The sequence below is a fragment of the Mesoplodon densirostris genome, chromosome 2 (genome assembly GCF_025265405.1).
Source record: "Mesoplodon densirostris isolate mMesDen1 chromosome 2, mMesDen1 primary haplotype, whole genome shotgun sequence".
NCBI classification, from domain to species: Eukaryota; Metazoa; Chordata; class Mammalia; order Artiodactyla; family Ziphiidae; genus Mesoplodon; species Mesoplodon densirostris.
Genome location: NC_082662.1, coordinates 97,572,358 through 97,700,837, shown reverse-complemented (window position 1 = coordinate 97,700,837; position 128,480 = coordinate 97,572,358). Strand labels below are relative to the sequence as shown.

Genomic DNA, 128,480 nt, shown 5'->3' with positions numbered 1-128,480 from the left:
TTCTGTGCTCCAAAATGTATTGCTCTGATTTGATTTTTATCTCATTATCTCAATCCTATATCCTCCCACTCTGCTTAGTACCTTCAGATTGATGACTTAATGAAACCATCTGCATGGCTTTATTTTTCTTTTGTCCCTGTCCTGTCTCTTAGGACAGTCTCTGGTTATACATCCTTCTTTTAAGTCAGAATTCCAGGACACTACACCTCAGTGTGTATCTTAGGCTTCTGCTTACGTGAGAAGGAATATCAGAGAATAAACCTGACAGAGAGGTAGGAATCAGAGAGGAATGGTAGGGATATAGGAACATTAGCATGAATACTGATTTAGCGTGTATACTGTGTCTTCGAGAATGGTATTCCATTCATTAAGGGTATTATCTTTAAGCTGTCACTTGGAAGAAAACCACTTGTTTATTCTGTCACTATGGCAAACCAGCAGCTTCTGGGTAGTGCTTTATGTGATAGGACTGGTGGGTCCTGTCGTCATTATATGGCCCATTTGCAGTATAATAGGACTTTTGGTCCAATACAATGTACTGTATATACACATGTTGTAAGATTAAACACTCTTTAACTGTTGGATTGTTCTGCTAGCTGAGGCTCTGCAGGCAAATAAGGCAAACACATGCTTAGAATATGTGTCAATTCCAGTCAAGATGAAACACTGTATCTTTCAGGGTAGAACAGCTTCAGAGTAATCAACTTGCTGCTCAGTGGCTGGTAAATTCCCTGAAAGGATGGTGTTGTGTCAGTGGCTCAGTATTAGTCTCTGATGGTAGTAGGTTGGGCATTTGGTAGCAGCAGTAGCTATATTAGGCTTGGTAAGTGGGACCCATACTGGTTGGTCCATGGATAGCATCTATCTCCACTACCATGGCTGCTCCATTCCAGAGCCCGTTGTGTCAGCACTGCTATTCATTATGTCAGCTGAGACAGTCTGGCTGACTTCAGCTGGCTGGGTCACTCTGTCTACTTGGTTGTTTTGTACCTCTTCCATGGTACCAGCTATACAATATGAAAATATTTTTACTTTGTGTTCACTCCCATATATCCATCCTCATGCATATTCCCCAGACCTCTGTGTCTCTGATCTTCTAATCTTTTTCTTTCCAGGCTACTGGTCATCCAACCAAACTACTCACCACTGCCCATGAGTCTCTGTATATTGTTATTTCTGGTCACTTCTCTTCCTACATAAAGTGAATGATCAGGTACACCACTTGACATTCTTCTCTCCCCTTATTGCTGTCTTTCTGGACTATTCCTGAGTGGTGTTGTGGTGCATATCAGGCTGTTTTCAGTTTGCATTCACATACTCAGAAACCCATCCATGGACCAAGCTTATCCTTCTTCCTTTTTCCTCCTGTGTTGGCTGGTCATAATGAACTTCCAAATCGTTGTAGGAGTGAGTTTAAGGAGAGGTGATGGTATAACAGTGGTGGGGCCTGGAGATCTGAGCCATTCTTTGTTTTGTTTGTTTGTGCTCTGATTCTGCTTGTGCTTGATCTCAGATGTACTGTTCCATCATATGGATTGCTGCTTGGCTCACCAAAACTTATGACTTGGTGGGTCTGACAGAACCCAATTCATGATAGTCAACCCTGGCTGTAAGGTCATTTGATGTCCCATACTTAAGCAATCTGTTTCTACCAGGGCCCCATAGCATGTCAGGAACTGTTACAGTTTTCTGCTGCAGACTCTCCTTTTGGGGCTTGTTATAAACTCCACACAATATCTTTTCATACCTCTGATACTTCCAGTACCATAGAGTTTGCTGAGTTAGGTGGCCCAAGAGGCAGGGCTGCTTGCTCTATGACTAGGACATGTCGAAGAGCACTTTCCCACTGTGGTCCCCATTGAAAGCTATCAGCCTTGCCTGTTTCTCAGAAATGGGTCAGAGCAGTGTACATATAAAGTGCTTAGAAGTAAGTGATCAATAAATATTAGCTGTTATTATTATCATTATTATTGTTTTTTCTAACTAACATATGTTCTGCCTGCTTACAGATACTGTCACATATTCTTGGAATGCCCTGCCCCATTTGTCTGCCCAGCTAACGCCAGTTTTTCTCTGCAATTCTCAATTCAAGTCCTCTCCCTCTGTGAAGACTTTCCTGAATCCCCCCAAACTCCACTGTACCTTGAATACATTCCCATCACATCACCTAACAAATTCTCTTTGGTTATGTGAATGGTCTCTACTAGTCTGTAACTTCCTTCAGGGCAGGGACTGCATCTGCTTTTCTTTTAATCCCTACCACCTAGTCCATTGCCCAGTTCACAGTATTTATTAATTCAACAAATACAGATTAAGGACCTTTGAATGTCATACTTTATGCTAGCCATTGATGGTACAAGGATGAACAAGACATGGTCTCTGCCTTTGAGGTAGGAGTCTGCTAGAAATATATATGATGTGCATCTAAAAGTTATGATTTTTAATTTTTTATTTAAAAAAGCAGACTACCCCAGTGAGTTACTTCATAAGGCTAGGTCTCAAATCATTAATTGTGGGTCATACTAGAATTTCACATATTTTCTATCATTTAGTTAATAGAGTGTGAGGTCTCTGATGGCAAAGACTATGTACCTTCATATCTTTATTCCCTCAAGCTACTTGGCATTCATTGTTTACCTCAGGTAAATACTTACTTACATATAAGACTCATAATTATTTGGAATGACATGATGCCTTTTGACTCCAGTATTCCACAAATTAAAAATCACCTAATGTGCTTAGCTTTGTAGCTGTGATTGAAAAACTAGGACAATGGATGCTGGTAGAAATCATAATCAGCATGAGTGAAATGTGCCAATGTTAGCATGGTATAGTAGCTTTACTTGCAATACATCTCTGTAATGAGTTTCTTCTTTCTTGTAGGATATTTTTAAAGCTGTAGATGCCAATGCTGATTCTGGATTGGACTTTGAAGAATTTATGCCTTAAAGGCCATGAGAGAAAAATGAGGCTGGCATTTAATAGTCTGCACAAAAATAATGGTGGTGTGTGTGTGTGTTTTAGTTTCTAATTTATCCACAATTAGATTAATATGAATAATAACTATGAGTACTAAAGGATATTTTTACTGGCTTTTAACTTACTCCTACTATCAAAGATTCAATTATGTCTATTGTCTAGCAGTAATTTTTTAATTTCTAAGAATAATATATAAACTATACTTATTAGTATTAAAATTTCTGTGTGTTTAACCACATTTTTTAACATCTTTATTGGAGTATAATTGCTTTACAATGGTGTGTTAGTTTCTGCTTTATAGCAAAGTGAATCAGTTATACATATACATATATCCCCATATCTCTCCCCTCTTGCGTCTTCCTCCCTCCCACCCTCCCAATCCCACCCCTCTAGGTGGTCACAAAGAACCAAGCTGATCTCCCCGTGCTACGTGGCTGCTTCCCACTAGCTATCTATTTTACATTTGGTAGTGTATATATGTCCATGCCACTTTCTCACTTTGTCCCAGCTTACCCTTCCCCCTCCCCATATCCTCAAACCCATTCTCTAGTAGGTCTGCATCTTTATTCCTATCTTGCCCCTACATTCTTCATAACCATTTTTGTTTTGTTTTTTAGATTCCATATATATGTGTTAGCATACGGTATTTGTTTTTCTCTTTCTCACTTACTTCACTCTGTATGACAGACTCTAGGTCCATCCACCTCACTACAAATAACTCAATTTTGTTTCTTTTTATGGCTGAGTAATATTCCATTGTATATATGTGCCACATCTTTATCCATTCATTGGATGATGGACACTTAGGTTGCTTCCATGTCCTGGCTATTGTAAATAGAGCTGCAATGAACATTGTGGTACATGACTCTTTTTGAATTATGGTTTTCTCAGGGTATATGCCCAGTAGTGGGATTGCTGGGTCATGTGGTAGTTCTATTTTTAGTTTTTTAAGGAATCTCCATACTGTTCTCCATAGTGACTGTATCAATTTACATTCCCACCAACAATGCATGATGGTTTCCTTTTCTCCACACTCTCCAGCATTTATTGTTTGTAGACTTTTTGATGATGGCCATTCTGACTGGTGTGAGGTGATACCTCATTGTGGTTTTGATTTGCATTTCTCTAATAATTAGTGATGTTGAGCATCTTTTCATGTGAGTTTTGGCCATCTGTTTGTCTACTTAGATCTTCTGCCCATTTTTTGATTAGGTTGTTTGTTTTTTTTGACATTGAGCTGCCTGAGCTGTTTGTATATTTTGGAGATTAATCCCTTGTCGGTTGCTTTGTTTTTAAATATTATCTCCCATTCTGTGGGTTGTCTTTTTGTTTTGTTTATGGTTTCCTTTGTTGTGCAAAAGCTTTTAAGTTTAATTAGGTCCCATTTGTTTATTTTTGTTCTTATTTTCATTACTCTAGTAGGTGGATCAAGAAAGATATCGCTGCAGTTTATGTCAGAGAATGTTCTGCCTGTGTTTTCCTCTAAGAGTTTTATAATATCCAGTCTTATATTTAGGTCTTTAATCCATTTTGAGTATATTTTTGTGTATGGTGTCAGAAAATGTTCTAATTTCATTCTTTTTCCAGGTAGCTGTCCAGTTTTCCCAGCACCACTTATTGAAGGGAATATCTTTGGTTCCTTGTATATTCTTGCCTCCTTTGTCATAGATAAATGGACCATAGGTGCATGGGTTTATATCTGGGTTTCTATCCTGTTCCATTGAACTATATTTTTGTTTTTGTTCCACTACCATACTGTTTTGATGCCGGTAGCTTTGTAGTATAGTTTGAAGTCAGGGAGCCTAATCCTCCAGCTCCATTTTTCTTTCTCAGAATTGCTTTGGCTATTCGCGGTCTTTTTTGTTTCCATAAAAATTAAATTTTTGTTTTACTCTACTTTTGTGAAAAATGTCATTGGTAATTTGATAGGGATTGCATTGAATCTGTAGATTGCCTTGGATAGTACAGTCATTTTGACAATATGGATTCTTCCAACCCAAGAACATGGTATATCTTTCCAACTGTTTCTGTCATCTTCAGTTTCTTTCATCAGTGTCTTGTAGTTTTCAGAGTACGGGTCTTTTGTCTCCTTAGGTAGGTTTATTCCTAGGTATTTTATTTTTTTTGTTGAGATGGTAAATGGGATTGTTTCTTTAATTGCTCTTTCTGATCTTTTGTCGTTAGTGTAGAGAAATGCAAGGGATTTCTGGATATTAATTTTGTATCCTACAACCTTACTGAATTCATTGATGAGCTCTAGTAGTTTTCTGGTGGCATCTTTAGGATTTTCTATGTATAGTATCATGTCATCACAAACAGTGACAGTTTTGCTTCTTCTTTTCCAATTTGGATTCCTTTTATTTCTTGTTCTTCTCTGATTACCATGACTAGGACTTCCAAAACTATGTTGAATAAAAGTGGCAAGAGTGGACATCGTTGTCTTATAGCTGATCTTTCAGCTTTTCACTGTTGAGTATGATGTTAGATGTGGGTTTGTCATATATGGCCTTTATTATGTTGAGGTAGGTTCCCGCTATAAACTTCCTGGAGAGTTTTTATCATAAATCATTGTTGAATTTTGTCAAAAGCTTTTTCTACATCTATTGACATGATTATATGGTTTTTATTCTTCAGTTTGTTAACGTGGTGTATCACATGATTGGTTTGTGGATATTGAAAAGTCCTTGCATCCCTGGGATAAATCCCACTTGATCATGGTGTATGATCCTTTTGGATTCAGTTTGCTAGTATTTTATTGAGTATTTTTACGTCTAAGTTCATCAGTGCTATTGGCCTGTAATTTTCCTTTTTTGTGGTATCTTCTTCTGGTTTTGGTATCAGGGTGATGGTGGCCTCATAGCATGAGCTTGGGGGTATTCCTTCTTCTGCAATTTTGTGGAAAAGTTTCAGGAGGATAGGTGTTAACTCTTCTCTAAATGTTTGCTAGAATTCACCTGTGAAGCCATCTAGTCCTGAACTTCTGTTTGTTGGGAGGTTTTTAATCACAGTTTCAATTTTAATACTTGTGATTGGTCTGTTCATATTTTCTATTTCTTCCTGGTTCAGTCTTGGAAGATTGCACCTTTCTAAGAATTTGTCCATTTCTTCTAGGTGGTCCATTTTATTGGCCTATAGTTGTTTGTAGTACTCTCTTATGACCCTTTGTGTTTCTCTGGTGTCAGTTGTAATTTCTCCTTTTTCATTTCTAATTTTATTGATTTGAGTCCTCTCCCTTTTTTTCTTGATGAGTCTGGCTAAAGGTTTATCAATTTTGTTTATCTTTTCAAAGAACCAGCTTTTAGTTTCACTGATCTTTTCCATTGTTTTCTTTGTCTCTATTCCACTTATTTCTGCTCTGATCTTTATGATTTCTTTCCTTCTACTTACTTTGCGTTTTGTTCATTCTTCTTCCTCTAGTTGCTTCAGGTGTAAGGTTAGATTGTTTAATTGTGATGTTTGTTGTTTCTTGAGGTAGGATTGTATTCCTATAAAATTCCCTCTTAGAACTGCTTTTGATGCATCCCAAAGGTTTTGGATCATTGTGTTTTTGTTTTCCTTTGTCTCTAGGTAGTTTTGATTTCCTCTGTGATTTCTTTGGTGATCCATTGGTTATTTAGTAGCATATTGTTTAGCCTCCACATATTTGTGTTTTTTACACTTTTTTTCTTGTAGTTGATTTATAATCTCATAGTGTTGTGGTAGGAAAAGATGCTTGATATGATTTCAGTTTTATTAAATTTACCAAGGTTTGCTGTGTGGCCCAACATGTGATCTATTCTGGAGAATGTTCCATGTGCACTTGAGAAGAATGTATATTTTATTGCTTTTGGATGGAATTTTCTATAAATATCAATTAAGCCCATCTGTATAATGTATCATTTAAGGCCTGTGTTTTCTTATTGATTTTGTCTGGATATCTGTCCATTGATGTAAGTGGGGTGTTAAAGTCCCCCACTATTATTGTGCTACTGTCAATTTATCCTTTTATTTAGCATTTGCCTTATATATTGAGGTACTCCTATGTTGGATGCATGTATATTTATGATTGTTATATCTTCTTCTTGGATTGATTCCTTGATCAATGTGTAGTGTTCTTCTTTGTCTCTTGTAACAAAGAGACAAAAATAAATAGACTTTATTTTAAAGTCTATTTTGTCTGACAGGAGTATTGCTACTCCAGCTTTCTTTTGATTTCCATTTTCATGGAATACCCTTTTCCATCTTCTCACTTTCGGTCTGTATGTGTCCCTAGGTCTGAACTGGGTCTCTTGTAGACAGCATATAAACACATTTTGTTTTTGTTTCCATTCAGCCAGTCTATGTCTTTTGGTTGGAGCCTTTAATCCATTTACATTTAAAGTAATTATTGATATGTATGTTCTTATTGCCATTTTGTTAATTGTTTTGGACTTGTTTTTGTAAGTCTTTTTTCCTCCCTTCCTCTTTTTTTCTTTTCTCGTGATTTGATGATTAGCTTTAGTGTTGTGTTTGGATTGCTTTTTCTCTTTTGTGTGTGTGTCTATTGTAGATTTTCAGTTTGAAGTTACCATGAGATTTTGATATGGCAGTCTATATATGTACAAGATGGTTTTAAGTTGCTGGTTTTTAAATTTCAAATGCATTTCCAATATCTTGCATTTGTACTCTCCTCTTCTCATGATTGCTGGTTTTGAGATCATATTTGTGTGTGGATGATTTCCTACCTTTACTGTATGTTTGCCTTTACCAGTGAGCTTCCCCATTCATAATTTTCTTGTTTCTAGTTTTGGCCTTTTCTTTTCCTCCTAGAGAAGTTCCCATAGCATTTGTTGTAAAGTGGGTTGGTGGCACTGAATTCTCTTAGCTTTTGTTTATCTGTAAAGCTTTTGATTTCTCCATCAACTCTGAATGAGAGCCTTGCTGGGTAGAGTTGTAGGTTTTTCCATTTCATTACTTTAAATATATCATGCCCCTCTCTTCTGGCCTGCAGAGTTTCTGCTGAGAAATCAGCTGATAACCTTATGGAGATTCCCTTGTATGTTATTTTTTGCTCTTCCCTTGTTGCTTTTCATTTTTTCTCTTTGTCTTTAATTTTTGTTAATTTGATTAATATGTGTCTCAGTGTTTTCCTCCTTGCATTTATCCAGTTTGGGACTCTCTGTGCTTCCTGGACGTGAGTGTTTCCTTTCCTGTGTTAGGGAAGTTTTTGGCTATTATCTCTTCAAATATTTTCTCAGGCCCTTTCTCTCTCTCTTCTCCTTCTGGGACCCCTATAATGTGAATTGTTCCATTTAGTGTTGTCCAAGAGGTTTCTGAGGCTGTCCTCATTTCTTTTCATTCTTTTTTTCTTTATTCTGTACCACAGCAGTGATTTCCACCATTCTGTCTTCCAGCTCAGTTATTCGTTCTTCTGCCTCATTTATTCCGCTATTGATTTCTTTTAGTGTATTTTTCATTTCAGTTATTGTATTGTCCATCTCTGTTTGTTCTTTATATCTTCTAGCTCTTTGTTGACCATTTCTTTATCTTCTTGGTCTGTGCCTCCATTCTTTTTCTGAGATCTTGTGTCATTGTTACTATCATTACTATGAATTCTTTTTCAGGCAAATTTCCTATCTCCACTTCACCTAGTTGTTCTTCTGGGGTTTTATCTCGTTTCTTTGTCTGAAACATATTTCTCTGTCAACTCATTTTGTCTAACTTTCTGTGTTTGTGATTTCCTTTCCACAGGCTGCAGGATCATTGTTCCTCTCGCTTCTGGTGTCTGCTCCCGGGTGGGTGAGATTCGTCCAGGGGTTTGTGCAGGCTTCTTGCTTGGAGGGACTTGTGCTTGCCCACTGGTGGGTGGAGCTGGTCTTGTCCCTCTGGTGCTCAGAGATGTGTCAAAGTGTGTGTTTAGAGGCAGCTGTACATTCAGGACTTTAGGCAGCCTGTCTGCTGATGGGTGGGCCTGTGTTCCCACCCTGTTGGTTGTTTGGCCTGAGGTGTCCCAGCACTGGAGCTCACAGGCTGTTGGGTGGGGCCAGGTCTCAGTGCCAAAATGGTGACCTCTAGGAGAGCTCACGCCAATGAATATTCCCAGGGGACTCCACCACCAGGGTGTTTGCCCCCACAGTGAGCCACAGCTAACACATGCCTCCCCAGGAGACCCTCCAAGGCCCATGGGTAGGTCTGGCCCAGGTTCCTATAGAGTCACTTCTTTTCCCTGAGTTCCAGTGCACGTGAAACCTTGTGTGCACCCTCCGAGAGTGGAGTCTCTGTTTCCCTGAGTCCTCTGGCGGAGCTCATGCACTCAAGCCCCACTGGCCTTCAAAGCCAGATGCTCTGCAAGCTCCTCCTCCTGATGCCAGACTCCCAGGCTGGGGAGCCTGACATGGGGCTCAGAACTCTCATTCCTGTGGGAGAACCTCTGTGATATAATTATTTTCTAGTTTGTGGCTTGCCCAACTGGTGGGTATGGTATCTGATTATATTGTGAAGGCTTCTTGTTTGTCTTTAGATGTAGAATATCTTTTTTGGTAGGTCCACTCTTTTCCGTCAATGGTTTTTCAGCAGTCGGCTGAGATTTTGATGTTTTTATGAGAGGAGGTGAGCTCAAGCCCTTCTACTCTGCCATCTTGTCTCCTCCGGCCCTCAAGTTTTATTCTTTAAGAGGTACATTTCATAAAGTTATAGCTGCCATAGATGGTGATTCCTCTGATGGATCTGAGAAAAGTAAATTGAAAACCTTCTGGAAAGTATTCACCATTCTAGATGCCATTAAGAACATTTGTGATTCATGGAAAGAGGGCAAAATATCAATATTAAGGAGAATTTGGAAGAAGTTCATTCCAATACTCATGGATAACTTTGAGAGGTCCAAAACTTCAGTGGAGGAAATGACTGCAGATGTGGTGGAAATAGCAAGAGAACTAGAATTAGAAATGGACCCTGAAGATGTGACTGAACTGCTGCAATCTCATGATAAAACTTGAACAGATGAGGAGTTGCTTCCTATGGATGAGCAAAGAAAGTGGTTTCTTGAGAAGGAATCTACTCCTGGTGAAGATGCTGTGAAGATTGTTGAAGTGACAACAAAGGATTTAGAATATTATATAAATTTAGTTGTTAAAACAGCAACAGGTATGAGAGGATTGACTCCAATTTTGAAAAAAGTCCTATTGTGGGTAAGATGGTATCAAACAGGCTTGCATGCTACAGAGTAATTGTTCATGAAAGGTGGAGTCAATCTATGTGGCAAACTTCTTTGTTGTCTTATTTTAAGAAATTATGACAGCCACCTCAGCCTTCAACAAACACCACCCTGATAAGTCAGAAGCCATTAAGATAGAGGCAAGACCATCCACCAGCAAAAATATTATGACTTGCTGAAGGCACAGATGATGGTTAACATTTTTTTAAGCAGTAAAGTATTTTTAATTAAGATCTGTACATTTTTAAAGAAATAATGCTACTGCATACTTAATAGACTACAGTATAGTGTAAACATAACTTTTATATGCACTGGAAAACCAAAAGACTTCTGTGACTTGCTTTATTTCAATACTTGTTTTAACATGGTTGTCTGGAACTGAACCCACAATATCTCCAAGGTATGCCTGTAATACCTTAGTCTAAATGCTGAGCATATTCATCTTTGTTAACCATAGTTGAAGGAGATGGAAATTTCTGGATTAAAAGTCCCAGTGGGGTTGGTAGGGGCGGCCAAGGTAACTTTCCAAGCTTCATAGCTCAGGGGAACAACTTAAAATACCTGCCTTTGTATAGGCATATCTCCTCTTGCTCTCAGAAACCAGCTTAGTTTAGGACCCCTGGGCTTCCACACATTCTTTATAGGTCTCCATCACCAGGAAACAAAGTAATCACCTTCCAAGATGCTGCACTCACTTTTAGAAATTTTGGTGTGTGGGAACTTTGTGAGATCTGCCCCTTCAGAGCCTCAGTCCACCAGCATTTTCTGAGCATTCTCTCTTCGCCTCTCCCCCTGGTGTCCTATCTAGTTTCAGTCTTGCTCACAATAGTTTATTCTACACATAGGGCCCTCTCTTAGAATACAACATTTTGTGGAGATTTCTGATATCTCCTACTGCTGAGTCCTCTCTTCTTCCCTAGGACATGTGTTACAAACACCTACGCCAACTTCTTAGGGAGCTTAAGGCAGCACTCATGCCCGTTTTTGAGTTTTCAGATTTTTGCTGTCTCCTATTTCACTGAAATGTATTTAAGGGATTTTATTTCCTCTTCCTTCTCCTCGGGTTTCTAGGAGAAGTAGGACAACTAAAAACTTAGTATCTACCTCATTCCAATGGAACCCAGAACTCCAAGTAAGACAAAATATATTCAGTTGAACATTTAGACAAATTTTCCTTGTATTTGGCATTTGAAATAAAGGAAAAATAAGCATATTTGTATACATACATAGAATCCCTCTCCCTCCTGTGCAAATGTGATAACAACAGATGCACAGTAACACAGAGATGTTGCTTTGGCAGCTCAAATACCACAAGCAGTGCTAGCATCAGTGACATTATTTTCCAAAATGGTAAACATTGCTTGGTAACATTCTGAACAAAAGAAGTATAATTTTTCCTTAATTTACATGATAGTTACATTCTTGAAATGTTTAATAAAAATTATAACTGTAAAAATAGATAATAAACAGGTTTTACTTGAATAGATGGTCAGTGGGACATTTAAAAGTCATATATGCAATATTTTGTGAGAATTGTGCATTGCATTTCAGGACATTTAGCATTCCTGAGTCCTTCCTTGTAAATGTCAGAGCCACCCTTACAAACATTATGACAATCAAAAGTGCCACCACAAGTCTGTTAAGACTAAAGGAAAAAGGAACTGCACATGAGCACAATATTATAGTTGATGACAGTTGCTTCCCACAGGGGTACAGTTTAACAATTCTGAAACCACTATACCTGTATACTGAAATTTAACAGTTAAGTAAATGATGGCAGATGGTGGGAGCCATCTTTGTCACTGTTGGAGTGAGAGGTTACAGATAAACAAGGGCAGAAGGCCTTGTACTGTGCAGTAAGGACTACTGCTGGAGACATCAGTAAGAACTCATGTTTATCTTAATATAGATAGAGATAGTTACATATAGGAAACATTTGTAGTTAGGTGTATTTACACAGGTCAGCATACACATGTATATTTCTTTGCATTGTCAGCTGAAATGGCCTCAAAGAAACAACACCCCAGTAGCAATCAGCACACCTTATGCCCAAATCTTGGTTTCTAATACCATTCTCCAATAAAGGAAGCAGGACTCCTTGTGGAATTAACTGATACTAGGACTGGAGAAGTAAATACCTATGATGAGCCTGAAGTGTCTTGTAGTGCCAGAAAGTAAAGTGCCCACAAATCCAAATAAAACAAACCCCCCCACACACACACATTGAACGAGATACGTCAAAGGGGCACAAGAGCCCATAGAAAGTGTTCCAAATCACCAAAGCTGGAAAAATTTGAGCAACAAAATGAAGTAGTATTGGATTCTAACCCAATATAAGATATTCATGAGTCCATACTAATGTAAATTAATGATTGAATAAATCAATAAATGGAGGAGAATAGACAAATCTCCTTTGCAGAAGAATTCCACATAATTTATGTAGATACTTCTCCCTCAACTCCCCACTCATTAAGTGTGGGCTATGCATGGTGTGTTCCAAGGAGAGTAATATGGAAAGGGGGAAAAAGTTACTTAGCTTTATTGGAGAACTCTGACAAACATTGCCTCAGCCAGGTAATCAAAGTCAACATAGACTAAGTTATATTAATACGATGTACTACTGATACCATGTGATGAGAATGGCACTTTACCTCTGTGTCTTCCTTCCAAAAATCCCATAATTATGAGAAAAACATCAGAGAAATCCCAATTGAGAGGGAGTTTGCAAAATTCTTGTTTAGTACTCCACAAAACTGTCAAGGTCATCAAAAACATGGAAAGTCTGAGAACTCTCACAGCTAAGCCAAGAGAAAGTTAAGGAGACATGATGACTGAATAGAATGTGGTATCTTGGCTGGGATCCTGGAAACTAAAAAGGACAGCAGGTTAAAAACTAAAGAAATGTGAATAAAGTATGGGTTTTAGTTGATAGTAATTTATCAGTATTTCTTCTCTGTGACACATGTACCTTACTAATTGCAAATGCTAAAAATAGGGGGAAACTGGGCATGGGGTACCTGGGTATTCTCTGTATTATCTTCACAACTTTCCTGTAAATGAAATACTATTCTAAAGTTAATATTTTATTAAAAAATAATTTAAAAATTCTCTCACAAATTTCCAAGTTGCTTCCTAGGAGCTGGTATTACTCTTATTGAACACCTACTGAGTTAGTCCCATACTTTAAGCTCTGATGTCTTCCCTCTCTGTGCTCACTTAGAAAAATTGAAGGTAAGATGGAATGCATACACATTTTTTAAAGGAATATCTAAGGACACTGTTTCACTTGCCATGGGGTTTGTGTGAAATATTTTTACTAGATAATTTGATTTTCTGCCCAGTACATAATTGTAGTGATGATGATACTAATTATATTAATAATATTGATGATGGGATATTAATAACAAACTACAGAGTGAGGTAGGGAGCAACTCCTGAATAGTTGAGAGTAATACACTTGGGGTAGGATTCTCAGACCTATTACTGGAAAGACAAGGGAAAACTGTCATTGGTGTGATTTTCCTGTAAGCAATTAGTGTAGTTGACTTTCCTTGCTGTCTAGAGTAGAAACTGAGCTTTAAGAAAAGTAAAATTGTTCTGTTAGAGTACATACTGATGCCAGCCCCAGCAGAGTTTTTTTCTTAGCAAAGGTAGTTGATCTATAATCAGAGAGGAAAAGACTTAAGAGGAAGGAATGAATTTCTGACCTGACATCTGCTATATCTCCTTTAAAATAACTATAATCACTGAAAATATCAGGAAGGAAAGGATAGAAGAAAGTCCCTTCTATAAAAGCTATAGGTTCTGTGAATGACTAAAAAAAGTCTGATTAAGGAAGACACAGGGCTGTTTGAAAATGTCAAATTTCACCTTATCACTGGAAAAGTCAAACCAATAGAACACTGGCATAAGAAAGTAGAAGATTATGTCAAGGGAAGGACCATATGAGTGTAATAACCTCATAGTACAGTAGCCACACCAGGGAAGGATAGAATAAGCATACCAAGAAGTAGTGGTGCAGCAGGCTCATACAGGTGATCCTAGAAAGGAAAGCTTACTCTAAATTTTGTGGGTCTCTAAAGTTTTTTTTTTTTTTTTTTTTTTTTTTTTTTTTTTTGCTTTACGCGGGCCTCTCACTGTTGTGGCCTCTCCCGTTGCGGAGCACAGGCTCCGGACGCGCAGGCTCAGCGGCCTTGGCTCACGGGCCCAGCCGCTCCTCAGTATGTGGGATCTTCCCGGACCAGGGCCCCCTGCATCGGCAGGCAGACTCTCAACCACTGCGCCACCAGGGAAGCTCATTCTTGCCTTTTTGATAATAGCCATTCTAACAGGTGTGAGGTGATATTGTAGCTGAGTAGTTTATGTATGGAAACAAGCATAACTTGTGGGATGTAATTACTAGGGCTTTGTAACTGTTTCCCAGAGTCACTCTGAACTCATTTTGTGAGGCTGGTTCTTCCCTTGTTCTAGATGAAATTCAGGGCAGATTGCACAATTTACCACTTTCAGTTAATGAAAGGTTCTTCAAGGAAGTAATTAGTATGTTTGGCCCAGTGTAGTCATCAAAACTTCAATCTCTATTTAAAGCTAAAATTTCTTCCTCCACCTCTGCTCAGGCCTGTTGCAGACAAAAGGCCTGTGAGGAAAGAGATGGGCATTTTTGGCTTTTCTTTTTTTCCTTCTAGGATTCATTTTCTCTAGTTTGCTAATCCCATCAGAGTCACAATAGAATAGAAAGGAGAGGAAAGGGCCAGTGGGCCAGTTCTTACCTAATACCGTTGTTAGCAACACTGAGTTTTCTGCCTTGACATCTTGTGAAACTCTTTCTTTCTCTTATCAGGTCTTTTGCAGGTTCTTTGGAGACCCAGCCAGTTACTAGGAAACTCTTTTCTGTAGTTTCTTGGTGGGTATCATGTATTCTCCCTGGTTGGTCACTTATGTCTCCTTCTTCAATCTCTAGACATCTGTTGGTGCCTCCACCATTTTTTCTGCTGAAGTTCATTTATCTCTTCAGACAGCCCTTTAACCCTTTTAGACAGGATCTAAGACAACTCCACCTTGGCATTTTTTTCACAGCCCACATCTTTTCACAGGGGAAATATTCACATATTCTGTTTCAACAAACTCTGAGAGTGTAACTTGCCTAAGGCAGCAGCTTCTCTTTCACTTTACTGTGAGAATGGTTAGCACACATTTCCTAAGCATGAATCAGATACCAGTTCACTGTGTCTTCAAAACTGATGAGATTTATATCAAACTTTTCAGGTAGTCTCACTAAAGTTCCTTGCCCTAGGCTGCAGGTGAGGGACAGGTACCCTTTTCCCTGGGTGGGATGTGGGGCTGAGTCGAAGGGGCACTCAGTACAGCAGCAGCTGTCTCTAAAAATCCTCTTCTAATTGAACCCCTTTTACCCTCAATGTGCGTGAGAGGGGTTCAAGGGCCACAAAACTGACTTCTACTACTACTTCCTTTGAAAATTCTGCTTTATGGCCTTGCATTTCATTTTGTCTTAGGATATATGCTGTCTTGGTATCTTAGTTAAATTTCTATTTAACAGCCTGTTAATTCTGCATTACTTTATATAAAATGTATGTTCCTACAAAGTTGCTTATAAATTTGGTTTTTAATTGAATCCCATTTTGCCATTGACTTAAATAAGTCAGTTTCAGAGGTGCTTTATTTTTCTGATTTGTTTTCAAGTGGAACTGACTTTTTTTTTTTTTTTTTGCTGTACACGGGCGTCTCACTGTTGTGGCCTCTCCCGTTGCAGAGCACAGGCTCCGGACGTGCAGGCTCAGAGGCCATGGCTCACGGGCCCAGCCACTCTGCGGCATGTGGGATCTTCCCAGACCGGGGCACGAACCCGTATCCCCTGCATTGGCAGGCGGACTCTCAACCACTGCGCCACCAGGGAAGCCCTGGAACTGACTTTTGAACATTTGACAAATTATATATAATCTGATACACTGAAACCTAAGTCAATTAAATTTAATAAGACAAATCTATTTGTACATCTAGATCCTCTTCCAGAAAATGCACTACTCTACTTTCTTATTTGTATTCACTGGGAACTGCAATGCATTGACATAATCCTGGGCCCACGGACATTGTTAATTTCTCCAGTGGTGAGCACCTAACCTAACATAAGTCAAGGAGTCCCTCATGAGGATTTAGAGAACTTAGTACCAGAAAGAGCATTACAAAAAGCTGTCTCTGGTGCCTGAGGTAGTAAGATATAAAACTGGGAGCTGTTAGTTACAATCATGTTTCCTACTATGTGAGGAAAACTGATCTGCATTGTGGGAGAAGACAGAAGCAGGAGCACAGATGGGAGCAGAGACACAACATTCAGAATCTTGAGGCTGTTCCAGTTCATGCTTCTTGTTTTACCTGAGTTCTAGCTGTAGTCCTTCTCTTCTTGCATAAGTTAGCTCAGACTGGGCTTCTGGTAGTTGGAGTCTCCAAACACTTTCTCTTTAGAGCCTACTGAGTTTCCTCAAAAAAATTTTTTTGAAAATAGAAAATATGAAATTAGGGTATAATATGACTAAATTCATGTACACACACATAATATAATGACTTATACAGAGTCAACATCTAGAAGACATTTGAAGACATTAAAGGGGAAGGTTAATTAAAATGAACAACAATAACAAAGAAGAATCAACACTACAACAACTTTAAAAAGCAGTACATTTTGACAACAGAAGGTTTCAAGGTTTACAAAATGAACTTTAACCATCACTTGCCCTTTTTTTTTTGTAGTACCAAGTTACATTATATACTTCAGGGCTTAGATAGATGATTGAGTCACTGAGAAATCATTCACAGGGATTATAAAGTTCCTGACTCCATATGAAACTTTGATTTTGTTATTGATAGTAGGTTGCTGATGCAATAGATTGTGTGTGCAACATATAAAATAATTTTTAAGATAAATATATTACATTTTTTCTGTTGATTTACTTTAGTTTTATTGGAGAGCATAGTGAGTGAATATGGACAGAGAATATTTTTTAAAAAGGAAAAAATATGCTGCGTTATACCCAGGTTTTAAATAATACTTTAGTTCTGTATTTTTTTGTGAGTATATTTTAGGAATCCATAACTATTATATTGATTACTAAAAAAAAATAAAGACCCACTAATCTTCCTTCTTTCCTTTGATCTCCTCCTGCCTGCATTTCCCTCTCCGTTTTTACTAGTATTTATCCTAAAGCTATTCTTCATCTTTAAGTTGCAGCACCCTCTACTGAGTTGGTAGCAACATTACATTGTGGCTATTTTTCCAATAGTGGATCCTTTTCCTTCGAAAGGAAAAATAACACTTTGAAAATGTACTAAAAAGATGGACTTTCTGCAAATTGAATTTCTTGCAGACTATTTCAAACTTATTAAAAAGATACAAGTACAGTCACATTACTACAAAGAAACAAGTGATCATGAGTTTGAAGGTATTATGAAGACACAGGAAACAATGTAAAAGACATTTAATTTTTGAGTATATATAGCAATAAGGTATGAATGAAATAAAAAAAGCAAAAAGTCCCCCCCCATTTTAAATATGAGTTATGAACACTTTAAAATGAAAAATGTGCATTTGAAATTTCTCTCTGCACAGTAAAACTGTTAAAATGAATGTTAGAGGAGCAAATTTTTATTGTTCTGTAGATTCTTAGTTTTATTGTTATTTACATGGCCCAAATTTCTTCCAGTTACAGTATCCTGGAGGTATAGTTAAGTTATTTTGTCTCCTCTGACTAAATTGTACGCTCCATGAGTACAGACACCCCTCTATATTTCTGTATCTAAAAATATTTAAAACCATGAATTCACACCAATACCACTAATTCAAATCCAACACTATAGGGTTCATTCTAGCTTTCCTCTTGGCATATTTGTAACTCACTTCCCTGACAACAAGAAGCCTAGCTGTCATTATCCTCAGTATATTTATTTATTTGCTCTATCCTCTTGTATGTAACTAGTTTCCCAACCATTAGACTGCTGCCCTGCTCAGCTTCCTTTTTTCCTTAAGCTTTGATCCATGCTGGGCAGCTTTCCTCAAGCCTGCCTAATAGCTTTTAACTGGTGATTCCAGGAGGAAGAGAGGGAGGGAGGGAGGGAAGTAGGGAGGGAGATGGAGGTTTTACATACAAAAACATAAGTATAGAATATTGATACAATTTCCATGATTATTGATTCTTCAATAGATGTGCAATTTTTTTTCCCTGCACTTTCAATCTATTGGTCTTCAGGACAAAATTTACACAAATGTTCACAAACTGAAGATGGTCTGAACACAGTCTTTCACATAATTATTTTCAAAGTGATGAGGTATGTGGTTTTGAATCCAGTTTGAATTTGACACAACTGGTTTGAAATGGGAATTATTTACATGACTCAATAATAATGGCAGTTCTTCAGTAATTAAGTGCCATGTTTTGTGATTGAGAGTTGTCTGCATTTACCTTTTGGTGGATTGGAGATAGTGGATAGGCTGAGCAAGAGACAGAATTCACCTTCTTATCTGGATTTCTGTCTCCTAAATGCCTTGGAAAACCTGGGGAGAATATCCACTTATCTTAATGTTATAAATGAGTCAAAACTTAAAGTGATTATTGTTCCCCTAAAGACTACAAGAACATTCAAATTTAAAACTCATTGTATGATAAAATTGTCTTTCCAGTGATGGTTTTACAGTGAGCCAATCAAACTCTTAGCCCACTTTGTGATCACTTAAATTTGAGACAGCAATGACCAGGATTTTGAAATAGGATCAGGTCTTTGTGGACCAGCTGAGACTTTGGTCTTATTGGAACTAAGTGTTCCAGTAAATAAAAAGGGTAAACTTGTTTACCAGCTAAAACTCTGAAAATGTAGAACGATTATTCAAGCAGATCCCCCTAACTATATGGTATTCAAAGTAGGTGTTTGAAAGAGGTCTTTGAAGACCAAAGTAGATGAAATTAAGCTCAAAAGTTGTTCCAGTGGAAGACAGTAGTACTTGAGAAAGCTAGATGCTGGGGAAAATGGAAGCAAGCTGAACCCCAGACTTCTCTCCTGACCATGGAAATAAATTGGGCTAAGGAAGAGAATGAGTTCAGGGTTTCTGCCCTTGACCTCTGTAGGAACACTGGTCTTTGAGAATTACCAGCATACAAGTGGGTAGGGATGCCCTCTCTCATGCAGATGTTTAAATATCTATGTAACATTTTCTTTTCTCATGCTTGAAGTTGCTATTGTTAATTAGACCTTTATTAGGTGTGGTAACAGTGTTTTCTTAACTCATTGCAGACAGATACTTTTATTTGAAAAATTAAAACTGAATTATTCGAAAATTGGAATAAAAAGACAAGCCTTGAGGTTTTCTTTTTAGGTATTAGATTCAACAAATAGGAAATTACTCTATCACACTGCTGTAAAGTTTCTAAATGCTTCCTCTTAATCTCTGATTTACCTTGTTGTGAACAGGTAACAGCCTACAGTCTGGCACCAGTGTGCAAACTACACTTTGAGTGGTAGCAGAGCTTCTTAAACCTGAATGTGTGAAAGATCACCTGAGGCTCTTGTGTAAGTGCAACTCTTATTTAGTAGACCTGGGGTGGTGGTGCTGAGATTCTGTATTCCTAAGAAGCTCTCAAGTGATACTGATGCTGCTGGTCTGCAACCACGATTTTCTGTAGCTAGTCTTGAAGTTTAGGTACTTCATAAGCTACTTTGATTTTCACAGTGATCTATTCTTATTCCATTTTACTTATGTTTAAGTCAGATTTATTGAGGTATATTCCAGAGAGTGCACAGTGCTGTGCATTTTAACAAGCTCATACAGTTGCATAAACACCACCATAATCAAAACACAGAACAGCTCCAACACTCCCTCCCTGTCCCTCAGCACCTGACAACCACTGATCTGTTTTCTGTCTCTATAGTTTTGCCTTTTCTAGAATGTCATGTATTGTATGGTTGCATGCATCGGTTCATTCCTTTTTATTGCTGAGTAGTATTCCACTGTATGAATGTAACACAGGTTGCTTATCTGTTCACCCATTTAAGAAATTTTGCTTATTCCTGGATTTTGGCAATTATGAAGAAAACTGCTATAAACACTCTTGTACAAGTTTTTGTGTGAACGTAAGTTTTCTCAGTCAAAATTTTGATAGGTAATTCCTCTATTTACTCCAAAGAAAGAAAAGACAAAGAAGAAGAAAAACATTTAAGTCTGAGATGACCATTTCAAGCAGCTTCTCTTCAAGTACCGAGTGTTCATCGCAGGGATTGAAAGAGGTTTTTAAAGACGGATAGAAAATTTGATGACGTTTGAAAGCCTTTCCAAAGGAAGAGGATAATTCTTAACAAAACTGGAAATTGTAAGTAAAATAAGCAAACAAATTGGTTTCAAAATGATTTTACTAAACAAGCAGTCCTCAGTTTACAAACTGTAGATTTGCATATGTCTTAAATATATAAAATAGTATGAGGGGAAGTAAATTCAAGGTCTGAGTTCCTGGATTTTGTTGGAACTAGTTTTTGTTTAGTGTTTCAGAAAACGTGGGCAGATCCTTATTTATAGTACAAATACAGATCTGTATCTCCTGCAGGTAACAGGAACACTGTGATAGTTTCTATAAGCAGCTGTGGATGAACAGAGAATTATTACAATTAATATCTCATCTGATTGGCACTTGAGAGTGTTAAGATCTTTCACATACAATATACAACCTTGTTGTTATGAGGCAGATATTCATACTCTCATTTTACTGAGGAGAGAGGCTACCCAGGGAGGTTATGCCACATCTCCACGTTTACACAGCTGAAGGATTAGGACCCTGTCTGGTATTTTCTTTGGAGATCCACTGTTCCTTTGCTTACCCCATGTTATGCAGTAAGAAGTTCTGTCTTTCCTGGGCAGTAAACCCCAAGCCTTGTAACTGCATCCGTCTTGAGAGGGAGGGGCCTGAGGTTTTCCTAATAAGTGCTGATGGCAGATGCTCCCTTAGATTTATCGGGGCAGATCACACTAACTAAGCTGTAGAGCAAAGTAATCCCTCTTTTTACTGCTGCCCACCTGGATGGATGTTGATAGTTTCTGCAAAAGACCCTTGAGTGCCCCCCAACCCCGCGCCCAGTTTTGTGGAGCTATAATTATATGATACCGTATTAGTTTTAAGTGAACCTTTTTGTTTCTTAATTGCTTTCAGATTTAACTCCTCTGCTTCTTAAAGCTTAATTCCCATCCCAGGTGAGCAGCCACCCAACTCTCATTTTTTGTGAATAGAAAACAGTCCCACATATACACACTACCAAACGTAAAATAGATAGCTAGTGGGAAGCAGCCATATAGCACCGGGAGATCAGCTCGGTGCTTTGTGACCACCTAGAGGGGTGGGATAGGGAGGGTGGGAGGAAAGGAGACGCAAGAGGGAAGAGATATGGGAACATATGTATATGTAAAACTGATTCACTGTTATAAAGCAGAAAATAACACACCATTGTAAAGCAATTATACTCCAATAAAGCTGTTAAAAAAAAAAGAAAAGAAAAGAAAACAGTCCCAGAGATGTGTAGTGTCCGTGGAGTTGCACGAAAAAGTGCGAGATCTGTGCGAGACAAAGCCCGAGAAGGCCCAGTGTCCCTGCAGAGAGGACTGTTTCTGGGCAGTTCGCCAGGGTTCCAAGCCCGAAGGGAAGGGAGCTTGAAGTTAAGTAACCTGAGCTTCCAGCTGCTCTTTCAGTCCTCCAGTTCACAGGCCGCCCGTCCCCACCTCCGTCCCCCGCTCCACCTTTAATACACTGATGCAGAATCCCACAACCTCCCGGGACTGGCTCCTCGGGCCGCACCCCTGACAGCTCCACTAGGGACGCCGCAGAGATCACCCACCAGGTCCCACAGCCCCTCCCGGGCCGCACCCTGCAGCCCTTTCACTTCCTGCCCGCTCCAGGCAGCGCCTGGCCCGTCCCCCGCGCCTCTCGGGGAGGCCGGCGCCGGGCGAGCTCCTCCCCAGGCAGCAGCGGGAGCGGCCACTCCCCGTGCACCGAGCCGAGCTCGGGTGGAGACTTGGCTCTTTTCAGCTTGTGCGCCGCGGTCCCCTTACAGCCAGGCCTCGCGCCCGAGCAGCCCTCGGCCCCCGTGACCTCCCTCGGCTGGGCCGGCCCGCGCCTCCGGGACCATGCTGCGCTGGCTGCGGGGCGTCGTGCTGCCCGCGGCGGCCTGCCAGGACGCGGAGCCGCCGACGCGCTACGAGACCCTCTTCCGCAAGCTGGACCGCAACGAGGACGGCGTGGTGGACATCTGCGAGCTGCAGGAGGGGCTCAAGAGCCTGGGCATCCCCCTGGGCCAGGACGCCGAGGAGGTGGGTCGCTGAGGGGCCCGAGGGCCGGGAAGGCTGCGGGGACTCTGGGCGCTGCCAGGACGGAGGGCGGCTGCCCGCGGCTCTGCAGGAAGTAGCTGGAACTGTGGCTTCCAGCCCGCGAGTGGGTTCAGAAGCTCGGAAATGGGGCCAGGTAACCCGGAACGGATGCGCGTCAGGATCTGAAAGGCTACCGGTACTTTTTCAGAAAAATTAGTGCAGTGGACCCTCTGACTCACTCTAAGAATTTAAAATCCTGTCCCCAGTACTTTTGGTCTGAATACATCCAGGCCTTTTTAAGCCTATGCAAAAATTTAGCCACTTTTGGGTTTTTTTTTTTTTTTTTAGCTCTCACACTTCAGTGGGCCCCAAGTTCTGTAAAAAGCCTCACATTTTGTATCTCTTCGAAGCTGCTTTCTTACACCAGCTAGTTTGTCTACTGTTTCAAAACTGTTTGAAAACCAGTGGTATGTTTCCCCCATCCTCCCGTTGAGGAGGAGAGGCGACATTCCATTGTTTAAGGCATTCTTAATGCCCTAAGTACATAAGTTGACCTGAAGGGTTGGCCCATCGTATGAGCAATTTCAGCTTCTCTGAGTCATTTTAATTGTGTCCCTGAAGTTCAGCCCCTATCAGCAGAGATATTTGGAACCTCTCCAACCCTACTGAAACGTAGGAGGACACTTTGGCATTCCCTATCACAAGAGGGAAAGTGATTAATCTATAAGAGCCAAAAACTGTTTTATAGTAGTTATATTTTAAGCTACTCATTCAATGTCTTTAGTAGTTACAGGCCTCTTCAGGTTACTATTTCTTCTTGAGTCAGATTTAGTAAGTTACAACTTTTAGGAAACTGCCCTTTCTGTCCAAGGCTCATAATATTTATATTCATCTGTGATTTTTTAAAAGTTCTGACTGTATCTGTAGTTATGTTCTCTGTTTTATTCCTGATATCTCCCCACCACCCCTGCTTCCTCTTCAATCTTGCCAAATCTTTTTTTCTTGCCAATCTTTTTTTTTCCCCTTCAACCTTTGTCTTTTTTCTTCATACACTGAAAGAACCAACTTTTGGTACTTTTTGAAGATTGTCTCCGTTTTTAAAATTTTCTTCCATTAACTTTTGTTTATTTCCTTCTACTTCCTTTGGGTTTACTCATTTGTCCCTTTTCTAATTTCTTGAGTTATTAATAATTGCTTGATTTATTAATTTTGAGCTACAGTATCACTTTAATCACTTCTTTAGTTGCATCCCGTAAGTTTGTACTTTTGTTGTAACTTAGTTCTAAGTATTTTCTAATTTCCAATATGATTTCATCTTTGACCCATGAATTATTTAAATGTGTGCTTTAAATTTACAACTATATGCTTTTTTGGTTGGTTCTTTGAAAATATGAACAAAATAGACAAATCTCTGGCAAGACTGATTAATAAAAAGAGAGAGGAACTCAGCAATAAAAAATGTCTTTAATTTTCCAAAATTTATATAAGAACAAATTATAAAATAAGTTGTATAAAACTGTGTGTATGCAAACATATAGAAAAGGATGGCGTATATTTGTCACACACACAATATATGTATTCATACATATACATAAAATATATTTTATACCTACATACATATACATATACATAGTATCACTCTGTGCTCATGCCAGATATTATTAACTGTTCCCAGCACTCTTTTTTTATGGGTATATTCTTCAGTTAAAGGTTAATAATGATTACTTGTGGATGGTAGGAGTTAAATTACCTTGTTACTTTTTTCTTCACAATTTTTGTATTATTTCAATTTTTTAAATGATCATACATTATTATTTTTATGATTAGGAAAAAATAGAGTTTTTTTAAAAAAATAAATATCACCTCCTCTGTGATGAGCTTTTCTGGACCACCCTCTATAGAAGAGTTGGTCTCACCCTATTATTTGTAGATCTTTGTCTCCTATATCACTACTGCTATAATTTTCAAAAGGTACTATTTTTATTTATTGACTGTGCCCTCCACTAAGAACAAACATCTTGAAGATGAGGGTCATGTCTCAGTGATCTAAGCACAGTGGTACAAAAAGATTTAAGGCTGTGATTTTAAATACCCTAAACAAGACAGTGGCTCATTTGAAATAATTAAAAGAAAAAAAAATTAACTGTAAAGCAGTTGTTAGTGCTTTTATTTCCAGCATATGTAGGACAAGAAAACCAAAAATTCTCCTGTTGCTAGATACCTAGAAATGTTGAATAAAATAAGATAAATATATAAAAGACTATTTTTTAGAGCAGTTTTTTGTTTACAACAAAATTGAGGGGAAGGTACAGAGATTTCTCATACACCCTCTGCCTCTAAACATCACATACATAGCCTCCCACGTTGTCAACATCACTCATCAGAATGGTACATTTTTTTTTACCAAAGGTGAACCTACATTGACACCTCATTATCACTTTAAGTCCATAGTTTACCTTAGGGTTAACTCTTGGTGTTGTATGTTCTATGGGTTTGGATAAATGTATAATGACATGTATCCATTATTATAATATCATATAGAGTATTATTACTGCCCTAAAAGTCCTCTGTGCTCTGCCTATTCATTCCCACACCCCCGACCACTGATCTTTTTATTGATTCTATAGTTTTTCCAGATAAACATCTTTTTACATACATAGATGAGCTTGTAAGAAAATAAGAAATATCTAGTCAAACCACCTGGGTTTAGATCTTGGTTCTGCTACTTACTAGTTAACTTTGGTCCATTAAAAATATCTTTTTAGCTTCAGTTTCCTCATCTGTGACAGAGGTAACATGAGTACTTATCTCATAGGGTTATTGTGAAGAATAGATGAAGTAAATATGTAAAGTATGTAGAATAATTCATGGTACCTAATAAGCAATCAATTAGCCTTTAAATTATCTAAAACTGTTACTACCATCACTTTTGAAAAAGGGGTGTCAAAATTTCCTCTATGATTGTACATTTGCTAACTTTCCTTTATAATTCTCTTGATTTTCCCTTTTATTTTAAAAACAGACTATATAATGGACTATACTGCTGGTGTATTCAAATTTAGCATTGTTTTAGCTTCCTGGTGAATTGCTCCTTTCATCATTATGCTTTCTTGCCTACCCTTATAACATGGTTCCCCCCATATTTTACAAATGCCTGAGTCATTGCACTAGCCAGGGTGTTCCCCTCAAACAGGTTGTTTTTTTAAGTCACCGCTGGGAAATCTTCAGCTTTGGGCTCCCTCCTTGTACAAGGCATCATCCTTGCCCCATGTTCCACTCAAGGCTCTTTGCCTGCTGGGCAGTGAATGAGCCAGTTTCCAAATCCCACGTTCTCACCTCTTGTCTTGGGCTACTGCTGGTGCTAACTGCGTCATTTCTGGTTCTCCTAGGAGCAGAAACCAAGATGGGATTGGGTGTGCAAAAGAAGGGTAAGGGAGAGGAAACAGGAATGTTCGCCTGCAGAGCGATCTGACCTGGCCTCCACAGGCCACTCCATGGCACCCACAGATGTGCTTCTCAGCATAGGTTTGGGAAGTGCTCCCTTATTGTTCTCAGCCTCTCTTCCTCAGGGAGGACAGTGGGACAAACTACAGTCCCCATTGCTTCACTTGGTCACAACTGGTACTCATGATTTCCCTTCTTGACTGTCTATTTTAAATTCCACTCACATTCAGCTAGAATCTCTGCAGGTCTTTGTGACTTACCTGGTGGTGTGACCCAAACTTTCCTTTCTGCAGTGTCTGAGCTTCTCAGGCCAATGTTGCTGCATGTGCCCATTCACAGTTATAACTGGGCATCCCTGGAGTCCACATGGATCATCTGAGTTCCATAAGTATTCCTCTCTGTCTCGGTGGTGTAGAAGCAGCCTTGCTTCCTGCTGATCAGGGCCAATTTACACCTACTAAGAGGGTGACTTCTTTTCTTGCCTGTTGGTCCCTGGACACAAGGAGTTACAAATGTCCAGGTGGAAGCTATAGCTTGTAATTCAATGGGACCCTCATTGTGTTCCCTGACAAGTAAATCTATCCTGCTTGGGGACCAGAAGCGAACCCTGCAGAGCCCAGAGTTGTGGGGACGGGAAGCAAAAAGTCCCCACTGGGTCATTGGGAGTGATAGTAAGTGGTACCGCTCCTGCTTCCACCTCTTAGTTCCTGGACTCATGTATTCTTCCTTTTGGGGGCACAGAGCTACATGGTAGGTCTCTGATTTAGTGTATATAACGTCATCCTGAAGGGTGGCAACCCATTTTTGCCAAATACCGTCTCCTAGGTGGTGCTTCGGCTGTGCTTTCAGTAGGACATTCCAGCATTCTGCGAGGTTGGCTGCTTCCCGATGGTGTGGGGTGTGAAATGGCCAGTGGATCCAGTGGTCTCGGTCCCACGTCCACACCTCTTACACTATGAAGGGATTCCCTGGTCAGATGCTGTGTTCTGTAGGGATTTCATGCCTGTGGATCAGGCATTCCACAAGCCCCCAGATAGTGGTACTATCTGAACCTTTGTGGACAGGAAAGGGAAACCCCTACCTTCCTTTGAGGAAGACCCAGTGCCCCTTACACCACAGGAGGCACCCAATATAACTGACTTTCCACCGAGTGACCAGTTGGCCTTCTTGAAGAATAGTGTCATGTCAGGGCCAGGCAAGGGCCAGATCGTGAAAGGCATTGAGGACCTGCCAGGTGGTTTGGACTTTTATCATTTGAGTGATGGGAGCACTTGGGAGATTTTAAGCAAGAGGGGACACAGACAGACTTATGACTTAGGAAGATCACTCTGGTGGTTGTGCAAAAACAGGAGGAAGAGAGGGTGTGGAGGGGAGCCTGGGCGACAGTAGCCAATCACATACTTGGAATTAGGGTTACATGGTCAGTCTTTATGGCGGAGAATTTCAGAGGCATAGGTCAAGGGTTTGTATAATGTCAAGGATTGGGGAGATTACCCACTTGAGTATCTAGAAATGAGAACTATGGGGTGATTCTTCAAGGGAAGGTTTCAAGATAATTTGCATCTAAAACAAATACTCAACCTAAAGTGAAATCGCTATAAATTTCCATCTGACTTGATCTCATCTCCATGTTGCCAAGCTTTTGTAACAAATTTGGCATGTAGAAGAGAGCAGATTTCTGTTTAAGTTCCTTTAGGCCTTAAATGGAAAGAATGTGGAACATAATAAGGAATACAATAACTAATTGTTACTAAGTGTTCCAAAAGTATACAGGGAAGGGAAAAGACATCAAGGCAAGTCCTGAGACAAAATTAAGAACTAGCTAGAGGCAAACTCACTCTGGTTTCTTCTGATATGAGTGACCCTGCTTTTCCATGTGTTTCCAAATCTCCTCATTATGAAATTAGTGTTTTAGGAGAGATAAAATTCACATTAAGTTCTCCTATGACTCAGGAATTGAGAGTAGAAGGTAGTATGAGGAAAAAGGAGATACAGTAGTTATTACTAATTTTCCCATAAGAATCTAGTAATCCTGTCTGCTTTTTGGAGTATTTTCCATCGTTTCCTCCCTCCTCCCTCTTTGCCTCCCCCTCCTCCTCCTCATTGTTTTTCATCAAAGGCCACATTAGAACATTTTAAAAGGCAATCCCAATGTTTGGATGTCATTTGAGGTACTCTGAGGAAGAAAATTTCAGAACATCAAAAGAGCAGAAGAAATAATCTGAATTTTAATTTACTGAAATGGAAATCAGAAAAATAAACTGATGATGAAGAGTCAGCAGTTTTAGCTGGAAGTATGCTTGTTTTGGTTCAGTTTAGGCTTGGAAGACTTCAGAATAGTGTAGAACCACCCCCCCCCCCCCCCCGCAAATCTGGATTTAGAATTAAGGCAATAAAATGATGAGATGATCAAGTCTATGTTTTGCTCTCTTCTATCAGTTATATAAAATGCTGTTAGTCTGTTTTCTTTATTCAGAAGTCTGGCTGTGACTTCTGTCTTTTCTACTTGGTCTTTAGACTCTTGCGCCTGCCTGGATGTCTGTCTTCTATGACTCTTTGTGACTACTTGCATTCTCTGCAATGCCCAGGGAAGGATCATTCCCTGTGGACTGTACAATTCTCTTTTGTTGGAGAATTCCTTGATGATTGGGCCACAGCACATCTTGTGAAACAACATTAGATGTTTGTCACTGTTCAACAGCTCTGGGGAGAAACGTTTATTGCGAAGCTTGCAGTAGTACTTATGACTAACCATGGCATAATCTCTTCCTAGCAAACCCGTGGGTAGTTCAAGGACATGGGATGGTCCTCTTTGTGTTTTTGGTACTTGACATGATGAGTAAATAGAGCAAAAACTGACAGATAATGGCTTGATTAGATTATCTTTATGAATTAAAAAAAAATTATTTTGGGGGAGCAGTTTTATGTTCACAGCAAAATTAAGAGGAAGGTCTAGAGATTTCCCATATCTCACCTGCCCCCACGCATGCATAGCCTCCCCCATGATCAACATCTGATACCGAGTGGTAACATTTGTTACAGTTGATGAACCTACATTGACATATCACCCCAAGTCCATAGTTTACCTTAGGTGTTGTATATTCTGTTGGTTTGGACAAATGTATGATGATGTGTATCCATCTTTACAGAATCATACAGGGTATTTTTCACTGCACTAAAAATCCTCTCTGCTCTGCCTATTCATCCTTCCACCCATTTCTCCAACCGTCTGGCAGCCACTGATCTTTTTAATGTCTCTGTAGTTTTGCCTTTTCCAGAATATGATATTACTAGAATTATACAGTATGTAACCTTTTCAGATTGGCTTCTTTCACCTAGTAATATGCACTTAAGATTTCTCCATGTCTTTTCATGGCTTGATAGCTTTTTTCTTTCTAGCACCGAATAATGGTCCATTGTCTGGATGTACCACAGTTTACTTACCCATTCACCTACATCTTGGTTGCTTCCAATTTTGGCAATTATGAATAAAGCTGCTACAAACATTTGTGTTTAGATTTTCATGTGGACATACATTTTCAGCTCCTTTGGGTAGATACCAAGGAGCATGATTGCTGGATTATATGGTAAAAGTGTGTTTAGTTTTGTAAGAAATTGCCAAGCTGTCTTCTAAAGTGTACCATTTTGCATTCCCACCAGCATGAGAGTTCTTGTTACTCCATCTGAATTTTAACATTCAAGTTTTTAAAGAGTACTCCATATTTTTAAAAGTAACTTATGTAAAAAGTGGAATTTTGACTGTGAAGCTACACTTCCACACTTCCAGTGGTGCCAGATGAGGGACCACAGGTATGTCTATAGGGAAGCCAGAGCTCTCAGTGGTTACGGAAAGTGGCGATTAAGAAGATACCATAAACGTTGTTTATGAGTATCTCCTGGACCCCAGCTGACTTAACTTCTGCCCATTTTGAGATTATCCTCCCAAGTGTGCTGCCACAATCTGTATAGATGGAGATGGGACTCCCGTTCAGCAGCCTTGCTCTGGAGCCACTGCAGATACTGAGTGAAGATAAGGAACTGGGGGAGAGGATCACAGAAGGAAAGACCCACATAGTCAGATTTTCATTCTGGTCCCAAGCTTCATTACAATAATTCCCAAGTGCCTTAACCTTAGAAGAAGAAGCGTTAGGTGTGACCAGACAACTTAAAAAAAAAAAAATGCTGGACCAACACCACCAGTCATTATGGCCTCACAGTCCATGTCTCAAAACTCCTCTACCCACTTTTCTCTAAAAAGAAGTTCTACCTTTAGAGACAGACCTGTGTGGAGGTTTCTCAGGAAGCTTCTGGAGAAAAGGCTCTTCCTGGAGTGAGGTGGGAAAAAAGGGAGTCTGATTGGCTGATCTGGGAGTGAGGCCGGAACTCCATGGCCTCACACTCCAGGCCTGGCCTCCAGCACCAACCCCTCTGAGGCTCCCAGCGCATCTCGGGCTTCTGCTCTGGAGCCGTGGCGATGAACCGTCCCCTTTCTGTTCTGTACTTGGCCCAGGGGCTTTGGCTTTGGTAGCAGAGAGGCGGCTGCTACCTTAGGTCTTTTCCAACTCAGCCTGTGGTGGGCAGAGATCACCATCCTCTCTCTCACTTCCACCTCGGGGAGACTAACGGGGGTCACAGCGTGGACCACCCGAAGCACTTCTGCTGCCAGAGACATCCCAGATGGATGCCTTTTATGAAGAACTAGACCATAGTTTTCGTACCTAGACCATAATGAAGATGGGACCCTGGACATCCTTGAACTTCAGGAAGGCCTGCAGGACGTAGGGGTCATTCAGGATGAAGGGAAGGTGGGCTTCAGTGGGGCTGTGGTCGGAGAGATGTTGGGTCTGAGAATTCTGGAGGGGCCTTGGGCAGAGAAGGGTAAAGCCAAATGTACACATTCCCAAGCTTGATGCTGGGCCCCACTATAGTTTTCAGGTCTGTTACCAACGTTACTGTATGAAGAATAACAACGTTACTAATTCTCCTCTCAAGCATTTTTCTCAATTTTCTCCCTGGCTTTAATAACACTTCTAAATTCAAATTGCTGTCAAGATGTTGGCTGAAACCTTGTTTTTGGAGTCACCTTGTTCAGTGTACTCACCTGTTATTAGTAGCCTAGATGTGCATTTAGGCCAAAGATGCTCTCTTCCCACTTTGGGGAACTGGCATAATCACTGTGTGTTTTGGGAGTTGTGTGGTAGTTGGAAATTCTCTAATAGTGTATTTTGGTTTCTGTTCTTGGAAGGAGGGCAATCAGTCTGAGTGGCTTGTACTCTTGGGGTTTCTCCCATGCTAATGTTTCCTCATAAGGTGCCTTTATCATCAGACTTTTGAAGAATGAGCTTGGGCATTGTTTCCTTTGCAAATCTTTTCCCCAGCAACCTAGATGAGAGGATCCTTCTCAGTATGCAGTGCCTAATGCATATTTCTATCAGTGTATTTCCAAGTTATCTTCTGTTCAGAAGTTATTATTGAGTATAATTATTACTTTCCAATGATCTTTGCTCTTTGGATGTTTAACCCAATAGATGGAGATCCATGAGAGTTAAAGACTGGCAAATTCATTTAAGATAATTGGCACTTCATGCTCAGAAAACTGTCAAATGAGTTCTGTCATGTTAAGATTTGGTAAAACTCTTCCTATTAGCCATGTGAACTTTGGGAGTCTTTATTTTGATCATTCACTTAGTCATTGATCAGTTGTATTTTGAGCACATTCTATATGCCAAGCACTGTATCCTGGTTTCCTCATTTGTAACACCAGAGGCCTGGACTGGATGTTGTCCATGGACCAGACCAGTCCAAAATATTATCTCTGTAAAGTTTACTTGGATTTTTAAATTGTGTTTTTCCTTTTAAACCTAAATGTCCTTCATGCTTTTTTAAACCTACTCTTGTACTTAGATTTTCACATGTGACTTGTATTGATATTTGTTTATTTGATACAAACTAACCTTTCATAAGAAATTCAGGATTATGCCATAAACAAGTTTAACCCTTTAAAACATATTTCTTCTTTATCAAAACAAATTTTTTTGCATATTTGTCTTTTGTTTTTGGTAAGAGGTGGTGTGAGCCATATAAAGGCTTTTTATGACTGATGATGTCTCACATATCAAAACTCTGGGAGTCTCTGCACCAGCCACATAAAACCTTATATTTCAGGGAAACTGATGTGGCTTTTCCTCAGGTGATGGTGACATTTCTAGGAAGTTTTTTTTTTTTTTTTTTTTTTGTGGTACGCGGGCCTCTCACTGTTGTGGCCTCTCCCGTTGTGGAGCACAGGCTCTAGACGTACAGGCTCAGCGGCCATGGCTCACGGGCCTAGCCGCTCTGCGGCATGTGGGATCTTCCCAGACCGGGGCACGAACCCGTGTCCCTTGCATCGGCAGGCGGACTCTCAACCACTGAGCCACCAGGGAAGCCCTCTAGAAAGTTTTGATGTGAGTTTTCTTCCCCATGTCTCCAGCTTCTGTAGTAGAAGTTTATTTATATAGATTGAGAATTCAATTGATTTTTAAAATATAGAAATGGTACTTACATACTGCTAAGAAAGAAAAGATACAACTTTTTATTCTGATAACAGATTTTTTGAATGATGTTTGATTTGGTTTGGTTTTTTGCTGTGAAAGGTGAGAGACTGAATATGCAAATAGACAGTGGTTAGACCATATTTAAAATTGAACTTTGAATTTCATAATGTGTGCAAATGTCAAATCACTATGTAGTACACCTGAAACTAACTTAATACTGTATGTCAACTATATTTCAATTAAAAAAAAATTGAACTTTGACCTAAGACCTACCCAGAAAACTACCCCTTGTCTATAATAAACAATCCAGGAAGCCAACCCGCTGTAAGTCAGACTTACTGGAAGCCAGAATGCTATCTCTAGTGACAGTCCAGGAAGCTAAACAATAACTTGTGTAACCATCAGCCCCAAATGGCCAGAAATTAATTGATAACTGACATTTTCCCCAATTTTTGTCCCTGCTTCCAACTTAGGACCAACCAGAAAGAGCCAAATATGCCCCCCTAACCAATCACACAGGATGCCCCACTTTTGCTTTAGCCCGCCTACAGTTTTCCCAGGCCAACAGTCTCCAATCAGGGCGCACCCCAAAACTCCTTTTTTTCCTACTATAAAGCTTTCCCACTCTTCTTCCTGCCTTTGAGCCAAAATACAAGTGACAGTGGTTGACTTCCTTGCTATAGTAATCTCAGAATAAACAGCCTTTCCTTTTCTCCTTTGACTGGTCTTTATTTCCACAGAGGAATAGTCAAGAAAACTCAAAAGTCAGAGTCGTTAGGGCTTCCCTGGTGGCGCAGTGGTTGAGAGTCTGCCTGCCGATGCAGGGGACACGGGTTCGTGCCCCGGTCCGGGAAAATCCCACATGCCGCGGAGTGGCTGGGCCTGTGAGCCATGGCTGCTGGGCCTGCACGTCTGGAGCCTGTGCTCCACAACGGGAGAGGCCACAACAGTGAGAGGCCCGCGTACCGCAAAAAAAAAAAAAAAAAGTCAGAGTCATTAGACAGTTGTAACTCTGGGAATCTTTATTTACTGTAACAAAGGCTAATGAAATATGGGTAAAAAAATCAGGCTGTTCAAAGATAGCGTTAGAGATGTCCTTTAACTTGTAATTTCTAAAAGGATAGTTGTTCATTGTTACTTTCATTGACCAAAATATAAACTTCTTAAATGAAACTTCAGTACGTAAATGGGGCCCCAGAACGCTGTGACATTTTCTCTTGGATTATACAAATCTCAGTGTATGTGTTGAGTAATCAGAAAATAATTTCCAGATGAAAATCATCCTCAATCTAATTTGTAAAAGTAATTAAATAGCAATAATTATTTTTCAGTGACACTACAAATGTATTTGCTTTTAAAACTGTAAGTAATAATTGATGGCATTTAGGTTGCAGATAAGAGAATCCTAGTCATACTAGTTTAAACAAAAAAGGCTAGAATTCTTTGTAGATACCCTTTATTAGTTTGAGGAAGCACCATTCCTAGTTTGCTCAGAGTTTTTAGTCACAAATGATATTTAATCCATCAAATGTTTTTCCGCAATTATTAAGGTAACCGCATGACTTTTCTTTTTTATTCTGTTACTGTGGTAAATTACAAGATTAAAAAAAATATGTTAACCTAACCTGGGATTACTGTAATACATTTATCTTGTGTATGTATGTGTGTCCATATATAGTGTTATGTATATACGTATTATGTACATATGTATATATAATATATAGTATTATACATGTACATATGTGTATGTATAATACATATAGTATTATATGTGTATATATATATATATAGTATCCGTTTATATATTGTTGTATTCATATAATTATATATATAGTATTATCAATTTTATATATTGTATCCATATATATTATGTATATATATATTATGTGTGTGTATATATTAATACATATATTTGTGTGAAATAATATTATTTCTTTCTCAAAAGGAATGATTTTTCTTAATAGAGATAGTTTGATATGACAGCTTTTTATAAGAATCATCTTTAGGAAAAGATTATTTAATTTTGGAAATTAAAGGGAAAAATACTCTTTTAAACATTTAAATTTAGGTCAAGATTTTGTCTTATACCTTGGGATTTATAAAATACAAGTCTTAATAGGAAAACAGCCAATCTGCTTGACGTGTTTGTACAAAAAAATCTAGTATTTTTAACCCATATAAAAAATCTCTAATTTTTTTCTTTTTTGTAGAAAATTTTTACTACTGGTGATGTCAACAGAGATGGAAAGCTGGATTTTGAAGAATTTATGAAGTACCTTAAAGACCATGAGAAACAAATGAAATTGGCATTTAAGAGTTTGGACAAAAATAATGATGGTGTGTCTTTCTTTTCTATTTATCACCAGCTATGAAGAAGCACATTTCATGCTTCCAAAAGTCTAAAACAATGTATATTTAGTCAGTCTATTTTTAGATGATAATTATTACTTGTGTTAATACTTGTTTTTCTCAGTAATGTGATTTTTATATAGAATGTTTTTAGTGAAGAAAAGTTATATGTAGCTTTGCCCAATGAATCATAAATTGTGAGTAGGGCCTTTGTAAAATATTAATTATGGAACCTTATACTGATTTGACTTAAAGCTATGGGTTAAAAATAATAATTATGTTTTTTTGCTCTCTGGGCAAGAGAGTTATTTTTATTCATACTAAGCATGAGTATTATATATTCTAAAATTTAAACAACTTTCAGATTATCTTATATTTGATAGTTTTTTTGAAAGAATTACATGTGATCAAAGAAGATGCTCTGATTCTGAAAGTTAGAAAAGAAAATAGCAGATAGACGTTTAAATATATACCTTCTGATTGGGATTATAGTTTTTCTATTTAGATTAATAGCTTGGAGTTAGAGTCCCAGTCATGTGGAGCAAGAAGTAAGGGCCACCATAAGAGAAAGGGAAGAGCTATCAAACCCTTATCACCAGAGGCAACCTTTGATAGGAAGAGGGCATTTATTTAAAAAATGTATAATGCAGCCTCAGACCCCTCCCCACACATGAGTGGTCAAGGCCATTTCATTCAAGATTTGTTATTCAAGAAACAAGTTAAACAAATAAATTGAGAGAAAATATGGTTCATACCAAGGATAGGCAAACTTTTTTTTTTGGTAAAAGTCCAGATAGTATTTTAGCTTAGTGGGCCGTGTGATCTCAGTTGCAGGTACTCATTTCTGCTGTCACAGTGCAGAAACAGTCATAGATAATATGTAAATGAGTAGGCATGGCTGTGTTCCAATAAAACTTTATTTACAAAAGCAGGCAACTGGCCTTATTCGGCCAGAGGGTTATAGTTTGCTGATCCCTGATTTTTACTGAACATTAACTTCAGTTAGACTCAAGGCAAGTTCAAGAAACAACTAAACCCTTTGAAAGGTTTTGATGATCGTTCAAATCTGAGACTTGGCTAGGAAGAGCTGAGTTTGTGGTGGAAAGTAGTACTGTTAGAATATTTGTTACCACCCATAAACCTTACATTGTATGTTTCAAGTCTACCTTAGTCCAACCATGTAGCAAAATTCAATTCTTACAATCAAATTTATTTCTTCCCACAAACTTTCATCCCACCTGAACCCTCTAAAGTTCAGCTGCAGAGAAGGGACTGTCTATATAGTGTTAGGGCAGGCAGTAGCGGGAGATGAAGCTACCTCAGTACCATAAGTAGAGGCTAAGTAGATAAGTAGAGGCTGATCGTTCAGTACGTCCAGTATGCACGTATCAATGGTCCATTTCAGAAAATTCTAAATGAACCAGAAGAAATAATTAAAGGTGAAATATTTTTATTTTTTATTGAGGTATAATTGATTTATAATGTGTTAAAGATGAAATTTGTAGTAAATACAAACAGTTTCCCCTCAGTTTATCTTGTTTTTGTATTTAAAAACACTTTTTCATTATAGGTTCATACTTTTGTTTATTAGACTTTCTTAAAGCAAAGCATATACAGTCTATCCTCATTATTCATGAATTCTGTATTTGAGAATTTTTCTACTTGCTAAAATTTAACTCCATAAATAACCCCCAGATCAATACTCACAGTGCTTTTGCAGTCATTCATGGATTTGCACTGAGCAGCCACAAATTTCATTTTCTTGGTGAGCACATTTCTAAAGCTGACATAGAAAGAGGCGATGCGCTGCATTCTTGTTTTAGCTTTTTTATTGTAAACAAGTCCTTCTGCAGTCTACTTGGTGCTATGTTTTTTGCATTTTTGTGTTTTATTGGTGATTTCACTATTTGCAATGGCTCCCAAGAACAGTGCTGAAATGCTGTCGAGTGTTCTTAAATGTGGGAAGGCTGTGATGTGCCTTTGGAAGAAAATACGTGTGTCAGAAAAGCTTCACTCAGGCATGAGTTATAGTGCTGTTGACCATGAGTTCAATGTTTATGAGTCAATAATATATATTAAGCAAGGTGTCTTTAAACAGAAACACACAGAAAACAAGGTTTTGTATTGATTGGTTGATGAGAATATTGTGACCAGAGGCACAGGAGCCTAACCCTGTATTTCCCTTAGGAACAGTGGTTCGGTTCTTTAGTTCTGTGTTCATGGTGACCTTATAGAAAGTAACTACAGTGAATAATGAGAATCAACTGTACTTCTTTGAGAGTGCAATCATAAAGGAGATTATTCAGAGCGATATTTGAAAAATTTCATCGTTAACAGGGTGACACCTCTAACTGCTCTTACATTGTCCAGATTCTCATGCTGCTCCTTTCTTCTCCCTGGGAGAAGTCTCTCCAAATCCTGTCATTCCTTCAAAGTCCTTCCCTTAAAGGGAGTCTTTCCTTTCACCACTAACAGTAATTTTTGTCTTCCCCTTTTCCTGGAGAACTTTGCTGTTAATCCTGGTTTGGCATCAGACCCTTTGGTTTGTTTACCTGTTCCATGCATCTTAGTCTTAGAATCCTCATGGGTCTGTGGGATGCTTGAGGGAAATGCAATCTTACATTTATTGCTTATGTTTGCTCTTTCTTCTTCTCTTCTGATTCTTCTCCTTTCTACAACATGCTCTAATTGCTCTTATAATAATAATTTTCCTACTTCCATCATCCTACTATCCCGCTTTATTTTTATTGCCAGATTTCTCAAAAGAATATTCCAGACTCTTTGGGTTCATTTAGTCATTTTCTACTTTCTTTTAACTCAGTGCCTTACATCTTTATGTATAATAGATGCTTAATCATTTATTAAAATGTAGGAATGCATGCTTTAAAATTAATAGATCCTAGCTTAATTGAATTTACCTCAAAGTCAGAGTATCTTGATTTGAATCTCAGTTCTGCTGCTTCTTAATGTCATTTCTTGGTAAGGCCATGTAAGCTCTCAGTCTTTTCTTTAGATGGAATGTCATTATTTACCTACAAGGCTGTTATGATTTTTGAATGAAGTAATGTGTGTATATTTGTTTAATGTATTTGTTGAAATTTGAGTTGGTGTTGCAATATGTACTTAAGCAAATCTATAGCTCATCTAAATTCACAATTTTTTTTAGTTTTTATTTATTTTTTTACATCTTTATTAGAGTATAATTGCTTAACAATGGTGTGTTAGTTTCTGCTTTATAACAAAATGAATCAGTTATACATATGTTCCCATAGCCCCTCCCTCTTGCGTCTCCCTCCCACCCTCCCTATCCCACCCCTCCAGGCGGTCACAAAGCACGGAGCTGATCTCCCTGTGCTATGCGGCTGCTTGCCACTAGCTATCTACCTTACGTTTGGTAGTGTATATATGTCCATGCCTCTCTTTCGCTTTGTCACAGCTTACCCTTCCCCCTCCCCATATCCTCAAGTCCATTCTCTAGTAGGTCTGTGTCTTTATTCCTGTCTTACCCCTAGGTTCTTCATGACATTTTTTTTTCTTCTTAAGTTCCATATATATGTGTTAGCATACGGTATTTGTCTGTCTCTTTCTGACTTACTTCACTCTGTATGACAGACTCTAGGTCTATCCACCTCATTACAAATAGCTCAGTTTCGTTTCTTTTTATGGCTGAGTAATATTCCATTGTATATATGTGCCACATCTTCTTTATCTATTCATCTGATGATGGACACTTAGGTTGTTTCCATCTCCGGACTATTGTAAATAGGGCTGCTATGAACATTTTGGTACATGACTCTTTTTGAATTATGGTTTTGTCAGGGTATATGCCCAGTAGTGGGATTGCTGGGTCATATGGTAGTTCTATTTTTAGTTTTTTAAGGAACCTCCATACTGTTCTCCATAGTGGCTGTACCAATTCACATTCCCACCAGCAGTGTAAGAGTGTTCCCTTTTTTCCATACCCTCTCCAGCATTTATTGTTTCTAGATTTTTTGATGATGGCCATTCTGACTGGTGTGAGATGATATCTCATTGTAGTTTTGATTTGCATTTCTCTAATGATTAAAGATTAAATTCACAATTTTACCTTAATCAGTTCAAGGCTCTCCCTTATAAAGTGAGGGATTTGAAATTCATGATTTCTAAGGTCCTTATCAGTTCTGAGTTTATAATTTTTATTTTAATTATTTTTATTTTAATTTATTTTAATTTTTATTTTTTAAAGGAAAAATTGAGGCTTCTGAAATTGTCCAGTCTCTCCAGATACTAGGTCTAACTATTTCTAAACAACAAGCAGAGTTGATTCTTCAAAGGTAAGCTCTTCCTCTATTGACAGTTTTTTTTGTTTTTTTTTTTTTACTTTTAGTATCCTGTATTAGAGATCTGCCTTTGTAAGTGTGGCTTAAAACAAATCCTTGTACCTTACCATTCCTCACTATGTGCTTTCAATATCTTTCTCCCCTTTTTCTCGCTTTTCATTTTGTGTGTACACGTATACCTAAAGTGTAGGAACGGGAAAACTCTTTCAAGGCCTCCAGGGCTGGTGCAGTAGAAGAAGCTCTGTTTTCCCTTTTACATGACTCCTTTACCACTCACACAAAACACTTCACTTCTGAAACTTCTGGTCACTGAATATGTGGGGCTTTTTCCCCACAACAAGCAATTCTAGCTGACACTAGCTGGGTGTCCTACAATGTAACTCAGTTCTAACATTGTCTACCTGGAGGTAGTGTCAGATCCCAAAGATTAAGGACTCAGTTTCACAAGACTGCTCTCCACTTCAGATGCCAATCTCAAGTAGTAGGTACCCAGATTACCCACATCTGCCTGACTTGACTATACATCAGAGGTTCCCGTGACGTTCTCCCCCTTGGGTTCAGTTACTTGCTAGAGGAGCTCACAGAACTCAGGGAAACATTTACTTATGCTTACCAGTTTATTACAGGATATTATAAAGGATACAGATGAACAGGCAGACAAAAAGATACGTAAGGAGAGGCCTGGGAGGGTCCTGAGCACAGGTGTCTTTGTGGAGTTAGGTGTTTCACTCTGCCAGTGTATGGATGTGTTTGCTAACCAGAAGCTCCCTAAATCCCGTGCTATTGAGATTTTTATGGAGGCTTCTTCATGTAGGCATGCTCAATTATTAACTCCATTTTCAGTCCCTCTCCCCCTCTGGAGAATTGGGGTGGGATGGGGGTGGGAAGGGGGCTGAAAATTCCAAGCTTCTAATCATGGCTTGGTTTTTCTGGTGACCAGCCCTCATCCAGGAGCCATCCAGGAGCCCACCCAGAGTTGCCTCATTAGAACAAAAGATGCCCTAGTGCTCTTATCACTTAGGAAATTACAAGGGCTTTAGGGGCTCTTGCCAGGAATAGGGAACAGAGACCAAATTATATATTTTCTATTATCTCACAGTGTTTTAAAAGGCAGAATCTGATTGTGTTTTCAGTAGTGGAAATCACAGACCTTCCCTTGAGTACTCGGCCATCAGTGTGACTCATAATATCTCCAAATGTCAGCTTCATTTCTGCCATTTCACTGTCTCTTAGTATACTCAAAACTGAATTCATGGGAGCGAAGTCTGAAAGGTGCTGATTGAAACAGCTGAGGCTGAGTTCTCATTCCTATGAGAATAGGAATCAGTTGGTTGAAATAAAGCCTCCTAGTTCTACTTTTTCAGTAGAAGATATGGGTGGGGAGTAGCTGAAATAGGTAGGCAGTCGCTCCCAAACATGTGTGTTTCATGTATCTTTATCTTCCGCTCTCAAGTAAAATCCATTTTCCATTTAGGCTTTCATCTCCATCCCTCTTTCCTCTAATTTTCTTATCTCTAGTTCCCTCTCCACATTTATTGAGGACTTTGGCACTTGTCAAATAGTCATTTTCTCTTTAAGTCCTAGGAAACTTCAGTATTCGTGCTGGTGACTCCTCTTTATAGCGTCAGTGTTTCCTGCCTTCCTCAACACACCTGAGACTTTTATTCCATTTTGCTTCAGCAGCCCACTCCCTCTCAGGATTGTATCATAACTTGAAGCCACTCCTCATCTGAAGTCTTAAAAACCTGTATCCTACCTTTTGACCCTTCTTCCTCCAGATTCTACACTGTCTTGCTCCTATGGTACTTGCATTTTGACTTACAGATCTCTGGCCCCTTCATTTCCACCAGTCCGTCAATCTCCTCTTGATCGATTCCTTCCACCACTCCTACTTACTTTCCCCCAATCCTGAACCACCCTCTCAGTTGTTCTCTTTGCCCCAGCATTTGGGCTATGAAACATTTCTAGAGAAAAATGAAACCATACAGGCCCAAGAATAACCAAGACATTCTCGGAGGACCCTAAGGAGCTGGGGGCCTGCCCTATCAGATATCAAAGAGTTGTTATAAGCTATAATTAAGACTTAGTGGTATTGCCACACAGATAGACAAGTTGACAAGTGGAACATACCATCCCAGAAACAGACCCATCCATATTTGGGATTTGTCACATGAGAGAAGTAGCTTTGCAAATCCCTGGGAAAAGGAGAGACTATGCAATAAATGGTTCTGGTGCACCTGGTTATCCATGCAGACAGAAATACAGTTGGGTACCTGCCTCACGCCATGCACAGAAATCACAGACATAGAAAACAAACTTATGGTTACCAAAAGGGAAAGGGAGGGTAGGAAGGATAAATTAGGAGTATGGGATTAACAGATACAAACTACTATACATAAAATAGATAAGCAACAAGGATTTACTGTATAGCACAGGGAAGTATATTCAATATCTTGTAATAACCTATAATGGAAAATAATCTGAAAAAATTATACATATAACTGAGTCACTTTGCTGTACATCTGAAACTAACATAATATTGTAAGTCAACATTACTTCAATTTTAAAAAATCAAACTAAATGTGAAAGTTACACTGCAGTACCTTTAGAGGGAAAAGAAGCAAATGTCTATATCTCAGTATAGGGAAGAATTTATTTAAAAAAAATACAGAAGTCAGTAACCATATATGAAAAGATTGATAAATTCAGCTGTATTATAATTAAGAGCATCTATTCATGGACCCTATAAATAAAATGAAAAGACAAAGAGAAGGTACTTGCTAATTTATAACTTGAAGGATTAAATCAACTATATAAAGAACTATACATATTTAAGAAAAAGACACAACCCATTAGAAAAATGGGCAAAATATATGAACAAGCATTTCACAAGGGAAAAAACATGAATAGCAGATGAATATGATGAGATGCTCAACTTCGTTAGTAAGTTGAAGAGAAACGCAATTTAAACCCACAGTGAGACTATCTTATTTAAGAAGTTTGTCAGCACTAAGTGTTCTGTGGCTTTAAGCTGCCGAGTTTGTAATTCATTTATTCATTCAACAAATATTTGCTCTGTGCCAGGCACTGTTCTAGACACTTTGGTCTTATCAGTGAATAAAATAAAAAATCCTTGCCTTGTGGAGGATGCTTGCATGCGTGTGGGGGGGGGTTGAGGGGTAGGGTCAGACAATAAACAATTGCATTAAAATAGAAAATAGTGATTAAAAAATAGAGCTATAGGGCTTCCCTGGTGGCGCAGTGGTTGAGAGTCTGCCTGCCGATGCAGGGGACATGGGTTTGTGCCCTGGTCCGGGAAGATCCCACCGCGGCTGGGCCCGTGAGCCATGGCCGCTGAGCCTGCGCGTCCAGAGCCTGTGCTCCGCAACGGGAGAGGCCACAACAGTGAGAGGGCTGCGTACTGCAAAAAAAAAAAAAAAAAATAGAGCTCTAAATATTTTAATCCAGAAGAATAGTGTCATAAACATCAGTAGTAACTAGGACTCTTATGCAAATATGGAATGTTAACACCTGTGTGCTGGGACAGTTGAAAGTTTAAGTGTAATTTCATGTATGCAATCAAAGTTAAAAGTGGCACTGGAAAATATAATCATAAATATCTGAAAATAGCATTTTATCTGACTGCCATCTTTATGCATCACTTTCACACAAGTCATAGAATAAATATAAAATTCAGAGGAGAAACCAAAACTTTTTTTTCAGATATATTCATTAATTCAATAAATAAATGAGCACTTTCTTTGTACTGCCCACTTTAGATGCTGGGTCTACAGTAGTGAACAAAACTATCAAAATCCTGGGCAGTTTAAAGTTGCTTTTAGGAAAATAAACAGGTACAAATGACATTATTGCCAAGAACCTACTAAAATAAGCGAAAAGTTAATGAAAAATATCCAAGGCTACAATATGTTAATTTTAAATGTTGAAGATAAGGTACCAGGATTTCTTAAGACTCAGAAGGCCAATCACCAAGTTTGATTTTATTTTTTACAATCATTGGTAATTTTCTTAGCTTAGAGAAAATTGGAGAAGGAAATTGATAGTGTATTTTGAGTATATTCTGAAGTCACATCCAAATGTTACAATAGAACATTAAGAACTATCTTCTTGAGCCAGTGTAAGAAAAAATGGATCATAAATTCATTCATTGCTACCCCCCAATTTTATCTTCCAGCATTAGTGTTTGATAGCTCATTGACTTGGAGTTTGACAGAGCACCAAAAGTAGCCTTTAGTGAGACCTGTAATTTGGGGGTCTATTTTTTTTTTTTTTTTTTTTTTTTGCGGTATGTGGGCCTCTCACTGTTGTGGCCTCTCCCGTTGCGGAGCACAGGCTCCGGATGCGCAGGCCCAGCAGCCATGGCTCACGGGCCCAGCTGCTCCGCGGCATATGGGATCCTCCCAGACCGGGGCACGAACCCGTATCCCCTGCATCGGCAGGCGGACTCTTAACCACTGCGCCACCAGGGAGGCCCTGGGGGTCTATTTTTATCTAAATGATTAAAACAGATCATCAAATGCTTGTTGCCATTTCCAAAAACCTTTTAAGAATATTAAGTTGGAAGAGAAAGTTGTTGTTCTGCAACATGGCCAATAATGTTAGCTTTATTTACACATTTTATTTTGTTCTTTAATCAGCTTCTTTTTATTTTCAGCATCGATGCTGATGGGACGATGACAGTGGACTGGAATGAATGGAGAGACTACTTCTTATTTAACCCTGTTACAGACATTGAGGAAATTATCCGTTTCTGGAAACATTCTACTGTGAGTACGCTTTATGTATTAATTTATACTTATTTGGAGCTGTAAGCAATTGGTATGGTTATCATCCAAGAGCACTCTATAACACTTATGGGCCATGGTACCCATCTCAATAGCTCTTTAACTTGTAGAGTTCTATGTAGTCTGTTAGGTGTATACTCGGAGTATATTAAAGCTTTTTTTAAAAAATTAATTAATTTAATTTTATTTATTTTTGGCTGTGTTTGGGTCTTCGTTGCTGTGGGTGGGCTTTCTCTAGTTGCAGCGAGCGGGGGCTACTCTTTGTTGAGGTGCATGGGCTTCTCATTGCAGTGGCTTCTCTTGTTGTGGAGCATGGGCTCCAGGCACGTGGGCTTCAGTAGTTGTGGCACATGGGCTCAGTAGTTGTGGCTTGTGGGCTCTAGAGCACAGGCTCAGTAGTTGTGGTGCACGGGCTTAGTTGCTCCGCAGCATGTAGGATCTTCCCAGACCAGGGATTAAACCCATGTCCCCTGCATTGGCAGGCGGATTCTTAACCACTGTGCCACCAGAGAAGTCCCGGGGCTTTTACTTGTATAGATAATATATTGCCTAAATAATCTCAGTACCTCGTGGTTGATAATGACCAAAGATCCCTTCTGAAACTTGCTTGTTCAGTCAACCACCTACATTTATCTCTGGCTTAAGGCATCTATAATAATAGTCATGGAAGGTTAAAAAATCTTTGGCTCGGGCTTCCCTGGTGGCACAGTGGTTGAGAGTCCGCCTGTTGATGCAGGGGACACGGGTTCGTGCCCCGGTCCGGGAGGTCCCACATGCCGCGGAGTGGCTGGGCCTGTGGGCCATGGCCACTGAACCTGCGTGTCCAGAGCCTATGCTCTGCAATGGGAAAGGCCATGGCAGTGAGAGGCCCACATACCACAAAAAAAAAAAAAAAAAAAAATCTTTGGCTCATCTGCTTAGTATTGCACACCTATCCATCTGTATTCTTCTAAACTTTCAAATTTTAATTAAATTTCATTAATATCCTACTGAAATATCCTGGGGTAAATGAAATTCATTTCATTCTGCAATCTGTTCCTGAAAACAATGGGAACTCTTTGAGGGAATTTTTATTTTTCTAATGGGCTTGACTTCTATACGTATTCCTGGATTTCAGTACATTTTATATGCACTAAATGAAGCCTGGGGTTCACATTGATACTAGTAACAATGCCTAAACTTACCTAGAGCATTGTAGAATTATTGGTGACTAATGCCTTTTCAACTATGAGTATAAAATAATACTATATTTGTAGTTCAGTTGCCTTGATAAATTTTATACTTATGTAAAATCATATTTACATAATCAAATTCTTATTGTATCTTTGGAGATAGTAATAGTTGAGGCTACAATCATGTATCCATTTTATTGATAGTAAAATGAAGAAATAGAGGGTTACTACTATAGCAAAGCTCCTTACCCTGACACTCTTACCTATAAAATCTTTTACATTAGAATCATTTAGATAATAAAGTTGTAAAAATATTATTATAGAATTTTGTTTCTGTCAAGCTTTGTTTGTAACCTATAGTAATATTTAGAGAAGATTGGAAGGTAGGTCATTTTAAACAATACCTCTCTGTAAGCTAAATTTTATATAGAATCTGTTGCATGTTTTAAATGACAAGTCAGATTTATAAAAATATTTACAGACAGTCTATATAGGAAATGAGTTTAGGGGTACTCAAATTACAGTTTTAATTTAATTTTTATTTACATATTTAGAGCACATATCATGTTATAAAGTATAATGTGGATATAATTTTGAGATAAAGTGTGTATCTTTGAAGAACTGACAAATTATTTTCTTTCTGTAGCTAAGGATTCACTACCTCTGATCAAATGCTGCTCTTTCATTCTGACTTAGACCTAGAAGAGAAAAGTTATTCTGAATCTACTAAGAAAAATGTTGTAATTGTTGGTTTTGTAAATTTGTAATTTACTGTTAATTTTCAGTTCTTGCGGACTGATACTGTACTTCATTTAGCGTGAATAGGCTACGTATAATTGCCTATATGCTCAGATTGATTCAGTATAGTACTTTCTAAGGATTGAAGCTGATCTTAATTATAAAATAATATGTAATTCTTCTTTCAAAGAAGCAAACCTTTCTTCCATTTTAACAGGGTATTGACATAGGAGATAGTTTAACTATTCCAGATGAATTCACGGAAGATGAAAAGAAGTCGGGGCAGTGGTGGAGGCAGCTTTTGGCAGGAGGTGTTGCTGGTGCCATCTCTCGAACAAGCACTGCCCCTTTGGATCGTCTGAAAGTCATGATGCAGGTGAGCTTTGCGATCTTCTAAGTTTGTCCAAAATATTCTGAAACAATAAGAAATACGGTGCTTTGAAAAAAGTTTTAAAATTTTGCAGTGATAGTCATACCTTTAGAAAGAAATCTCTCAATTTTATTGCTATTAATCCTAAATTCAGTCCGTGTTAAGTATTTCAGTGTTTGACCAAACCTTAAATTGTTGGCACATGTTGTGTGATGAACTTTTAATCTTGGCTTTCTGTGACTATTCAAATGTTTAATTAGAAAAGGAAATCTCTAGCCATTATTGTAGGGTTCCCTTTAAATTACTTGTATTTTCCTTATATTTTATGTTCTTTCTCAAAAGAAGGTTTTTCTGAAATCTAGAATCTTGGAACAAGGATGTAACTTTAAAAATTATTCTAAAGCTGAGGTTGGCAGGCAAGACCTGGGTTTATAAGCTGACTTTCCTATTTACTAGCAGTGTAGGCTTGGCTGGTCACAGTGAAAAGAAAGAGGGAAAGGAATGGATTAATATTTATTTGGTGCTCATTATGGTAACCCATATAATCTTCTAGTAACCCAGCATGAGAGGATTTTATCCTCATATTATCTGTGGGGAACACAGGGCTCAGAGAGTTAAATAACTTTTCCTTTACAACAAATTAGGCAAGGAATGGAGTATTTCTGCCTCTAAAGCTCATGGTTCTCACACTGCATGAAACCCCTGAGGCCTCATTTTCCTTCATTCTAGAATGGGAATAGGAATATCTAACAAGGGTGGTTGTAAGAATTAAATAGTGTAAGGTATGTGAAAATGCTTGGTAGGCTGGAGCACCCTGCTAGAATATACTAGCTGTTTAAAAAAGGTTTTTAAAAGTTGTGTTGTTATACCTGTGGTCAGCACTTTTTATATTTGCCATTAGATTTCTGTACAAAATGATTTCTGACAATATTTTAAAGCATCCATTGAGAATGTACCTACATCTCAAAATATGTTTAGGGGTAAAGATACTGCTTAAAAAAAAAAGAAGAGGGAATTGGGCTGTATGTTTTTCTTTAGGAACAATAGTAAATTGATGTTGAGAGAGATTGAGTAAGCATTCATCTTTTCCTTTGTCATATTTTATTGTGAAGTTTATTTAAAATAAAATGGATATATTTAGACTTTAGTTCCTGAAAGTTCAGGGGTTTCCCCAAACTACCTTCGGATTCATTAATTCACAGAACTCACTGGAAGCTTTTATACTCATGGTTATGGTTTATTACAGTGAAAGATATACATTAAAATCAGTCAAGGAAAGAAGAGCATAGGGCTTCCAGGGAAGTACCAAATGCAGAGTTTCTGCTGTTTTCTCCCCAGAGAGTCAGAATATATTATTTCCTGACATTGGCGTATGACAATATGCAGAGTTGCACACCAACCAAGGAGGCTCACCTGAGTCTTTGGTGTCCAGAGTTTTTATTGTGACTAGATCATATACTGCCCTCATGGCTGACCTTTAGTCTTCAGCCGCTCTCTTCCTCCCTTCTTGGTTTTTTTTTTAATAGTAGTCACTCATTTTGTGTAAGCAGAAACAATCAGAAGAATATCTGACTTCTTTAATTACTTTTGGTTTATTAGATTTAATCAGTTTTATATAGAGGCAAGCATAAGGTCTAGTTTATTTAAACAACTATCACATCGGAAGTATGAGCCAGGTAATTCATCAGTATTCACTGGGTTAGGCAGTTGGTACGTGAGACTTCGAGATAAGCTGTAGAAGTTACAATTTTTATTTTTGGTGTCAGGCTGTGTATATTCTATTCTCTATAGCTCTGATAAACATAACATCCAGATTGTTTTGAGTCCCATTTATATTTCATGTCAGTATTACTTCTCACGGGGAGGGATAATATATTACATTCAGTATATTTTTCTAATTTTTCTTATACTGAACTTGCTCATGTTCCAAAGGGTGTTCCATAGCCTAATAAATAGTAAGTTGGTTCATTTTATCTTATGAACGTTGTTCATAATTTTACTTTTGATCATGCCTTCTCTGTTTGCTTTCCCACACTGAGGGTTACAATTTTTTCTTAGTTTTAGATTCAGAGTCAGGCTTCTAAAATGATGGTAATAGTTCTTCCCATTATATATTTTCTCAACCTTCTATATTCTATTTTCAAATACATCTTCATGCAGTAATAAATAATACTGAAGAAAAGAGAGTGGATTGTGTGGTTACTTTAGAAATAGTAATAATAACATCCCACCAGTATTTAATATCGTTTTGCTTTTGTTTTTAGGTCCATGGTTCAAAATCAGAGAAAATGAACATATATGGTGGCTTTCGACAGATGGTGAAAGAGGGAGGTATCCGCTCACTTTGGAGAGGAAATGGTGCAAATGTCATTAAAATTGCTCCTGAGACAGCTGTTAAGTTCTGGGCATATGAACAGGTAATAGTTATCACCTGTGGAATTTGTTAACAAAGGGGAGTTAATAAACTGATTCAATAACAATTATCATACAATGCTTTTTAGATTATTATTATTATTTTTTTTTCTTTTTGCGGTATGCGGGCCTCTCACTGTTGTGGCCTCTCCCGTTGCGGAGCACAGGCTCCGGATGCGCAGGCCCAGCGGCCATGGCTCACGGGCCCAGCCGCTCCGCGGCATATGGGATCCTCCCTGACCGGGGCACGAACCCGTATCCCCTGCATCGGCAGGCGGACTCTTAACCACTGCGCCACCAGGGAGGCCCTAGATTATTATTTTAATACATGATAACCTTCCACATATACTCCATGAGGAATTTCTCTTATAGGAGATTAGACCAGATAACCTCAGAGATCCCTCATGACTCAATTCTAGGATTCTGAATTTCATATTACTTAAAAAGACTTTTGTGTTCTTTTCTAAGTAGCTCTTTTTTTTTTTTTTTTGGTAGATAAAACTGCTTTTTTATTTTTATTTATTTATTTATTTTTATTAGTTTCTGCTTTATAACAAAGTGAATCAGTCTTACATATACATCTGTTCCCACATCCCTTCCCTCTTGCGTCTCCCTTCCTCCCACCCTCCCCATCCCACCCCTCCAGGCGGTCACAGAGCACCGAGCTGATCTCCCTGTGCTCTGCGGCTGCTTCCCACTATCTATCTACCTTACGTTTGATAGTGTATATATGTCCATGCCTCTCTTTCACTTTGTCACAGCTTACCCTTCCCCCTCCCCATATCCTCAAGTCCATTCTCAAGTAGGTCTGTGTCTTTATTCCCGTTTTACCCCTAGGTTCTTCATGACATTTTTTTTTTAATTCCATATATATGTGTTAGCATACGGTATTTGTCTTTCTCTTTCTGACTTACTTCACTCTGTATGACAGACTCTAGGTCTATCCACCTCATTGCAAATAGCTCAGTTTCGTTTCTTTTTATGACTGAGTAATATTCCATTGTATATATGTGCCACATCTTCTTCATCCATTCATCCGATGATGGACACTTAGGTTGTTTCCATCTCCGGGCTATTGTGAATAGAGCTGCAATGAACATTTTGGTACATGTCTCTTTTTGAATTATGGTTTTCTCAGGGTATATGCCTAGTAGTGGGATTGCTGGGTCATATGGTAGTTCTATTTTCAGTTTTTTAAGGAACCTCCATACTGTTCTCCATAGTGGCTGTACCAATTCACATTCCCACTAGCAGTGCAAGAGTGTTCCCTTTTCTCCACACCCTCTCCAGCATTTATTGTTTCTAGATTTCTTGATGATGGCCATTCTGACTGGTGTGAGATGATATCTCATTGTAGTTTTGATTTGCATTTCTCTAATGATTAATGATGTTGAGCATTCTTTCATGTGTTTGTTGGCAGTCTGTATATCTTCTTTGGAGAAATGCCTATTTAAGTCTTCTGCCCATTTTTTGATTGGGTTGTTTGTTTTCTTGCTATTGAGCTGCATGAGCTGTTTATAAATTTTGGAGATTAATCCTTTGTCAGTTGCTTCATTTGCAAATATTTTCTCCCATTCTGAGGGTTGTCTTTTGGTCTTGTTTATGGTTTCCTTTGCTGTGCAAAAGCTTTGAAGTTTCATTAGGTCCCATTTGTTTATTTTTGTTTTTGTTTCCATTTCTCTAGGTCTAAGTAGCTCTTAAAGGAAACGTAAGATTTTAGCTTATTCATTTTGAATTCAGAATAGAAGCTGCACACTCACATAAGTTTTTGTGAAAGTATCCCCATCCAGCATCTGGAAGGAAAACTTTTAAGTTGAAGTCCTTTGTGTAATTTGACATTGCTATAAAATTGAGTTGAATTTAGAGTGAAAGCTCCATGAAGGCAGGGGCTTGGCTTCTTCTCCGTGCACTCCAGCATTTAGACAGAGCCTGGTGTGTGATAAGTGCTCAGTAAGTGTAGAATGAGTGAGTGAATGAGTAAATGAATGAATGCATTTACCTCTGAATCAACTTCTCTGTTGACTTAGATTGTTTAGGATGCTTAGATATTAGGATGCTGCTTCAGCGTAACTTGATGTTAAGAGGAAATACAGTAGTGGATTTTAGAGTTTGGCTTCTCTTTGTCATTAGCAGAATTGTCTAATTAAGCACGCACAAAATTATTCTTTCCACTATTTCTTCCATCATTGTTAACCATAGACGATAAGAACCTTGAAATTGAACTCCACCTTATATTTTGTATTATTTCAAATAGATTTTTGATAATTTTGGAGAACATTTTGTTCTTGAGCAGCAGAATACTCTTGAGAAGATTACAAAGTCTAGTGGTGTTTTTTTCTTGGCTTAGGAAATAGAGAAGCAAAGAAAACAATGAAGAAAATCTAGCCTCCATGACTTTAATTACAGCTTATCTTTGGGAAGTATATTTTCCTTCTGTGAATGTTTGAGGATACATATCACGACTAGTAAGGGCTAGCATTTTAGATACCTGTAGGTTATTCTGATCACATACTTGGATTTTCTGATAGGAAAACCAGACCCTAAAATAAGTAAGTATTCAAGTATAAAACCATTATTCCATATGCAGGAAGTCAGTATTTTTGAAAGTCTGTATTATTGCAAGCAAATGTATGTATTATACTTTATGCTACTTAGCAGATTCTTACCTTGAACACTACCAACAGGCGTCCAGCCAGGCTCCTTTCTCAGGCCTCTTCACAATATTTAATTACTGCATGCTAACTTTTCTTAGAGATCAAGAGAAAGCTCTCTGCACAGTGTGGTATAGTGTTCTTGTGGTCTCTGGGACCTATTATGCCTGTCCATTTTCTGCCCCCTGCTGAAGGTCCTTTCATCCCTCAGGGGTCTCTTAAGCCCAAAGCCCAGCTTCCTATGAGAAGCATTTCCTAAGCATCCCAACCAAAACTGATGCCTCTCCTGCCTGGTTTCCTTATAGTACTATTTTACAGAATATCCAATTTTCCATCGGATAATGGAAAATCCATTGTTTTTCCCAGTGAGTTGTAAACTACCTGGGCATAAATGTTATGCTATATATATTCTCAAATTTCCCAGAGTACCTAACTAGCTCACTTCTGTATTCAGGTAGGTCTTGTTCATTGAATAACTAATAGCTTAGAAAACGAAGAAAAGAATATTTTCAGCCTGGTACGTAGCTCTCTTAAACACACCAACATGGGATAAAGCTGCGGTCCATTTGGGTACTCACTACCATAGCAGTCCAATTATATCAGGAACAGGGTGACAGTACGGTGTTGTGTTCTCATGGTTTCAGCTGCCATCTGCATTCTAACTGCTTTCCATTCTAACATTTTTCTCTTCATCTCTATACCTTCATATCCACCTGAGCACTGCATATCTGTGCATCTCCACTTACATATCCCAAGGGTACTTTACAGTCATCCCTCCCCCACCCCTCACTCCAGTGACACACACACCATTCCTCTTCCTATAGGTCATATCGTGGTGAACATCTTTCAAGACTTTGCTCGGGAGTTATTTCCTCCAGGACACCTTCCCTTTGTTTCCCTCTGTTAGCACTCTCACACTGAATTCTGATGATCTCAGTACTTATCTCTCTTCTTAAGGAGACTGTGAGCTTTCTTAGGCAGGATCTGTTTTCAGGTGTGTGTTCCCAGCACCTTGCCCAGTGCCAGTAAATCCTCACTGAATGAGCGTGAGTCTTAAGTCCATTAAGATGAAGGGGAAGATGGGTATTTGAGCAGAAGCAGCAGCCTGTGGACAGAAATGTTGGCACAGGAGAGCATCACTCACTAAGGAAGCTGAAGGTGGTTCACTAGGCTTAAGTGTAGTGGAGTGTGTGTCCGGGAAGATGATGATGAAAGCAGGCTGGACAGATAGGCAGGAGCCAAATGTGATAGGAGTCTAGATTTTATCCTGAATGTGGTGAGGGGGTTATTGAAGCATCTTACGTAGGGAAGTGGAATAAGTATATTTACATTTAAGAAAGATCAATGTGGAAAAGAGTGAAGAGGTATTGGAAGAGAGTGAGGCTGTACTTGAGGCAGGGAGACTATTTAAGGAAATATTTCAGGAATTCAGGTAAGAAATGATGAGTACCAGTATAAGGAGATGGCTGTAGTGATTGAAGAAAAACTGAAATGAACTGAAAACTATTTTGGGAAATAGAAACAACAGAACTCACTGAGTGAGTGTAAAGATGAGAAAGAGGAATCAAGGGTGATACTCTAGTTTCTAACTTGAGCAACTAAGTATGTAGAGAATACAATAAGAGGAACAAGAAGAACTGATTTTGAGGTAAAATGACAGGTTGCATTTTGGACATGCTGGGTTTGAGCTATTTCTATAACACGTACAAGGAGCTGTCCAGTAGGACAGGGAGGTTGTGACTGAGGTGAAGCCTTTGGAATGGAGCCCTCAGGAAGGCTTATAGAATGAGAACAGTTCTGGGGATATGCCCAGGGAGAAGTAGGAGAAAGTTGTAGAGGAGACTGAGAAGGAGCAGCCAAAGAGACAGGAGGAAATCCAGAGAAAGCGATGGCCTAGAAGTCAGAGGAAGAAGAGGGTTCCATGAAGGGTTAAATACTGCAGGGTACTAAATACAATAAACAGTTTATCTTTCAGAATTTACCAGCTCCGAGATAGATAAGCTTGGTATAAATGTTTCAGTGAAGTAATGAGCTGAGAAACCAATTGAAATGAGCTAAAGTGAACAGGAGGTGAAGAAAACTGGACAGTAGACACCTTTGTCAGGAGCTTGACTTCAGTGAAGGGAAGGAGAAAAGAAGAGGGAGAGAGTGATGGATTAGAAGGATGTTGGGTTTTGATACGTTTCATTTTAATGACATGCCTATGGCTGAAGGAAGCATGTCAATACAAAGAAGGAGGTTAAAAAATATAAGTGAGAGAGACTGATGACAAGTGCAGCAGGTATTCAGAGGAAGTATGTGTGTGGAGTAGGGAGTGGAGGTGGAGGGGCTGGGGGAGAAATGGGTACTAACCGGTCTGCTGGCAGGCTTAGCCTTTGACTGTGTGGAGGACTCTTCTCATGTCAGCTCGGGAAGAAAAAGATATAAGTGGATGCAGGTGATTTTGTGGGAAGTGGGCAGGAATACCAAGATATCCTTGCCTGGTCGCTTCTCTGTTCTTCCTTGAGTTCCCAAGAAAGGACTTTTTTTGAGAATGAGGGAGGAAGCAGTATTGGAAGCTGGAGGAGAATGGAGAAGGTTGAAATAGGTATTCTAACAAATGGAGAGAGAGTTGAGATAGATAGGATGGATGGAAAGAAAGAAAGAAAAAGAAAGAAGCAAAGAAAATTGAAAGAAAGAAAGGAAGGGAGGGAGGAAGGAAGGAAGAGAAGGAAAGAAAAGAAAAGAAGGGAGAAAGAAAGGAAGGAAGAAAATTGAAATCCTGAAAAGGATTTCAGGCTGGCTTTGAGAGCACAGCTAAGTCATCTTTGAGAAAGTCAAATTCTGTGGCCTTGAGCAAGCCACTTAAAGTCTCTGTGACTGTTACCTCCTTTCTGGGGTAGGAATTAAGCTTGGTGACGTAGTGTTAAACACCTGTCCCTTTGCCTAACCCTGTACAGGGCTCTCTGTCCTCAACTCTTACCTTTGTGCATTGTATGTTCTGGGGTGCAGGAGCCCCAAACCCCTACACTTTAAATATTTATTCACCAATCACTAAAGAATACTTTTGATAGGTGCTTTTGGGATGGGGGTACACGATGTAAACGATGTCTCCGAGGTTCCTGTTCATATGCAGGAAGGTTTTCAATAAATTATACTTAATGATTGTGATAATCTGACATGCAGGAAAATTAATAGGGCTTATGCGGAAGGGAGTTTTGGTTAACATTCTGGTGCAGTTCAGGAAATAGAGCCTGTGGAAACATTGATCTTTGGGGGTAAGCAGATATCTGCTATTTGGGGAACTTCGTGAAATTATAATATAGTTAATTTTTATCATGAGCAGAGAAACACAGTTTTACTAGGGGAAAGTATTCCTGTGTTTTTGCATTGGGCTCTTTGGATCCCAAGGAACAGAGACTGGCTGGCTCAGGGAAGCAGGCTGGAGGTGGGGGTCACTGTGGAGGTGCCTGCGGCATTAAGGGGAGGAGCCTCAGGAAGTGCAGAAAGTGGAACCTCACTGACCTGTCCCTTCTCCATGTGTCTGCTTCTCTATTGCTTTATGTATTTCTCCCTCAGGTGTCAGTGCCTAATTATACCTGTAGACCCACCTCACAGTTCTAGGAGAAGGAATCTGGTTTGCCTGGCTTATAACCACAGTCTGTGTTCGGACAGAGATTTTCTCTCCAAGTTGTAGAAAGATAATACTGAATATATTAGTAATAATAATAATAACAACAACAATAACATTTACTGAACATTTGCCATTTGCCCAGCACTGTGCTGTGTTACGTGTATTATCTTATCGAATTCTTTCAACAACCCCGTGAAGCTGGGGTTATCACAGATGAGGAAACTGCATGTGGACATGTTCATAAACTTGCTCAGGGCCACATAGACCTAGGGTTCAAGCCCAGGTCTGCCTGACTGTAGAGCCCATGATGTTAACATCCTGCCCTACCAGTATTTTGGCTGCATTTGTGCCAGATTTCCCCCTTTGGCCAGATCAGCCATGTCGGTTGCTTTAGTACTGGTGGGCCAGGCAGGCTCTGGGGTCGACATGTTAGTATAGTTAAATGTATTACCTACAAAAACTGTTTTTCTAAGTTGTTTTGTTAATATTTGTCACTTATTTATTAGTTTTACTTATACTGGTGAAAATAAACTCATCTTAAAAAAAGGAAAACTGTGGGGAAAATATCTAAAAACTGTGAACACTTTATTAACCTGTGCATCTCAGGAAGAATGTTCTGATGAATCTGTTTTAGCAAAGGAGCTACCGGGTCCCCTCTGTGGACCATCTGTGTTTTGTGGAATTCTAACTTGAAAATCACTGTCCAGTAAACTGAATGTATTAGCATTCAAACCTTGCTTTTCTGTTAGATATTGTTAATGCAGTGTGTGCATTTTGAGAAACATCATATTGTCAGTTGATTTCTAGGAGCTGATTTGTATTTTTGTATTGTCTTATCTTGGCCTGCCATAACAAAATACCATACGCTGGATTGTTTAAACAACAGAAGTTTATTTCTCACAGTTCTAGAGCTGGGGAGTCTGTCATCACGGTGCTGACCAATTCGGTTTCCACTGAGGGCTCTCTCTCCCTGGCTTGCAGATGGCCACCCTCTCACTGTGTGCTCACATGGCCTTTCCTTGGTGCATACATGTTGGGGGGAGAGAGAGAGAGGGGTGAGGGGTAGGGAAGGAAGGAGGGAGAGAGTGAACGTGTGTGTGAAAGAAAGAGAGAAAGAGAGAGAGGCCCCACCTCATGATCAAACCATAATTACCTCCCAAAGGCCCCAGCTCCAAATACTATCGCACTGGAGGTTACAGTTTCAACATATGAATTTGTGGGGGGGGGAAGGGGGGGGAAGAACACAGTTCATTCTGTAGCAGGTATTAATGTGCATTTAAAACTTTATTTACACAGTACAAGAAGTTGCTTACTGAGGAAGGACAAAAAGTAGGAACCTTTGAGAGATTCGTTTCTGGTTCCATGGCTGGAGCAACTGCACAGACATTTATTTATCCTATGGAGGTAAGTACCATTGTGAAGTCTGATTGCATTAATAGTGTTTGTATTATTATCTATTACTGTGTAACAAGTTATCCCAAGATTAACAGTTTAAAACAACAAGTATTTATAATCTCATGGTTTCTGTGGATCAGGAATCTGGGTGTAGCTTAGCTGGGTTCCTCTGGCTCAGGGTTTCTCACAGCCTATAGCAGGGTGTCAGCCAGGGCTGCAGTCACTGCAAGGTTCAACTGGGGATGGATCTGTTTTCAAGCGTATTCACGTGTTTGTTGCCAGGTTTTCCTGGCTATTGGTTGAAGATATCAGTTCCTTATTGCAGGGTCCTCTCCATAGGATGCTTGAGTATCCTCACAACATGGTAGCTGGTTTTTCCAAATCAGTTATCAAAGAGAGCACCCAAGATAGAAGCTGCAATCTTTGGTCACATCTGCTCTATTCTGTTGGTCACAAAGACCACCCCTGGTAGAGTGTGGAAGGGGACTACACATGGTGTGAATACCAGGAGGCAGGGATGGTTGGGGGCCATCTTAGAGGCTGGCTCCCGTAGTGTTGATAAGAATTATAGCACCCATTCCTCTCCAAAGAGTTTCTGTACCATAAAGTTCGTAATGGAACCTTAGAATTTGATTAGGTGATGGTAATCCTAACTGGACATCCTTTTATTAGAGCATAGGTTAGCAAACCATGGACCTGTGGACTGTTTTGTACAACCCTTGAGCTAAGGATGGTTTTTATATTTTTACCTTTTTAAGGTGGTTTAAAAACAACAACAAAAAAACAGTACCAAAGAATATGCAACAGAGACCTGGTATTTCAGTCCTGCAAAGACGAAAATATTTACTTTATAGAAAGAGTTTGCCAACTCCTGCTTTAGAGCAAGAATAATATTGTAGGTGTGGATATCTTTATTGATATGACAAAGCACTTTTCAATAACTGATAAGACTTAAGAAATGCTGTTAGTGTTCACCTTTGTGGTATGCATATTAATATAGCTTTCCTTGCAGGCATCTTAATATGATTGTTCAATTACTCCACACACCCCTCAAAAAATATCCTAATTCAATACCTAGGCTTCCTCTTATATCCTCCATCTCAGTAAATAGCATCACCTTCCCTCTTCTCTGCTGGCCCCATCCCGAGTTCCAAGCTAGAAACACTGGGATCATCCTTTACACTACCATTTCCCCCACCCTCCATATCTAATACGTCACAATTTTGTTAAGATGTCAATAGATTATCTTCTCTCTATTTCCTCTGCCACTGCCCTATTTCAGATCATCTTTACAGCAAAAGGGATCTTGTTGGCTCTGGTCTTAGACCCTTAAGAGAGATAATATGTGAGAGAGAACACATCAACAAACGGGACAGTCATTTGAGTGACAATATATGCTAGATATTTGTTCTTTATAAAGTTACTTCTTTTGAATTCTGTGATGATAGCGTTGATGTGAATAATAATATTCATTATATTCTTTCATAACCAGGTTCTGAAAACCAGGCTGGCTGTAGGCAAAACTGGACAATACTCTGGGATGTTTGATTGTGCCAAGAAGATTTTGAAACATGAAGGCATGGGAGCTTTTTACAAAGGTTACATTCCCAATTTATTAGGCATTATACCTTATGCAGGTATAGATCTTGCTGTGTATGAGGTGAGTTTGTAGCAATCTTTTGAATCTGAAAATGTAGTTAAATAGTTCTCATTGTTAGAATTTGACTTTATATAGAGAGGTACATATGTACCAGGAAACAGTTTGTAACCAAAAGTAGATTCAAGGGTGTGTTCTTTTATCTTTCTTTTCAAATTCCTTGAATATGACACCCCATATGCCTGTGGTCACTTTTGTATTAGATTTCACTGTTAATTATTTTTATTAATGAAGAGAATACTTTCACATTCAGATATAGTTGTTCACTTCTCTAGCACCATATACACAAATAAAATCAAAATAGATTAAAGACCTAAATGTATGACTGGATGCTATAAAACTCCTAGAGGAAAACATAGGCAGAACACTCTTTCACATAAATCACAGCAATATTTTTTTGGACCCGTTTCCGAGAGTAATGGAAATAAAAACAAAAATAAACGAGTGGGACCTAATTAAACTTAAAATCTTTTGCACAACAAAGGAAACCATAAACTAAACAAAAAGACAACCTACGGACTGGGATAAAATATTTGCAAACCATGCTACCAACAAGGGATTAATTTCCAAAATACACAAATAGCTTAATATCAAAAGAACAACCCAATCAAAAAATGGGTAGAAGTCCTAAATAGACATTTCTCCAAAGAAGACATACACATGGGCAACAGGCACATGAAAAGATGCTCGATATCGCTAACTACTAGAGAAATGCACATCAAAATTATAATGAGGTATCACCTCACACCAGTCAGAATGGCTATCATTAAAAAGTCTACAAATAATAATTGCTGTGGAGAAAAGGAATAATAATGGTGTGGAGAAAAGGGAACCCTTCTGCACTGTTGGTGGGAATGTAAATTGGCACAGCTACTATGGAGAACAGTAGTGAGGTTCCTTGCCAAATTAAAATAGAACTGCCATGTGATCCAGAAATCCCACTCCTGGGTGTATATCTGGAGCAAACTCTTATTTGAAAAGATACATGCACCCCAGTGTTCATAGCAGCACTGTTTGCAATAGCTAAGACATGGAAGTTAACCTAAGTGTCCATCAACAGATGAATGGATAAAGAAGATGTATTTATACACAATGGAATATTACTCAGACATAAAAAAGAATGAAATAATGCTATTTGCAGCAACGTGGATAGAACTAGAGATTATCATATTATGTGAAAGACAGAAAGATAAATATATGATATCACTTATATGTGGAACCTAAAAAAATGATATAAATGAACTTATTTACAAAACAGAAATAGACTCACAGACACAGAAAACAAACTTATAGTTGCCAGAAGGGATAGTGGGAGTGGGAGGGATAAATTAGGAGTTTGGGGTTAATATATACATACCACTATGTATAAAATAGTTAACAACAAGGACCTACTGTATAGCACAGGGAACTATATTCAATGTCTTTTAATAACCTATAATGGAAAAGAATCTGAAAACAAGAATGTATAACTGAATCACTTTGCTGTATACCTGAAGCTAATAAAACATTATAAATTAACTGTATACTTCAATTTTAAAAAAAAGGTTATCACAGATACAGTTGTTCAGCTTAGCAGATGATACTAGGGATTTTTTTGAGGAGAGAGAAATAAGCAAAAATGGCACATTTTCTTTGGTTTGTTAAAATTTAACATTGATAAAACCAAGACACTGATGTGGGTAGTACAGATTCATTCCTTGTACTTGTCAACCTGAAGAAACCTAGGAGGCAATAATCAAACACAACGCATTTATTTGGGATCAAAGAATTGCAATTCGGTACACACAGATTTGGGTATCAATCTGAACAGTGTCTGCTAGGGAGTGAAAGTCAGGGTTTTTTGTTTGTTTGTTTTTTGCGGTATGCGGGCCTCTCACTGCTGTGGCCTCTCCCATTGTGGAGCACAGGCTCCGGACGCGCAGGCTCAGTGGCCCTGGCTCATGGGCCCAGCTGCTCCGTGGCATGTAGGGATCCTCCCAGACCGGGGCACAAACCCGTGTCCCCTGCATCGGCAGGCGGACTCTCAACCACTGCGCCACCAGGGAAGCCCCAAGTCAGGGGTTTTTAATGGCAAAGAAGGGAGGTTTGCATTACAAAGAATTTTAGTTGGAGCTGAAGGCAGAACCTAGTTGGCTAAGCATGATTCATTGCTAAGGCTATCATTAGAGGGAGGTAAGAGTTCGTTAACTGTGACAAGTTGCAGGTGTTCTTGCAGAGTCCTTGGACTATCTATCTGTGGTGTGGCCCAGCTCATATGTTTATGGTTCCACCTGGTGAGACAGGCATAAGGTCCACCTCTTGAGTGGCCTTCCAGCTTCATTTTAAAACCCCTTGACATAAGTGACTCCATCTTATGTCACATATCCCCCTTTTGATCAAGATCATTCTCTAAAAACATTGCCAGTCAACTTACAGATTTGCTTTGTCTCACATTGCTGGGATGGACCTGTCCCAGAAAGCCATGTCCCATGTTGGGGGGAATTTTTAATTTCCAGTGGTTATTTCAAGGAGTCAGTGTCATAGGGTTAGACCATTGGGCAACAGGGAGGCACAGGAAATGACTCCTAGGAGATTTGGTGGCTTGTAAGGCAGTTGTCCTTGTGGCCTGATTAGCCAAGTTATTTCTTTTGGTTTCATCTGAATTTAATTTTGGATGCCCAGGTACCCTAATGATGGCTAGGACAGATGGAAATTGGATCGATTCCAACAACTTATTGACCCAATTTTCATTCTTAATCTGGCATCCCCCTGAGGTTAAGAATCCTCTTGGTTTCTAAAGCATACCAAAGTCATCAACTACCCTAAAGGCAAAGCGACAATCTGTATAGGTATTCACAGTTTTACCTTCTGCTAGGGTGCAATCTCTAGTTAAACCATGGAGTTCTGCCTGCTGGGCTGAAGTAGCAGTCAGCAGTGGAGCTGCCTCAGTTACTTCAAAGGAGCAGATGATTGCATGCCCAGTACAATATTTTCCTTTGCCATTTTTCAAACAAGAACCGTCAGTAAGCCATGAAATCTCAATGTTAGCAACAGGGGTTTCTTGTAAGTGAGCTCTAAGGGTTAATAACTGATCAGTCAGGGTCAGACAGTCACGAGGAGTTTTGTCACTAAGTAAAGGGAGAAGGGTTGCAGGGTTGAAGTTGTTGTAGCAGGAAGGGGTTATGTGAGAAGTTAGTAATGATATTTCATGTGGGGTAAGACAGCTTGCAGGAGGGTGTTGAGTGTGATGAGAATTGTGCAAGCCTCCTACCGCATGGGGGAACATAGATGGTGAGTGGAGAGCCCATAACTATTTCCTCAGTTGATGCTTTAAGGGCTGTTGCTGCTGAAATAGCTCTCATGCTGGAGGAAGGCCTCTGGCTACAGGTCTGATTGTTGAGTGTAATATCCAAGGGGTTGGTGTTGACCTCTGTGCCTTTGAGTAAGCGCTCCTAAGCCATTTCTCTTCTTTCGTACATGAAGTGGAAAAGGGGAAGCTAATAATTAGTATGTCCTAAAGCAGGGGACTGCAAAGTCCACTTTTCAGGTTCTGGAGCCCTAAAGACGTTTTCTTCCCACTCTAAAGGATCTGATCTTTAAGCTTTGAGAGGCTGGGCAACTAAAAAATTAAGTATCCAGTTTCTGTAGTATCCAGTCAGCCCAAAATATCTTTAAAGTTGTCTTTTGGTCTGTGGCTAAGGGAAATTTAAGACACTTTGAATCCTATTAGGGTCTTAAAGGAGTCCTTAATCCGAGATCAAGGGTCCTAGGTATTTGACCTGTGTTTGAACAAGTTGTAACTTCTCTTTAGAGACCTTTATGACCTTTAGTTGCTAACAGCTTGGGGAGATGGATGCTATCTTGCTCACTTGCCCCATTGGAAGAGGAACAAAGAAGGTCATCAACCTATTGAAAAGGATGAACACTTACAGAAAAATGACACCTGCTAAATCTGCTTTTAGGATCTGTAAAAAGTAGGAAGGGCTTTTAGTCTAGACTTGCGGCATGACAGTCCAGGTGTATTGTCCTTCCCACATGAAAGCAAATAAAATTTGACTTTCACAATCCACAGAGATGCTGAAAAAGATGCTACAGAGGTCAGTTATAGTGAAAAATTTATTCTCTGTAGGTATTGCCATTAAAAGAGTATGAGGGTTAAGGGCAACTGGATGATGATTGATGACAATGTTATTAATAGCCCTCAAATCTTGGACAAATCTCCATCCTCCTCTGTGGGGTTTCTTAATGAGGAGAATGGGTGTATTACAGAGACTAGTGTAGGGGACTATGAGGTGTTGTGTTTTGTATTCCTCTATGATTGGTTTAATTCCTGCTAAGGTCTCAAGATTTAAAGAATATTGTTTAATGTTAGGAAGAGGCTGACCGCGGTCAATTTGAATTTTAATTGAGGGAGCCAAATGAACCTGCCCAACGTGGGTTGTGGATTTTGCCGAGTCTCTCAGGGACTTTTTTGAGTTTTAAGTTTATGTTACCTTCCAAGCTTGTCTTAAGGGCAAAAACTGCTGATAGGGTTGAGGAGCTTGGAATGCCATCAGTTGTTGAGGGGTTGAATTAATTTCAAGGATACTTTCCCCTCTTGGGAAAAAGGGATACAAGTATTGATCTCTCTTCAAGTCTTTGCTTTCTGTTCCTTTGGGTGTATACCTATCAGTATACAAAATTGCTGGGTCATATGGTAATTCTGTGTTGAGCTTTTTGAGGAACAAACTATTTTCTATAGAAGCTGCACCATTTTTCATTCCTACTAACTGCGTTTTTCTGCATCCTTGTTAATATTTGTTCGTTTCTGGTTTTTGTTTTTTGATAGTGCCCATCCTAACAGGTGTGAGACAATATCTCATTGTGCTTTTGACTTGCATTTCTCTGATGATAAGTGATGTTGAGCATCTTTTCATATGCTTGTCCATTTATTTATCTTCTTTGGAGAAATGTCTATTCAAGTCCTTTGCCCATTTTTTAATTAGGTTATTTTTTTATTGTTGTTTAATTGTAGGAGTTATTTATATATTTTGGATATTAAATCCTTATCAGATATATGGTTTACAAATATATTCTTCTATTCCATAGGTTACCTTTTCACTCTGTTGGTTGTTTTCTTTGCTTCACAGAAGTTTTTAAGGTGATGAAATCCATTTGTCTATTTTTGCTTTTTTGCCTCTGCTTTTAGTATCATATCCAAGAAATGTTGCCAAAGCCAAGGTCCTAAATCTTTTATCCTGTGTTTTCTCCTAGGAATTTTATAGTATTAGGTCTTATGTTTCGGCCCTGGATTCATTTTGAGTTAGTTCTTTGTATATGTTGTAAGATAAGGATCCAACTTTATTCTTTTGCGTGTGGGTATCCAGTTTTCCCAGCACCATTTTTTTTTTTTTTTAATTTTTGGCCCCACTGCACAGCATGTGGGATCTTAGTTCCCCAACCAGGGATCGAACCCATGCCCCCTGCAGTGGAAGCACGGAGTCTTAACCACTGGACTTCCAGGGAAGTCCCCCCAGCACCATTTGTTGAACAGACTGTCCTTTGCCCAGTGTGGGGTCTTGGCACCTTTGCTGAAGATCATGAGCCCATGTATTCAAGAATTTATTTCTGAGCTCTCTATTTTGTTCCATTATTCTATGTATCTGGCTTTATGCTAGCACCACATTATCTTGATTGCTGTTGCTTTGTAATATACATTGAAATCAGGAAGTGTGAGGTCTCTAACTTTGTTCTTTTTCAAGGTTATTTTGGTTAGGTGGGGTCCCTTAAGATTCTATTTGAATTTTTTTTCTATTTCTTCAAACAATGTCATTGAAATTTGAATAGGGATTACAGTGAATATGCAGTTTGCTTTGGGTAGTGTATTAGTATGTTTGGGCTACCATAACAAAATACCAGAGACTGGGAGGGTTAAACAAAAGAAATTTACTTTTTCACAGTTCTGGAGGCTAGAAGTCCAAGATCAGGGTTCTGGCTGATTTGGTTTGTGGTGTGGCTCTCTTACTGGCTTACAGACAGCTGCCTTCTTGCTATGTTCCCAGAGGGAGAGGGAGAGAGAGTTGAGTGAATGAATTCTCTGGTATTTCTTCTTATAAAGACACTAATCCTATTGGATCAGGACCCCACTGTTATGACCTTGATGTTACCAGAGAACCTTCATAAGGTGATAGAATTTTGAGAATATCTATAAATTGAGGGGTACAAAGCCAATAAAGAGGGGGAGACAAAAATAAATAAAATAAATAAGTAAAAAAATATATATAGTGAGATCTGAGAGGCAAGGAATAATAATGGATCCTAGGCTGTAGAAGAAAATGATTATGGGACACACAGAGAGGACTTACAAGATCATGTCTATTTTATAGGATTTTAAATTAATTGTTTTAAAAGTGCATTTTCCTACCCCCCCCCCCATTCTGGTGTTAATAGTGTAAATAGTTGCTTAGTTTCTAGTGAATCACTTCTCTTTTCTTACTTTTGTAGTTCAGACATGGTTGTCTTTAGCCTTATTGACTTTATTTCTTGTCATATTACAGTACTAAATGGACCTTAAATAAGACACTTAAATATAATCTTTGTTTTCAAATTTATAGAGATATTCTCGTTATATAATTGTAAGGTCCAAGTATGCAGTTAAATTTTATCTTAAAATATTTAAACTAGAATATAATTTCTCCCACATATTAGCATATATTTTAATACTTCAGATATTTTTTATTTAAAAAGTACATTATACATTTCTCTCAATTAATTGCCTTCTAATGGAACTACAAAGACCTAGGATAATAGGGAAGAAGCATGGCCTGAGGATCCATTTACTTGATTCAGCACCCTTGTTTAGAAAACCTGAGACTAATTTTCCTCATTTCTTTTTTTTTTTTTTTTTTTTTTTTTTTTGCGGTATGCGGGCCTGTCACTGTTGTGGCCTCTCCCGTTGCGGAGCACAGGCTCCAGACGCGCAGGCTCAGCGGCCATGGCTCACGGGCCCAGCCACTCTGTGGTATGTGGGATCTTCCCGAACCGGGGCACGAACCCGTGTCCCCTGCATCGGCAGGCGGACTCTCAACCACTGCGCCACCAGGGAAGCCCTCCTCATTTCTAAAATCAGAAGAATAGCTCCACCTCAGAGCTTTTGTAGAGGGACTGAATGAAATAACATATGTGTAAAGTACAAAATGAGATGCAGTTTGTAGTATTATATTATTTTTATTGATAAGCACCGTAGGAAATGTTTAGATCCTAGTCTGGTGTGCTGTTGATCTTCACATTTAGTTAGAAGAAGATGAGCACCCAGTCACACCTCTCATGTTTTGAATCCCCTGTGGCTTCCCCACCTCTCTACAGAGCTGCTGCTTCCTACAGTGGCTGTGCCGCCCAATCTTGCAGAAATGTGTCCTGTCTCATAAGGATGAGAGTAGCTGTGAGAACGTTCACGTTGAGTGAAAGCAGTTGTAAAGTTAGTTGTTTATTATTTTTCTTCTTTTCTGTTTCTCTGGCAGCTCTTGAAGTCCCATTGGCTAGATAATTTTGCCAAAGACTCTGTAAACCCTGGAGTCATGGTGCTGCTGGGATGTGGTGCCTTATCCAGCACCTGTGGTCAGCTGGCCAGCTACCCCTTGGCTTTGGTGAGAACACGCATGCAGGCTCAAGGTGAGCTTTGGATAAAAGGATGACACTGATAAAGTACTGCATCAGTAACATGCTTTTGGAACTTCAGGTTCCACTGAGACAGCAGAGTGTGGTTTTAAGATAGTATTTCTCAACCTTTTTTGCATTATTGCCTCCTTAAGGAAGCTTTTTAGAAATTCTTTTCCAAATCAGTTCCTCTTCATGAAATTTTAATACCACGGATACTCTGTGCATATATTGTATGTATATCTGTGGTTTATGCACAGAGTAAGATTTTCATGCTCCCGTTGAGAGTGCATGTTTCAAGAGTACAGTTGGCCCTTCATATTCGTGGGCTCTGCATCCATGGATTCAACCAACTGTCGATCGAAAATATTCAGGAAAAAGACTCCCAAACTCCAGAAAGTTCCCAAAAGTAAAACTTGCATTTGCCATGCAGTCCACTCTTTACATTTTTTTTTCACTCTTTACATTTGTATTTACAGATCATCTACATTGGAAGTACTGGTTAATTAATGATTGACTGCTTGGTTGGGGGAGGGAGGTTGGTACTTGGAAGAGAGATGGGGATAGAGGCGTCTCGATGCTCAGGGAGTACTGTTTAAAGAAATGGTAGTGGGTGAGATTGGCCAGGGATAAAGCAGAAAGTGAAAGAAAGGCACAGAATGAATACTACTTTAGCATAGCAATAAAAGCCAGCGAATCATAAGAAAAGAGAATACTCAATCAGACGGCAGGAGAGCCAGGAGGGCGCTGTGTAATCAAAGTCGAGGAGACAGTGTCACAGTGGGGAGGAATCACAGTTCAGAAGTTGTAGGTCCCATAATAACAAACAACTCCAGCCACCATTTACTGAGAATTTGACAGATGCCAACTGCTTTACATATGTTGCTACTGATTCTTTCAATGCTGTGCAGTTTTCATTCCATTTACAGAGGAGAAAGACCATCAGCTTTTAGCTCTCCCACTTGGCTAGCTAAGTGTGTTGGGACAAGTTTCTCTATCTTTCTAAACCTCCGATTCCTTACTTATTAAATGGGTATAATAACACTTACCTTAGAGGATTGGTATATAAAGTAATTAACTCAATATCTAACACAGAGTAATCACTCATATTTGTTATAATCAGGGCATTCACTGTTAGGTGCCATAGAGGGAGAATTATATAAAGGGGCACTTTCTTGGGCCCCTTGGAATAAATTTTATCCTTTTATTCTGTTCGTTCTAGAAAATCATTCTGAATCGTAATTGCATAGTCATAATAAAACATACATGAATATTAAATTAGCCTGGTTTCTTTTTTAATTTTCTAGCCATGGTAGAAGGAGCCCCACAGCTGAACATGGTTGGGCTCTTTCGACGAATCATTTCTAAAGAAGGAATACCAGGACTTTACAGAGGCATCACCCCAAACTTTATGAAGGTGCTCCCTGCTGTAGGCATCAGTTATGTGGTTTATGAAAATATGAGACAAACTTTAGGAGTAACTCAGAAGTGACGTGCTGAATTTTTTGCTTTAGCATGATTATTGAAACTTTCAGCCATCTCCAGAGTGACCTTTTCTCCTAGAACTGCAACAAGTCCATGGCAAAAAGAAGCTGTATTTTTTTTTTTCACAAAAGGGAAGAGCATATCAATGGTAACTTCAAACATTTGGACTCAATTTTATACATTCAGAAATGCTAAAAATCATTGTTTTGATAAACTCATACAGTTTTGAAAAGGCAATAAAATTATATTTTTTCTTATTAGTCCTTTCTACAAATCTCTGCCTGGAATCCTAAATCTGAAAAAATGTACTTGCTTGAACTAAATTTGCTTTGTGTGAATTATAAATCTTTGATCTTTATTTTGGTTGGTTCAAGATTATGCCAATTCTTTTATACTTAAATGTCTTTTTCTTAAAAACAAAATGATTGGAAAACCTAGAAACTTAAATTGTTTATATATTTTGAATGTCTTTATAAACTTCTTAAAATTTCCTTGTAGAACCATTCATGGAGAATCATTGCATGAAAACATAATCTTACAACAGCCAAATAGGTATAAGGTCTATATTCTTTTTTTAAGCTGAATAAGAATGAACATAAGCAACAGAACTTCAAGACATGTGAATACCCTAGTCCACTTATATGATTTTTGTGTAAGGAAGAGTGATAAAATAATATTTATTTCAGTGAACACTTCTCCATTTTTCTTGTACTGTTATTTGGTTCCCAGGATGACACACTGATTGTCAGTATATTACTGTTAAATTATCAACACAAGTCAACTTACTTGAAAAATTCTGTTTATTGTCATTGCTTTGAAAAGCACCAGGAAACAAAACCCTTTTACTTGTATCAGTTTCTGAAGAGCATCTCTCTTCTCTTTGTCCTTTGTTTCCAACTTGAATCAGACTTCCATTTTAATCAGGAAGGCTTCTGGGGACCATTCTTGGTTATCTGAAATTTTTTAATTACATGAAGTAGGTTGATCATGGGTAAATGGCATTCTCATTTCCCCCTCACTTTTAATTTATTTGACCCTGCAATTCTCAATTTGGGCACCACAAAGCTAGGAGAATAGTGTATATTAATAGTAGTATATATTAATTTTATATATTTGGTACTATAAATGAAAGGCCCAATTTACAAACATGTACATTCATATTTTCTCTTGCCCCCAGCTTAGAAACACATTATGATATAGAAAATTTGATTTATAATATTGATAGCATGTTTTTATTTTACCGAAGCCATTTTTTGTAATCAACTATCTTTTCTGATTTGTGTGATTAGGACTTAGAAAAATATTTATTAGTTGAAGTTATTCTTATCATTTTTCAATTTAGTTCTTTTTTTTTTAACATCTTTATTGGAGTATAATTGCTTTACAATGGTGTGTTTGTTTCTGTTTTATAACAAAGTGAATCAGCTATACATATACTCATATCCCCATATTCAATTTAGTTCTTAAACTCAAGTTTTATTTCTAGTAATTTGTTATAAATTACCAACATTTTAATGGAAATCTAGTGACATAATAGGCATTTACTTTATTTGAACCTACCTCTCATATTTTCTGAACCAGAGAGAAATGTTGGACTTGTGTTTGTGAAACATATCCTAACATATAGTTTTTATTATATTAATTATACCTGATAAATGTCTCAGTATTTTTATAATACATATGATAAGAATGGGACTCTGTCTTCAGGGTGTTTGTACTTTTGAGTAATACATAAATGACAATATTAAGGTACATGATTAGCTCTTTTTTCACTTGTAAAATTATGGAATGAGTAAAATTTCAGCTACTGAAAAATATTCATTGTTCATTATGAATTTAAATTGTTTGCTCTTTAACATTTGTAAGGAATGAATGTGGTTTATCTGTGTATCTTGTATCTTTTGAAAAGAGCCTGGAGTTGAAGATAATTTATTTCTGGCTTTACTGCATATTTACTTTCGGTTTATATTAAAAATACATATATGTTTGTTTTTGAAATGTCTTGTTTCCTCATTTAAAAAAAATAGTGTAACAAAGGCAAAAAATGGCTGTCATGCAGTTTATATCTTTGGCAGCAGTTTGAATAGTCTGTATAATATTACTGAATAAGACTCACTGTAGTCTTTCCAAATATTTTGGCCTTTTCTGAACAGCCATAACAGTTATTACCTCTGTCATATATTTTGGTATAAGATGATGTTTTTCGTGATGTCCAAATTCCACATTTACCATTTAGGGTGATACCCCCGGGCTCATAGTGCCAAAGAGAGTCCGAAGTCACAGGGCTCCTTGGCACATCTTCGTGGAGTACCAGTTTGTCTTTTTTTTTTTTTTGCGGTACGTGAGCCTCTCACTGCTGTTGCCTCTCCCGTTGCGGAGCACAGGCTCTGGACGCGCAGGCTCAGCGGCCATGGCTCACGGGCCCAGCCGCTCCACGGCATGTGGGATCTTCCCGGACCGGGGCACGAACCCGTGTCCCCTGTATCGGCAGGCAGACTCTCAACCACTGCACCCCCAGGGAAGCCCCCAGGGAAGCCCCCAGTTTGTCTTGAAGTTGTGGGAAACAAAAGCTAAGTAAGTTTACTGGTAAGTAATTAAAACAATTTTATAATGTAGATTTTACAACTATAAAGATTATAAAATTTGATTTTAAAAAATAAAACATAAGACTGCAAAGAAATTCTGCTTTCCAACTTGAATGCTACCCGGCCTCCAGGAAAAATGTATTTGCCCTCCTTGGCTCTCAAGGACCCTTTATTAGAAAAATGTCACCATTTTGTTTCTTACACATTTGTCTTGTATCCCCATCCAGAGGGTAAGCTTCATGTGAACAGGCATTGCATTTTATACTATTTTGTTTTTTGAGCTTTACATCAGGTCACATGTATAAAAGTATGGCATAGGTTTCCTATGCCCAAATAAGAATTTTCCCAGCTCTTTTGTTCTCATGGAATTTCTTTGTTTTGAGAAGAGCACCAAACGAGTAATGATATGTGTGAAGAGGAGCAACCAATAACCCTCCTTTTCCTCCTTTGCCATATTCCCTGCTTGGGAGAAACACAGAGCAGACTGAGCTCATCAAATCGCTCTCCAGGAGAGCATGCCCTGCAAAATTCCATCTGCCCTCCTGCTTCCATGTAGGACAGAGCTGTGCTGAGGTCCAAGCTGCCTGGGCCTGGACCTGGACCTGCTGCAGCCCTCTGACCACAATGCAATTGAAGACACCTGTTCACAGCCTCCTGGTTTTTTTGTTTTTGTTTTTTGCTTGTTTTGTTTGCTTGCAAATTGGGCTCCACAAGCCTATACTCAGATGCTCGGGCATGGCCACTGCAGCATTGTTTGTTGTGAAAGCAGAAGTGCCCCAAGCCTGGGCCACTTGGCATTTATTCTGTAAACATTCACTTGCTCATTGGTTCTTTCAGTGAGAATTTATTAAACACCTACTGTGTGTCAGATACTTTTAGGGGCTGAGGACACAGCACTGAACAGGACTCCATACTTTTCCTAATGGAGATTATCTAGTGGAGACAGACAACAAACGAAGTAAAATATGTAATAGGTCAGATGGTGATAAGTGCAGAAAGCAATGCTGGGGCCGAGGTGGCAATTTTAGGCAGAGAAGACCTTGCTGAGAAGGTGCTGTCTGAATAAAGGGCTGAAAGGGGCACAGGAATAGGCCACACTGGTGTCTGGGAAGGGCATTCCAGGCAGAGGGAATGCAGGTAAAGGCCGTGGGTGGAGGGAACATAGGAGAGGTCAGTGTGCCTGGAGTGGGGTGAGCAAAACGGAAGGTATTAGGCGATGAAGCCACAGAGGGCTGGAGGGAGGCCTGTCTGCTGAGCACTTCCGGTACTGCAATAGCCACAGTTCCTTGGTAATGTTTCCTAACCAAGATTCAGATGTCTCTCCTCTGTGGGTGGGAGTCTCATTATTGGAAACATCATTGGAAAACCTTGCAGTTTCTGTAACTGTCGTGTCCATCACACACACAATGGTTTTCCCTGAAACTGCTGTCCCAACGTAGTGGCCCTTTCCCCAGGTGGCATGTCTATAGGCTACTCTTTGCCTTTCCTTCTCTGGGGAGGATTTTAATTTTCAAAAAGACAAATTAACTTAGAGACCGTAAAATCTTTCTAGATATTTTCCTAAGAATTAGAGAACTTGAATCTTAGCAAACCAACAAAGCTGTCATTGTGCTCACTTCCTTCTCTGACCACCTTGTAACTGCCCAGGATTTATTTGTTTGTTTATAATTTATACAAATTGTACAATATTGAAAACAATCCTTTTATTTATTTTTTGTTAGTTGATATTGTCTTGCTTTGAATTTACTTCCACCAAGTCAAGATAATAGTAACCGAAGAAGTGATTTGTATTTTGTTACTTTTAAAAGAGGGCCAGGGGGCTTCCCTGGTGACGCAGTGGTTGAGAGTCCGCCTGCCGATGCAGGGGACACGGGTTCGTGCTCCGGTCCGGGAAGATCCCACATGCCGCGGAGCGGCTGGGCCCGTGAGCCATGGCCGCTGAGCCTGCGCATCCGGAGCCTGTGCTCCGCAATGGGAGAGGCCACAACAGTGAGAGGCCCGCATACCGCAAAAAAAAAAAAAAAAAAAAAAAAGAGGGCCAGGGATTTTAAAGCATTATGAATTACTCTTTCAAACCGAACCTTATCGCAGATCCTTGGTGTTTGCTAATCAGGTGTGTTTTCCAAGAGTTTACACTCATCTCTTTACACAGCTTTCTACAATACAGTCATGACCATGGGTTCAGGATGAATTAGCTTAAATTCCAGCACCTGTAATCAATGTCAGCCGCAGATATGCATCACTCAACCCCCAGGGGAGGTCTCCACATGAATCTTAATGTGCCAACTGGGATGTGCAAAAAATGTGACATTTCTGGATTTTCTTTAAATTAGCTTAAATCCAGCTGGAAGCTCCTATACCACTCAGTGTTGTGCCAGTGACCTGGGATCTTGGCCCCTATGGACACGTCATGGTCTACCAGTTGCTGCTAAGGGGCCCTTTGTTACAGCCTGTATGGTCCCTTGGACCCCATGGCTGTGCTGTGCTTGGCATGGGGGTAGTTGGTAAGACATGGGGCATCTGTACCTGGGATCTGGCCTTTCCATTCTGCAAGGGTTAGGAGTTGAATATGAATCTCTCCTTACCTTGGGACCCACCAACCTATGTCTCCTTTCCAGGCCCTGGGTTTGTCCCTTTTTCTTTTTGCTCTTAAAGGCACCCATCTGCTCATCCCCTGGGACTCCTGGCATCCTCTCTGCAGGTAGCTTAGATGCTTGCAAAAGACAGAAGAGCCTCTGATTGAAAGTGACTTCTGTTTTCCACTTTTAAAAATCACTGAGGGAAGGAGATATTAAAGCCCTGCCTCCTTGTCTGAAATGAGATGAAAGGGAACATATAAGGGGAATAAATACAAATTAGTCTTTCACTCAGTTATCTTGCTGTAGGCTCTCAAAACACCTCCTTCCCCTTGTACTCTGTGTCTCAGGAATGACCATTATTGTGCAGCAGAGTGGTGTTCTCTGCTCACGTGAAACAACACATTGTTCAGCCTACAGAATCTCTAAATGCCCAGAACGTTACTGATATGTGGCAATGTAGCCTCACCACAAGATGGTTCGGTAAGTAGTGTCCTGAGTGAAAAGTCAACAGTATCATTGAGAGCTGACACTTTTCAAGGAGATGGAAGGAGATGGGAAGAAGAGGGTAAAATTAATTGTAATGTGGAAAAGGATGATAAGATTCCTCAGAGTTAGAACTGTTTCTAAATCTGTTTTGTTTTTGGATGATTTAGGGAATATGAGTGTAAGCCCTCAGAAGACATGGGTAATAAGGTGCAAGTGTAGACTTACAGGTAATAATGACTCGGGTGCTTGAGGCTTTTACAGTAGAAGAAACTTCAGGCAAACTAAAGGTGAGGAGAAGTTTTTTTTTTTTTTTTTTTTTTTTTCTTCGGTACGCGGGCCTCTCACTGTTGTGGCCTCTCCCGTTGCGGAGCACAGGCTCCAGACGCGCAGGCTCAGCACCCATGGCTCACGGGCCCAGCCGCTCCGCGGCATGTGGGATCCTCCCGGACCGGGGCACGAATCCGTGTCTCCTGCATCGGCAGGCAGACTCTCAACCACTGCGCCACCAGGGAAGCCCGAGGAGAAGTTTTAAAGTCCATCCGTTTGTGATTTGTTCCTCCTCAGATTTTGTTCCCTTCCCTCTTTACTCTTTATAAAGATGTCCCTTCTGGAGAAAAATGAGAAAATCTTTCATGAGGTAATAAAACTATATCAAGCAGAGGAAAAAGTCAGTAAACAACTGAAGAATTTTGCTATAGTTTGAAAATTTTGCTATTTCATATGTTTGTTTTCTTTAACTAGTGTATGGCTATTGTTTTAGGGAATTCTGACCAGATTAAGAGAGATGCTCCTCTCTTTGCCAAGCCTTAATAATTCACTTATTTTTCTTATAAGGCAATGAGCACAAAGATTGAGAACATCAAGAGCCATACATTGGCCAAGATGATGTTATTCAGCAAAGTTCTTTCTATGTTTTTATGGTACTATTAACTTATAAGCAGATGGTGACTCCTGGTGAGGTATTTACCTCCCCTTTTCAGAATTCCCAACAGTGGAGTTCCCCTTGGTCAGGAGGGGCAGGAAGAAGGACCTGGAGAAGAAGGTTCAGTATAGCGCTGTGGACATGCCCTCAAGGTGAGAAATGGACCGACAGCCTTATTTATCACCATGATAATTGCTCATGATGTTATTCAACTATAGATTTGCCCATTTGGGGCACCACGGGCCATAAATATGGTTCTCTAGTCACTAATATAGACTTTCCAAATATCAAGCATGCCTAATTTCTGAGAGAGAGAGGGGGAATTGACTGATGAGTTTTTCAGCCCACTTCATGCCTTCCCTTGTTGAGCTTGTATAAATTCTCTCTTTAAAAACAAACAGCACAGCCTTTGGGAACACTCGTACAATCAAGCTCTTCCTTTCCCAGGTGGTTGGATAGTCATATAGCAAATGGCTAGGAGCCTCAGCCCAAAGGAACAGTATTTTCCAAGGATTTCTTGCCATAATTTACCCTTTGTCTTACTGACTGGGAACAGAGGAGTTACAAAACTCTTTAAGTACATCCTTGTATTTGTTCCATCATCCAATCAATGCAAAGTGAAATGGGAAGGCTGGTTTTTACCTGGGGTGGTGATAGCACAGAACCAGTAAAGTAGTGACACCTGGTCCACAGAGCAAGGCTTCGAGGGTGCTGGTCATGGGAGCTTTACCCACAGCAGCCCAAAGACCACCATTCCCAAAGTATAAACTGTTAGTGCCTAGTTATTGATTTAATTTTTAAATTTTAACACTATGGCCTATCTTTTTTTTTTTTTTTTTTTGCGGTACACAGGCCTCTCACTGTTGTGGCCTCTCCCGTTGCGGAGCACAGGCTCCGGACGCACAGGCTCAGCGGCCATGGCTCACGGGCCCAGCTGCTCCGCGGCATGTGGGATCTTCCCGGACCAGGGCACGAACCCGTGTCCCCTGCATTGGCAGGCGGACTCTCAACCACTGTGCCACCAGGGAAGCCCACTATGGCCTATCTTGCCTTAGCTTTTCACTTAGGGCCAGATACACTTGTTCAGTTTCAGATGATTCAAATTAAGATGATCTACAAAGTGAGTTAAGACCAAGTTTACTTCAGCCTGTTGGGTCCAAAGTTTATACTCTTGACTCTCATAAAGTGTAATCCAAATTGTATATGCTCCTTCTGAGGGGCATCATTTTTTGCCAGGCAATAGAATGGTGACTTTAACTGGGGTGGGGGATGGTCTCTGTATCCTTGTTGATTGCGGCCCTCATGAGGATACTGACAGCTTTGGCTGGGTAAATTAAGTGGACACATGTACATAATTGCCAATTTAATGTTAGAATGAACTGTCCAGGCTTTTCCCTGCTGTGGGAGGAGTCATCTATTGCAGTGCATATTTCTTAGAGCAAAGCCAGGTATTTTTATGGAAACTCCAGGATTTCCAAAGTGAGCCAACAAGTATGTACCTCATACCAATTGCATATATAATATGTACAAAGTAGTATAGATTAAGGAGGAAGTTACAAATTTAATAAACTTGTTTGGAAGAACAAAAGTAAACTAATTTTTAGTAAGGAGACATTGTAACTTCTCAAGCAGATCTTCTTAGACATAAGTTGTCTTCAAAAGTCATATTTTTTTTACATCTTTATTGGAGTATAATTGCTTTACAATGGTGAAAGTCATATTTTTTACATAGCCTTCTTGACGTATAACTGACATTCGATAAACTACTCATATTTAAAGTGTATAATTTGATGTGTTGACATATCTATTTACCCATAAACACAATCAAGATGATGAACATACCATCACCTCTAAAAGTTTCCTGTTGCACAGGAAATCACTTGTTATCACTATAGACTAGCTTGCATTTTATAGAATTTCACATAAATGTCTGGCTTCTTTGACTCTGCATACTGGCTCCTTTGTGTTGTTTTATGTGTCAATAGTCCATTCCTTTTTATTGCTGAGTAGTGTTCCATTATAGGGATATTCTACTATTTGCTTATGGACACTGACCTATTGATGAGCATTAGCATTGTTTCCAGTTTTTGGCTATTACAGATAAGCCGCTATGAACATTTATGTACAAGCTGTATATGGGCATATGTTTTTAATTTCTCTTGGGTAAATACCTAGGAGTGGCATGATTGTCCCACTTGTTCCACATCCTTCCCTTTGTGGATATTTCTCAATTTTAGCCACTCTAATAGGAGTTATGGTATCTTATTGTGGTTTTAATGTACATTTCCCTCAAGATATGTGCTTTTTTTTGCCACCAGTTTTGGTAAAAACTGTGTTTATGAGTGTATACATATGTCAAGGCTTATCAAATTATAAGTTTCATCATGGTTAAGTGTCTTTTCAGATATTTTGACCATTCTGGGGGGTTGTTTGCCTTATTTTGGAGTAGTGAAAGTTCTCTCTCTATATTGTGTATGAAAGTCCTTTTTCAGGTATATCCCAATCTGGTGATTGTCTCTCCGCTCTCTTAGCTATGTCTTTGAAGAGCAGTTTTTAATTTTGATGTAGTCCAATTTATCAATTTGTTCTTTTTGAATCATAGTATTATATCTAAGGAAAATTTCTTAGCTTTTAAAATTTTCTTAAAATTTTAAGAACATTTTCTCCTGTGTTTTCTTCTAGAAATTTTTTAGTTTAAAGGCCTTGAATTTAGGTTTATCATCTGTTTGGAATTAATTTTTGTGTATGGTGCAAGGTATGGATTGAAGTTCTAGCTTTTGCATATGAATATTCAATTGTTCTGGTACCATTTGTTAGAAGGACTATTCTTTCTCTACTGAACCACCTTTGTACCTTTGTTGAAAATCAGTTGTCCATATATATGTGGGTCAATTGTTGGACCCTATTCTGTTCTGTTGATCTATTTGTGTATTTTAATGCCACACTGTCTTCATTACCGTGGCTTCATAAGTCTTGAAATCAAGTACTGTAAATTATCCAAACTTGTTCTTCTTTTTCAAAGTTGTTTTGGCTATTCTAGATCCTTTGCATTTCCATATGAATTTTGGAATCAGCTTGTCAATGTCTACAGTGAAGCCTGCTGGAAATTTGATTGGGATTACATTGAATCTATAGATTAATTTGGGGAGAAATGACATCTTTCTTAAGATGTCAGAAGAGAAGGTATCTCTCTCCATTTATGAATTAAAAAAATTTTCTTGATAATATTTTGTAGTTTCATAGCAATATGCGTGAATCTAACAAAAAGTCATAATATTGAGTAAAAATTGAAAGTTGTATAAGAATACTTATGATATGTCACCTTTCATATAAGTTTAAAAAACCCACCACAATTAGTTACCAGTATAGTATTTAAAAATAACATATAGTTTAAAATATAGTTTTAAGAAAAGCAACATTCAAATTAGTGGTTGTCGTTGGGTGGGAGGGGGTTATAATTTATGGGGGCTTTCTGGATACTTCAGCAATACTGTTACATCTTAGGCTGAGTAATGGAGACACATCATATTTTATATATACATATATATTTTTATATAGAATATTTCATTGAACTATTTGAGCCAAAACTGTAAAATAGCTGTATAATTTCTAATCTACTTAAAGAAGAGAAAGGAAACATGAGAACTTAATCAGCCTGACAGAATTGAGCAAAGGGGATGTAAAAGAAACAGTGAGAATGTGTTATGTACATATCACATGTGCCTGTGTCTATAAAGCTTGTAAATGCACAGATAGGATCTCTACTGAAACCCACAGTGTTATTCTCTGGGGCAGGGAGTATCATGGGTGGGCTGTGCATGAGGACTTTCACTTTTTAATGGAGACCTACATATTGTTTGAATTTGTACAACTAGTATGTTTTACCTTTATAACCTTTAAAACCATAAAAAGCAAAGTGAGATTGTATTCTATATGACATTTTGTCATCTTAATTGCCCTGGTCCTGGGCTTGTCTGCCTTCAGATTTATCCCTTGCCCTTCCCCTGCCCTGCTCTGTATTCCTAGGTGTGACTCCTCCAGGTAATGTTTCCCAGGCTCTCAGGTCTGCTGCTCCAAGGGGGAGCTGGCCAGTGGGGGCACTGGCAAGAGGCTGGAGGGCAGAGGAAGAGAGAAGCCAGGGTATTTCTCCCCGTGCCTCTGCCTTTGGAAGCACCTCTGGCAGCACACACATCTAGACCCACCATTGCAAAGTTCAGAACACCAAGGGTAAAGAGAAAAGATCTGAAAAGCTTCCAAAATGGAGGAGGAAACACAGACCATCTGCAAAGGAATAAGAATCAAAATGCATCAGATTTTGCAGCTGTATCCCTAGAAAGTAGAAAAGTGATAATCTAGAGTCAAAATCAATGCAACTGTTTACTAAGCTGAAGATGAGAACAATAAATTTCCAAAGTGAAAGGAAGTTTACTTCCCACACATTATTTCTTAGGATATATTCAAGTAAAACTAGGGAGTAAATATACCAAGAAAAAAAGGAGAATGGGATATAGGCAACAGTGGATCCAACCAGGGAAAGCAGTGTCAGGAAGTCTGATGCTGACAATAGGTGCAGAGAGAGTCCAGACTGGAGCAGCACCATGGAGGGCACTGGAAAGAAACTCTACAGAGAAAAGGGGTTCAACAGAACACCTGATCCCTGATGGGTAGAAGAGGTTAAGGAAAAATGTCATTATGAAACAAAGGCAAAAAGTGCAAGAACATTAAAAGACAGAAACTTCAGGAAAAATGGAAAAGACTGAATACAAAAGAAATGTAATTATAGTGAACACCAGCTCTGCAGTGAAAAATACTGTGTAGTCACATAAATGCACTTTTTTTTTGCTTTAAAATATGCTGTTTATTTTCCTCTCCAATTATAAAAATAATACATTATCCAAACAGATAGTTTAGGAAGCACAAAAATCCACCCAGGAAAATGACAACAAAAGCCCCTCCATCCCACTAGTCAGAGATAAGTGCTGCTGGTGTCTGTGACGAAGGCGCATCTGAGGCCGTGTGGTATGTACAGATGATGCCTTTTAAGTCCAGCAGAAGACAGAAGAACTCACACTAAAAGGAAGGCTGCAGTAAGGCTCCTAAGTTTCTGCACATAGAAAAGTGGCCTTAAAGTCTCCTCCTCTTGACCATTTTTGATGCTGCAGAGCCCCACCCACCTGGGGACACAGGAAGAGCACGTCCCGGCTCCCTGGGGACAGGGCTGGCCTCTCCTCTCAACCAGATGCCCACGTCCATGGCCACAGGGGATGACGCCCCAGGACTCCACGGGGCACAGCGGGGACCCGCAAGCAGGGACCCCAAGCCTGTGGGTTTGACTGTGCATTCCAGAGCAGGCACCAGGAGACAGGGCTGGAGTACCAGCTCTACTGCCCAGTGCCCTTGGACCAGGCAGTCTCTTGGGCCTTGGTTTCCTCATCTATAAGGGGAATAACGCCCACCTCATGGGTTCCTGAAGGGACTAAATAAAACATGAGAAGCAGGTCACAGCACTGGCACATCTCAAGGGTCAATAAGTGTCACAGAACCCATCACTCCTTCCCATTAACCTGCTTCGTGTCAACCCTGTGGCTCTCATTTTAAAAAAAACTGTCCCTCTGAGCAGTGACCAAAGCCCAGGGGGTAAAGGGGAGGTTTATCCTATCCAGAGCCAACCCGAGTCTAGATCCAGCCAGGCCTGCCAGGTGATGAGAACCTGTGAGCCAGCAGCCTGGACCCTCACCAGAGAAGAGCAGCCCTGCGAGGGCTCTGTCAGGGCCATGTTCACACTGCAGAGCAGACAGGGCCAAACAAAGGATGGGTTTGTGTGGAGGGGCCCCATGGGGGGCACCGAGGCGATCAGGCAGACCTCGGGGGAAGGAAGCCTGTTCACAGGCCAAGCTGGAACCCTCCCTACAAAACAATGAATCCCCCATCATTGTTTTGCCTTTAATCACATTTTTCAACACTTAACATACGAACATCTTGATGTTCCTTGATGTTTTCGTCTTTGTGCATCTGTCATCCTCAACATGAAAGTCTGGAACCTTCTGCACTAATTTTAAAGTCGGATGAACGTTTAGTAATGAACAAAGGTGCTTAAATTTCCCTCTAATTCTGTCGAAGTCTTCGTGAAGTTTATCATAAGTAGGGTCATCATAAGGGAATTTCTGAATCATTCCAATCAACGATTCTAAGACCTTCATCTTTTTGCTGTCTTTCTCAGTGGCAGAACCGTGCAGGAGACATCTCCGAGCAAAAGCAAAACCTTGGTAGCACCCGATCTCAGATCCGATTTTAGCTCCATGTAACATGCCATACTGTCTTCCTTCAATCATACCCAAACTACTTCCTTCTTCATAGCCTTCCTGATACCCTTCCCCGCGAAAACTCTCATCCGCCATTATGATGGCGTCGAACATGTCCTGACTCCCGGGCCGGCAGCTGGCCCGACCCCAAACCCCACCCCTCGAGCTCCGGTACCTCGCGCTGCGGCCGCAGACCCCGCGAGGCTTGGGCACGGACGCCTAAATGCACTTTTAAAATTAAACTATAGACTGAACTCCCAGGACTTAGTATAGCTATAGAACAATGCAACTGAGAAAGAAAATATAATCAGAAGTTGAGAGGTGGGAGGCTGGGCGGTGGGGTGATGTCTGTAAGTCTTCATCTTAGAGGATGAGATGCTGCCTATAGTGGATGGAACAAAAGAGAAAGCTGTTAGTATATACTGAAAGTTGCAAGGATTTCCAAAGAAGGATTAAAAAATGGTGGTATTGGGAGGATGGGAAGGGGAAGTAGGGTGTGTGCTAGGGACTTGCTCATCTAGGTACGATGGCTGTAGTGGGTGCAACCAATGCCCTGCCCAGACAACCTGGTCCTGACCATGGCAGCACACAGCGGCTCTGTGTCCAGTTGCCAGCTTCTGCATTTCTTTGCTCCAGGGTTTTGCCTGCCAGAACTCACTTTGCTGACAGGAGCAGCCCTAAACCAGTGATCCTGGGCTCCGTTGTCCACTGGCTCCATTTTGCCCTGGGGTCTGGCTCCAGGTGCCCACAGTGGCAGCTGGTTTGGTGGTGTACCCTTTCCTGGCTGCCTTCCCCACCTCATCTTACTTCCCCATCCTGTCCTTGAATCCTTGTCTCATGGTCTACTTCTGAGGGAACCCAAACTAAGGCAGTCTGCCCCCCACAGATCTGAAAATAGCAGAAGCATTTTATTCAGAGAAACAGCTGACAGTCGTATGGGGAGGTACCGATACCTGGACCAGGACTGGAGGTGGGAAGGGGTGGAACTGATGCCTTCAAATAGATGCCTGTATGTGTACCTGAAAAACAATCATTTAAAACATAAAGCAAACTGGAATAATGTGACAAAAGAAGAGAGCACAAATATATGTGGGTGGCCTGGCCTGGGCTCTAGGTCCAGATCCCTTAACTTTTTTTTTGTTTTTTACATCTTTATTGGAGTATAATTGCTTTACAATGGTGTGTTAGTTTCTGCTGTATAACAAAGTGAATCAGATATACATATACATATATCCCATATCTCCTCCCTCTTGCGTCTCTCTCCCACCCTCCCTATCCCACCCTTCTAGGTGGTCACAAAGCACCGAGCTGATCTCCCTGTGCTATGTGGCTGCTTCCCACTAGCTAGCTGTTTTACATTTGGTAGTGTATATATGTCCATGCCACTCTCTCACTTCGTCCCAGTTTACCCTTCCCACTCCCCGTGTCCTCAAGTCCATTCTCTACGTCTGCGTCTTTATTCCTGTCCTGCCCCTAGGTTCTTCAGAACCTTCTTTTTTTTTTTTAGATTCCATATATATATGTGTTAGCATACGGTATTTGTTTTTCTCTTTCTGACTTACTTCACTCCGTATGACAGACTCTAGGACCAACCAGCTCACTACAAATAACTCAATTTCGTTTATTTTTATGCCTGAGTAATATTCATTGTATATATGTGCCACATCTTCTTTATCCATTCATCTGTCGATGGACACTTAGGTTGCTTCCATGTCCTGGCTATTGTAAACAGGGCTGCAGTGAACATTGTGGTACATGACTGTTTTTGATTTATGGTTTTCTCAGGGCATATGCCCAGTAGTGGGATTGCTGGGTTGTATGGTAGTTCTATTTTTAGTTTTTTAAGGAACCTCCATACAGTTCTCCATAGTGGCTGTATCAATTTACATTCCCACCAACAGTGCAAGAGGGTTCCCTTTTCTCCACACCCTCTCCAGCATTTATTGTTTGTAGACTTTTTGATGATGGCCATTCTGACTGGTGTGAGGTGATACCTCATTGTAGTTTTGATTTGCATTTCTCTAATGATTAGTGACGTTGAGCATCCTTTCATGTGTTTGTTGGCAATCTGTATATCTTCTGTGGAGAAATGTCTATTTAGGTCTTCTGCCCATTTTTGCCACTCCCTTAACTTTGCTTGAACATGTCAGTCACTTTTGAAAGAGAGCCATAAACTGAGGTACATTATTGCATGGATCTGAACAGATGAAAAATATTCTCTGCAGATACTGAAAAAGTACAACTTTAATCATAGTAATGGGGGATAAATATCCTTCCCACCTTGTTTTTGCTATTGAGTAGGAAAAGACACACAGAATACATTGGTAATCACTGTAGAAATGAGACAGGATTTGTTAAACACTCAGTACTTTATGTGGCACTACTTTATGCTCTTTTATAGGGCACTATTGCATAGTTGTCATTTATAGAACATTTTGTGTCTTGGGTTTAAATATGGCTGCTTGTTGTTGGCATTTTCCCGATAGTACACCATGTCTCGAATGGAAGCTATGACCCAGGACTCTGTAGAAGAGTTCTTGATGCCCCAAAAGACCTGCACCAAACTATTACAAGTAACCGTCATGGCCTCCATCCTCCACTGGGTGGCCGACTTCTCCCAGCTCTGCGGACTGCAGATACCCGGAGCTTCTCAGCTTTCTCCCTTTGCCTCCTTCTGGAAAATCACTGGGCTGCCTCCGGCCAGATTTGAATTTCCTGCATGAACCATCATTGCCTTGTTTAGAGGAGGGAAGGTAGGGTTGGCTTGTTACCATTCCAGGAGAGAAGGTGACAAAGAAGGTCCTTTATGTGTAACATTGAAGAGAAAGGCTTGTTCTTATTTTTTTAGACAATTTTTCAAAAATAGAAAAATTCTGTGTTTTACAAGTCAAATTAGAAATGATTGAAAAAAAAACAAGCATACTGGTCAAACACAGAGTTATATTTAAATGTTCAGATATGAAAACTGTGACCATAGAAGATATTTTGGGGTATTTGTTTTAATAGTGTGATGAATATTTTTTCATTTGCTTAAAATATTTCGAGAAGTGTACTCATAATTCAAGCTTGGAAGTACAAGGAGGGGTAAAATAAGTGTAAAAATAAAATAAAACAAACAAGTAAAATACACCACAGAATTGTTTACTCACAAAATTGAGTTTACTCTATTCTCCTTTGTTTTTTGTTTTGCTTTGTTTTTTTTAAACAAAAAGTTGTTTTCCTTGATTACACTCTGGTTGACATGTTTTAAAAGAAATACAGTTTAGGTTTCAGATTAAGACAAGCTTGCTCTGGTATATCCCTGGGATAATTAGCATCATGGGAAAAATTTAATATTACTATTAGGCAAATCAATCTGTATTTTTGGATTAATCTAAAGTATCCTTCAATTCTAGTAAACAGGGTTTTTTTTTTAATGCTAAATTCTTGTTTCAATGTTATGCAACTGCATAAGTATAAATATTTTTTCGATGTACAATTGTGACATCCATAGGGAATTTCTCAGGGAAATAAGACTGCAAACACTTTATTGCACAGATTCTAACAAACAAATTTGAATCAGAGGAAAATAGAAATTAGGATGCGGAGGAGAAATGGTAGGTTCTGATGTAATGATGCCCCCCCCCACCCCCCCACCCCCGTCACAGGGTCCACCAGCTGCTCACCTGTTTTCCCAACTTCCTCTGATAGCAGGAACTGAGAAGTGCCAGCCTTCACCTCCTTTGCCTCTTTTTTTCTCCTTCCTCTCACCCACCACTCTTTGAGTTGTTTTTCCCTATCATTTTTTAACTTCTCAATTGTCTATTTCCCCTTGTTTGTTAACTTATCATTAAAAAAACTGCACACTGGTCACCCCAGAGCCTGATGCCTTCAGAGGGAAATGCTTGAGAACTGAAAAAGAAAATCAAGGTAATAAAACTGGCCTTCTTAAATTGTTATAGTCCTTCAACTGCCTAATATTGGGATAAGCTTTTCAGCTCATTTCCCTCAAGATTCAGAGAAATGTCAGTGCTTGAAAAGAAAACACAGAGAGGATCCAGAGCTGAGATCTGGTGATAATCTGGCCAATTTTTAGCCGGGAGTACAATTTTCTCATCAAATGATCAGTATATAGAACTAATAAAAAAGATTCTTATAAAAATTAGAAAGAAAAGATTATGAAAGTAAAGATTGAAATTATAAGGCCTATTCAAAAAGAATAGAACATATTGGTATAGATTTCCAGTTTTAATTATTATTATTGTTTATTTTAATTTGGGAGATATTGTTTTTAGTGTGTGATACTGATTCTGTTTTAAACACTATTTAATCCTAGTGATTTTCAACAGGTCTCTCTGGGTCTCCCTCTTTAAGCCCTAAAACTTGACTGCACATTAGAATCACCTGGGTGGGGGCCAGGAGCGGTATGCCATACCCCAGACCAATTAAATGAGAATCTCTGCAGGTGGGATACAGGCACTGCCTCACCCCCACCCCCCCGCAATGATTCCAGTGTGCAGCCAAGGTTGAGAACCACAGCAAACTTGTTTCCTTCTGACCACTGCATTTAAATGATGTCATTAATGGTTGAGATGAAAGGACTATAATAAAGGGTAATGTTCTCCTGCCTCCTACATAGAGGAGAGCAGGATAGAGAGCTGATAGGATTAGATGACAGATTAGACAGAGGTTTAAAGGAAATTGTTGAGTCAAGGATGACTAAGTTTTTGACTTAAGAAAGATAGAACGATGAAGTTGCCTTTTATCGAGATGGAAAGACTATGTTAATACCAAAAAAGGTGGGGCTGAGTGGGCAGGTAGAGAACTGGGTTTGAAGCATTTGAAATTTGAGATGCCTCTGAGATATCTAAGGCAAAATTCAAAAAGGCCTATCTGGAATTCAGGGGAGAGGTAGACATAGACATTGAGAGTCAACAGCATCCAGGTGGTATTTAAAGCCAGAAGCTAATTATCAGAGAAGTGAGTAGAGATAAGGAGGAGATGACAAGGGATGAAGACTGAAGCTGGGTGCTCCCGTCTAGTAAAAGGTCGGAGGAAGCAGTCCAGGTGATTAGAAGGAGTAACAGTGAGGTTAGAGGAAAATCTGAAACATGGGCTGTGTTAGAAGCCAAATAAGGTGAGTACTGAGGATGGACTGTTAGCTTTCCCTTCATGAAGGTCACCTGGACAATGAGAGGAAGAAGATAAGTGGGTGACAGAAAAGAAAATCCTGCCCTCCCACACGTGATTTTCTCCAGTATTTATGTTCCTAATGTAAGCACCAAGAAAGCACATAGCTTGATTCACCACGTAGGGTTTAACTGGGCAGGTGCTGTGAAAGTGCAGACCAGAAAGGAAATTGTAAATACTGGAGAGGGAATTGTTGATGTCAGGAGCATGGAGTCAAAGCAGAGAAAGGGGAAAGGAGGAGATGGATGCATAGCAGTGTGTGGGTTGTTGGACCAGAGGTCCTAATGAATTTTCAAAGCAAAGGTGGTGGGAATGATTGGCATATAAATTGAGAGGAGAGAGGGTGGGTCAGACAGAGATTTTGAGTTATAAATCTGAGAGAGAAACAGTTTGGAGAGCTGACAATTTCTCATGATTCAGCTACCTAAAGTCTTTAATGAATGAGAGCTAGTGAATAAGTTGTCAGATGGCAGGGCCTTCGGTGGGATGGGGTTTAACAAGAGGTGGATGTGGGAGAGAACTTCAAGATGGCGGAGGAGTAAGACGTGATCACCTTCCTCCCCACAAATACATCAGAAAAATATCTATATGTGGAACTACTCCTACAGAACACCCACTGAATGCTGGCAGAAGACCTCAGACTTCCCAAAAGATAAATATATTTTTTCTCTTTCTCTCTTTTTGTGAGTGTGTATACGTATGCTTCTTTGTGTGATTTTGTCTGAATAGCTTTGCTTTTACCATTCGTCCTAGGGTTCTGTCTGTCTGTTTTGTTTGTTTGTTTTTTTTTTTTAGTATAGTTTTTAGCACTTGTTATCATTGGTGGATTTATTTTTTGGTTTGGTTACGTGGTGTCCTCATGGGAGAGAGAGGCTGGAGTAGGAGAGGGGAGGATGGGAGAGACTGGGGGAGGTAGACTTTTATGAGGCTACGGTTTGTAAGAAGGTGATGAGGGGGGAGTTTAAAAAGTGTGCAGGTAGGACTGTGCTCAGCAATGACACCTGTCAATCTTCCTCCCCTGTTGGGGTGGGAGAGGTGCTCCTTGAAGCTTGTGCTTCCAAGGGTGCTTCTCTGTGACCTGAGGCAGGGCACTGCTGGGGGCTATCATGGGGGGGAGGGACAGCTGGTCCAAACAGAATCATCGATTCATGGTTGGTAAGAAAGTATGAGGCCATGGTACAAACCCCAAATGTGGGAGTGTGAAGGAACCTAAACACTGAGTGGGAGAAATAATGGGATGCACAAGGGGGCAGGGGAGGGGACAGCGTCCTGGAGGCAGAGCAATGACCTGCTTTCTTGTGCAGTGACTTTTTAATTCAATCCCAGTGAGGTCTAGTGTGTGGGCGTGGTTCATTTACAAGGGCAGGAATAAGATGAGCAGAAGGCACGATTTTCAAAGAGGGGTATGTAGTAATTACTACACAATGACAAAACTAGAAAGAATGAAAGGAAATTAAACATTGTGAACTATAGAGGCTCTGCTTTTTAAATCAAGAATAGCCAATTAAGCTGTTTTGTTATGTAATATCTCACTCATTAGTCATTGCATTTCCTCTGGTGGTATGTACCATTTCCATGAAGTTGATCTTTATTCCATTATGAAGGAATAAATCAAATCCAGTGAAAGGAAATCTGTCCTCATTGCTATCTACAGGAGGAGGGGCTTGAACCAAAAGTCTTTTGTGGTTTAAGAAGTTTGGTTTCAATTTAATAAAGAAGAGGAGCCTGAGGGATAAGAAAAGATGTCAGGTTTTGCCTTTTCCTCTTGAAGTACATAAATAGAACAAAAAGAAGTAGTGAGATGTAGACAATGGTAAAGAACATGAAATCAACCCAAGACATATTAAATGTTGATGGGATGCACAAGTACCGAGGATTTGTGGTACCACTGAAAATAGAGTAATTAATTCAACATGTTTTTGTTGGTGTCTGTGTTAATAACTGTCTACCAGGGACTTTGCTAGGCATTAGGCATGTGTGAAAATAAATAATATGTAGTTTTTGTTCTCAGAGCTCACAGTCTATTGAAAAGGCTGACATGAAAAAACAATTTCAATTTAAAGTGATAAGTGATTTAACGACTTTGTACAATGGGAACAACAGATGGGGTGTTGACAAGGCATCATAGGGGAGATGACATTTTTGCTCAGTGTTGAAGGATGAAGCGAATTTTGCCACACAAAGAAGATAAGTAAGGGTGTTCTAGAGAGAGAGAGAGAGAGAGAGAGAGAGAGAGAGAGAGAGGCAGAGTATATAAAGGCAAAGAGGCATGAAAGGGTGTGTGTGTTTGGGAAATTGTGAGTTGTTCTGTGTGATTGGAGTGTTCGCTGTGGAGAACGGCTAGACAGATAGATTAAAACCAGATATATGTCATGCTGAGGAGCTGGGCTTCAAAAGAGAGCCAGCCATTGGAGTGATTTCATCAGAAGGGAGTGACAGGACCTGCCAGATCTTTCCAGAAGATGGATGGGTTGGAGGGGAGTGAATTGGAGGCCGGTACAAACTGGAGGCAGAGAAACTACACTCTCATCTTTCATAGCTGCATCCCCAGGGTCAAGTACAGTATTTGGCATATGGTTGGTGCTTGACAAATACTTGTTGAGTGAATCAATGAAGGAAGAAAAAGCAGGACTACTGAGTTGGGGTGGTGGCTGCAGGATGTCGAGAGGAGCTGTATCTGAGGATGGTTGTGTCTCCCTTCCGCTCCTTGCCAGGTCCACTCACCCATGCCTCACAGCCCTGCCTACTCATAAAAGCAGAGCGCCCATGAGGGAGACTGAGAAGGAAGGAAGGAAGCACCGAAAAGCTGGCATCACAGAGCCCAGGATGAGACAGTTTTTCACAAAGGAAGACATGGCCAACACCGTCACATGCAGCAGGGATGTCCAGCAAGGACAGGTCCTTGGGCATTGCCAGGTGTGAGATCCTGAGGGACTGCAGTGAGAAGAGTTTCTGGGAGTGGCAGCAGCAGGTTCCAGATGGCAGTGGGCTGAGGAATGAATGGGGGGAAGGAAGAGGAGAGCGTGAGTGTGGACCTTCGCTCAGAAAGCTGAGCTGTGAAGGGAGGAGGGGGAGGAGGGAGCTTGAGGGGGAGGCAGGATCAGAGGCATGCTCTCTCGTTTTTAAGGGTGATAAGTTTATGAACTTTAGAAAAACCAGTGGAAAGCAAAGGTTAAAGCCAGTGGGTAGAGATATTATAGAATAAAGGAGATGGGTTTGGCTAACTAGGGATAATGAAAACTTTTTAGTTTTAAAATTGAAACCTGCATTTTAAAAGAATGAATAGTTGTCAGTAATGGAAATAGGATGAGGTGGAGAAGAGAATGCTAGATGGATGATAGAAAACCTGGAAACTAGTCCTTTCTTTGCTACAACTCAACTGTGTGAACTTCACTAAGCTATTTATCTGCTCTGAGCCTTTGTTTCACCTTTAAAACAAGTGATGCTCTCTGGAATGGTCTATTTCAGCCACAGAACTCTATAATTCAGTGTTATAAGTTTGGTAATATACACATATAAAAATAAGACTTTTCCCCAAATGCAGTTTGCCTCACGTATAACTTAGCTATATTGTTTTTGGAATTTTTGCTTTATATTATCTTTAAGAATAAATGAGATAGTGTGTGAGAAGGAACTTTAGAGTTTTAAGAAGTAAAACAGCTAAATTTCTACTCATTAATAATCATACTAGTATTCTTGACCCAGAGACCTCACATGTTTTCCCTTTTTTGTATATATTATCCCAGAGTATGAAATCTTAGCAGAAGGGGGACTAAAATTAAATTAGCTCCTTATCTAAAGATTTAGATGCCCTGGTACAAGCCTCTTAAGGATAATAAGCTAATAATTTCCCTGTGCATGGCAGAATTATGGTTTGCATAACTATTTCCTCATGATTTAATTGAAAATATTAAACATTAGGCACTCGGATACCAGGGACTTTAATACAGGATAACCCATTTCCATCTTCTGTCTCTGCAACCCTGGCAGCTGATGAGGTTTAAATGAAAACAGAAATGCTCATGAATGACAGAGCTGCATTTAGACGTGAGTTGGGCCATTCTCAGACATATTTAAGCACTTGGTCATGGGCCATGAGGTAGATGCCATTTCCAGGGTTCAGTGGAGAGCAGAGGCCAGTAGCTGCCTTGTCCAGCATCACGCTCCAGTATCTGGTGATGTCACCCAAGCATGCACACCCTCAGACCTGGCAGCGCAGCAATCGGCTGGCTTGTCCTTATGCCGAACTTATAAATAGACCTGCTGCACGGCTCTCTCCTCCACCTCCTGAGCTCTGTGTTTTAGAAATACAACCAGTCATGCTGGCTAGAAACCGGACGGCCATCCTCAGCTTCTTCCTTTTTCTTTTCCCCCATGTCCAATGCATCAATTACTTTGTATTTTGCTGCTTCTATAGCCTCTCTTCTGGGTCCCTTTTGCTCTCACTGTGTTCATTGCTCTAATTTCAGCAATAGCTCCCTCCTTTTTCTCCTGCTTCCCAGCTTTGCTCCTTTCATATCCACCCTCCATCCTGCTGCTAGATCTTAAAGACGGCATTCAAGGCCTCCCTGTTTGGGCCTCTGATACCTCTAGAGTCTTCTTTCTCACCCCTGCTACTACTTTCATGTCTAGATTCCAGCAAACGGTGGTGGTGCCCTGTTTCATCTGTTTGCACATGGCTTCTGCTTGCCCATACTGCCTTGTCCTGACTTTTTCTGCCTCTGAAACTTCTATTCATGTTTTCTATTATCTTCCCTTTGAAAGCCCTCCTATTCCAGTCTCTCCAATGAACTATAGAAGGCACGGCCAATTTCTCTTTTTGCGTAGATTAGAGGTTCTACATCATATTTACAGGTTTAGTTTCATCTGTCTCCACAACTAGACTCTGAGCTTCTTAGGGGCAGGAGACTAGGTCGTACTCCTCTAGCACATAATAGGTGCTCAACACATGCACGTGAATGGAACTAAATTTTGTTTCTGTCCTTCGTTGCCCGCTATATAAGCCTTTCATTTTTATTTTCACAAATATGTTTCTAGTAAATCAGAGAGCTCTTCTTTTGCTTTTCACACATATCCTAATAATAATAATAGCTTCGATTTATTGAATGCTTTCCAAATGACAGGCACCGTTCTAAGAATTTTACATACTTTATCTCCTTTATTCCTCACAACAGCCATGTGAGGGAAGCAGTATTGTCCTTGTTTTGTGCCTGAAGAAACTTAGTCTCAGAGATGAAGCAACTTGACCAAGGTCCGGCAGCAGACTTTGGAACGTGCCTGCAGACCTGGCTCTCCTGAGAACAAGGTGTACACTCTCAGTTACCTTGTACCTGCCTCTTACCAGCAGTAGTTACCATTTGTTGAATGGGTTTTGGCAACATAATCTTGGTCACTTCTTTTAAAAAGATATCTTTAAAAATGCACAGTGTGTGAATACCTTCTCTTATTTAAAATAGAAACATCGCAGAAAGAGTTCTTTGACCATTGATCTCAAACCCATCCCCCAGCCCAGAGGAAACTACTATGAGCTTTGTGTGTAGTCTTCCAGATCTTTCTCTGTGCTTTTACACACACTGCACACACCTACATTGTACAGTTGACCCTTGAGCAACCTGGGTTTGAACCACACGGGTCTACTTATATGTGGATTTTTTCACTAAACATGTACCAGAAAATATGTAAATAAGTACATGAATCCCTGGATGTGGAACTATGGATGTGAGATCCTGCAGGGGGGTTGGCCCCCTTAACCCTCATGTTGGTCAAGGGTCAACTGTGTTAGTTGGGTAAAAGCAAACTACTTCAGCAAAGAGGACCCCAAATACAGCTGATTAAAGAAAATAGACATTTATATTCTCTCACATAATAGTTGCAAGGTGAACAGTTCAGGTAGAAAGATGGCTTTATCCACATGGCCAATCACATGCCTTCCTTCTGTTTTATTCTTGTCTGCATGGTTGAAGTTAAGCTAAAGAGAGCTCCAAATCCCATCATCAGGAAGATGCCAAGAGGCGCTCACACCTGTGTTCTCAGGAATGGATCTAATAAAGGCACACCTCCCATTTGCTGATGTTCCATTAGTGGGATATCAACATTTCAAATCTGAAAAATATTCTGTCAAATAACTTGCTGTACTGGGCAGCTGTTTACATGGTTGCCAGCTGTATATGAGAGTCTTCCTAAATTCTCATTATCACTTGATATTGTTAGATTTTTAAAACTTTTACCGATTGAAAGGATGAGGAATATCTCATTTTTCTGTTGACTTTTTTTTCTTATTGATTTGTAAGTCTCTCTCCATAGTAGACTCTAATCTTTTATTGGGGACATATATGCCAAACAGCTTTTCTCTGTCTTTAACTTGTCTATTAACCTTGTTTATGGTTGGGTTTCCCAGCCTTGGCACTACTGACAGACTGGGCTGGATAAGTCTCTGTTGTGAGGGCTGTCCTGGACATTGTAGGACGTGTAGCAGCATCCCTGGTTTCAGGGTGTTAGATGCCAATGGTATCCCGCCTCACTTCCCCAGTTTGGGCAGGGAAAATGTATCACCAAATGTCTCCCGAGAGGCAAAATTACCCCCAGTTGAGAACCACTGTTTATAAAAAGCTTAATTCTTAGTACAATTGATAATGATTTTTCTTATGATTTTTCTTTTTTCGTCTTGTTTAAGCAAGCCTTTCCTACTCCCAGATAATACAGCTATGCTCTTTTATTTTCCTCTAGTATTTTTGTAGTTTATTGTTCTTTGAAGAATAGTTAAGTCTTTAATGCCCTGGGAATTATTTCTGTGTAAAATGGGAGGCGAAGATTTGTAGCAGAGCCAGTTTATGTGCCATTTCAAATCTCCTTGGCTCTGCCTGGATCTGGCTACCTGCCCTGTTTCCTGGCCAGAGTTACCCTGGCAATGGTTCTCTTTGCTCTCATGGTTATAAAGCCATGGCCACTGAGGCCATAGATTAAGGAGCTCTTGTGTGGCACTGACTGAGAAGGAGAGTCCATCATACCTGCACCCTGAGTAGATGGGACCTGGGGAGGCTTGGAACTTCTGCAGAGGCTGCCTGGAGGGACACACAACCAGGGAGTGTGAGGGAGTCAAAGCCCCAGCAGGTGGACTTCTACCAAGAAAGAGAAGAGGGGAAGGGGAAAACCAGCCTTTATATTGCTTGTCCGTGCTCCTTTGTGGAGTTCCAAGACACAGTGCTTTCATGTTACCTTTTTGGAGGCGTCCTGCGAGACCAAGCAGTGAGCTGTTTTGGTTGCAGGGCAGTGGCTCAGTAACTCACCTCCATGCATTTGCTCTCCCTCCTTCCTGCAGTGCAGGTTTAGCACGTAGGCATTTACCCAGGCCTGTCTAAAGTTAGAACTTCACTTCAACATTTACCTCGTATGGATAACCAATTTCCTTAACAGCTTTTATCAAATTCTGCCCCCCCCTTTTTTCATTCTGATGATGATTTTTGCTGTGAGTAACAAAAGTTACAACAAAAAGTAGCAGGGCCAGGACTAGGGTAAAGTAACTGAGGGACTCGCCTTGGGTGCAAATTTGGGGGAGGGCACCAAAAAAGTCAGTAATAAAGACTAATACCATTTAAATGCAATGTTTAAAAAAGTCAACATTAATGCAAAAAAATCACAATGAGCAAAATATTGAAATTTTAAATAAAACCAGAATCTGATCTTACATTTGCTTGATTTACACACTCCCCCTAATCCTGGGGGAATTTAGTAATAAGTAATACAGTAATAAGAAATTATTGTATTACATGACAAGAAATCTATAGGAAGATAAGGGCAGGCAGGCTCCAGGCATGTCACAATCATCAACTCAATTATGTCATCGAGGACCCAGATTCCTTTCTTCTTCTATTCTGCTATCATCAGTGTCAGCTTCAGTGCAAGATTAGTGTCCCATGGGATTGCAACTTGCTGCAACATCCCAGAAATTACATTCAGAGGTGATCACATGCAGAGGCAAAGAGGGGACACACCTGCGGGTGAAATTCTACTAAATTGTGTTTTGGACCAAAAAAGGGGAACCTTTGTGTAAATTAACTCGATGATATGTTTTCTTCCTAATATCTAGTGTAACTTCCTTGAGGGAGATTGAATTTTGGGAATGGGAATAATTATGGGAAAAGCAGAGACTTAATTTTGTGATTTTTGGGGACACTTCAGGGAGGGCAGGTCTGGGTGGGCTCTGGGAAGCCAGAGGTACAAGAGCACTGGGAAATTTAGGCAGAGAGATGAGGTACCAGAAGGAAGGGAGGGGAACGAGGGGCATTAGAGAAGGAGGCTGAGGACTGACTTGCTGAGGACTGACTGAGTGTGTAGGCCCTGCCTGCTCCCTGCTCCCTCCATACCCTTCAGGACCTTGGAAAAGGGTCTCATTTCCAGACAAGCCTGAGCAGTCATTTGACCTTCAGGCTGTGACCACTCTCTCATCTGCTCCAGTGAGTGGCTCCATTGACATTTACACGGGAACCTGTGGACATTTCCCAAGCTGGCTAGGCAGTGCCCTAGGAGCTGTGGTGTGTGGCCTTTCTGTCTCCAGTGGCACTGTGGAGGCCATCAGCCTGGTTCACAGCATGAAGACATCTTCCCTGTCTCCTGATGTGGCAGCACAGGCCAGGTCTGGAGGGCCCTCTCTTGGTCACCTGTCACATTGAGCTGGGCTGGCCCTTTGTAGGCTCAGCATCATGACCCCAGCCTGGGGCTCACCAGACTCTTGGCTAACTGATTGCTGATCTGCTGGAGGTGGGTCTTTCCAGGATGAAATGATGCATCTGACCTGTACTTAATCCATTGCTCAGCTCATTCCTCCCCACGTGTGGGGAGTGAGTGAGAGAAAGCAACTTATTTGATTGACTTTGGGAGGACCTGAACACGTGTGGCTCAGCCAGCCCGCCTCCACTTTTTTTTTTTTTTTAAAGAAGAGGTTGGGGTAGGAGTTTATTAATTAATTAATTTATTTTTGTTATGTTGCATCTTCGTTTCTGTGCCAGGGCTTTCTCTAGTTGTGGCAAGTGGGGGCCACTCTTCATCGTGGTGCGCGGGCCTCTCACTGTCGCGGCCTCTCTTGTTGCGGAGCACAGGCTACAGACGCGCAGGCTCAGTAGTTGTGGCTCACGGGCCTAGTTGCTCCGCGGTATGTGGGGTCCTCCCAGACCAGGGCTCTAACCCGTGTCCCCTGCATTAGCAGGCAGATTCTCAACAACTGCGCCACCAGGGAAGCCCACTCCCTCCACTTTACTCCTTTTGGAGTTGCCTGTCCATAGAACAGGCTTATTTTGATCTGATTTCTGCCATACATGATGTGGCCTGACCTGGTCAGGGAGGCCTCTGATTATTCAGCTGGGGATAAGGGGTGGGTGCCGGTAAGTCTCTTCAATCTGGGAGCGTTAGGAAGTCCATGTAGTTACACATCCAGGCCACATGCTCTAATCTAATTACATCAGAAATAAAGCTGTCTGATGCATTCCCACTCACCTCAATGGCCCCTAAAATCCTACCCCAAAAATGGAATTTATTCCAAAGGAGAGAGAGGGACATAGAGAATCTTCTTCCACAGGAAACTTTAAATTTGCTCATTTATTCAACAGATACTTATTAAGTGCACACCAGGTGCTAGGTGCTGGATATGTTGCAGTGACCAAATCCAGCATCATGGAGGTAATATCCAGTGTGTGCGTGTTGGGGGCAGGAAGGGGGGAAGGTCAGTAAACAGAGAATCCGCAAATTAGTTAATGACAAATGTTAAGGAATTTTACTATGAAGGAAAAGTGCTGTAAGAGTCACTTGCTCTCATCCAGATCAGCCTGCCCCAGCTTTAAAGACACCCTCCCACACCCCGTTTCCCACAAGGCATGGGGCACCGGGCAGAGTGAACCTTGGAAATACCCTTATGTGTCCCCAGGGTAGATATGCAAGTTACACTCATAGTAGTTCTGGCTTACAGAAGTATCTTTAGCTAGAGATGTTAAATTGCCAAATTAAAAGAAGAGGGAACAACTGCCAAAAAGAAAAAAGTTGAAAAAGGCATTGTATCAAGGAAATAATTGCTTAATCACCCCCACGCTGTTCTACTCCTTTAAGAATATGAATAAGAACAGTCTTTTGGTCTTGGAGGGTTCAGAGCAGGCATCAGACTCCACTTAGAAGTCAGGGGCAGTTCTTAAGCTGTGCTCTAAAGTGTGTGGGTATGAAAAGAGGGCCCAGAAAGGCAGGGAGATCCTCCTGCTCAAAAGTATCTCTCCAGTATTCCCACTAATGAGAAATTTTTCTTGATTTACGAATAACTGATTCTGAGGGTTAAATCTTTTTCTTTTGTATAAATTAAGATAATCTGTATTGGGATACTAGCAATTTGAGTTGAGAAATTGAGGAAGTAATAATAATGACTATTGTTTACCGATAATTGAACTGACTGATTTCCGTGAATTATCTGATAAGGATTTTTTGAGTTTGGTACTATTATTCCAACGGGTTTTGAAAAGGTAAGTGACTTGCTGAAAGTTGTGCCTCTATCAATTGGCAGAGTTGTGATTGGAACCCAGGACATTCTGACTCAGAGTCAATGCTTTAGTCTATGGAGCATTTCTGGGAAGGAAGGGAGACAGTATCTCTGCGAGGCCAGGAGGCAATGTGAGAGGGAGATGGAATAATAATGATAATATTGAGTCAGGTAGCTGCAGTTTATTGGTTTACTCCATGCAAACCATCTCATATATGTCATAGCATTTACCCTCTCAACAACCCTAGAAGGACAGCATGTGGTCCTCATTTCACAGATAAGAAAAGGGAGGCTGAGAAAGGTTGCACGACATGCTCCAAGTTACACATCTTCAGGGTCCAGAAGGCAGCTTGGATTGCCAGACAAAATGATACCATTTCAGTCCATCCCCGAGGCCATAAACTGCTGGTGCTGCTTAGAGATGGACATGCTGTTAGCAGCAGGAAGTACCCTCAACTCCATGATTCTGGGCATAAACTACCTTGGGAAGCAATTGAGACCCAAGAACTAGAATTCTATTAAGTTTATTTTCCTACTCTGAATTTGTTATATTTATATATCTAATTAGCTCAGAATCACACGTAGAGTTTAATCTGCATGTCTTCCTTCAGGAGCGTTGGGCCTATTGCAGGAACTCTGTTTACATCAGGAGTCCTGGACCCTGGAGGTTAAGTGTAGGGAGGAGGAGCCGGAGGAGGAACCTCTGATAGACTCAGGTGGTCTCTGTGGCTGCCTGAGAGTGGGCTAGTCTGGATGTGTGTCAGCTTTGCCTCACATTCCCCGGGCCCCCAGTTTCTCCCAAAATGGCATGGAAACCCCCAAGTTGCTTGGTGTTACTTTTCAAGGTCATCAGAAGACACCCCATCCCAGAGCCACTCATGAGCATGAGCCCCTGGGAAGTATGGAGGGGACCATCAGTCTCTTTTTAAAAATGCAATAACCTTCTGGGGAGAACTAATCTGTGTTATGGCAGCTTTTCATGGGGACTGAGCCCAGAACCCTGAGTCAAGGTGGGCTCAGGAGTTTGTTGCCAGAGACTGGAGCAGATGGGCTCCTGTCACTATTGCTGCCAAGAGCTGAGCCTAATCTACGGTGTTCCAACTACCACCTCAATTCCTTCTTTGTGGACTCCCCACAAAGCCCCAGGTGCTCTTGCCATGCTACTCAAGTCCCAGGAAATGAAGTATGTTCCCCAATTTCCTTTGGTGTGTAAATGCAAACTAAATGTGATGCAGGGCTACATTCACAGATTTGGCAGGTTAATTAACTGTGTTTTCAGGAAGTAGAATTAGGCATGCTAATAAGACCTTAAGTGAAACACAAGCCAGGCTGTCTAATGAAAAAGGGCTTTGCTGACAACTTCATTAAACATATATGAGGAAGTGAGTCACGCATTTCAGCAGAGCAAATCCAGTAGACAGTGGGTAGGAAATAATAGGAACACCAGCAAAGCTTAGAGATACGTGAACACAAAGCGTAGTTCTTAGGAAAAGAGTAAGTGGTGTTGGGATGGATGCATGCCATTACAGAGAATTAATGAGGCTTCATTTATTCACTCATTAAAAAAAAGTTTATAGAGCTATTTTTTTTTTATCCCAGGTACTGTACTAGACAAGGGAAAAGGTTTGAAGAACAAGATTTAGGGCCGACCCTCTTGGTACTTATGAAGTCTAATGGGTTAACATTATCAGGAGTGTTTTAGGGAACTATAGGCTAGTGGACAATTTGGGCAAATTATTTACTAATATTCTTGCTTTTTTGAATTTTGAAACATAAGTCAAGTGTGTATAAAATGCAAATGTACAGTTTAATGAAAAACAAGAAAACAAATACCTGTGTAGCTGTGCCCCAGTTTAAGGAACGGAACATTATTAAAACCTCAGAAGGCTCCAGTGAATACCTTCCCAACTTAATGCTCTTCTCAGCGCCCCCCAAAAATAGCTACCCTAAAATTTGTGTTAAGTATTCTCTTCCTAGTTGTTTTCCTTTTGTATGTTTCTCTGAACAATATTTTGGAAATCTGCAAAGTGTATAAGTGAATCTAAAGGTCACTTTGATAAGAATTATCTTCAGTATGATATTAAATCTTTCTCACCAAGAATAGGACATGTCTCTCCATTTGTTTAGGTCTTTCACACCCTTGCAATAAAGTTTTATATTTTTTTTCTGTAAAAGGATGTACATCTTTTGTTAAGATTTTCCCTTAGCTAATTTTTTTTTTTTTTTTTTTTTTTTTGCGGTACGTGGGCCTCTCACTGTTGTGGCCTCTCCCGTTGTGGAGCACAGGCTCCAGATGCACAGGCTAAGCAGCCATGGCTCATGGGCCCAGCCGCTCTGCAGCATGTGGCATCTTCCCGGACCGGGGTACGAATCCATGTCCCCTGCATCAGCAGGCGGACTCTCAACCACTAAATGTATTTTTTTTAAGTGTCTTAAAGTGTACCTATTAAAAAATTATGATCTCTGACTGGTTGTTGAGGGTGTAGAGCAATGCAAATGACATTTTTGTAGGGACTTTGTGAACAGCAACTGCTAAACTCTGATACTAACTCTAATGATTTGTAGCTGCTTTTGAATTTATATGTGGACCGTCATACAATCTACAAATATTGGCATATTTATTACTTTCAAATCCTTTTAAAAAATATTTTCCTTGTCTTACTGTACAGGCTAAGATCTCTAGTACAATGTTAAATAGAAGCTGAGGTAAATAGGCATCCATGTCTTGTGCCAGACAGTGACTGACAGTGAACTGCTGAAAGCACTAGGTTTTAAATTTTTATTTTTATTTATGTATTTATTTTTATTGACATATAATTGACTTACAGTATTGTATTAGGTGTACAACATAATAATTTGATATTCTTATACATTACAAAATGACCACCATGATAAGTTTAGTTACTATCTATTACCATACAAAGTTATTACAATATTATTGACTATATTCCCTATGCTGTACATTACATCCTCATGACTAATTTATTCTATAACTGGAAGTTTGTACATCTTAATCCCCTTCACTTGTTTCGCCCATCCCCTTACCATCGCCCCTCTGGTGACTGTTCTCTATATCTATGAGTCTGTTCCTGTTTTGTTATGTTTGTTCATTTGTTTTATTTTTTAGATTTCACATATAAGTGAAACCATACAGTATTTGTCCTGAAAGCACTGTATTACGTATGGTTGGCTATTGGTTATTTTTAGATACCCTTCAATAAGTTAGGGACTTACTATTTCTAGTTTCTTAAGGTTTTTAAAAAATAACAAATGGATATTGAATTTTATTAAATTCTTTTCTTATATCTATTGAAATAATCATTTAGATTAATTAATGTTTAGTTTTAGGTCAAACTTTTATTCCTGAGAAGGAAAATCAACTGATCATGTTATATTATCATTTTATAAATTTTGGGATTCAGGGTTATTTTATTTCCTTAGGATATTTCCATTTGTGTTCATGAGTAGAGCCTAACTTGGTGATCAGTTTCCTTTCTTGTAGTGTCTTTGTCTGGGTTAGGTATGAAATTATGGTAGCCTGAAAATATGAGTGTGGGGGGGATGATGCTTCTTTTTATGTTCTCTGGAAGAATTAATGTAAGATTAGAGTTATTTTTTACTAGAATGTTTGGTAGAATTTGACTGAAGCTCTCTGGGTCTAATTTTCTTTGTAGAAAGGTTTAAAAATATTGATTAAATTTATGTAATGGTTGTAGGAATATTCAGATTTTCTATTTCTTCAGTTATTGTTGATAAGGCGTTTTCTCCCCCGAAGGATTGGTATATTTCATCCGGTTTTCAAATTTACAAAAAGCTGTTTATCATATTCTCTTTTTAGTATCCGTGTTTAAAAATTAGCCCCAAATCCCAGTTAAACTTATTATCTTTTCCCTGAGCCATTTTTCCAGTGAGAGGATTTATTGGTTATTACACTACTAATTCAACCTCTACTCCCAGCCACCATTATCATTTTGAAGGTATTGATCACTAATTCAGGTATCTGCACCTTGACCAGATATTTTCCCCAAAGCTGAGTTTTAATTGGCCTTTTTTGTACCAAAACTTCCTCAATTGTTATATTACCCCAAGGTTGAGAGACACTGTACAAGTCCATCAATTTGTGGACTCTCTTCTTTCTTGCCCTTTTCTGCAAACGAGCCAAATCCTCTGTGAGCTCCTATCTTCCCCGTGGCAACTTGTTGAATGCAGCCAATTGTAACTAAAACATATAACTGACATTTTGCTTTCTGAACTCTTTCCCTAGGGTTATAAATTCACTAGATATATGATCTGCCTTCTGGGTTACTGTGGTGATAGTTCTACCAAATGCTTCCCACTGTATAAAACCAATTGCCATTCTAGCTTCTAATTAATTTCCCTGCTGCTGACCAGCTGACCATTAAGCCAGTGTCCCCTGTTGAGGGTTTTTGTTATTAGCAGAGTCCTCCTTCTAACTGGTAAAATACCAATTTCCATGTCTTTCAAGGTAAACCTGGGTTGTGCTGTAGTACTAAATGACTTCAAAAACCTCAGTGGCTTCACACAACTTTGCAAGGTAAGTGTAGATGGGCAGAGGCTCTGCCCTGCACAGTCGCTCCTTGACAAAGCGCTGCCAGGATAACAGCAGTAAGGGAAGGGGTGGCTGTGCTGGCCACTTGCTTGTTTGCTCATGACCCTATTCTTCGTCCCTCCCCTGTTTTGCTCTGTAATGTAGGAAGCTGACACTTAAGGCCCTGTTTCATGGGTTTCCCATGTCAGCTGGCTTCCTCGTGGGTTTATCAATTGGGAGACTCTGGAGGGAAATTCCTGGGTATCTGAGATTCTGAAAGGCTGAGACTATTGTCCTCTCCCATCCCCATGTGTCGTTTTTGAACCGAGACTTGGAGCCTTTGAGGGCTTCTCTCAGTTACACGGGTTCTTAGACCTGCTTTCTAGCTTTCTACTTGGGTGGGGTCTCTTTCTGGTGGTGAGCATTTGCCAGCATCTTTAGGTTGTTCAGTTTGGTTTCATGATGAGTTGTGGAGATTCAATAACTTCGAGCTGTTGCCATCATTCTTTTTCAGGAAGTCCCCTGGGGCCACTTTAAATTCTGTTTGAGTTTTTGGACCACAGAATTGGTGTGAACTTAGAGTTTGAACCCGTGAGAGAGAGCCCTCTGGTTATGAGATCTTACGGGGAATATTTTTTCCCCTTCCACCCAGCATCCAGGTAGAGGCCGACTGCTCCTTTCAGCATAGAGGAGTTTTTCATTACTTTTTTCTGAGGGTGTAGCCCTTTGCTATCTGTTTGGTGCAGGGGTCTTCTATTCGAAGCCCTACCTTAGGTAGTATCTAGTATTTCCCCCATGCATCCTGCAGTTTAACTAAATGTTTCTCCAGGATTAACACAAACCCTCCATGCAGAGTTTTATACTTGCTTACCACTCAGAATTCCTGCTCTCATTTCATTTCTGGATTCTGTAGATTCCTTTGAATGCAGCTCAGTGATGCATTCAAAATATTTTAAGAAACATTTTATCCTGCATTTTAGTTGATTCAATTTTGAGGGTTGTTCAGAGTATCTAATCTGTGCATAATGCCAGAAAAGGAAGCCTACTTCTAGTCTTTACTTTTTATTCCTTCTGTAGCACAGAAAGCAAAAGTCATTGGGACAATAGTCCCCATTTTAAAGTACCATGACCACACTAAAAAGACATGAGAAATAGATGACTGGTTTAGTATGGATTACTAGCTAGTAACATGGTAAATGGATAAGTTTACATATTAGTCACTTGTCTGGAATTCCTCAGGTCCTCCTGTAGGCTGGAAGGTGGGGGAAAATGTTTAATCATCTCAACTTAAAAAGAAAAACACATACTTGCTACAATAGATCTAAAGATTCTTGGGTGGAGGAGGCTTGCATTTGGGATTGCTGGATTTAGCAAATAATACACTAATTTTTAAAATATAAGTATATTTCAGGCAGTCTTTGAGATATCCTTAGTCCAAAAACTGTTATCTGAAATTAAAATTTGACTGGGTATACTTTATTTTATCTAGCAACCCTGCTTGCATTTCTCTTAGTCACCTCTTGCTCACATTTTCTGCTCACAAATTCTTCTTCTCTCTGTTTCACCTTTCATGGATATTCCCTTCTCTCTGCTCTTGGTTAACCTGAAGGGAAGAGTTCTCTGATTTCTATGAAATATATTGTAGGCATTTATTCATGATTTGGAGGTTGATGTCATGTTTGTGTGATATTGCAGCAGAGCCTAGAAAGCAATTTAAAATAGAATATTAGCTATCCCTGTTCTTCAAGATCAACTTTGAATTTCTGCACAGACATCTATTGTCTGGTCTCTTGTTACTTTACTGGTCTTCTGTCTCTCCATGATGAAAGGAAAATAAAAATGAGGTTGGTGTTGCTAAGTGAGCTCTCTAAAATGGAGCAAGGTGCCATTAAGGAAGCATGACTTACGCACATCTCAGCCTGGATGGAATCTGACCTTTGACCTGATGAAGTCATCAAAACCTCTGCCAGAAACTCAAGACACTTATCAGACCTAAAATAACTTGTGAAAGTCTATCAACTTATTGGACCCATACCCTAAAACAACTTGTGATTCCTTAAGGACAAATATTTTCTTTCTTTTTCTAAAATTCAAGTGTAGTTTTTACAGTATTGTGTTAGTTTCAGGTGTACAGCAAAGTGATAAAGATATACACATATTTCAGATTATTTTCCATTACAGGTTATTACAAGATATTGAATATAGTTCCCTGTGTTATACAGTAAATCTTTGTTGTTTATTTTATGTATAGTGGTGCATATCTGTTAATCCCATACTCCTAATTTATCCCCCCCTTTCCCCTTTGGTAACCATAAGTTCATTTTCTATGTCTGTGAGTCTATTTCTGTTTTGTATGCAGATTTATTTGTATTATTATTATTATTATTGTTTTTTTTTTTTTTTTTTTTTTTTTTTTGCGGTACGAGGGCCTCTCACTGCTGTGGCCTCTCCCGTTGTGGAGCACAGGCTCCGGACGCGCAGGCTCAGCAGCCATGGCTCATGGGCCCAGCTGCTCCGCGGCATGTGGGATCTTCCCAGACCGGGGCACGAACCCATGTCCCCTGCATCGGCAGGTGGACTCTCAACCACTGCGCCACCAGGGAAGCCCCTGTATTATTTTTTAGATTACACATACAAGTGATATCATATATAATATTTGTCTTTTTCTACCTAACTTATTTCACTTAGTATAATATTCTCTAGGTCAATTCATGTTGCTGCAAATGGCAATATTTCTTTTTTTTTATGGCTGAGTGATATTCCATTGTATAGGTATACCACATCTTCTTAAGCCAATTATCTCTTGATGGGCACTTGGGTTGTTTCCACGTCTTGGCTGTTGTAAATAGTTCTGCTATGAACACTGGGGTTCATGTATCTTCTCAATTTAGAGTTTTTGTCTTTTCTGGATACATGCCCAGCAGTGGAATTGCTGAATCAAATGGTAGCTCTATTTTTAGTTTTTTAAGAAACCTCCATACTGTTTTCCATAGTGGCTACACCAGTTTATATTCCCACCAACAGTAGAGGAGAGTTCCCTTTCCTCACACCCTCTCCAGCATTTATTATTTGTAGACTTTTTGATGATGGCCATTCTGACCCATATGACATGATACCTCATTGTGGTTTTCATTTGCATTTCTCTGTTATTAGTGATGCTGAGCATCTTTTCATGTGCTTGTTAGCCATTTGTATATCTTCTTTGGAAAAATATCTATTTAAATTTTCTGCTCATTTTATGATTGAGTTGTTTATTTTTTTGCTATTGAGTTGTAAGAGCTGTTTGTGTATTTAGAAATTAATCCCTTGTTGGTTGCATTGTTTACAAATATTTTCTCCCATTTGGTTGTCTTTTTGTTTTGTTGATGGTTTCCTTTGTTGTGCAAAAGCTTTTAAGTTTGATTAGGTCCCATTTATTTATGCTTGCTTTTATTTCTTTTGCTTTGGGAGACTGATCTAAGAAAATGTTGCTATAGTATATATCTGAGAATGTTTTGCCTATGTTCTCTTCTAGGAGTTTTATGGTATCATGTCTTATATTTAGGCCTTTAAGCCATTTTGAGTTTATTTTTTATATGGTATAAAGGAGTGTTCTAATTTAATTGATTTACATGTAGCTGTCCAGTTTATCCAATACCACTTGTTGAAGAGACTCTTTTTTCCATTGTATGTTCTTGCCTCCTTTGTCATAGATTAATTGAGCATAGGTGCGTGGGTTTATTTCTGGGCTCTATTCTGTTCCATTGATTCATATATCTGTTTTTGTGCCAATACCACATTTTTGATTACTGTAGTATTATTTGAAGTCTAGAGGTGTTATTCCTTCAGCTTTGTTCTTTTCCCTCAAGATTGCTTTGGCAATTCTGAGTTTTTCTGGTTCCATATAAATTTTAAGATTATTTGTTCTAGTTCTGTGAAAAATGTCATGGGTATTTTGACAGAGATAGCATTAAATCTGTAGATTGCTTTTGGTGGTATAGCCATTTAACAATATCAATTCTTCCTATCCAAGAGCATGGGATATCTTTTCATTTCTTTGAATCATCTTTGATTTCTTTTATCAGTGTTTTATAGTTTTCAGCATACAGGTCTTTCATCTCTTTGGTTAAGTTTATTCCTAGGTATTTTATTTTATTTTTTGACACAATTTTAAATGGAATTTTTTTTTTACTTTCTCTTTCTGATATTTCATTGTTAGTGTAAAGAAATGCAACCGATTTCTGTATATTGATCTTGTATCCTACTACCTTGATGAATTAATTTATTAGCTCTAATAGTTTTTGTGTGGAGACTTTAGGGTTCTCTATACAGAGTATCACATCATCTACAAATAGTGGATACCTTTTATTTCATTTTCTTGTCTGATTGCTGTGGCTAGGACTTCCAATACTATGTTGAAGAGAAGTGATGGAAGTGGGCATCCTTGTCTTGAACTTGAAAGCTTTCAACTTTTCACCATTGAGTATTATATTGGCTGTGCATTTGTCATAAATAGATTTATTATGTTGAGATATGTTCCCTCTATACCCACTTTGATGAGAGATTTTATCATGAATGGATGTTGAATTTTGTCAAGTGCTTTTTCTGAGTCTACTGCAGGGATCCTGAAATAGAGGTGAGCGGCGGGTGAGTGAGCAAAGCTTCATCTGTATTTACAGCCACTCCCCATCACTGGCATTACTGCCTGAGCTCCACCTCCTGTCAGATCAGCGGCAGCATTAGATTCTCATAGGAGCACAAACCCTACTGTTAACTGAACATGCAAATGATCTAGGTTATGTACTCCTTATGAGAATCTAATGCCTGATGATCTGAGGTGGAGCTGAGGGGGTAATGCTAGCACTGGGGAGCAGCTGCAAATACAGATTATCATTAGCAGAGAAGTTTGACTGCACAGAGACCATAATAAATCAACTGCTTGCAGACTCATATCAAAACCCTATCAGCGGGCTTCCCTGGTGGCACAGTGGTTGAGAGTCTGCCTGCCAATGCAGGGGACACGGGTTCATGCCCTGGTCCAGGAAGATCCCACATGCCGCGGAGCGGCTGGGCCCATGAGCCATGGCCGCTGAGCCTGCATGTCCAGAGCCTGTGCTCCGCAACCAGAGAGGCCACGGCAGTGAGAGGCCCGCGTACAGCCAAAAAAAAAAAAAAAAAAAACCCTATCAGTGAGTGGCAAGTGAAAATTAAGCTTCATCTGGTGGCAGGTTTTATAGTGGCAAGTGAGTTGATGTACTTCAGTTGTATAGCTGCATCTGGTGGCAGGCGTTAAGTCAGAATCCAACACTTATTTTAGTCTGCGCTTGGCCCGCCCATTATCTTATTTACTACTTCTGTCTGCACCTCTTTCCTGCACTGCGCACTTGCTCAGTCACAGTTTTGGTAAGCCCACAACCTAACCCTAGCCAAAATGAGTAAAAAACAAATGTCTCTGGAGAGCTTCTTTGAAAAGGGGGAAAGACCCAATGATGAGACAGCAGAAGACTCTAAGACTGCCAGCAAAAAGAAAGCTGCATTTAAAAGAAAATACCAAGAGTCCTACTTAAATTACAGGTTCATTGCAACAGGTGATTCACATTCTCCAAGCCTGCTTTGTATAATATGTGGCGACCGGCTATCCAACGAAGGCATGAAACCTTCAAAACTGCTTTGCCACATGGAGACCAAGCACCCTGCTTTAAAAGACAAACCTTTGGAGTTTTTCAAAAGAAATAAACCTGAACATGAAGAACAGAGCAAGTATTGAAGGCTACCACTTAGTCAAATGTGTCTGCACGAAGAGCATCGTTCTTAGTGGCTAACCGCATAGCTAAAGCTAAGAAGCCCTTTACTGTTGGTGAAGAGTTGATCCTGCCTGCTGCTAAGGACATCTGTTGTGAACTTTTAGGAGAGGCTGCAGTTCAAAAAGTGACACGTGTTCCTCTTTCGACTAGCACTATAACTAGACAAATTGATGAAATAGCAGAGGATATTGAGGAACAATTGTTAGAGAGGATTAATGAGTCACTGTGGTATGCAATCCAGGTTGACGAGTCTACCAATGTTGACAACAAGGCAACAATGCTTGGTTTTGTGTGATATATTTTTCAGGAGGATGTGCATGAGGATATGTTATGTGCATTCTTGTTGCCAACCAACACCACAGCTGTAGAACTATTCAAGTCTTTGAATGATTACATATCAGGAAAACTGAATTGGTCATTTTGTGTCGGTATATGCACGGACGGAGCAGCTGCCATGGCTGGACGGCTTTCTGGTTTCACTACCCGGGTCAAAGAGATCACTTCTGAATGTAAGTCTACGCACTGTGTCATCCATAGAGAAATGCTGACTAGCCAAAAAATGTCACCTGAATTTAACAACGTTTTGCAGGAGATGATTAAAATTATCAACCACATTAAAGTACATGCCCTTAACTCACATCTGTTCACGCAGCTCTGTGAGGAGATGGACGCAGAGCACACACGTCTTCTCTTATACACAGAAGTGAGATGGCTTTCTAAAGGCAGATCACTGGCCAGAGTTTTTGAGTTACGAGAGCCGCTCCAGAGATTTCTTTTAGAAAAACAGTCACCACTGGCAGCACATTTCAGTGACACAGAAGGGGTCACAAAATTTGCTTACTTGTGTGACATATTCAACCTGCTCAACGAACTCAGCCTATCAATTTAGGGGAGAACGATAACTGTTGGTTCAGTCGGCAGATAAAGTGGCTGCATTCAAAGCCAAACTGGAATTATGGGGGCGACGAGTGAATATTGGGATTTTTGACATGCTTTAAACATTAGCAGAGATTTTGAAAGAGACTAAGCCAGGGCCTTCTTTCTCCCAGATGGTGCATGATCACCTATCTCAGCTTTCAAAAGAGTTTGAGCATTACTTCCCAACCACAAAATACCCCCAGACTGGGAAGGAATGGATCTGTGACCCATTTGTGTATAAGCCAGGTGAATCGACTTTGTCCGTGCTGGAAGAGGATCCACAGCTTGAGATCACAAATGACAGTGGCCTTAAAAGTATGTTTGAGACAACTTCAAATCTCCATATGTTCTGGATTAAGGTCAAGGTGGAATATCCTGAGATTGCCACAAAAACACTGAAAAGCCTGCTTCCATTTCCAATATCTTATCTTTGTGAAGTGTGGTTTTCTGCAGTGACAGCAACCAAAACGAGATTACGGAGTAGACTGTACATAAGCAACACACTTCAGGTGTCACTGTCTCCTATCAACCCCAGAAGGGACCATCTAGTTGCAGGAAAACAGGCTCAGGGCTCCCACTGATTCTGCATTATGGTGAGTTGTATAATTATTTCATTATATATTACAATGTAATAATAATAGAAATAAAGTGCACAATAAATGTACTGCGCTTGAATCAACCCCAAACCATCCCCCACTCCCGGTTCAGGGAAATATTGTCTTCCACGAAACTGGTCCCTGGTGCCAAAAAGGTTGGAGACTGCTGGTCTTTTGAGATGATCATGTGGTTTGTCTTTCATTTTGCTAATATGGTGTATGGCTTTGATTTGCATATGTTGAACCATCCTGGAAACTCTGGAATGAATATTTTCTGACTCAGGTCAGATTCAATCACCATTCTCACTGGGCACCTTAACAACCTCATGGCTTTTTGTCTTTATAAGCCCCTGGCCTCTTCCTTGGAATGCCCTTCTGGGGTAAACCAAATTTGTGTCTCCGGAATTATAATTCTTAAGATCCAAAATGAATTCTATTCTTATTTGCAGCTTCCTGCATTATTTTTTTGGTTGATACCATCTTCTTTTATCTCCTCCCTCAGTTTCTACCTTATTCTCAGACCATCCCCCCCACTTCCCTTTCCACAAAAACTTCTTACTTATTACATAGGGCAATTTAATTCTCTCTTCTCTCTTCCCCTATCCTGCACCCATCTTAAGGGCTATCTTTCTACAACCAAGGGCCAATCAGGATGTTATAAGTAAAAGGTACTTTGCTCTTAGAAGGATTCTGCCACCTAGTTTTTTAAACCAATATCTTTTCTTACCTTCCTCCCCACCCTGCATGATTTTTAGTGTTTATAGATGTGAGCATAAAAGAAGAGAGAGGAAAGAAAAATCCTTAATGGAAGTATTGAGACTAAGCTGTGTTGAAAGGAATTGGAACACCAAGTGTTGTGAAATTTAGTTTTTTTTTTTTTTTTTCTTTTTGCGGTATGCGGGCCTCTCACTGTTGTGGCCTCTCCTGTTGCGGAGCACAGGCTCCGGATGCGCAGGCCCAGCGGTCATGGCTCACGGGCCCAGCCGCTCCGCGGCATATGGGATCCTCCCAGACCGGGGCACGAACCCGTATCCCCTGCATCGGCAGGCGGACTCTCAACCACTGCGCCACCAGGGAGGCCCTGAAATTTAGTTTTATTGATAGAAAAATTATTCAAAGAGATTTATAGCTTTGGTGGATCCAACAACTGTACTCATATATTCTAACTGGTATCAAAACAGTGATTACAAATATAATATACAACATCAAATTATACAGTTGCTTTTCATGAAGATTTATAGTTAAAATGTCATGTTTTCATAATAATGTATGGTTAAAACATTTTTTGTTAGTAATTTTTTTCGTTATAGCATAAAAAAACCCCCCAAATTTATAACACCCTATGTACTCTAGTTACTTATTATTACCAGTAAGTTAGATTTGCTTTTTTTTTTTAAATTTCAGATTTTTATTCTGGATGCAAAGGCGGTCTTTAGGAGATTGGAGAATTCCCAGCAGGGGAGGGCTGTGATCCAATTTACATTATAAATATTCCACTTTGGCTCCTATATGAACAATGATTGTGGGGATATTGTCCAAGTAGTTAATGGAAAGCAGAATCACAGGACCAAAAGGAAGTGATGCTGTCCATCCCCCCGCCTGCAGGAAACTCTACCCACAAACCACTCCCAGATAGATGTGAATCCATCATGCTTCCAGAATTCTCAAAAGGCCAAGGATCCAGGGAGCCAGGGGCATCTCTGTCTATGGAAAAGTGACAGGCCTAAGGCAGGATGAACAACCAGTAAAGCCCCACTAGGCAGCCAGAGAATCAGGCTTCCCCAGAAGGCCCAGGGCTCAGTCACGGAGCACCCAGAGATTTCTTAATCACAGTCTGAAAAGCAGTCATCTGGAAATATAGCCCAGATTGACTCCATGGAGGTGAAGGCATCAGGCATGGACAAGCTGCCTCTTCTAGAAGCACAAAGCACTTGAAATAATTCATTTTAATCCAGTTATTTTCAACCTCAGCTCTAAGAAGCAGTTAAGATTTGGCAGGAATATTAATATTAGTTAATATTTATTGAGCACTCACTAAGTGGCAAGAGCTAACCATTATTAACCCCAGTTTACAGATGAGGAAATTAAATCAGGGAGGCAAATCATATTTGTTGAGCCCCTCCAATGTGAAGTTCTGGCCAAGAACTTTCCCAACATCATCATTTGCAAGGTTCCACAATAGCCTTCCAAGATGGGCAACACTGTCCCCATTTCACAGGTGAAGAAGCCCAGACTCAGGGGCATTAAATTACTTGTCAAAGCCCAAGAAGCAAAAAATTGGAGGCGAAAGGGTTCAGCCTAGACTCACTGTACTCTGCTTGCCCCACTGCACACAAAATGGAAGCTGGGAGAATCAGGGCAAAAGACAGGTCCTCTGGCTCCTTGACTGTTCTACCCATTAGATGACTCTACTTGCAAGTGGCAAATAGGAAGTGTCACATGGTTTCTGCTTGCCAAAGTAATGGCCTGCATACAACCAAACCATGCTGGGGCACAGGGACCCCGTGTTTCTCAGCAAGGTCCCATTCCCCTGCCATTAGCGTCACTGAACTTCTTGCTCGTGATGACACGCGATATACGTCATGACTGTTTCATCTTCCAGGAATGCCCACAGAGACCATCACAGCCATTTGCTCCATGATCATGGGTGGAGTGTCCGAGAAGTTTCCTAGCCTGAAAGTATGTTTTGCACATGGAGGTAAGACCCTATCTGTATTAGTCAGCTTGGGCTGCCATAACAGAATATGACCACAGATTGCACAGCTTAAATAACAGAAATGTATTTTCTCACAGTTCTGGAGTCCCCAGATCAAAATGCCAGCACAGATGGGTTTTGGTGAGGTCTCTCTTCCTGGATTACAGAAGGCCGCCTTCTTACTATGTCCTCACATGGCCTTTTCTTTGTGTGTTCACAGGAAGAGAGAGAGAGAGTTCCTGTGTCTCTTCCTCTTCTTATTAGGACACCAGTCCTGTCAGATAAGGGTCCCACCGTATGACCTCATTTAACCTTCATTATCTCCTTAAAGGCCTTATCTACAAATACAATCACATTGGGGGTCAGGGACACAATTTTGGAGGGACACAATTTAGTCCTGGTAGTTGTTCTAGTTGTAAAGTATATGATGGTTCAAGGACCAAATTCCATTTCTGCAGACAAGTTTAGTTTGGTTGGCACAGTTTACTTGATTTTGTTTTATTTTTCATTTAAATCTCTCATCAGACCACAAGCTACCACAGGCTCTCCAGTTTGCAATAGTTCCTACAATTCACTATTGTTTACAAACTGGCCTGTTTCATTCATTTCCATTTCCTGCTTGGTTCCTGTAGGTAAGTGAGTTTGTGACTCTTGAATACACACACACAATATCAAACTATACACATTGTTCTCTAATCCACTTTTCCTTCTCAACAGCACGTGGAGACATCTTTCCATGTCAGTGAGTACAGAGCTTCATCATTTTTGATGGTTGTATGCATGACAATACATTTTATGGATATGCCGTCATTATTTAGATATTCCCCAACTGAAAGGCTGCCTCTGTATTTTTCTATTATAACCACGTTACATTTGAAAACCTTGACCACACATCTTTATACACTTGTCTTCTCTCTTTAGGATAAATTACTTAAATCTGAATTTCTAGATGAGTTAACTTTATTCTTTTTGCTGGGTCATCTCTTGCATTTGGAATCCAGTAGATCCTTTGTAAATACAGTTAACTAGCTGGGCTACAGTAACTTCTCTTTGCACACAACATGAGGCTTGAAAAGAATCCTTTTCAATTAACACTAACCCCTCAGGAATGGGCTTTACTTGAAGGTGGTTCCTTCCCCTTCACACAAGGAAGAATCTCCCATGGATTCAGCATGTGTCCAGATCTGTGTGCCCAGGACAATCCAACCAACCCAAAGAAATACCTTGGTTCCTTTTACACTGACTCCTTGGTTCATGATCCTCTGGCCCTCAAGCTATTAACAGATGTCATAGGAAAGGTAAGCCAAGGCTGCCATTTGGATGACTTACGGGGAGCAGAGTGCAGGATCAACAACCAGTTGCTTGGTCTCTCCTCAAAAGCCACATCACATCACTTCTGCTGCATTTTATTCATTAGAAGCAAGTCACTAAATCTGGCCCACATTCAAGGGGAGTGGAATTTGGCTCCACCTTTTTTTTTGTTTTTTTTGGGTTTTTTGGCTGAGTTGGGTCTTCATTGCTTCTTGTGGGTTTTCCCTAGTTGCAGCGAGTGGGGGCTACTCTTCATTGCAGTGAGCAGGCTTCTCATTGCAGTGGCTTCTCTTGTTGTGGAGCACAGGCTCTAGGCACGCCGGCTCAGTAGTTGTGGCACGTGGGCTCAGTAGTTGTGGCTCACAGCCTTCAGTAGTTGTGACACATGGGCTCAATAGTGGCTCACGGGCTCAGTAGTTGTGGCTCACGGGCTTCAGTAGTTGTGGCATGTGGGCTCAGTAGTTGTGGCTCGTGGGCTCTAGAGCTCAGGCTTAGTAGTTGTGGCGCATGGGCTTTGTTGCTCTGCAGCATGTGGGATCTTCCCGCACCAGGGCTTGAACCCGTGTCCCCCTCATTTGCAGGTGGATGCTTATCCACTGCACCCCCAGGGCAGCCCGGATCCACCTTTGGGCGCCTCCAAATGACAAGCGGAGCGGAGCAGACCACTGTGGTCCCGGGCACGAAAGGGAGGCCAGGGGCAGGAAAAAGAAAGCAAAAGACTAGGGCGAGCTGGTAGGGCGGCCCCCGCGCACACGCATGGGTGGCGGCGGGGGTGAAAAGGGCTATTTGCTTTTTAAGATTATCAAAATGACAAATTTAAACATATTCCTTCATAAGTAGTAATAGAAGCAAATTGGTGCCTTTACATGAAAATGATTGTTGTCACATGCCTCTGATGTTATGATGAGTGACTTGCTGAGAACAAATAGAGCTGCTCCAAGTACACATGGCCCTTATCTTGGTCACTTTACTATGACCACCACTTGCTGCAGTTCTTTGTGCTGGTTTAGACTTCTAAGGATACCACTTCCTCAACCAGCAGATTTCATGCTCACTTCAATGCTCCTAAGCTCCTAATGTCAATCTGAACTTCTCTGTGGATCTCTATTCTTAATTGACAAGGACCAATGTCTTGCAATGTAAGGCAGGATTTTTCAGCAATGTTGGCAATGAAAATTAGAGATTACACACAATTTTATTTTGAGATGATAACGATCCTTGATGAGGACCTGTGATAGTTTGCATTTTTATACCCAATTCTTCACCACTCCTTGCTTCCACACCCTTGCCATGGCCTTACTGTGGCTGAAAGGTGTTTCCTTACTCTTGACTTTGGGCTCAACTTAGTGATTTGTTCTTGCTAATGGCATGTGCACAGAAGTGGTAGTGTGCCAGTTCCAAACCTAGGCAGTGCGTTTCCACAGCCCCTCTTGCACCCTTGTCATTGACATGAGAAGAACATGCCTGGCTAGCCCACTGGTCCAAGGAGGATAAGGCACTTGGGGAGCAGAGCTGCCCCCGCCATGCCTAATCTAGATCAGCCAACATGCAGATGCATTAACAATAATAAATGAGTGTTGCTTTAAACCTCTGAATTTCAGGGAGTTGTTTGTTCTGTTTTGTTTTGTTTTCATATCATTTTTGTGGCACTACATGATAGACCAGAGTTTCCTAAACTTTTTAAAGTAAAATGTTATGACAATTGAATGAAGGATGACAATTTTCAACTTGCCTGTTAATTCTGATTGATGTTACTAGCTGCCTGTTGCATTGTTCTGAAAAGGAATTTGAAATTGAGTCTAGGTTTAGCACAAAAGTAATGGGATTGATTATTAATGTCTGCCACAGGAGTGGAAAGGGAAAGGGAAAGAACATATGCTATACATCTTTTTTTTTCCTTAATGAAATTACTATTTTTTTAAAATTTATTATTATTTTTTTACATCTTTATTGGAGTATAATTGCTTTACAATGGTGTGTTAGTTTCTGCTGTATAACAAAGTGAATCACTTATACATATTGCTATATATCTTTTATCCTAACTCAGACTCAACTTAAGTGTGACTGGCTATTAGTGACTGGTAGGGTAAATGGATCACCAGGAGCTTCCTGAAGTAGATTATAACTTGTCTTTGAACCCCACTCAACTCGTTCTATTTTGTATTTTTTTTTCTTTCCAAAATACCTGTTTTCTGTAAGTATTGTATATGTGTGTGTGGTATACTGTGGTTTGTTTGGCCTTCTCCACACCCACTGTAATTTCCTTCTAGTGTGCCTTCTTGTACAGTAGCGGCTAGAAAGCTAAAAATCACATTTTTAAGACTCCCTAAGGTTATGGTTGTAATTTAGGTTTTGACAATCAGATGTATTTGTGTAACTCAGAGCTGAGCTAGGTGGGAAGAGGGTCAGGGTCTGAAGCATCATTGGGCTGACAGGGATTGTGATAGAGTAGCAGTTTCTTCAGTTGGCAAAGAAATTATTTTTCTTAATTTCTTCCTGCCCTTCTTCCTGCCACTCATCTTTGGCTCTGAATGATTCCATTCCATGTAGCCTCTCTGGTAATTCTGGTGACAACAGGTATGTCCTCCTAACATGCCCTTAGACAGTGACTGGCTTTGTCCCTTTCCAGCCCTCCTTAAATTATTGATGACAGCATTCCTTTGAGACAGTAAAGTATTTGATTTTTATTTTCCCTGGAAAAAATCAGGAGTAGCTTAAGTTACACGAGTCTTGTAGATGCATTTCTGAAAGGAAGCCACACAATTGGGCATGGTATTGGAGCTCTCAGGTCTGGGGTGGGGGGAGGACTGGGTTTCTTGCCTAAGAAGGCTCTTGTAGTCTGATCCTGGGATTGAATGTAATTGACTTCAGAAGTAGTTTAATCCAACATCCCACTCAATGGAGAAATTTTCTTTTACATCATCCTTAAGAGGGCTAATCTCTCACAAAACATGCCAGCAAAGGGGGGATCACTAACTCATTAGAAAATGCTAACTCACCTCAACACAGGGTGTTTTTTATTTTGGGAAGTGATAATTTGCAGGAAAGAGTTCTGAGGTCAAATACATTAGGGAAACATTTTATAAAATTGCCCCCTTTTTGAGAGTCATCATATAAATTAGCATAATAAGAGCTCTGCAAAAATCAGAATGGGGAAAACTTTCTATTTTGTTTAAGCCAGAATTTTGCAAACGTTTGGCCATGGAACATCCCCCCCCTCTTCACAGAAGTGATATAAGGTCACATTTGGGGAAAACCTGCAATAATTTTAAAGCTCTTTCTAATGAGACAATTTTTTGTTTTTGTATCTTCTCTCACACTTATACCAATTTGTCTTAATTGTAACCTGGAGCCATAGAGACAAATGATTAACCTCCTTCCCACACAAGAACCTGATGCATGGTGGTCGCCTCAGGACTGGGAGTGGATGAGGGGTGGAAGGTGTGGGTGGAAAGAGAGGGCATCATGAAGGACAGAAAAAAAGTCAGTCTATCAATTTGTCTTTCTGTCTGGCTTGTGACACACATATTCTTCCCCAATTCCTTCTTCACTTTACCCCATAGAGTGGCCTTTCTAATCTGATCATGTTCTTCCCTTTAAAACTTTAGTGTTTCCCATCATGGAATGGATAAATTTCAGCTTCCTTGACAAGGCATACAAAGTGCTGTAGGATCTGGTTCTTGCTTCTTGCTTTTTTTTTTTTTTTTTTGCAGTACACAGGCCTCTCACTGTTGTGGCTTCTCCCGTTGCGGAGCACAGGCTCCGGACGCACAGGCTCAGCGGCCATGGCTCACGGGCCCAGCCACTCTGCGGCATGTGGGATCTTCCCGGATCGGGGCACGAACCCGTGTCCCCTGCATTGGCAGGCGGACTCTCAGCCACTGCGCCACCAGGGAAGCCCTTGCATTTTTTTTTAGGTCAATATTTTCTCTCCTCATTTCACTTGCATTTGAAAGACAGCAGTAGTGAGCTACTTGCCGTTCTTGGAGCCACAGTACCATTTCACACCGTCTGGGCTTTGCACAGGCTGCTCCCTGTGCCTGGAAGAATATCCTCTCATTCCCCATCCCCACCTTGTTCAATGGCCTTCACATAGCCATTATCCACTCCCCAAACCAACATCACTGTATCTGTAAAGTTTTATCTGAATTCTCTCCAACATAGATTCCTAGTAGAGTTAACCACTACTTGTTACTACCCTTGAATGCTGTACATAATTTTATTTTTTGGTCTTATTACTCCATGGTGGAAATATTTGTATGTTTGTCTCTTATTAGATACAGGTTTCTGAAGATAAGGGTTGTGTTCATTTTCTAGGGCTGCAGTGGTAAAGTACTACAAACTGGGTGACCTGAAAACAACAGAAATTTACTGTCTTATAGTTCTGGAGGCTAGCAGTCCAAAATCAAGGTGCTGGCAGAGATGTACTCCCTCTGAAATCTCTGTAGGAATCTTTCCTTGCTTCTTCCAAGCTTCTGGTAGTGGCTGTCAGTCCTTGGTGTTCTTTGGTTTGCAGCTGCATCACTCCAGTCTCTGCCTCTGTGTTTACATGGCATTCTCTTTGTGTGTCTCTCTACTCTTTTTATAAAGACACCAGTCATTGGATTAGGGACCCAACCTAATCCAGTATGACCTCATCTTAACTAATTATATCTACAACCACCCTAGTTCCAAATAAGGTCACATTTTGAGGTACTGGAGTTTAGGATTTCAGTATGTTTTGGAGGAGGATACAATTGAATCCATAGCAGGGACTGTATCTCATTTATCTGTTGCTACTGTGTAGATGCTTAATAAATGTTTGCTCAATTGAGGTCCGTGTTTAAAGTTAAACATTTTGGTTGTCTGGTTACCTGCATTTTTCCTCTCTATTATTGAAAATATTGTTGTGAACATCTTTGTGTATCCATTTTTTTTCTTTGCCTCTGCTGTATTAGGCCTATCACATAAATTCCTGAAAGTCAAGTTCTCGAGTAGGGGCTGGGCATTGACTCAGGCCAACTAAAGAGATGACAACAAGGGTACAGTCAGGTGGGCAGTTGATTCATTAGTGGTTCATTGCTCCTTCATCAATGTGCCTACTAACTACCAGATGCTGGGTTACTGAAAAATGGTGCTATGATCCATTCCTTCCTGGAGTTTATAATCTAAGAGCCTTAAGCACTGTGTAAATTGTTGGGGATTAGATAAACTATGATCCCTACCCTCAATGAACTCCCAGTCTAGTGGGGGAGATTGACACACTGAGTGATAATTACAACACAATTTTGAGTATAACACAAAACTATGTGCTGTGATGGCTTTAATGAGGGGCACCTGAGCCAGCCAGAGTGGAGAGTGGGGATCTAATGGGGGTTTCTGGAGATGGAGACAGCTCAGCTGAGTATAAATGATGAATAAGCTGGGTATGTTTTTGTGTCAGAGGACTTTGTGGCTCAGGGGATGAGAGGGTTTCCAGGCTCTAAAATCTGTTCCATTGAGCTATAGTCTATTCCTGTGCCAGTGCTACTCTGTTTAATTACTAGAGCTTTGGAGTATATTTACACATCTGAGATGACAAGTCTTCTTTCATTCATCTTTGTCAAACATTTCTTAGTTGTTCTTGTATATTCATCCTTCTTGTGCATGATACTGATTAGGGCCAAGTTCAGCTGAAAACCACAAGCCAACAGTGGCTTAAACTATATAAAAGTGTATTTCTCTATCAAACAAAACTTGGAGCAGGGCCACTATGGTGGGTCCATGGTTAATAGAACACCAGAATATTCTCTCCTGTTGTTTCACCATCTTCAACATTTGGCTTCTACCTCATGGTCTAAAATGGCTGCCCAAGCTCCAGCCTTAACATCTGGAGGAAGAAGTAAGTGGGGATGAAGAGGCAAAGGAGGCATGCCAGCTGCCTTTTAAGAGGGGTTCCTAGTAACTGCCACACAACATTTATAGTTACATCTTATTGGCAAAACACGGTCCCAAGGCTATACCTAACTGTTATGAAGCCTAGAAATATATTCTTTGTTTTATGTGGCCAGGTGCCCAGCCTAAATTTTAAATTTTTATTACTAAGGAAGAGAGTTTAAAGAACATATATTGGGGTGGAAAACTAGCAGTCTCTACAATACTTCCTTCTTTCCCATTGGGATTTTGATGGAATTACATTAAACTTATAGATGAATTTGGGGGTAATTGCTATTGTTATGATATCACAGCTCTCTAACCAGGAGCATGGCTTGAATCTCGATTTATTTGGGTCTTCCTTTATATTTTTTAGCAAAAACAAAAAAAATTATTTTCCATAAAAATGATACACCTATCTTTTAAAAATTTTTTATTTCAGAAGATTTTAAAGATGACCTTCACTCAATTCCCCCTCCTTCTACCCCCTTTGCCTATGGTAACCATAAATCTTATCTCTTTTTCTATGTTTGTTTGTTTTTGTTTTTGAAGTATAAGTGATCTATAATACTATGTTAGTTCCTGTTATACAACATGATTTGATATTTCTATACATATCAAAATGGTCACCATGAGTCTAATTATGATATGTCACCATACAAAGATGTTATATAGTTATTGACTATATTCCTCATACTGTACGTTTCATACCCATGACTCATTTATTTTGCAGTTGGAAGTTTGTACTTCTTAATCTTCCTCACCTATTTCTTTCCTCTCCCTACTCCCTTCTCCTCTGGCCACCACCTGTTTGTTCTCTGTATCTATAACCCTGTTTCTCTCTTATTATGCTTGTTCATTTGTTCTTTAGATTCTACACATAAGTGAAATCATACACTATTTGTCTTTCTCTGTTTGACTTATCTCACATGGCATAATACCCTCTAGGTCTATCCGTGTTGTCACAAGTGGCAAGATTTCATTCTTTATCGTGGCTGAGTAATGGTCCAATATATATAAATCACATCTTCTTTTTCCATTCATCTATTGATGGGCATTTGGGTTAATTCTATATCTTGCCTATTGTAAATAGTGTTGCAGTGAATATAGGGGTGCATATATGTTTTCTAATTAATGTTTTAGTTTTCTTTGGATAAATAACCACGAGTGGAATTGCTAGATCATATGGTAGTTCTATTTTTAATTTTTAGATATGATTTTTAATTAAAAATATGCACCTATCTTTTAACATTTATTTCTAGATATCTATTTTGCTAGTGTGAATGGTGCCTCTTTTCCATTATTATTATTATTATTTCTATCTGGCTATTACTAGTATGCAAGAAAGCGATTAATTTCTTCACATGCTTATAACTGGTCACGTTTGTGACTTTTCTTATTAGTTGTAATATTGGGTTGGCCAAAAAGCTCGTTTGGTGTTTTCCATAAGATCTTCAGTTGATTCTATTTTCTTGGTAGACAATTATAACATCTGAAAGTAATGATAACTTTTTCCTGCTATTACTTATGCTTCTTAATCCTTTTCCTCATCTTGGTGCAAGGATTAGGCTCCCTAGAACAACGCTGAAACAGGGAAGTGACATGGTCAGATTTACAATTCACATACACCATTCTCATGGCTAACTGGAGAACAGATTTGAGGAGAGAAGGTAGAGGTAGAAGACAAATTAGGAGATTGTTAAAATACTGTACGTGAACAGATAATGAGGTCTTAAATTGATTTAATGGAAGTAGGGATAGTAAATAAGGAAAACATTAAAGAAATATTTAGGAGGTAAAGCTAGCAGGACTTTGGTCCTTGATTAAATTGTGTTGGTGAGAGGGAACAGTCTTCCTGAAGTGATTATTGATGCAGTTTAATGAAAGAGAGATTGTTGTTGAGGCCATGATCCTGACTCTTTGAATGATTATTCCGACAGCTTGTACCCTATTTGATTCCTGGAAAAGACAGGACAGAGATAGGCTAGAAGAGTTCACTTTATTTTTGCTAGAGCTTCAGAATCAAATGTTTATTTAGAGTAACCTTATTTTTCAGAGTGAGTTGCTGAAGTGGAATGTGAATGAAGTTTGTTACAATCAAGAATATTAATAAATTTTGAGTCTAAATTGTTGAATGGATGATCACATGGAGGTGAAAGTTGTTCATGAGGATAATAAGATTCTGAAGTCCTCAGTATAAGATAGGGGGTTGGTGATCCTGGCCATGAGTAAATAACAGCATGAGGGAGGGATAGAATGTAGTGCAGCTCGCATGTATGTCCTCGGAGAAAAAGTTTGGGGAAGATGGTAGAGAGGAAATGGTATGAATATTGCAATGGAGAGCTAGAAATTGTCCCAAGGAATATGGATTGTGGGAGTTAAGTGACAAAGTAATAAAAAGAGTTTGAGTATGTGGGTAGGTGTGGAGGAGACTCAATGGAGTATGGGTACTCAGAATATGAGAAGTGAGAGCTGACTGGGGGTTGCCTGAGAACGGGATGGAAGTTATGGGTTATTTATACTATACAAGGTACATCTATGCTATGTGTACTATATCTAGACTAGACTAGATTAGACTAGGGGTTTGGTGTGGGCAACTGAGGTAAGGAGTAGCAGAGGCTTTGTGTTAGCAAAGAACAATCTTTATTGGTGAGAGTTTTCTTAGTTATCTCTTGAGGAGAATCTTCCCAGGTAGTTAAGGGGAAGCATTAGCTGGTCATCCATATACCTTATTTCTAATGGAAACATGAGGGCTGGAGGTGGCTGGGAGACTTAGAGTGGGTTAGGGAAAGTAACTGTTTGTCAGTATTCTCCCCATTTATTTGGAGATGGGATTGATGGAATCTAGGATTCTTGTCTGGGTAGAGACAGATATGGGTAGAGGAGTCAGGGTAGCTAGTGGTATATTCAGGTCAGAACCCATTCCTGAGATCAGACTGAAGAGGGAAAGTTTTGTGGCCAAGAGTACTGAGCCATAATATAGAGTCCTCCCTCCAAGTTGACATCAATCTTAACTTATGTGCCAACTGGGATTGAAAGAAGAAAAATAATAATAGGCTGGGGCATAAGGAGGAACAGGAAGAGAAAGAGGAGGAAGGGGAGGAGGAGGAGGAGGGGGAGGAGGAGGGGGAGGGGGAGGAGGAGGAAGAGAGGGGGAGGGGGAGGAGGAGGAAGAGAAGGAGGAGAGGAAGGAGGGGGAGGAGGAGGGGGGAAGAGCAGGAGGAGGTAGTGAGGGATTCCAACATTAGGATATCTGTCTCTTATTACTCTATTCCTACCTCTGGCTACCCACTTTAACATGTAGTTAGCTGGCTAAATGAATAGGAAAGGGTTCTCTTAACTTTCCACGTATTGGACTTTCACATTAAGGATGAAGAAAATGCATACTACTAGAAAACATTTTAAAGAAATACTCTGGCTGAAGTTTCAATAGCACTCATGTGATGCAGACTCGGCATTCATTATTTTAATAGCTGTGTGATAATTTAGAAACACTTGCCTCCTGCATGTTTGGTTAGTTTAATTTTCCAAAATAAGGGGTCACTGGAATAGTTCCTGATCAATGTGAGGAAGAAATCCTAAAGGGTTAGGGACTTGGAAAAATTACTTGCAGATGATATCAAGACATCATTAGCCTCAAAGTAGAAGTTACATAAACAGTTACTGAGAGAAATGACCAGATATCACCACTACCTCTTTTTTTTTTTAAAGCCTGTTATATTAAGGACCTTGTGTTATGGACCTCATAATGTAAGAGGAGATTTGAATAGATGATTTTGTGGGAAGTAATGTAAGTTTCTTGAGGACAGTGATTATGTCTTTTTCATGGCTGTATCTCTAATATCTAGCACTGTGCCTCACACTTAGAACATGAGTTTTTGTCTGGCTATAGTTTACATCCTACTTTTTCCTTGATTTTTAGGCAATAGTCTTATGAATTCAACTTTCAGGCATGGGAGTCCCCAAGTAGAGAAATGGAGTAAGTAAAACTTTCTGTGACACCATCAGATATTCTTGGTTTTGTGGGGTGGAAAGTTTCTTTCCAGATCAGTCCTAGGTTGTTTGATAGAGGACCCAGGGTTATCGTTAGGATGTATCAGCTTAGATAAACAAGACCATACCACACATCTACTCATGATCATCCTTTCCTCTATTCTTTATAAAATAGAATTAGATTAACATGAACATCAAGAGCAGTTATGAAAGAGAAAAAACACAAAAATGAAAACAATGACAACCCCCCTCCCCTGCCCAGGGGCATATGTTTGAAAACATAGTTTTGAAGAGAGAGGTCGTCTCCCTAGTGGAAGTAGCGTGGACTTTGGCTTCAAGTCCCAGCTGTGCTACCTACTAGCTGTGGGGCCTTAGACAACATCTCTGCTTCTCAGGTCCCTCACCTGAAGAATAGGGGTGATAAACACCTACTCCACAGGATTGTAAGGATGAAGTTCCAGAATGTTGATAAACACTGTCCACCTGTAAAACTCCCACTCACCCTTTAAATAACAATCCAAATTCTGCTTCCTTTAAGAAGTGTTACCCAATTTCCCAAGGGCAAGGCTAGGTACTCCCTTCCTCTATGCTTCTATCATAGTTTGTATATACCTTCAAGAAAACAACCATTCATTGTATTGTAATTGCATATTTGCCTATCTGTCTTCTAATGTAAGCTTCTTGAAGCCAGTCATTATATCTTTTTCATGGTTGTATCTCTAATATCTAACACGTGCCTCACATTTAGAACATGCTTTAAAATATTTTTGAATAAATGAATGAAGCACTTACTAGAATTTCTGGCACTTAGTAGATGTACAACAAAGATTAATTCTTAACTTCCTTCCACTGTCCCTTTTTACATTGGTGGCTGTATCATACAGGGGGTAGGGAGGGAAGAGGAAAAGAGAATTCAGATAGAGAGGTGGTTTAGGTTAATTTATACGTAAACAGGAATATTTTGGTTCCCCTGTCCTTCCAGCTGCCTCTCTGGGTCACCACTCACCTGCGCGATGAAAGAAGGGTGGGTCTTCCCCCTCACTACCCCTGAAAACAGCTTTGATTTCACTCCAATCTTGCATTCCCTTCCTATAGGAATGCTGTTTTATTTCCCTAAGATCAAATGTTTGTGGCAGGCATTGAATACAATAAAATATAGTTCATTTATCTATTGATTTATTTTGTCTTAAATTCTTGATTTTGAGGAACTTCTTGAATCCAATATTCAAACAGATGCAGAGGAAGCCAGACTATTGGGGTAATTGGAGCATGTAGTTCTATTTGGCAGGAGAATTGGGACTCATGCTGGCTTCCATTCTAGATTTCCAAGGGCAACATCCAGCTGATGGCTTGTTGCCTTCAGGCCCTGACCTTGCACTGATATTAAACAATCCCTTGGAGTCCTATTTGTTGACCCAAGCTCTGAGCCTTGTTATTTGCTAAAGTGAGAAATGGTGTAAGTTTCTTCTCATAAGGTCAGTGCCCTGGGTTCCTAATATCACAAACAGATGTGTTTCCTGGGAAAGTCTTCCTGCCAGTTCACCATCTCTGGAGGATTCCTGTATGTCTAAGTACACTGATATCCAAAAATGATTCATTCATTCTCAGTTGATTTAGTCTACTAGGGTTGAATGAATATGTCTCATTTCTAGAAACCTCTTATTGTGAAAGGCATAAAGAACTTCCTCTGTACTATTTGACCATCACGTTCGGCATGGTCCAATGAGGAATGTGTACATTTTTTTTGGTATAAGAGAGTTTCTGCTCTCCGATAGCATGAGAACAGAGGGTTTAGCTGTGCTGCAAAGCAGTGGAGGGGTTTGGAATGGTGCGGGGCTAGGAGATAGGAGACCAGAGTTACAGCTTTTTCCTTTCATTTAATAATCAATGTACTCTGAATCACATTTTAAAAACCCATTTCTGATAAAACTTTTGTAACTGTCAATATTGAACAGATAACATTCAAAGAGAAAGGCTTCTTTTCCTTTAAGAACAATTGTTTCTCACTTAGATGTACATCCCTTTTCCTGACATATTTGAAGATAGCATCCAATATTTAGAGGACCGGGTGGGGACACTCACTGAGATATTAGTATATAATCAATTGCCAAATCTGACATTTTTATGGAGAAAGTAATCTTTCTAAAGAGTTCATATTTCTAAACTGCTTTGATAAAAGATCTCTGAATAAAACTTGTTCTGAAATATCAGTGACTCAGAACTATCATGACTAGAAACATATAAAGACAATAAATTTTGATTTTAAATATCATATGTCTCTAAGTTTTAAAAACAATTCTTTCTTTCTCTGTATCTTACCTTTTAGTTTTTGTCCTTACGCTTGCATATTTTTAGATAGTTGTGTTAACAGTGCACATACCGCTTTGTATTCTGCCTTTGTTTTGGCAATAGGAGATAAAATAATCAAAACAGGATTCTTTTGACTATAACTGTAACTAAAAACATTATTCATAAAATCACATAACTAGGAGGAAAAAGAAAGAAAAGAGTGTCTTATTTGTAGAACCTGTATTAACCAAAGCACATTAGAACAATATTTAAAATTTACCCCTCTTGCTCTTTCTGAATTTCTACTGTTGGAAAGATGCTTACATCTGTTTGTGGAGCCCGTGGGACATCTTGTAGATGTTTGGGAACCCAGCAAACTCAGGTGCCTCATTCCCTGTCTCAGTCCATTTGGACTGCTGTAACAACATACCACATAACTGAGTGACTTATGAACAACAGAAATTTATTTCTCACAGTTTTGGAGGCTGTAAAGTCCAAAATCAAGGTGTGGGCAGATTCAGTGTCTGGTGAGGGCCCACTTCCTGGTTCATAGATGGTTGTCTTTTCATTGTGTCCTGACATGGCAGAAGGGACAAGGGAGCTTTCTGGGGTCTCTTTTATACGGGCACTAATCCCATTCATGAGGGGTCTACCCTCATAACCTAATCATCTCCCAAAGGCCCCACCCACAAATACCATCACTGTGGGGATTAGCTTTCAACATCAGAATCTGGGGAGGACACCAATGTTCAGTCTATAGCATTCCCTATGCCATTTTCTTCTGCTGCCCTGGATATAACTTCCCAGGCTGCAGTTGACCAGCAAGCCCTGGGCAGATACTTCCCTGCTGCTGTGGTGAGGTATCCCATGACTGTCCGTCTCCCTTTGACCATACTTTGTTGTGCTGAGGTCATTCATGTGTCCTCGAAGAGGCTACAGTTCATCTCATCTAACACGAAGTGGAGAGAATCGCTTCCTTGGCTGTGGCATCATACATTCTTAACAGAGTCCTAAAGCAATTTTTAGGATTCTGCCTTCCCTTTTGTGTTCTACCACTTTCCAGTAATATCCAGTTTGACACTGGTAATAAGTTCAGACATTAGGAGATTGTCATCATTCCATATCCAGAGAAGCACTCCGTAAACACAGTCCTGACTCTCAGCTGTACTTGTACTTTGGCAGCAGGAAAGTTAATTTATGATAAGTGTATTGAGTTTCAATCTGAGATGAACTAGTTGGCAAAACCCTTGAGCTTCTTCTTTAAATTATCTGGACAAAGCATTGCTCCTAACCCTCAGAGACAGAGTGAGGGTTAAAAATAAAAGATTTGGGGGAGGGTGTGTCAGCAAATGCTGGCTCATGAACTCAAATTTAGAAATTTGTTGAGGCTTTAAATGCATGTACACACATCTTTCTCCTCCTTCCAGGAGGGCTGAGGCAATAGGGTTCCTCTAGGAGCTCCTGTCCTTGGGCTGCCCCTTCTGTCTGCCATTCCACAATAGTGCCACAGTCATGACCTGATCACTCCCACTCAGACCTCTGAACTTGAAGGTTTTTAATTCTCTATCACTGGTGAACCTGAGCTGACAGAAGTGGCAGAGTTATTTTCATCACTGCTGCAATTCTATTATTTCCTACATATTTTTTTAAACTGAAGACCTAGCAGGGCTAATATTTGTCATGGTGTAACTATAAGCTCATATCTCCCAGATGGAGAATAGTTATGTTCATGAACCTCCAAGGTCTTGCCAAATAAAATTAGGTTATAAAACAAACCTTCATATAATTTATGCCATTAGTCATTTTACCATTAATTTCTAGAAAACAGCAGTAGCTCCAAGATCCCTTGGGCCATCCTTTTAAATTGGACCCTTATGAGATGAAGAATATTATCTTTTATTTATCCTGATAAGTCCTATGCATTTGATAACAGCCACTTCTTACAACAGTTCTTGAAAACAACTGGCTTCCTGGCATTTACTCTGGAGTATCCTGGATTTATGGCTTTGGTACACAGATCTATTTTGGTACATCTATTTAGAATGCAGTCATTCATATGACCTTTAAATTTTTCCTTGATTTTCTGCAATCACCCAATGGGAGCATATGGACTATAAGACTTAGAAACAATTAGGTGACCATACATTCCAGTTGGTCTAAGACAATCCTGGTTTTATGCCTATTATTTGGGTGTAAATATCACTAGGGTCTCCTTTCATGCTCAAGTTATCCTGATCTGGACAATGAAGTAAATGATCACCCCTGAGGTGATGTCATTAATCACTGGCTCTAACCAGATGTTGACTTAAGGCAGAGCACTCTTTCTATGGTGTTATTTTCAGGGTCAAGTTTCTTATATCTCTGTTATATGCTGTTTCCCTGAACACTAATTCTATTACACTCAGAAAGGACATAACCTTACTCCTTGCTTGTGTGTTCCTCCTCCATCCATCTCTTCCTCCATTCTCTGGGGATTGAAGAGTCTTTAAATCAAAAATTTTCAAGAATTAACCAAGGTGTCCCAGTTGTGAAAGCCTCAGGAGAGGAAGCTGTTTCTGCCCTTTGGCAGAATCTGCAGTCAAGACAGGGATGAGAAAAATATCCAGAAGCTCCCCAGCCTCTCACCTATAGTATTGGCAAATACTTCAGATGGGCCGGGGTTGTCCTCTGTTGGTGAATCACCACTTACACACCCATCCCCAGCCCAGGCATACAGTTATTGCTGTGACCATCTCCTCGTTATCCCCACCCCTTCTTCAGGAGATTCCACCCTGAAGAAGAAGGAAGCATTTGGACTTGGGCATGGAATCCCAAGCCCCACCTAAGGGAGGGGCTTAGGTGATCATCCGGATGATTTCAACGTTATGGTCACTTGTCCCAGTTAAGACCTTAGGAGTACCAAATCCCTTCTATTTTTCTAATAGGGCTAAATTCTTGTTTCTCTTGAACCTCGTAGAAGTAAACATTTGAAAGCCATTCCTTTAATTTCATTCACTGGAGTCCACTAGTTACCTCTGAGAGTCCACACTTTTTCCGTATACTAAAAGCACGTACAATTGTTCCAAACATCAAACAATTCTTGTTCTAGATAGAGTAATAAGTGTGGGGAGCAAGTGTACACTGGACAGAGATTCGTCATCATCTGGACAGTGCCCTCCCTCCTCCCCCCACCCCCATCCTGGTCATCCTCACGTTGATACCTCAGAAGATGACTCCCAAATCCCATTAACCAAACTAACAAAAGTCCAGCTTTTCCCAGTGTCTTTCTTCTCTGGTATTTCTGGAATTACTGTGGGGGATTAGAAGCACTGACCCTCTGCATAGTTGAATATCTGCGTATAATTTATAGTCAGCCCTCTGACTAGGCTCTTCCTCTGAATCTGGAGTTCTGCATCTGTAGGATTAAACCAACAAGGGATCTTGTAGCACTGTAGTATTTACTATTGATACTTGTATAGGTGTACACCTGTAGTTCAAACCTGTGTTGTTCAAACGTCAACTGTACCCACAGGTAGTTTAGGATTTCAGGCGCCCCCTTGTGGCTCCCACTGGCCATGGGAACAGCCTCCAGAGAGTTTACCACCAACTGAGAATAGCTTGCTCTGAAGTTGGCAGAGCAGGAATGGGTGTTGCCTACTAATCCAGAGATCCAAATTTCACTCTCATGGGGATAGCTCCTTCTATGATAGGCTCAATTAAATGAGATCCAGGTGGCGGTAGAGAGAAGCCTCTAAGCAAGGTTGTTTGTGCCCGATGAGTCGTGTTTCTGTAGCGAGGTGGCTGTTGCTCCTACCACTGGGACAAACTGGGTGACCACTGAGAGCTTTGTGGAGGCCCTGGCAGCCCTGCAGGGATCTGGCCAGCTGGACCCCCACTCCTGCAGGCCCCATTGCCCTGCTCTGTTATCCACCACCACGGGGATAAATGACAGCCGTGGTGCCTTTTGGGAAGAGGGACTCCTTGTCTTCTCTCTGCCTTACCTTTTGTGCCCTGCAGAAATATACCCTGGGCCCCAAGGGTTAAGACCCTTCTAATACAAGTCCTTCTCCAGGGTGCCTGAGTTGGGGAGGAGTTCTGAGACAGAGGCTACTACCCAGAGCCTTAGCCCTTGATGCCAAGACCAAACCACTGCTCTGGATTCCTTCCACCTACACAGTAAGTTCCTTTTGGGATTCTCACTAGTCTTTCCTAATTCAGACTTAGACCCTCTTACTCCCAATCCATCAGACAATTTACAAAAACTTTGAATCTCAAAAAGAAGGATTTGGGGTCTTTCAGAAGTCTTTACTCTCTCTTTCTTAATTTATAGGTACATAAAGATTATGGTCAGACACTCATTAACTCTCAAACTTTAACACAAATGGACATATTGGGTGAGACATAATGAAAATCAGCCAGATTCCTGAGTCTGGGTCAGCATGTGCTCAGCCAATGCATGTTGTAAAATATGATCACACTGAATATTCTTTTTTATAGCCTTCATGTTTTTACTTAACTTCATGAACATCCTTCCATGACAATAAATGTTTTTCTATAGCATCATTTTTATGGCTACAGAGTATATTTTGCCAATCCTCTAGTATGAGACATTCATTTCCATTTTTTCACTATCATGAACAGTGATGAGATGTATACCATTTTATAAACATCTTTGCATACATCACTGATTGCTTCCTTAGGATGATTTCCTAGAGGTAGAATTTGCTGGGTAAAAGGGCACTCCGGTTACACCAACACCAGCAGCTTATGGGGCTTTGTAAAGGGCTGTCAGTAGTCATCTAAAATAATTCAAGAAACATTCTCTTGTGGCTTTTCTTTTAAATGGTCCATAAGAGAACGCAA

General features: G+C 39.9%; 1 protein-coding gene and 1 pseudogene across 1 annotated transcript; one reads left to right on the top strand and one right to left on the bottom strand.

Moving 5' to 3' along the window:
* Positions 1-22,068: 22,068 nt before the first annotated feature.
* Positions 22,069-68,337, top strand: SLC25A24 (solute carrier family 25 member 24). The gene is made up of 10 exons (XM_060090202.1): positions 22,069-22,502; positions 34,687-34,813; positions 39,051-39,138; positions 43,820-43,931; positions 46,077-46,235; positions 48,494-48,646; positions 56,202-56,309; positions 57,793-57,960; positions 65,436-65,586; positions 66,879-68,337. The coding sequence occupies exons 1-10, from the start codon at positions 22,320-22,322 to the stop codon at positions 67,061-67,063; spliced, it is 1,434 nt and encodes a 477-aa protein (XP_059946185.1). The 5' UTR covers positions 22,069-22,319; the 3' UTR covers positions 67,064-68,337.
* An 11,312-nt stretch (positions 68,338-79,649) lies between these two features.
* On the bottom strand, positions 79,650-80,648 carry LOC132503443 (protein LTO1 homolog; annotated as a pseudogene).
* Between the last annotated feature and the right edge of the window lie 47,832 nt (positions 80,649-128,480).

What these genes read in the sequence shown, in the direction of transcription:
- SLC25A24 (XM_060090202.1), top strand. Translation starts at nt 22,320, where the DNA reads ATGCTGCGCTGGCTGCGGGGCGTCGTGCTGCCCGCGGCGGCCTGCCAG. An exon ending in TGGGCCAGGACGCCGAGGAG is followed by an intron (nt 22,503 to 34,686) that starts GTGGGTCGCTGA and finishes TCTTTTTTGTAG; the next exon opens with AAAATTTTTACTACTGGTGA. An exon ending in GTTTCTGGAAACATTCTACT is followed by an intron (nt 43,932 to 46,076) that starts GTGAGTACGCTT and finishes CCATTTTAACAG; the next exon opens with GGTATTGACATAGGAGATAG.